Below are 131,681 nucleotides of genomic sequence, written 5' to 3' on the forward strand. Positions count from 1 at the left end.
CCACAGCGTGTCGGGCCCCCACTGCCTTTTGAAGATCCCCCTGCCCGTTGCGTGCCCACTGCCTTGTGGGCGCCCGCTGGCTTCGGAGCTCCCGCGGCCTGTTGAGCGTCCGCTGCCTGCGCTGCGCCCGCGATCTCTTCTGCGCCCACCGCCTTCGCTGACCCGTCTGGCCACCGCCGCACTCTATGGCCTGCGCTGCTCCATCCGACCTGCGTTGCACACGCTCACGTGCGCTGCTCCGATCGGCCTGGGCTGCTGCTCCCTTACTACGCCACGGGGGCTCCGTTGGCCTGCGCTGCTCCCCGTGGCCACCGCTGCACCCTCAGCCACCACTTCTCCCTCTGGCCACCGCTGCTTCCAGTCGTCTCTGCTGGTCTGAGCAACGTGCGTTGCGCACACCTGCCCTGCTCTGTTCCCACCGGCCTGGGCTGCTTCCGTAGGCCGTCGTGCTCCGTCGGCCTGCCCTGCCCTCGCTGGCCACCGCCGCTGCCGGTGGCGTGCGCTGCTCCGACGGGCCTGGGCTGCTGCCCCTGCCTGCTGCGCTCCCGATGCCTGCTGCGCTCCCGCTGCCTGCTGCACGCCCGCTGCCTGCGCTCGCCAACTGCCCTGCACTGCTTCCTCCGGGCGCTCCTGCTGCCTGTCATCTGTGCTGCTCTGACTGGCCTGTGCTGCTCCCACTCACTGCCTGTTGTCCCCCCACTGCCTGTTGTCTCCCCACTGCCTGTTGTCCCCCCACTGCCTGTCGTGCTCCACCTGCCTGCTGTCCTCCCCCTGCCTGCTGTCCTCCCACACTGCCTGCTGTCCTCCCCCTGCCTGTTGTCCTCCCACACTGCCTGCTGTCCTCCCACACTGCCTGCAGTACTCCCTGAGGCCACTGCTGCTGCCTGTGCTCTGTGCTGCTCCCCAGCCTGGTCTCCCCGCAGTGACCTGTGCTGCTCCCACTGGCCTGTGCTGGTCCCTTCGGCCACCATTGTCGGTTGGCCTGCGCTGTTCCCTCTGGTCACCGCTGCTGCCTGTTACCTGTGCTGCTCTGAGCAGCCCGTAGTGCTGCCACTGCCTGCTGTGCCCCCACTGCCCGGCGTTGTCACTGCCTGTTGTGCACCCACTGCCGGCTGAGGTCCCACGGCCCGCTGTGCGCCCGCTGCCCGCGCCGCGCCCTCTGCCTGTGCTGCGCCACTGCCTGCGCTCCTCCTTCGGGGCCGCGCTGCTCCCTCCGCTACTGCCATCAGCCTGCGCTACTCCTAACGCCCTGCCCTGCTCCCGTGGGATGCATCCTCCCTCTGGCTTGCGCCGCTCCCTTTGCTTTGCGCTGCTCCCTCTGCTCTGCGCTGCTGCTGCTCCCTGTGGCCTTCCTCCTCCTGCCTCTCACCTCCGCTGCTCCCCCCGGTCCGCGCCGCTCCCCCAAGGCTGCGCTGCTCCCTGCAGCCCGTCCGCTCGCCCCGCTGCGCTGCTTCTTGACTCCGCTTCTGTCTCTCTCTCTCTCTCTCTCTCTCTCTCTCTCTCTCTCTCTCGCCTGCGCTGCTCCCACTGATCTGCGCTGCTCCCAGGGACCTCTGTTGCTCCCTCTGTCTTGCGCTCCTTCTGCAGGCGTGCGCTTCCACCTCCGGGCTGAGCTGCTTCCTCTGGCCTGCGCTGCTCCCACCGCCCTGCGCTGCACCCCCAGGCCCGCGCTTCTCCCCCTGCCCCGCGCTGCACCCACCGCGCTGCACTCTCTCCGCGGCCCGCGCTGCACCCGCAGGCCTGCGCTGCTCCCTATGCCCAGCGCTGCTCCCTTCGTCCTGCGCTGCTGCCTCACGCCTGCGCTGCTCCCCCTGCCCTGCGCTGCACCCACCGCCCTGCGCTCCCTCCGCGGCCCCCGCCGCTCCCTCCGGCCTGCGCTGCTGCCCCAGCCCTGCGCTGCTCCCACCGCCCTGCGCTGCACCCCCAGGCCCGCGCTGCTCCCCCTGCCCTGCGCTGCACCCACCGCCCTGCGCTCCCTCCGCGGCCCCCGCCGCTCCCTCCGGCCTGCGCTGCTCCCCCAGCCCTGCGCTGCTCCCACCGCCCTGCGCTGCACCCCCAGGCCCGCGCTGCTCCCCCTGCCCTGCGCTGCACCCACCGCCCTGCGCTCCCTCCGCGGCCCCCGCCGCTCCCTCCGGCCTGCGCTGCTCCCCCAGCCCTGCGCTGCTCCCTATGTCCTGCGCTGCTCCTTCTGGCCTTTGCTGCTCCCTCTCCCCTCCACCCTGTCCCTCCGGCCTGTGTTGCTCCCTCTCATGTGCGCTGCTCCTTCCACTGCTCCCTGCGGCCTGCGCTGCTCGCCTGCGCTGCTCCCTCTGGCCTTTGCTCCTCCCTCTCCCCCGCTCTCCTCTCTGTGGTGTGCGCCGCTCCCTCCGGCCCGTGCTGCTCCGTCCGTCCTGCCCTGTTCTCTCCCGCCTGCGCTTCCTCTGGTCTCCGCTTCACCCTCTGGCCGCCTCTGCTGCCTAAGGTCGGTGCTGCTCCGACCGCATGTGCTGCTCCCACTGCCTGTTGTCCTCCCACTGCCCGCTGTGCGCCCACTGCCTGCGCGGCGCCGACGACATGCTCTGCGCCCAAGGCCTGCACTGCCGCCACAGACTGTGTTGCGCCCGCTGCCTTCGCTGCCCGTCTGGCCACCGCTGCACCCTACGGCCTGTGCTGCTCCGTCCGACCTGCGTGGCACACACTCCCCTGCGCTGCTCTGACTGGCCCGGGCTGCTTCCTTAAGCCACCGGAGCTCCATCGGCCTGCGCTGCTCCCTCTGGCCGCCGCTGCTCCCTAGGGTCTGTGCTGCTCTGACCGACGTGCGCCGCTCCCACCGGCCTGTGCTGCTTCCTTAGGCCGCCAAGCTCCGCTGGCCTGCCGTGCTCCCGTCGGCCGACGCTGCTGCCGAGGATCGGCGTTTCCCGGACCGGCCTCTGCTGCTCCCACTGCCTGTTGTGCTGCCACTGCCTGTTGTGCTCCCACGGCTTGTGGCCTCCCCACTGCCGGTTGTGAGCCCAACGCCTGCTGTCCTCTCACCGCCTGCTGTGTTCCCACGGCCTGTCGCGCGCCCGCTGCCTGCCGTGCTCCCGAAGCCTGCTGCACGCCCACGGCGTGCGCTGCGCCACTGCCTGCGCTCGCCAACCGCCCTGGACGGCTTCCTCCTGGCACCCCTGCTGCCTAGGATCTGTGCTGCTCTGACCGGCCTGTGCTGCTCCCACAGCCTGTTGCCCGCCTGCAGCCTGTTGTCCCCGCACGGCCTGTTTGTGCCCCCCCCCCACACCTGTTGTGCCCCTCACAGCGTGTTGTGCCCCCTCACAGCCTGTTGTGCCCCGACAGCCTTTGGTGCCCCCGCTGCCTGTTGTGCCCCCACTGCGTGTTGTGCCCCCCCGTTGTACCCCCCCCGCGCCTGTCGTACGCATCCTGCCTGCCGTATTCCCGCAGCCTGCGCTGTGCCCACTGCCTGCAGTTCTCCCTGAGGCCACTGCTGCTGCCTGTGCCCTGTGCTGCTCCCCACCCCGCTCACCCCACGGGCGACCTGTGCTGCTCCCCCTGGCCTGTGCTGGCTCGTCGGCCACCGTTGCCCTTTGGCCTGCACTGCATCCTCTGGCCTGCGCCGTTCCCTCCGGGCACCGCTGCTCCCTCTGGCCACCGCTGCTGCCTGCGGTCTGCGCTGCTCTGACCGACCTCCGCTACGCACAGTGACGTGCGCTGCTCTGCCTGGCCTGGGCTGCTTCCTTAAGCCCCCGCCGCTCCGTTGGCCTGCGCTGCTCCCTCTCGCCCGCGCTGCTCCCTCTGGCCACCGCCGCTCCCTGTGATCTTCGCTGCTCGGATCGACCGGCGCTGCTCCCGCTGGCCCGTGCTGCTTCCTCAGGCCACCACGCTCCATTCGCCTGCCGTGCTCCCGTCGGCCCCCGCTGCTGCCGATGGTGCGTGCTGCTCTGAGCGGCCCGTGCTGCTCCCACCGCCTGTCGTGCTCCCACAGCGTGTCGGGCCCCCACTGCCTTTTGAAGATCCCCCTGCCCGTTGCGTGCCCACTGCCTTGTGGGCGCCCGCTGGCTTCGGAGCTCCCGCGGCCTGTTGAGCGTCCGCTGCCTGCGCTGCGCCCGCGATCTCTTCTGCGCCCACCGCCTTCGCTGACCCGTCTGGCCACCGCCGCACTCTATGGCCTGCGCTGCTCCATCCGACCTGCGTTGCACACGCTCACGTGCGCTGCTCCGATCGGCCTGGGCTGCTGCTCCCTTACTACGCCACGGGGGCTCCGTTGGCCTGCGCTGCTCCCCGTGGCCACCGCTGCACCCTCAGCCACCACTTCTCCCTCTGGCCACCGCTGCTTCCAGTCGTCTCTGCTGGTCTGAGCAACGTGCGTTGCGCACACCTGCCCTGCTCTGTTCCCACCGGCCTGGGCTGCTTCCGTAGGCCGTCGTGCTCCGTCGGCCTGCCCTGCCCTCGCTGGCCACCGCCGCTGCCGGTGGCGTGCGCTGCTCCGACGGGCCTGGGCTGCTGCCCCTGCCTGCTGCGCTCCCGATGCCTGCTGCGCTCCCGCTGCCTGCTGCACGCCCGCTGCCTGCGCTCGCCAACTGCCCTGCACTGCTTCCTCCGGGCGCTCCTGCTGCCTGTCATCTGTGCTGCTCTGACTGGCCTGTGCTGCTCCCACTCACTGCCTGTTGTCCCCCCACTGCCTGTTGTCTCCCCACTGCCTGTTGTCCCCCCACTGCCTGTCGTGCTCCACCTGCCTGCTGTCCTCCCCCTGCCTGCTGTCCTCCCACACTGCCTGCTGTCCTCCCCCTGCCTGTTGTCCTCCCACACTGCCTGCTGTCCTCCCACACTGCCTGCAGTACTCCCTGAGGCCACTGCTGCTGCCTGTGCTCTGTGCTGCTCCCCAGCCTGGTCTCCCCGCAGTGACCTGTGCTGCTCCCACTGGCCTGTGCTGGTCCCTTCGGCCACCATTGTCGGTTGGCCTGCGCTGTTCCCTCTGGTCACCGCTGCTGCCTGTTACCTGTGCTGCTCTGAGCAGCCCGTAGTGCTGCCACTGCCTGCTGTGCCCCCACTGCCCGGCGTTGTCACTGCCTGTTGTGCACCCACTGCCGGCTGAGGTCCCACGGCCCGCTGTGCGCCCGCTGCCCGCGCCGCGCCCTCTGCCTGTGCTGCGCCACTGCCTGCGCTCCTCCTTCGGGGCCGCGCTGCTCCCTCCGCTACTGCCATCAGCCTGCGCTACTCCTAACGCCCTGCCCTGCTCCCGTGGGATGCATCCTCCCTCTGGCTTGCGCCGCTCCCTTTGCTTTGCGCTGCTCCCTCTGCTCTGCGCTGCTGCTGCTCCCTGTGGCCTTCCTCCTCCTGCCTCTCACCTCCGCTGCTCCCCCCGGTCCGCGCCGCTCCCCCAAGGCTGCGCTGCTCCCTGCAGCCCGTCCGCTCGCCCCGCTGCGCTGCTTCTTGACTCCGCTTCTGTCTCTCTCTCTCTCTCTCTCTCTCTCTCTCTCTCTCTCTCGCCTGCGCTGCTCCCACTGATCTGCGCTGCTCCCAGGGACCTCTGTTGCTCCCTCTGTCTTGCGCTCCTTCTGCAGGCGTGCGCTTCCACCTCCGGGCTGAGCTGCTTCCTCTGGCCTGCGCTGCTCCCACCGCCCTGCGCTGCACCCCCAGGCCCGCGCTTCTCCCCCTGCCCCGCGCTGCACCCACCGCGCTGCACTCTCTCCGCGGCCCGCGCTGCACCCGCAGGCCTGCGCTGCTCCCTATGCCCAGCGCTGCTCCCTTCGTCCTGCGCTGCTGCCTCACGCCTGCGCTGCTCCCCCTGCCCTGCGCTGCACCCACCGCCCTGCGCTCCCTCCGCGGCCCCCGCCGCTCCCTCCGGCCTGCGCTGCTGCCCCAGCCCTGCGCTGCTCCCACCGCCCTGCGCTGCACCCCCAGGCCCGCGCTGCTCCCCCTGCCCTGCGCTGCACCCACCGCCCTGCGCTCCCTCCGCGGCCCCCGCCGCTCCCTCCGGCCTGCGCTGCTCCCCCAGCCCTGCGCTGCTCCCACCGCCCTGCGCTGCACCCCCAGGCCCGCGCTGCTCCCCCTGCCCTGCGCTGCACCCACCGCCCTGCGCTCCCTCCGCGGCCCCCGCCGCTCCCTCCGGCCTGCGCTGCTCCCCCAGCCCTGCGCTGCTCCCTATGTCCTGCGCTGCTCCTTCTGGCCTTTGCTGCTCCCTCTCCCCTCCACCCTGTCCCTCCGGCCTGTGTTGCTCCCTCTCATGTGCGCTGCTCCTTCCACTGCTCCCTGCGGCCTGCGCTGCTCGCCTGCGCTGCTCCCTCTGGCCTTTGCTCCTCCCTCTCCCCCGCTCTCCTCTCTGTGGTGTGCGCCGCTCCCTCCGGCCCGTGCTGCTCCGTCCGTCCTGCCCTGTTCTCTCCCGCCTGCGCTTCCTCTGGTCTCCGCTTCACCCTCTGGCCGCCTCTGCTGCCTAAGGTCGGTGCTGCTCCGACCGCATGTGCTGCTCCCACTGCCTGTTGTCCTCCCACTGCCCGCTGTGCGCCCACTGCCTGCGCGGCGCCGACGACATGCTCTGCGCCCAAGGCCTGCACTGCCGCCACAGACTGTGTTGCGCCCGCTGCCTTCGCTGCCCGTCTGGCCACCGCTGCACCCTACGGCCTGTGCTGCTCCGTCCGACCTGCGTGGCACACACTCCCCTGCGCTGCTCTGACTGGCCCGGGCTGCTTCCTTAAGCCACCGGAGCTCCATCGGCCTGCGCTGCTCCCTCTGGCCGCCGCTGCTCCCTAGGGTCTGTGCTGCTCTGACCGACGTGCGCCGCTCCCACCGGCCTGTGCTGCTTCCTTAGGCCGCCAAGCTCCGCTGGCCTGCCGTGCTCCCGTCGGCCGACGCTGCTGCCGAGGATCGGCGTTTCCCGGACCGGCCTCTGCTGCTCCCACTGCCTGTTGTGCTGCCACTGCCTGTTGTGCTCCCACGGCTTGTGGCCTCCCCACTGCCGGTTGTGAGCCCAACGCCTGCTGTCCTCTCACCGCCTGCTGTGTTCCCACGGCCTGTCGCGCGCCCGCTGCCTGCCGTGCTCCCGAAGCCTGCTGCACGCCCACGGCGTGCGCTGCGCCACTGCCTGCGCTCGCCAACCGCCCTGGACGGCTTCCTCCTGGCACCCCTGCTGCCTAGGATCTGTGCTGCTCTGACCGGCCTGTGCTGCTCCCACAGCCTGTTGCCCGCCTGCAGCCTGTTGTCCCCGCACGGCCTGTTGTGCCCCCCCCCACACCTGTTGTGCCCCCTCACAGCGTGTTGTGCCCCCTCACAGCCTGTTGTGCCCCGACAGCCTTTGGTGCCCCCGCTGCCTGTTGTGCCCCCACTGCGTGTTGTGCCCCCCCGTTGTACCCCCCCCCGCGCCTGTCGTACGCATCCTGCCTGCCGTATTCCCGCAGCCTGCGCTGTGCCCACTGCCTGCAGTTCTCCCTGAGGCCACTGCTGCTGCCTGTGCCCTGTGCTGCTCCCCACCCCGCTCACCCCACGGGCGACCTGTGCTGCTCCCCCTGGCCTGTGCTGGCTCGTCGGCCACCGTTGCCCTTTGGCCTGCACTGCATCCTCTGGCCTGCGCCGTTCCCTCCGGGCACCGCTGCTCCCTCTGGCCACCGCTGCTGCCTGCGGTCTGCGCTGCTCTGACCGACCTCCGCTACGCACAGTGACGTGCGCTGCTCTGCCTGGCCTGGGCTGCTTCCTTAAGCCCCCGCCGCTCCGTTGGCCTGCGCTGCTCCCTCTCGCCCGCGCTGCTCCCTCTGGCCACCGCCGCTCCCTGTGATCTTCGCTGCTCGGATCGACCGGCGCTGCTCCCGCTGGCCCGTGCTGCTTCCTCAGGCCACCACGCTCCATTCGCCTGCCGTGCTCCCGTCGGCCCCCGCTGCTGCCGATGGTGCGTGCTGCTCTGAGCGGCCCGTGCTGCTCCCACCGCCTGTCGTGCTCCCACAGCGTGTCGGGCCCCCACTGCCTTTTGAAGATCCCCCTGCCCGTTGCGTGCCCACTGCCTTGTGGGCGCCCGCTGGCTTCGGAGCTCCCGCGGCCTGTTGAGCGTCCGCTGCCTGCGCTGCGCCCGCGATCTCTTCTGCGCCCACCGCCTTCGCTGACCCGTCTGGCCACCGCCGCACTCTATGGCCTGCGCTGCTCCATCCGACCTGCGTTGCACACGCTCACGTGCGCTGCTCCGATCGGCCTGGGCTGCTGCTCCCTTACTACGCCACGGGGGCTCCGTTGGCCTGCGCTGCTCCCCGTGGCCACCGCTGCACCCTCAGCCACCACTTCTCCCTCTGGCCACCGCTGCTTCCAGTCGTCTCTGCTGGTCTGAGCAACGTGCGTTGCGCACACCTGCCCTGCTCTGTTCCCACCGGCCTGGGCTGCTTCCGTAGGCCGTCGTGCTCCGTCGGCCTGCCCTGCCCTCGCTGGCCACCGCCGCTGCCGGTGGCGTGCGCTGCTCCGACGGGCCTGGGCTGCTGCCCCTGCCTGCTGCGCTCCCGATGCCTGCTGCGCTCCCGCTGCCTGCTGCACGCCCGCTGCCTGCGCTCGCCAACTGCCCTGCACTGCTTCCTCCGGGCGCTCCTGCTGCCTGTCATCTGTGCTGCTCTGACTGGCCTGTGCTGCTCCCACTCACTGCCTGTTGTCCCCCCACTGCCTGTTGTCTCCCCACTGCCTGTTGTCCCCCCACTGCCTGTCGTGCTCCACCTGCCTGCTGTCCTCCCCCTGCCTGCTGTCCTCCCACACTGCCTGCTGTCCTCCCCCTGCCTGTTGTCCTCCCACACTGCCTGCTGTCCTCCCACACTGCCTGCAGTACTCCCTGAGGCCACTGCTGCTGCCTGTGCTCTGTGCTGCTCCCCAGCCTGGTCTCCCCGCAGTGACCTGTGCTGCTCCCACTGGCCTGTGCTGGTCCCTTCGGCCACCATTGTCGGTTGGCCTGCGCTGTTCCCTCTGGTCACCGCTGCTGCCTGTTACCTGTGCTGCTCTGAGCAGCCCGTAGTGCTGCCACTGCCTGCTGTGCCCCCACTGCCCGGCGTTGTCACTGCCTGTTGTGCACCCACTGCCGGCTGAGGTCCCACGGCCCGCTGTGCGCCCGCTGCCCGCGCCGCGCCCTCTGCCTGTGCTGCGCCACTGCCTGCGCTCCTCCTTCGGGGCCGCGCTGCTCCCTCCGCTACTGCCATCAGCCTGCGCTACTCCTAACGCCCTGCCCTGCTCCCGTGGGATGCATCCTCCCTCTGGCTTGCGCCGCTCCCTTTGCTTTGCGCTGCTCCCTCTGCTCTGCGCTGCTGCTGCTCCCTGTGGCCTTCCTCCTCCTGCCTCTCACCTCCGCTGCTCCCCCCGGTCCGCGCCGCTCCCCCAAGGCTGCGCTGCTCCCTGCAGCCCGTCCGCTCGCCCCGCTGCGCTGCTTCTTGACTCCGCTTCTGTCTCTCTCTCTCTCTCTCTCTCTCTCTCTCTCTCTCTCTCTCGCCTGCGCTGCTCCCACTGATCTGCGCTGCTCCCAGGGACCTCTGTTGCTCCCTCTGTCTTGCGCTCCTTCTGCAGGCGTGCGCTTCCACCTCCGGGCTGAGCTGCTTCCTCTGGCCTGCGCTGCTCCCACCGCCCTGCGCTGCACCCCCAGGCCCGCGCTTCTCCCCCTGCCCCGCGCTGCACCCACCGCGCTGCACTCTCTCCGCGGCCCGCGCTGCACCCGCAGGCCTGCGCTGCTCCCTATGCCCAGCGCTGCTCCCTTCGTCCTGCGCTGCTGCCTCACGCCTGCGCTGCTCCCCCTGCCCTGCGCTGCACCCACCGCCCTGCGCTCCCTCCGCGGCCCCCGCCGCTCCCTCCGGCCTGCGCTGCTGCCCCAGCCCTGCGCTGCTCCCACCGCCCTGCGCTGCACCCCCAGGCCCGCGCTGCTCCCCCTGCCCTGCGCTGCACCCACCGCCCTGCGCTCCCTCCGCGGCCCCCGCCGCTCCCTCCGGCCTGCGCTGCTCCCCCAGCCCTGCGCTGCTCCCACCGCCCTGCGCTGCACCCCCAGGCCCGCGCTGCTCCCCCTGCCCTGCGCTGCACCCACCGCCCTGCGCTCCCTCCGCGGCCCCCGCCGCTCCCTCCGGCCTGCGCTGCTCCCCCAGCCCTGCGCTGCTCCCTATGTCCTGCGCTGCTCCTTCTGGCCTTTGCTGCTCCCTCTCCCCTCCACCCTGTCCCTCCGGCCTGTGTTGCTCCCTCTCATGTGCGCTGCTCCTTCCACTGCTCCCTGCGGCCTGCGCTGCTCGCCTGCGCTGCTCCCTCTGGCCTTTGCTCCTCCCTCTCCCCCGCTCTCCTCTCTGTGGTGTGCGCCGCTCCCTCCGGCCCGTGCTGCTCCGTCCGTCCTGCCCTGTTCTCTCCCGCCTGCGCTTCCTCTGGTCTCCGCTTCACCCTCTGGCCGCCTCTGCTGCCTAAGGTCGGTGCTGCTCCGACCGCATGTGCTGCTCCCACTGCCTGTTGTCCTCCCACTGCCCGCTGTGCGCCCACTGCCTGCGCGGCGCCGACGACATGCTCTGCGCCCAAGGCCTGCACTGCCGCCACAGACTGTGTTGCGCCCGCTGCCTTCGCTGCCCGTCTGGCCACCGCTGCACCCTACGGCCTGTGCTGCTCCGTCCGACCTGCGTGGCACACACTCCCCTGCGCTGCTCTGACTGGCCCGGGCTGCTTCCTTAAGCCACCGGAGCTCCATCGGCCTGCGCTGCTCCCTCTGGCCGCCGCTGCTCCCTAGGGTCTGTGCTGCTCTGACCGACGTGCGCCGCTCCCACCGGCCTGTGCTGCTTCCTTAGGCCGCCAAGCTCCGCTGGCCTGCCGTGCTCCCGTCGGCCGACGCTGCTGCCGAGGATCGGCGTTTCCCGGACCGGCCTCTGCTGCTCCCACTGCCTGTTGTGCTGCCACTGCCTGTTGTGCTCCCACGGCTTGTGGCCTCCCCACTGCCGGTTGTGAGCCCAACGCCTGCTGTCCTCTCACCGCCTGCTGTGTTCCCACGGCCTGTCGCGCGCCCGCTGCCTGCCGTGCTCCCGAAGCCTGCTGCACGCCCACGGCGTGCGCTGCGCCACTGCCTGCGCTCGCCAACCGCCCTGGACGGCTTCCTCCTGGCACCCCTGCTGCCTAGGATCTGTGCTGCTCTGACCGGCCTGTGCTGCTCCCACAGCCTGTTGCCCGCCTGCAGCCTGTTGTCCCCGCACGGCCAGTTGTGCCCCCCCCACAGCTGTTGTGCCCCCCCCCACACCTGTTGTGCCCCCTCACAGCGTGTTGTGCCCCCTCACAGCCTGTTGTGCCCCGACAGCCTTTGGTGCCCCCGCTGCCTGTTGTGCCCCCACTGCGTGTTGTGCCCCCCCGTTGTACCCCCCCCCCGCGCCTGTCGTGCGCATCCTGCCTGCCGTATTCCCGCAGCCTGCGCTGTGCCCACTGCCTGCAGTTCTCCCTGAGGCCACTGCTGCTGCCTGTGCCCTGTGCTGCTCCCCACCCCGCTCACCCACGGGCGACCTGTGCTGCTCCCCCTGGCCTGTGCTGGCTCGTCGGCCACCGTTGCCCTTTGGCCTGCACTGCATCCTCTGGCCTGCGCCGTTCCCTCCGGGCACCGCTGCTCCCTCTGGCCACCGCTGCTGCCTGCGGTCTGCGCTGCTCTGACCGACCTCCGCTACGCACAGTGACGTGCGCTGCTCTGCCTGGCCTGGGCTGCTTCCTTAAGCCCCCGCCGCTCCGTTGGCCTGCGCTGCTCCCTCTCGCCCGCGCTGCTCCCTCTGGCCACCGCCGCTCCCTGTGATCTTCGCTGCTCGGATCGACCGGCGCTGCTCCCGCTGGCCCGTGCTGCTTCCTCAGGCCACCACGCTCCATTCGCCTGCCGTGCTCCCGTCGGCCCCCGCTGCTGCCGATGGTGCGTGCTGCTCTGAGCGGCCCGTGCTGCTCCCACCGCCTGTCGTGCTCCCACAGCGTGTCGGGCCCCCACTGCCTTTTGAAGATCCCCCTGCCCGTTGCGTGCCCACTGCCTTGTGGGCGCCCGCTGGCTTCGGAGCTCCCGCGGCCTGTTGAGCGTCCGCTGCCTGCGCTGCGCCCGCGATCTCTTCTGCGCCCACCGCCTTCGCTGACCCGTCTGGCCACCGCCGCACTCTATGGCCTGCGCTGCTCCATCCGACCTGCGTTGCACACGCTCACGTGCGCTGCTCCGATCGGCCTGGGCTGCTGCTCCCTTACTACGCCACGGGGGCTCCGTTGGCCTGCGCTGCTCCCCGTGGCCACCGCTGCACCCTCAGCCACCACTTCTCCCTCTGGCCACCGCTGCTTCCAGTCGTCTCTGCTGGTCTGAGCAACGTGCGTTGCGCACACCTGCCCTGCTCTGTTCCCACCGGCCTGGGCTGCTTCCGTAGGCCGTCGTGCTCCGTCGGCCTGCCCTGCCCTCGCTGGCCACCGCCGCTGCCGGTGGCGTGCGCTGCTCCGACGGGCCTGGGCTGCTGCCCCTGCCTGCTGCGCTCCCGATGCCTGCTGCGCTCCCGCTGCCTGCTGCACGCCCGCTGCCTGCGCTCGCCAACTGCCCTGCACTGCTTCCTCCGGGCGCTCCTGCTGCCTGTCATCTGTGCTGCTCTGACTGGCCTGTGCTGCTCCCACTCACTGCCTGTTGTCCCCCCACTGCCTGTTGTCTCCCCACTGCCTGTTGTCCCCCCACTGCCTGTCGTGCTCCACCTGCCTGCTGTCCTCCCCCTGCCTGCTGTCCTCCCACACTGCCTGCTGTCCTCCCCCTGCCTGTTGTCCTCCCACACTGCCTGCTGTCCTCCCACACTGCCTGCAGTACTCCCTGAGGCCACTGCTGCTGCCTGTGCTCTGTGCTGCTCCCCAGCCTGGTCTCCCCGCAGTGACCTGTGCTGCTCCCACTGGCCTGTGCTGGTCCCTTCGGCCACCATTGTCGGTTGGCCTGCGCTGTTCCCTCTGGTCACCGCTGCTGCCTGTTACCTGTGCTGCTCTGAGCAGCCCGTAGTGCTGCCACTGCCTGCTGTGCCCCCACTGCCCGGCGTTGTCACTGCCTGTTGTGCACCCACTGCCGGCTGAGGTCCCACGGCCCGCTGTGCGCCCGCTGCCCGCGCCGCGCCCTCTGCCTGTGCTGCGCCACTGCCTGCGCTCCTCCTTCGGGGCCGCGCTGCTCCCTCCGCTACTGCCATCAGCCTGCGCTACTCCTAACGCCCTGCCCTGCTCCCGTGGGATGCATCCTCCCTCTGGCTTGCGCCGCTCCCTTTGCTTTGCGCTGCTCCCTCTGCTCTGCGCTGCTGCTGCTCCCTGTGGCCTTCCTCCTCCTGCCTCTCACCTCCGCTGCTCCCCCCGGTCCGCGCCGCTCCCCCAAGGCTGCGCTGCTCCCTGCAGCCCGTCCGCTCGCCCCGCTGCGCTGCTTCTTGACTCCGCTTCTGTCTCTCTCTCTCTCTCTCTCTCTCTCTCTCTCTCTCTCTCTCGCCTGCGCTGCTCCCACTGATCTGCGCTGCTCCCAGGGACCTCTGTTGCTCCCTCTGTCTTGCGCTCCTTCTGCAGGCGTGCGCTTCCACCTCCGGGCTGAGCTGCTTCCTCTGGCCTGCGCTGCTCCCACCGCCCTGCGCTGCACCCCCAGGCCCGCGCTTCTCCCCCTGCCCCGCGCTGCACCCACCGCGCTGCACTCTCTCCGCGGCCCGCGCTGCACCCGCAGGCCTGCGCTGCTCCCTATGCCCAGCGCTGCTCCCTTCGTCCTGCGCTGCTGCCTCACGCCTGCGCTGCTCCCCCTGCCCTGCGCTGCACCCACCGCCCTGCGCTCCCTCCGCGGCCCCCGCCGCTCCCTCCGGCCTGCGCTGCTGCCCCAGCCCTGCGCTGCTCCCACCGCCCTGCGCTGCACCCCCAGGCCCGCGCTGCTCCCCCTGCCCTGCGCTGCACCCACCGCCCTGCGCTCCCTCCGCGGCCCCCGCCGCTCCCTCCGGCCTGCGCTGCTCCCCCAGCCCTGCGCTGCTCCCACCGCCCTGCGCTGCACCCCCAGGCCCGCGCTGCTCCCCCTGCCCTGCGCTGCACCCACCGCCCTGCGCTCCCTCCGCGGCCCCCGCCGCTCCCTCCGGCCTGCGCTGCTCCCCCAGCCCTGCGCTGCTCCCTATGTCCTGCGCTGCTCCTTCTGGCCTTTGCTGCTCCCTCTCCCCTCCACCCTGTCCCTCCGGCCTGTGTTGCTCCCTCTCATGTGCGCTGCTCCTTCCACTGCTCCCTGCGGCCTGCGCTGCTCGCCTGCGCTGCTCCCTCTGGCCTTTGCTCCTCCCTCTCCCCCGCTCTCCTCTCTGTGGTGTGCGCCGCTCCCTCCGGCCCGTGCTGCTCCGTCCGTCCTGCCCTGTTCTCTCCCGCCTGCGCTTCCTCTGGTCTCCGCTTCACCCTCTGGCCGCCTCTGCTGCCTAAGGTCGGTGCTGCTCCGACCGCATGTGCTGCTCCCACTGCCTGTTGTCCTCCCACTGCCCGCTGTGCGCCCACTGCCTGCGCGGCGCCGACGACATGCTCTGCGCCCAAGGCCTGCACTGCCGCCACAGACTGTGTTGCGCCCGCTGCCTTCGCTGCCCGTCTGGCCACCGCTGCACCCTACGGCCTGTGCTGCTCCGTCCGACCTGCGTGGCACACACTCCCCTGCGCTGCTCTGACTGGCCCGGGCTGCTTCCTTAAGCCACCGGAGCTCCATCGGCCTGCGCTGCTCCCTCTGGCCGCCGCTGCTCCCTAGGGTCTGTGCTGCTCTGACCGACGTGCGCCGCTCCCACCGGCCTGTGCTGCTTCCTTAGGCCGCCAAGCTCCGCTGGCCTGCCGTGCTCCCGTCGGCCGACGCTGCTGCCGAGGATCGGCGTTTCCCGGACCGGCCTCTGCTGCTCCCACTGCCTGTTGTGCTGCCACTGCCTGTTGTGCTCCCACGGCTTGTGGCCTCCCCACTGCCGGTTGTGAGCCCAACGCCTGCTGTCCTCTCACCGCCTGCTGTGTTCCCACGGCCTGTCGCGCGCCCGCTGCCTGCCGTGCTCCCGAAGCCTGCTGCACGCCCACGGCGTGCGCTGCGCCACTGCCTGCGCTCGCCAACCGCCCTGGACGGCTTCCTCCTGGCACCCCTGCTGCCTAGGATCTGTGCTGCTCTGACCGGCCTGTGCTGCTCCCACAGCCTGTTGCCCGCCTGCAGCCTGTTGTCCCCGCACGGCCTGTTGTGCCCCCCCCCCACACCTGTTGTGCCCCCTCACAGCGTGTTGTGCCCCCTCACAGCCTGTTGTGCCCCGACAGCCTTTGGTGCCCCCGCTGCCTGTTGTGCCCCCACTGCGTGTTGTGCCCCCCCGTTGTACCCCCCCCCGCGCCTGTCGTACGCATCCTGCCTGCCGTATTCCCGCAGCCTGCGCTGTGCCCACTGCCTGCAGTTCTCCCTGAGGCCACTGCTGCTGCCTGTGCCCTGTGCTGCTCCCCACCCCGCTCACCCCACGGGCGACCTGTGCTGCTCCCCCTGGCCTGTGCTGGCTCGTCGGCCACCGTTGCCCTTTGGCCTGCACTGCATCCTCTGGCCTGCGCCGTTCCCTCCGGGCACCGCTGCTCCCTCTGGCCACCGCTGCTGCCTGCGGTCTGCGCTGCTCTGACCGACCTCCGCTACGCACAGTGACGTGCGCTGCTCTGCCTGGCCTGGGCTGCTTCCTTAAGCCCCCGCCGCTCCGTTGGCCTGCGCTGCTCCCTCTCGCCCGCGCTGCTCCCTCTGGCCACCGCCGCTCCCTGTGATCTTCGCTGCTCGGATCGACCGGCGCTGCTCCCGCTGGCCCGTGCTGCTTCCTCAGGCCACCACGCTCCATTCGCCTGCCGTGCTCCCGTCGGCCCCCGCTGCTGCCGATGGTGCGTGCTGCTCTGAGCGGCCCGTGCTGCTCCCACCGCCTGTCGTGCTCCCACAGCGTGTCGGGCCCCCACTGCCTTTTGAAGATCCCCCTGCCCGTTGCGTGCCCACTGCCTTGTGGGCGCCCGCTGGCTTCGGAGCTCCCGCGGCCTGTTGAGCGTCCGCTGCCTGCGCTGCGCCCGCGATCTCTTCTGCGCCCACCGCCTTCGCTGACCCGTCTGGCCACCGCCGCACTCTATGGCCTGCGCTGCTCCATCCGACCTGCGTTGCACACGCTCACGTGCGCTGCTCCGATCGGCCTGGGCTGCTGCTCCCTTACTACGCCACGGGGGCTCCGTTGGCCTGCGCTGCTCCCCGTGGCCACCGCTGCACCCTCAGCCACCACTTCTCCCTCTGGCCACCGCTGCTTCCAGTCGTCTCTGCTGGTCTGAGCAACGTGCGTTGCGCACACCTGCCCTGCTCTGTTCCCACCGGCCTGGGCTGCTTCCGTAGGCCGTCGTGCTCCGTCGGCCTGCCCTGCCCTCGCTGGCCACCGCCGCTGCCGGTGGCGTGCGCTGCTCCGACGGGCCTGGGCTGCTGCCCCTGCCTGCTGCGCTCCCGATGCCTGCTGCGCTCCCGCTGCCTGCTGCACGCCCGCTGCCTGCGCTCGCCAACTGCCCTGCACTGCTTCCTCCGGGCGCTCCTGCTGCCTGTCATCTGTGCTGCTCTGACTGGCCTGTGCTGCTCCCACTCACTGCCTGTTGTCCCCCCACTGCCTGTTGTCTCCCCACTGCCTGTTGTCCCCCCACTGCCTGTCGTGCTCCACCTGCCTGCTGTCCTCCCCCTGCCTGCTGTCCTCCCACACTGCCTGCTGTCCTCCCCCTGCCTGTTGTCCTCCCACACTGCCTGCTGTCCTCCCACACTGCCTGCAGTACTCCCTGAGGCCACTGCTGCTGCCTGTGCTCTGTGCTGCTCCCCAGCCTGGTCTCCCCGCAGTGACCTGTGCTGCTCCCACTGGCCTGTGCTGGTCCCTTCGGCCACCATTGTCGGTTGGCCTGCGCTGTTCCCTCTGGTCACCGCTGCTGCCTGTTACCTGTGCTGCTCTGAGCAGCCCGTAGTGCTGCCACTGCCTGCTGTGCCCCCACTGCCCGGCGTTGTCACTGCCTGTTGTGCACCCACTGCCGGCTGAGGTCCCACGGCCCGCTGTGCGCCCGCTGCCCGCGCCGCGCCCTCTGCCTGTGCTGCGCCACTGCCTGCGCTCCTCCTTCGGGGCCGCGCTGCTCCCTCCGCTACTGCCATCAGCCTGCGCTACTCCTAACGCCCTGCCCTGCTCCCGTGGGATGCATCCTCCCTCTGGCTTGCGCCGCTCCCTTTGCTTTGCGCTGCTCCCTCTGCTCTGCGCTGCTGCTGCTCCCTGTGGCCTTCCTCCTCCTGCCTCTCACCTCCGCTGCTCCCCCCGGTCCGCGCCGCTCCCCCAAGGCTGCGCTGCTCCCTGCAGCCCGTCCGCTCGCCCCGCTGCGCTGCTTCTTGACTCCGCTTCTGTCTCTCTCTCTCTCTCTCTCTCTCTCTCTCTCTCTCTCTCTCTCGCCTGCGCTGCTCCCACTGATCTGCGCTGCTCCCAGGGACCTCTGTTGCTCCCTCTGTCTTGCGCTCCTTCTGCAGGCGTGCGCTTCCACCTCCGGGCTGAGCTGCTTCCTCTGGCCTGCGCTGCTCCCACCGCCCTGCGCTGCACCCCCAGGCCCGCGCTTCTCCCCCTGCCCCGCGCTGCACCCACCGCGCTGCACTCTCTCCGCGGCCCGCGCTGCACCCGCAGGCCTGCGCTGCTCCCTATGCCCAGCGCTGCTCCCTTCGTCCTGCGCTGCTGCCTCACGCCTGCGCTGCTCCCCCTGCCCTGCGCTGCACCCACCGCCCTGCGCTCCCTCCGCGGCCCCCGCCGCTCCCTCCGGCCTGCGCTGCTGCCCCAGCCCTGCGCTGCTCCCACCGCCCTGCGCTGCACCCCCAGGCCCGCGCTGCTCCCCCTGCCCTGCGCTGCACCCACCGCCCTGCGCTCCCTCCGCGGCCCCCGCCGCTCCCTCCGGCCTGCGCTGCTCCCCCAGCCCTGCGCTGCTCCCACCGCCCTGCGCTGCACCCCCAGGCCCGCGCTGCTCCCCCTGCCCTGCGCTGCACCCACCGCCCTGCGCTCCCTCCGCGGCCCCCGCCGCTCCCTCCGGCCTGCGCTGCTCCCCCAGCCCTGCGCTGCTCCCTATGTCCTGCGCTGCTCCTTCTGGCCTTTGCTGCTCCCTCTCCCCTCCACCCTGTCCCTCCGGCCTGTGTTGCTCCCTCTCATGTGCGCTGCTCCTTCCACTGCTCCCTGCGGCCTGCGCTGCTCGCCTGCGCTGCTCCCTCTGGCCTTTGCTCCTCCCTCTCCCCCGCTCTCCTCTCTGTGGTGTGCGCCGCTCCCTCCGGCCCGTGCTGCTCCGTCCGTCCTGCCCTGTTCTCTCCCGCCTGCGCTTCCTCTGGTCTCCGCTTCACCCTCTGGCCGCCTCTGCTGCCTAAGGTCGGTGCTGCTCCGACCGCATGTGCTGCTCCCACTGCCTGTTGTCCTCCCACTGCCCGCTGTGCGCCCACTGCCTGCGCGGCGCCGACGACATGCTCTGCGCCCAAGGCCTGCACTGCCGCCACAGACTGTGTTGCGCCCGCTGCCTTCGCTGCCCGTCTGGCCACCGCTGCACCCTACGGCCTGTGCTGCTCCGTCCGACCTGCGTGGCACACACTCCCCTGCGCTGCTCTGACTGGCCCGGGCTGCTTCCTTAAGCCACCGGAGCTCCATCGGCCTGCGCTGCTCCCTCTGGCCGCCGCTGCTCCCTAGGGTCTGTGCTGCTCTGACCGACGTGCGCCGCTCCCACCGGCCTGTGCTGCTTCCTTAGGCCGCCAAGCTCCGCTGGCCTGCCGTGCTCCCGTCGGCCGACGCTGCTGCCGAGGATCGGCGTTTCCCGGACCGGCCTCTGCTGCTCCCACTGCCTGTTGTGCTGCCACTGCCTGTTGTGCTCCCACGGCTTGTGGCCTCCCCACTGCCGGTTGTGAGCCCAACGCCTGCTGTCCTCTCACCGCCTGCTGTGTTCCCACGGCCTGTCGCGCGCCCGCTGCCTGCCGTGCTCCCGAAGCCTGCTGCACGCCCACGGCGTGCGCTGCGCCACTGCCTGCGCTCGCCAACCGCCCTGGACGGCTTCCTCCTGGCACCCCTGCTGCCTAGGATCTGTGCTGCTCTGACCGGCCTGTGCTGCTCCCACAGCCTGTTGCCCGCCTGCAGCCTGTTGTCCCCGCACGCCGTTGTGCCCCCCCCACAGCCTGTTGTGCCCCCCCCCACACCTGTTGTGCCCCCTCACAGCGTGTTGTGCCCCCTCACAGCCTGTTGTGCCCCGACAGCCTTTGGTGCCCCCGCTGCCTGTTGTGCCCCCACTGCGTGTTGTGCCCCCCCGTTGTACCCCCCCCCGCGCCTGTCGTGCGCATCCTGCCTGCCGTATTCCCGCAGCCTGCGCTGTGCCCACTGCCTGCAGTTCTCCCTGAGGCCACTGCTGCTGCCTGTGCCCTGTGCTGCTCCCCACCCCGCTCACCCACGGGCGACCTGTGCTGCTCCCCCTGGCCTGTGCTGGCTCGTCGGCCACCGTTGCCCTTTGGCCTGCACTGCATCCTCTGGCCTGCGCCGTTCCCTCCGGGCACCGCTGCTCCCTCTGGCCACCGCTGCTGCCTGCGGTCTGCGCTGCTCTGACCGACCTCCGCTACGCACAGTGACGTGCGCTGCTCTGCCTGGCCTGGGCTGCTTCCTTAAGCCCCCGCCGCTCCGTTGGCCTGCGCTGCTCCCTCTCGCCCGCGCTGCTCCCTCTGGCCACCGCCGCTCCCTGTGATCTTCGCTGCTCGGATCGACCGGCGCTGCTCCCGCTGGCCCGTGCTGCTTCCTCAGGCCACCACGCTCCATTCGCCTGCCGTGCTCCCGTCGGCCCCCGCTGCTGCCGATGGTGCGTGCTGCTCTGAGCGGCCCGTGCTGCTCCCACCGCCTGTCGTGCTCCCACAGCGTGTCGGGCCCCCACTGCCTTTTGAAGATCCCCCTGCCCGTTGCGTGCCCACTGCCTTGTGGGCGCCCGCTGGCTTCGGAGCTCCCGCGGCCTGTTGAGCGTCCGCTGCCTGCGCTGCGCCCGCGATCTCTTCTGCGCCCACCGCCTTCGCTGACCCGTCTGGCCACCGCCGCACTCTATGGCCTGCGCTGCTCCATCCGACCTGCGTTGCACACGCTCACGTGCGCTGCTCCGATCGGCCTGGGCTGCTGCTCCCTTACTACGCCACGGGGGCTCCGTTGGCCTGCGCTGCTCCCCGTGGCCACCGCTGCACCCTCAGCCACCACTTCTCCCTCTGGCCACCGCTGCTTCCAGTCGTCTCTGCTGGTCTGAGCAACGTGCGTTGCGCACACCTGCCCTGCTCTGTTCCCACCGGCCTGGGCTGCTTCCGTAGGCCGTCGTGCTCCGTCGGCCTGCCCTGCCCTCGCTGGCCACCGCCGCTGCCGGTGGCGTGCGCTGCTCCGACGGGCCTGGGCTGCTGCCCCTGCCTGCTGCGCTCCCGATGCCTGCTGCGCTCCCGCTGCCTGCTGCACGCCCGCTGCCTGCGCTCGCCAACTGCCCTGCACTGCTTCCTCCGGGCGCTCCTGCTGCCTGTCATCTGTGCTGCTCTGACTGGCCTGTGCTGCTCCCACTCACTGCCTGTTGTCCCCCCACTGCCTGTTGTCTCCCCACTGCCTGTTGTCCCCCCACTGCCTGTCGTGCTCCACCTGCCTGCTGTCCTCCCCCTGCCTGCTGTCCTCCCACACTGCCTGCTGTCCTCCCCCTGCCTGTTGTCCTCCCACACTGCCTGCTGTCCTCCCACACTGCCTGCAGTACTCCCTGAGGCCACTGCTGCTGCCTGTGCTCTGTGCTGCTCCCCAGCCTGGTCTCCCCGCAGTGACCTGTGCTGCTCCCACTGGCCTGTGCTGGTCCCTTCGGCCACCATTGTCGGTTGGCCTGCGCTGTTCCCTCTGGTCACCGCTGCTGCCTGTTACCTGTGCTGCTCTGAGCAGCCCGTAGTGCTGCCACTGCCTGCTGTGCCCCCACTGCCCGGCGTTGTCACTGCCTGTTGTGCACCCACTGCCGGCTGAGGTCCCACGGCCCGCTGTGCGCCCGCTGCCCGCGCCGCGCCCTCTGCCTGTGCTGCGCCACTGCCTGCGCTCCTCCTTCGGGGCCGCGCTGCTCCCTCCGCTACTGCCATCAGCCTGCGCTACTCCTAACGCCCTGCCCTGCTCCCGTGGGATGCATCCTCCCTCTGGCTTGCGCCGCTCCCTTTGCTTTGCGCTGCTCCCTCTGCTCTGCGCTGCTGCTGCTCCCTGTGGCCTTCCTCCTCCTGCCTCTCACCTCCGCTGCTCCCCCCGGTCCGCGCCGCTCCCCCAAGGCTGCGCTGCTCCCTGCAGCCCGTCCGCTCGCCCCGCTGCGCTGCTTCTTGACTCCGCTTCTGTCTCTCTCTCTCTCTCTCTCTCTCTCTCTCTCTCTCTCTCTCTCGCCTGCGCTGCTCCCACTGATCTGCGCTGCTCCCAGGGACCTCTGTTGCTCCCTCTGTCTTGCGCTCCTTCTGCAGGCGTGCGCTTCCACCTCCGGGCTGAGCTGCTTCCTCTGGCCTGCGCTGCTCCCACCGCCCTGCGCTGCACCCCCAGGCCCGCGCTTCTCCCCCTGCCCCGCGCTGCACCCACCGCGCTGCACTCTCTCCGCGGCCCGCGCTGCACCCGCAGGCCTGCGCTGCTCCCTATGCCCAGCGCTGCTCCCTTCGTCCTGCGCTGCTGCCTCACGCCTGCGCTGCTCCCCCTGCCCTGCGCTGCACCCACCGCCCTGCGCTCCCTCCGCGGCCCCCGCCGCTCCCTCCGGCCTGCGCTGCTGCCCCAGCCCTGCGCTGCTCCCACCGCCCTGCGCTGCACCCCCAGGCCCGCGCTGCTCCCCCTGCCCTGCGCTGCACCCACCGCCCTGCGCTCCCTCCGCGGCCCCCGCCGCTCCCTCCGGCCTGCGCTGCTCCCCCAGCCCTGCGCTGCTCCCACCGCCCTGCGCTGCACCCCCAGGCCCGCGCTGCTCCCCCTGCCCTGCGCTGCACCCACCGCCCTGCGCTCCCTCCGCGGCCCCCGCCGCTCCCTCCGGCCTGCGCTGCTCCCCCAGCCCTGCGCTGCTCCCTATGTCCTGCGCTGCTCCTTCTGGCCTTTGCTGCTCCCTCTCCCCTCCACCCTGTCCCTCCGGCCTGTGTTGCTCCCTCTCATGTGCGCTGCTCCTTCCACTGCTCCCTGCGGCCTGCGCTGCTCGCCTGCGCTGCTCCCTCTGGCCTTTGCTCCTCCCTCTCCCCCGCTCTCCTCTCTGTGGTGTGCGCCGCTCCCTCCGGCCCGTGCTGCTCCGTCCGTCCTGCCCTGTTCTCTCCCGCCTGCGCTTCCTCTGGTCTCCGCTTCACCCTCTGGCCGCCTCTGCTGCCTAAGGTCGGTGCTGCTCCGACCGCATGTGCTGCTCCCACTGCCTGTTGTCCTCCCACTGCCCGCTGTGCGCCCACTGCCTGCGCGGCGCCGACGACATGCTCTGCGCCCAAGGCCTGCACTGCCGCCACAGACTGTGTTGCGCCCGCTGCCTTCGCTGCCCGTCTGGCCACCGCTGCACCCTACGGCCTGTGCTGCTCCGTCCGACCTGCGTGGCACACACTCCCCTGCGCTGCTCTGACTGGCCCGGGCTGCTTCCTTAAGCCACCGGAGCTCCATCGGCCTGCGCTGCTCCCTCTGGCCGCCGCTGCTCCCTAGGGTCTGTGCTGCTCTGACCGACGTGCGCCGCTCCCACCGGCCTGTGCTGCTTCCTTAGGCCGCCAAGCTCCGCTGGCCTGCCGTGCTCCCGTCGGCCGACGCTGCTGCCGAGGATCGGCGTTTCCCGGACCGGCCTCTGCTGCTCCCACTGCCTGTTGTGCTGCCACTGCCTGTTGTGCTCCCACGGCTTGTGGCCTCCCCACTGCCGGTTGTGAGCCCAACGCCTGCTGTCCTCTCACCGCCTGCTGTGTTCCCACGGCCTGTCGCGCGCCCGCTGCCTGCCGTGCTCCCGAAGCCTGCTGCACGCCCACGGCGTGCGCTGCGCCACTGCCTGCGCTCGCCAACCGCCCTGGACGGCTTCCTCCTGGCACCCCTGCTGCCTAGGATCTGTGCTGCTCTGACCGGCCTGTGCTGCTCCCACAGCCTGTTGCCCGCCTGCAGCCTGTTGTCCCCGCACGGCCAGTTGTGCCCCCCCCACAGCCTGTTGTGCCCCCCCCCACACCTGTTGTGCCCCCTCACAGCGTGTTGTGCCCCCTCACAGCCTGTTGTGCCCCGACAGCCTTTGGTGCCCCCGCTGCCTGTTGTGCCCCCACTGCGTGTTGTGCCCCCCCGTTGTACCCCCCCCCGCGCCTGTCGTGCGCATCCTGCCTGCCGTATTCCCGCAGCCTGCGCTGTGCCCACTGCCTGCAGTTCTCCCTGAGGCCACTGCTGCTGCCTGTGCCCTGTGCTGCTCCCCACCCCGCTCACCCACGGGCGACCTGTGCTGCTCCCCCTGGCCTGTGCTGGCTCGTCGGCCACCGTTGCCCTTTGGCCTGCACTGCATCCTCTGGCCTGCGCCGTTCCCTCCGGGCACCGCTGCTCCCTCTGGCCACCGCTGCTGCCTGCGGTCTGCGCTGCTCTGACCGACCTCCGCTACGCACAGTGACGTGCGCTGCTCTGCCTGGCCTGGGCTGCTTCCTTAAGCCCCCGCCGCTCCGTTGGCCTGCGCTGCTCCCTCTCGCCCGCGCTGCTCCCTCTGGCCACCGCCGCTCCCTGTGATCTTCGCTGCTCGGATCGACCGGCGCTGCTCCCGCTGGCCCGTGCTGCTTCCTCAGGCCACCACGCTCCATTCGCCTGCCGTGCTCCCGTCGGCCCCCGCTGCTGCCGATGGTGCGTGCTGCTCTGAGCGGCCCGTGCTGCTCCCACCGCCTGTCGTGCTCCCACAGCGTGTCGGGCCCCCACTGCCTTTTGAAGATCCCCCTGCCCGTTGCGTGCCCACTGCCTTGTGGGCGCCCGCTGGCTTCGGAGCTCCCGCGGCCTGTTGAGCGTCCGCTGCCTGCGCTGCGCCCGCGATCTCTTCTGCGCCCACCGCCTTCGCTGACCCGTCTGGCCACCGCCGCACTCTATGGCCTGCGCTGCTCCATCCGACCTGCGTTGCACACGCTCACGTGCGCTGCTCCGATCGGCCTGGGCTGCTGCTCCCTTACTACGCCACGGGGGCTCCGTTGGCCTGCGCTGCTCCCCGTGGCCACCGCTGCACCCTCAGCCACCACTTCTCCCTCTGGCCACCGCTGCTTCCAGTCGTCTCTGCTGGTCTGAGCAACGTGCGTTGCGCACACCTGCCCTGCTCTGTTCCCACCGGCCTGGGCTGCTTCCGTAGGCCGTCGTGCTCCGTCGGCCTGCCCTGCCCTCGCTGGCCACCGCCGCTGCCGGTGGCGTGCGCTGCTCCGACGGGCCTGGGCTGCTGCCCCTGCCTGCTGCGCTCCCGATGCCTGCTGCGCTCCCGCTGCCTGCTGCACGCCCGCTGCCTGCGCTCGCCAACTGCCCTGCACTGCTTCCTCCGGGCGCTCCTGCTGCCTGTCATCTGTGCTGCTCTGACTGGCCTGTGCTGCTCCCACTCACTGCCTGTTGTCCCCCCACTGCCTGTTGTCTCCCCACTGCCTGTTGTCCCCCCACTGCCTGTCGTGCTCCACCTGCCTGCTGTCCTCCCCCTGCCTGCTGTCCTCCCACACTGCCTGCTGTCCTCCCCCTGCCTGTTGTCCTCCCACACTGCCTGCTGTCCTCCCACACTGCCTGCAGTACTCCCTGAGGCCACTGCTGCTGCCTGTGCTCTGTGCTGCTCCCCAGCCTGGTCTCCCCGCAGTGACCTGTGCTGCTCCCACTGGCCTGTGCTGGTCCCTTCGGCCACCATTGTCGGTTGGCCTGCGCTGTTCCCTCTGGTCACCGCTGCTGCCTGTTACCTGTGCTGCTCTGAGCAGCCCGTAGTGCTGCCACTGCCTGCTGTGCCCCCACTGCCCGGCGTTGTCACTGCCTGTTGTGCACCCACTGCCGGCTGAGGTCCCACGGCCCGCTGTGCGCCCGCTGCCCGCGCCGCGCCCTCTGCCTGTGCTGCGCCACTGCCTGCGCTCCTCCTTCGGGGCCGCGCTGCTCCCTCCGCTACTGCCATCAGCCTGCGCTACTCCTAACGCCCTGCCCTGCTCCCGTGGGATGCATCCTCCCTCTGGCTTGCGCCGCTCCCTTTGCTTTGCGCTGCTCCCTCTGCTCTGCGCTGCTGCTGCTCCCTGTGGCCTTCCTCCTCCTGCCTCTCACCTCCGCTGCTCCCCCCGGTCCGCGCCGCTCCCCCAAGGCTGCGCTGCTCCCTGCAGCCCGTCCGCTCGCCCCGCTGCGCTGCTTCTTGACTCCGCTTCTGTCTCTCTCTCTCTCTCTCTCTCTCTCTCTCTCTCTCTCTCGCCTGCGCTGCTCCCACTGATCTGCGCTGCTCCCAGGGACCTCTGTTGCTCCCTCTGTCTTGCGCTCCTTCTGCAGGCGTGCGCTTCCACCTCCGGGCTGAGCTGCTTCCTCTGGCCTGCGCTGCTCCCACCGCCCTGCGCTGCACCCCCAGGCCCGCGCTTCTCCCCCTGCCCCGCGCTGCACCCACCGCGCTGCACTCTCTCCGCGGCCCGCGCTGCACCCGCAGGCCTGCGCTGCTCCCTATGCCCAGCGCTGCTCCCTTCGTCCTGCGCTGCTGCCTCACGCCTGCGCTGCTCCCCCTGCCCTGCGCTGCACCCACCGCCCTGCGCTCCCTCCGCGGCCCCCGCCGCTCCCTCCGGCCTGCGCTGCTGCCCCAGCCCTGCGCTGCTCCCACCGCCCTGCGCTGCACCCCCAGGCCCGCGCTGCTCCCCCTGCCCTGCGCTGCACCCACCGCCCTGCGCTCCCTCCGCGGCCCCCGCCGCTCCCTCCGGCCTGCGCTGCTCCCCCAGCCCTGCGCTGCTCCCACCGCCCTGCGCTGCACCCCCAGGCCCGCGCTGCTCCCCCTGCCCTGCGCTGCACCCACCGCCCTGCGCTCCCTCCGCGGCCCCCGCCGCTCCCTCCGGCCTGCGCTGCTCCCCCAGCCCTGCGCTGCTCCCTATGTCCTGCGCTGCTCCTTCTGGCCTTTGCTGCTCCCTCTCCCCTCCACCCTGTCCCTCCGGCCTGTGTTGCTCCCTCTCATGTGCGCTGCTCCTTCCACTGCTCCCTGCGGCCTGCGCTGCTCGCCTGCGCTGCTCCCTCTGGCCTTTGCTCCTCCCTCTCCCCCGCTCTCCTCTCTGTGGTGTGCGCCGCTCCCTCCGGCCCGTGCTGCTCCGTCCGTCCTGCCCTGTTCTCTCCCGCCTGCGCTTCCTCTGGTCTCCGCTTCACCCTCTGGCCGCCTCTGCTGCCTAAGGTCGGTGCTGCTCCGACCGCATGTGCTGCTCCCACTGCCTGTTGTCCTCCCACTGCCCGCTGTGCGCCCACTGCCTGCGCGGCGCCGACGACATGCTCTGCGCCCAAGGCCTGCACTGCCGCCACAGACTGTGTTGCGCCCGCTGCCTTCGCTGCCCGTCTGGCCACCGCTGCACCCTACGGCCTGTGCTGCTCCGTCCGACCTGCGTGGCACACACTCCCCTGCGCTGCTCTGACTGGCCCGGGCTGCTTCCTTAAGCCACCGGAGCTCCATCGGCCTGCGCTGCTCCCTCTGGCCGCCGCTGCTCCCTAGGGTCTGTGCTGCTCTGACCGACGTGCGCCGCTCCCACCGGCCTGTGCTGCTTCCTTAGGCCGCCAAGCTCCGCTGGCCTGCCGTGCTCCCGTCGGCCGACGCTGCTGCCGAGGATCGGCGTTTCCCGGACCGGCCTCTGCTGCTCCCACTGCCTGTTGTGCTGCCACTGCCTGTTGTGCTCCCACGGCTTGTGGCCTCCCCACTGCCGGTTGTGAGCCCAACGCCTGCTGTCCTCTCACCGCCTGCTGTGTTCCCACGGCCTGTCGCGCGCCCGCTGCCTGCCGTGCTCCCGAAGCCTGCTGCACGCCCACGGCGTGCGCTGCGCCACTGCCTGCGCTCGCCAACCGCCCTGGACGGCTTCCTCCTGGCACCCCTGCTGCCTAGGATCTGTGCTGCTCTGACCGGCCTGTGCTGCTCCCACAGCCTGTTGCCCGCCTGCAGCCTGTTGTCCCCGCACGGCCTGTTGTGCCCCCCCCCCACACCTGTTGTGCCCCCTCACAGCGTGTTGTGCCCCCTCACAGCCTGTTGTGCCCCGACAGCCTTTGGTGCCCCCGCTGCCTGTTGTGCCCCCACTGCGTGTTGTGCCCCCCCGTTGTACCCCCCCCCGCGCCTGTCGTACGCATCCTGCCTGCCGTATTCCCGCAGCCTGCGCTGTGCCCACTGCCTGCAGTTCTCCCTGAGGCCACTGCTGCTGCCTGTGCCCTGTGCTGCTCCCCACCCCGCTCACCCCACGGGCGACCTGTGCTGCTCCCCCTGGCCTGTGCTGGCTCGTCGGCCACCGTTGCCCTTTGGCCTGCACTGCATCCTCTGGCCTGCGCCGTTCCCTCCGGGCACCGCTGCTCCCTCTGGCCACCGCTGCTGCCTGCGGTCTGCGCTGCTCTGACCGACCTCCGCTACGCACAGTGACGTGCGCTGCTCTGCCTGGCCTGGGCTGCTTCCTTAAGCCCCCGCCGCTCCGTTGGCCTGCGCTGCTCCCTCTCGCCCGCGCTGCTCCCTCTGGCCACCGCCGCTCCCTGTGATCTTCGCTGCTCGGATCGACCGGCGCTGCTCCCGCTGGCCCGTGCTGCTTCCTCAGGCCACCACGCTCCATTCGCCTGCCGTGCTCCCGTCGGCCCCCGCTGCTGCCGATGGTGCGTGCTGCTCTGAGCGGCCCGTGCTGCTCCCACCGCCTGTCGTGCTCCCACAGCGTGTCGGGCCCCCACTGCCTTTTGAAGATCCCCCTGCCCGTTGCGTGCCCACTGCCTTGTGGGCGCCCGCTGGCTTCGGAGCTCCCGCGGCCTGTTGAGCGTCCGCTGCCTGCGCTGCGCCCGCGATCTCTTCTGCGCCCACCGCCTTCGCTGACCCGTCTGGCCACCGCCGCACTCTATGGCCTGCGCTGCTCCATCCGACCTGCGTTGCACACGCTCACGTGCGCTGCTCCGATCGGCCTGGGCTGCTGCTCCCTTACTACGCCACGGGGGCTCCGTTGGCCTGCGCTGCTCCCCGTGGCCACCGCTGCACCCTCAGCCACCACTTCTCCCTCTGGCCACCGCTGCTTCCAGTCGTCTCTGCTGGTCTGAGCAACGTGCGTTGCGCACACCTGCCCTGCTCTGTTCCCACCGGCCTGGGCTGCTTCCGTAGGCCGTCGTGCTCCGTCGGCCTGCCCTGCCCTCGCTGGCCACCGCCGCTGCCGGTGGCGTGCGCTGCTCCGACGGGCCTGGGCTGCTGCCCCTGCCTGCTGCGCTCCCGATGCCTGCTGCGCTCCCGCTGCCTGCTGCACGCCCGCTGCCTGCGCTCGCCAACTGCCCTGCACTGCTTCCTCCGGGCGCTCCTGCTGCCTGTCATCTGTGCTGCTCTGACTGGCCTGTGCTGCTCCCACTCACTGCCTGTTGTCCCCCCACTGCCTGTTGTCTCCCCACTGCCTGTTGTCCCTCCACTGCCTGTCGTGCTCCACCTGCCTGCTGTCCTCCCCCTGCCTGCTGTCCTCCCACACTGCCTGCTGTCCTCCCCCTGCCTGTTGTCCTCCCACACTGCCTGCTGTCCTCCCACACTGCCTGCAGTACTCCCTGAGGCCACTGCTGCTGCCTGTGCTCTGTGCTGCTCCCCAGCCTGGTCTCCCCGCAGTGACCTGTGCTGCTCCCACTGGCCTGTGCTGGTCCCTTCGGCCACCATTGTCGGTTGGCCTGCGCTGTTCCCTCTGGTCACCGCTGCTGCCTGTTACCTGTGCTGCTCTGAGCAGCCCGTAGTGCTGCCACTGCCTGCTGTGCCCCCACTGCCCGGCGTTGTCACTGCCTGTTGTGCACCCACTGCCGGCTGAGGTCCCACGGCCCGCTGTGCGCCCGCTGCCCGCGCCGCGCCCTCTGCCTGTGCTGCGCCACTGCCTGCGCTCCTCCTTCGGGGCCGCGCTGCTCCCTCCGCTACTGCCATCAGCCTGCGCTACTCCTAACGCCCTGCCCTGCTCCCGTGGGATGCATCCTCCCTCTGGCTTGCGCCGCTCCCTTTGCTTTGCGCTGCTCCCTCTGCTCTGCGCTGCTGCTGCTCCCTGTGGCCTTCCTCCTCCTGCCTCTCACCTCCGCTGCTCCCCCCGGTCCGCGCCGCTCCCCCAAGGCTGCGCTGCTCCCTGCAGCCCGTCCGCTCGCCCCGCTGCGCTGCTTCTTGACTCCGCTTCTGTCTCTCTCTCTCTCTCTCTCTCTCTCTCTCTCTCTCTCGCCTGCGCTGCTCCCACTGATCTGCGCTGCTCCCAGGGACCTCTGTTGCTCCCTCTGTCTTGCGCTCCTTCTGCAGGCGTGCGCTTCCACCTCCGGGCTGAGCTGCTTCCTCTGGCCTGCGCTGCTCCCACCGCCCTGCGCTGCACCCCCAGGCCCGCGCTTCTCCCCCTGCCCCGCGCTGCACCCACCGCGCTGCACTCTCTCCGCGGCCCGCGCTGCACCCGCAGGCCTGCGCTGCTCCCTATGCCCAGCGCTGCTCCCTTCGTCCTGCGCTGCTCCCTCCTCCCTGCTTTGCAGCCTCCTTCCTGTGCTGCTTCTTGTCTCTGCTTGTCCCTCTTGCCTTGTCTGCTGCGTCCTGTGTGGGCTGCTGTCCCTGGCCTATGCTGCTCCGTCTGTCCTGCGCTGCTTTCCGTGACCTTCCTAGACTGCTTCTTCTCCCTGGTCTTATTCCCTCATTCTGAGCTGCTGCCTCCTGCCTGAGCTGCTCCATATGGCCTGCGCTTCTCCCTCTGCCTTGCCCTGCTCTCTTGCCTTCGCTGCTCCCCCTGCCCTGTGCTGCTCCCCCGTCCTGTGTTGCTTCCTCAGGCCTGGGCTGCTCCCTCTGCCAGGCCTTTTTCCCTTTGTCCTGTGCTGGTGCTTGCCTCCTTTGCTGCTCCCTCTGCCCTGTGCTCCTTCCTTCAGCCTGCACTGCTCCCTGCACTGCTCCCCTGGCCTGCGCAGTTCTCACTGTCCTGTTCTCCTCCCTCCAGCCTACCCTGCTCCCTCCCCCTGTTCTGCTCCCCTGGCTTGTGTTACTCCCTCAGTCCTGTGAGGCTCTCTCTGTCCTGCACTGCTTCATCTGACTAGTGTTGCTTTCCCCATCCTGACTGCTCTTTCCGGGTGGTGCTACTCCCACCGGCCTGCGCTGCTCTCTCCCGTCTGCACTGCTCTTTCTCACCACCGCTGCTCCCTTTGGCCATGCTGCTTGCCCTGGCCTCCACTGCTGCTGCTTGTCTCTGTTGCTCCTACTCCCCACTGCTGTTCCCTCTGCCTCTGCTGTTCCCTCTGTCCTGCCCTGCTCCCTCTGCCCTGCCCTGCTCCCACTGGCCTTGGCTATTCTCTTTGGCCTGTGGAGCTCCCTCCGGTCTCTGCTACTCCCTGGGCCTCCACTACTCCCTCAGGCCAGTGCTGCTCTTACCAGCCTGCACTGCTCCAACCGGCCTGTGCTGCTTCCTCAGGCTACTGCTGCTGCCTCAGGCCCGTGATGCTGCCTCAGGTTTGCACTGCTGCCTCTTGCCTGCCTTCTTTCCAAAGGCCTCCTTTGCTCCCTCTGGCCTACACTGTTCCCACTGGTGTCTGCTTCTCCTATTGACCTGGCTTTCTCTCTCTGGCCTCCAGTACTCTCTCAGGCCTGGAACCCTCCCTCAGACTCCCTCTGCTGCCTCAGACCACCCCTGCTCCCTCTGGCCTATCCTGTGCGCCTGTCCCTGGCCGTGCCTCTCCCTCGGTCCCCTGCTGCTCCCACTGGCCTCTGTTGCTGCCTGTCACCTCTGCTGATACCTTGGTCTCCACTGCTGCTTCTGGGCTCCACTGTTGCCGTGGGCTTCTGTTGCTGGTGCTGGTCCTCCCTACTTCCAGGACCTTCTGGTGCCGCTGCCTAACTGCCCTTTTCCTCAATATTCTCCATTGTCTCCAAATTTTTTGTTGTTGTTTCTGATAATGTCCTATTGTCGCATTTCTCTTCTACACACCACTACCTTGTTCCGGCGTCTCCCGCAGTGCCCCCTTCTTTCTCCACTAGACTCTCTGCTTACTCCTGAGCAGAAGGCTGGACTCCCTCCCCCAACCCTAAGATCATGTGCTGAGCTGTAATCAATAGGCAGTCGCTTAACTGATTGAGCCTCCCAGTTACCCCTGAAGCCTGGGGATATCTTTTTTTTTAATAATAAATTTATTTTTTATTGGTGTTCATTTTGCCAACATACAGAATAACACCCAGTGCTCATCGCTTGGGGATATCTTAATCTAATGTTCTCTGTATCAGTGCTGGTAACAATGCAGATTACCCATAGTTGCTAGTTCACACTGTTCTCTCTGTGATGAGGAAAGAACCCTGTGCCACAAGAGAAAGCAATTTACTTCATCAAGAAAGTTGCTATGAAAAAGTCTTACGAACTAAGTCCTGCCTGGTAACATCAGATTTATGTTCTATTACAAGGTTCTTATCCCAGTTTCGACTTGCACTTGAGTCGCTCTGCCCTTAACTCACGGTCTAGATCCTGTTATATAATGAAGCAGTTGCTGAGTCAGTAGCAGGTACTAAAGGGATACAGGAATTAATGACCTGAAAAACCTCATTTACCCAAGAAATAGCTCAAAGAAAGCGAAACAAGTAGTTTGACAGAGATGGAGGATAGTACTGCTGCTCTAGGTGTGGCTGTGTGGTTTGCATCTCCTGGGAGCTTGTTAGAAGTGCAGAATCTCAGCCTCACACCCAGACCCCCAACCCCCTGAACCAGAGTCCAAGTCTGAGTTGTAACGGATCTGTGTGCACAGTACAGATTGAGGGCTTTGGATACAGCCTTAATGTGGTTGTCAGGAAAGACTTCTCCAAGGAGGTGACATTTGAATGTTGAGCAGGACCCAGCCATGTAAATATCAGGACAAAGAGTCGTCCGAACAATGGGAACAGCAAAAGATATCTTTCCACCATCAGAGTGAAGAAGACTAGTGGAGCCCTCGCAGAGTGTGGCCTGAGTGAAACACGTTCCTAAGACACAGCCAGGTACCGCTTGCCCCACCCCCCTGCTTCTAGTCCAGGGATCCTTACTCACTGGGGCCCGCCCTCTGCACTCAGAGGCCCTGTGTGTCTACATCACATCTCTATCGAGGAATGGGCTGCCTCACTCATTGATATAAATGCTACAAATCACACCCTCCCAGAGGTTATGATTATTTAGTATTTTCAATAGTATAGCAACTGCAGAGCATATGCTATTGCTAATCCCATATTTTGTGCTTTCTAATGATAGTCTTTTCTCAAATTCCTAGAAAAATTAATTTTCACTTGCTTTACCATTCAAAGAATGCTCTAAGATTGTGAATAACTATCTTTTAATTTAGATCAGCCCCAACTTAGTATCTGAACTCCAGCTTCATGCTTCTAGATGTTCACAGGACATCACCTGTTGAATGTTTCTCTAACTTAGAGCTGAACCCATTTAGGATTAGACTCTATTTCTCTTACAAATACAATGCCTTTTTTTTTTCAGGCTTATTTTTTGTGGGACGTTTCCAAAAGAAAAGTTTAAAATCACCTTTGACTTTTCCTACTCTTTTATCATTTATACCCATTATGTTATCAACTCTTACTGGGTTGGTTTTTGGTTTTTCTTTGTTGTTGGGTTTTTTTCCTCCTTTGACCCTTTCCCTTCAATTCCTACCACCAAAACCCTGAATCCTTCATTTTTCCAACAAGGTCTAGGCTCTCCACACCCATAGATTATAGTCCCTGGGACTCCCATTTCTAGGAATGAACAGGACACCTTGATGCGGTCTTAAAATGATTGTTGCCTCTTAGACTTCAGGGTGAAATGGTCTGTCTCGTATTTCTCCAGAAGTAAAATGCAGCCAGGACACCTGGCTGGCTCAACTGGTAGAATATGCGACTCAAGATCTTGGGGTTTTGAGTTCAAGTCCCACATGGAGTGTAGAGATTATAAAGACACACTTTAATGAAAAACAGAAAACAGCTCTAAACTCAGGATAGCACCTCCACAACATAGAAATCGTGGGATGCTGTCAAAATGTGTTTTTTTATTTCAAATACCAGTCCAACCTCCATCAGCTCTAATCTTCCCCCCAAAAAAACAAAACAAAACAAAACAAAAACCTTTAAGCTCTCTAAAGTCTAACATTCCTGCCACTAGGTTTCTCTCCAAATAAAGCTGCTTTCTGGCAACTTAAATACCAAAGGCTCATATTAGCTACTTTCAGCAGCATAAAAAAAAATCATTTAAGATTTTATTTATTTGACAGAGAGCACAAGGAGAGGGAGCAGTAGACAGAGGGAGAGGAGAGAAGCAGGCTCTCCATAGAGCAGAGAGCCTGACATAGGGCTCAATCCCAGGACCCTGGGATCACAACCTGAGCTGAAGGCAGACTCCCAACCAACTGAGCCACCCAGGTGCCCCTAAATGATTGATTTTTGAGTGTCAACATTTATGATCCTTAGAAGCCAACATTTGCAAAACCTTTGTATCTGTGTCCTATACAACTGACCAGGACCCTTGAGACATTTTAATATGACTCCTTTTTCTTATGCATTAAGGATGGAGTGTTTACTAAAATGACAATCCTTTATCCTGACTATACAGTGGGAAAGGCATTTTAACAGAAAATAAAACCTTTGTGATCCCTGATGAGGCCCTCACACCCAAAATGCTTATCAGCCAGTTAAAAGTTTGGAACTCACACTTTAGAGTTAACTACTGTGTTCTGTGTTTGAGGACTTTCCACAGATAAATATGAAGCAGTTTTGGTGTTTCCCCTAACTTCTTTCCCCCCAAAACTCAGACCAAATGGGATCCTTATTCACTTAAGCTTCAGTTCCCATTATATTGTGTTCTCTTTCAAGTTGAGAAAAATTTGTCTGTGTATTAAGAATGGCTTCCTTAAACCTTTGGAAAGCTCTTTGCAGTGTAATATTTAAAATTTTTAAATTTAACTTTAATTTAATTTAACTTTGCAGGAGACTTAAGTCTCTTCCAACTCTTACTCCGAGAGAGAGAGACCTGTCATAGTGGTGGACGAAATCATTTTCGGATTGCACATCAAGGTTGGTTTGCTAAGACGTAGAAATGTGTAATGGCAGAAATAAAAGCATATGTAAATCTAACTGAGTGGGGTCAGTGGGTGATCTTCTGAAGCAGGATCAGCAAACTATGGTCCATGGGCCATATCCTGCTCACAATCTGTTTTTGTGCATTCTGGGATCTAAATGCTTTTTACATTTTTAAACAGTTGAAAACCCAAATATTTCTCAATACATAAAAATTACATGAAACAGAAATTTCTAGGTCCATAAATCTAGTTTTATTGGCACAGGACCTCATTCATTCATTTATATATAACCTGTGACTGCTTTTGTTCTTATCTGCAAAGTTGAGTAGTTAGGACAAAGACCACGGGACCTGCAAAGCCTGAATTATTTATTCTTCGGTCCGTTGCCAACAAGCTTGCCAATCCTATTACATAGGGTCATCTTTCTATTGTCCTCTTCTCTTTGAGCTGCTGTGGCCAGAGCCCTGGGTTGTCTCCCGCTCGGAAGGTACGAATAGCATGCTCCCCTTCGTGGTTAAGTTGTATAGATCTGCAGTAGCCTAGATCTTAAGCAAAAGAGTTCTTGAGGACTGTGTATATCCTAGACCAGGATAGGAGTAGCACCAGTGATGACGAGACAGAGCATGGATATTTGTCGGCGATGCTTAGCGTACTCCATTCCTCTCCAGACACATGCCAGGGTGAGGGGTTGGGCTGGGGTAGGGCAGTCATGGCAGGAACAGGTTTGAAGATTTGCGGGCTTCTCATCTTTGTTGAGCACAATCAGCGGCCGAGCTGAGCCCACGGGTGATAAACAGAACCTCCCTGGAAGAATCTGTTCGATCAGGGTGGGTTTAGCCACCGTGTCGTGGAAAGACCATGTGGGCAGGAGGCTGTGCAGCAGGCTCCTTCAGCATTGTGGTGGGGATACTGTGGGATATGGAGCGGGTGGTGAGACGGGGGGATGCTACAGTCAGCCTGTTGGACGGTGTGTGCATCTGTTTCTGTAGCCCCGATGTGTCTAGGTTCTCCAGCTTTCAGAGAGAACTCTTTATTTTCCAAATTATGGAAGCCCTCGGCCTCCTCAAATGGTGCAGTCCTGTCTTCCCAGATCCCTTCCCAGTGCGTGGGAGCTTGGGCGTTGTGGAAGAGGCCTGTGCACCCCACCCCGCCCCTGCCCCCCTTTTGTCTGGGCCGCTGCTTATCTCTTTCACTGGAGCATAGCTTCAGGCTCCCTGCACCTCTCACCGTGTGACTTGCAGATCCTGCAGGCCGTTACTGACCTCACACCTCTCTGCCCTGGTCCCAGACGACTCTGTCCCACCTGGTGGGAGACACCGACTGTGCTCCATGCATGTGCCCTTAGCGCCCTTGGCACCCTTTACATTTGGGGGGCACTCCCTTTACATTTAATGTTTGCGGTGTGTATCCCCTCTCAGTAACACCTGCAATTCTTTGTGGGCAGAGCAGCAAGGGGCTCCGGTCCCACCAGCTCTGTTTCCAGCACTAGCACTGAGTTTCCAGAAGAGTGGCTTCCTCTCTGAAGACCATCACACTTGCTCACAGATAGAGTTTGGGGCGGGGAGCAAGAAGGTATAGAGGAAAATACGGAGGTAAGACTTGGAAGTATAATCTATAGGATTAAAAAAAAAAGTCAATCTGTAAAGAGGAAATTAACACAAATTACTCTGGAAAGTAAAATGGTGGTAGACAAGTCTCCCCTCCTCACCATCAATATGACTGTATCTCTCTCTCTCTCTCTCTCTCTCTCTCTCTCTCTCTCTCATAGCCTGAAAATAACTTAATTTGTATTTACCAAGCTGCCGGGGTGGGGGGCGGAGGGCGGAGGTTGATCCTGATTTCTCTGCTTAACCACAAGGTGATTTGTGCAAGGTCTGGATCTCTTCAGACCTCAGTGTCCTACTGGGGGAAATGAGGATGATCAGAGTTCTTATGTCATAGGCTGTTCTGCTGGTCAAGTGCAAACGTGTGTGCCAAGGGCTTAGAGTCTGGCCCTTAGAAGGAGCTCACAGGGTAGCCATTGTTATCCTTCAGATGTCTTTCCCCTTCCTTTAAACCTATTTACAGACTTGTAATTTTACACTCACTCCTTCCCAAGCCATTGCACTTACTAAACTCAGTGGTACCTTAATACGTTGAATCACCCCAGGGGCTTTTCTAGAAATACTAATACCAGGAAACCAGTGATCCACCTCCAACCAATTTAATCAGAATCTCTAGAGATAAATCCTAGGGTTTAACTCCCATTTTTGGTAGAGTTTGCCAGATGGTTCTAACGGACCAGCAGGATAGAGGAGCTGCTGTAACTGTAAGCAGGGTTCCTCCCCCCAGCCCCCTGGAACTGCACGGGAAAGCCTTCAGGGGCCTGCCTGCCTGCCCACCAATGGCCTTTTCCCCATCATCCTTGATCTCCTCGAATTTGTCAGCATAGTAGCCCTAGTTCTGACCTCTTGCGAGCCTGCAGCTTGCACCTCTAGCCGCCCGTTAGACACCCTAGTGGTCCATCCAATTTAACCCGGCCTATCTCCTGATAAGAACCTTGGCTCTGCCATTTATTAGCAGCGAGACCTTGGGCAGATCACGTAACCTCTCTGTGCCTCAGATTCCTTACCTGTAAAATGGAGCTAACGGCAATGTTTACTTCTTAGGGTTGCGTGAGGAATGAGGATTGAATTCGTTAATTCAGGGGTAAGTTTAGACCGGTACCTGGCCCACAGGACTCCACAAATGGGAACAGGCTGTTGGTATTTGTTACATTGGTAACGTGATGTGGATAACCATGTCCCAGTGCCCTGCACCTCCCGCCCCAGCACCACCAGCCCTATCTGTGAGCCGCATACGCAGCAAGCTTGCTGTGGCACGAACGTCTTGGGAGGTTGTGTGTTAAGTCTCACAACCATCTTGGGAGTCAAGTAATATTATCCTCATTAACCTGGGCACCAGAGAGGTTGAGTAATTTGCCTAAGGCCACACAGCTGGTAAGATGCATGGCCAAAATTTGAGCCCAAGTTAGATTCCAAAGCCTGTACTTTTTCTACTATAATATAAAGATGATTGAAAATTTAATATAATTATATTCAATATAGTTAGCTTTTTTTGGTAGCTCCTACCCAAGGTGACCAATCTTCCCAGTTTGCCCTGAACTCAGGGTTTTCCTAGGATGAAGGATTCTCAGTGCTAAACCAAAAAGCTCCAGGCAAACAGACAAATTGGTCCCCCTTATAATCAAACCTAAGCCCTCTCCCACACACTTCCAAAGAAGTTGATCTTGATCTAAATTACCTACAAAATGCCTTGACTTTGTCCACAAAGATAAAATGGTAGTATGATATTGTGACTCATAGTAAGAAATATATATTTGGTCTTCCATCCCAGTTCCTACATGATGAAAGCAATAAAAAGTGTCGTTTGCTAAGTTAATGAGGTGACTTTGAGAAAGTTTTCAGGGATGTGGGCTCATTGCTGGGGGATCCAATCAAGTGAGGAGAGGACTGGAACTCTCATTCCCACCTCCTGATCTCAGGAGGGGAGAGAGGCTAGAGATTGAGTTCAATCACCAATGGTTATTGATTTAATCAACCAAGCCTATGTAGCAGAGCCTCCATAAAAACCCAAGAGGGCAGGGTTTGGAGAGCTTCTGGGTTGGTGAACACATGTGGTTGCAGGGAGTGACCTGCTCAGCATAGAAGCTCTGAGCCCTTTCCCCACGCCTTGTCCTATGCGTCTCTTTCACCCGGCTGTTCCACAGTTATATTTTTTTATGCTACACTGGTGATCTAGTAAGGAAAATGCCTCTGAGCTCTGGGAGCTTGCTCTAGCAAGTTAATCAAACCCAACGAAGGGATCGTTGAAACCTCCGATCTACAGCTTATTGATCAGAAGCCCAGGCAACAACCTGGACTTGGGACTGGTGTGTGACATTGGTAGGGGCCGTCTTGTAGGACTGAGCCCTTAACCTGTGGAACTGGATGATATCTCTGGGTAGATTTGTCAGAATCGAGTTGAATTTGTGGGACACTTGTTCAGTGTCCTTGGAGAACTGAGTGAATTGTTTGGTGGTATTGGGGGGAAAAACACACACACGAGAGGTTTAATAACAGCTAGCCATATTATTTATTAGTCATTTTTTCACTTCTCTGCTGAGAAATCAATCTTCTCCTATCTTGTCATTTTATTTTTAAGTAATCTCTGTATCCAACGTGGGGCTCAAACTCACAACCTAGAGATCAAGAGTCCACTGTTCTATGGACTGAGCCAGCCAGGTGCCCCTAAAATTTATTTCTATTTGAGTGAATTTGGGTGGGGGAGATACTTTGATAGAATTCTTAAATTTGAATAAAACAGAGATAAGTGGAAATGTGATTTTAAAAAAACTGGGTTGGAAATCCCAGTTGATGAAAGTAATCAAGACTAAGTAGCAGCAACTGGGAATATTAAAAAAATTAAGATTAATTAAAGGAAATTTTTCAAAAAGTAAAATTATGACTGAAAAAATGTAAGATGAGGGTCATCTGGATGGCTCCTTTGGTTGGGCTTCTGCCTTTGGCCCAGGTCATGATCCTGGGGTTCTGGGATCGAGCCCTGCTTTGGGGCTCCCTGTTCAGCGGGAGTCTGCTTCTCCCTCTCCCTTTGCCACTCCCCGTGCCTCTGGTCTCTTTCTGTCAAATAAAATCTTTTTTAAAAATGTAAGACGAACACATGTTAAAGATCTTACTTAACTCATCACTGTGGGAACTAGAAGATATTACAGCTAATTCAAAGGAGACACCAAAGAACAGACACATAGATCAGGAATGTTGAAATGAACTTGGAGGCAAAACTGGCGTCTTCCAGCATGGGGGAGGGAAGCCACTTGACCTTCAGGGCACAGGATGTACATGTCTATAGATATAAATGATTTTGCATTGTTAACAGTCATCTACAGCAGTAAAATAGCTCAAAGACTGACAAGCCAGAGTCAGAAAACCAGGAAGGGTGCAGTGTAAACAGCACGTTGCTTACCATTGAAGCACAAATGGTTCTTTATGCCACCATATGAGAAAACGTTTTTTGACTGAGTTTTCCCGCTGGCGTGGCCATGAGTGTTGGGGACCTTATGTAGCTAAAGAATAAAACCTTAGTGGATTTATTTTGGGAAACGGGAGTTGTTTAATAGACTCTTTATGTTAGAAAGCATTACCAGAATTTTTGCAATAAATCCTGGCTTCCTATTTGTCAGGCTGCAGAAAATGAGCTCTCCCAAGATGCATACTTCTTTGGTATGCTAACCAATAGTTTAGCTGGGAGATTAATTCCTATTTGACCCCAAACTCCAAAGCCACTGTTGATTTTGAAGATGGGCTATAGTGCGGTGGTATGGAAAGAGCTGGTTGGCACTCTCCAGTTGTGGGCTTTGGACACATCTCATAAAATACCATTCTAACTCTGATGACCTCTAACACTTGATGGGTTCTTACCTTGTACCAGGTACCACTCTAAGGTCTGAGTTTGTATTAACACGCTTAGCTGTACAATGACCCTGGGAGGTATCTTCTTCCTATTTCGCAGCTGAGGAAATGAAGAAACAAATTTAACTCTCCCGATCGCACCCCACCCCACCATGAGATACAGCTAGTAAGAGGTGGGGCCTAAACTTCGGTTTTTTGTGGGATTTTTTTTAAAGATTTCATTTATTTATTCATGAGAGAGAGAGAGGGAGAGAGAGGCAGAGACATAGGCAGAGGGAGAGGCAGGCTCCCTCTGGGGAGCCTGATGTGGGACTTAATCCCAGATCATGTCCTGAGCCGCAGGCAGATGCTCAACCACTGAGCTACTCGGGCTTTCCCTGGGGGAAACCTTTGAACCAAAGAGCAAATAAAATGAATTTTTAATTATTATTATTATTTTTTAAGGATTTTATTTATTCATGAGAGACACACACAGAGAGAGGAAGCAGGGACACAGGCAGAGGGTGAAGCAGGCTCCTCGAAGGGAGCCCGATGTGTGGGACTCGATCCCGGGACTCCGAGGATCACACCCTGAGCCAAAGGCAGACACTCAACTGCTAAGCCACCCAGGCGTCCCTAAAATGAACTTTTTAAAAGTAAGCTTCATGTACAAACATTTCCATCAAACCCGTGTTGCATTATTAATTCCTGAATATATGCAAACATCTATAATGTTTTAGTAATTATCTTAATGGAACCTGGTAGCAAACATGGGATATCTTATTTCCATAATATCGAGATTAACATCAATAAAATTTTAATACATATTTTTCTATTTAGCAAAGATATCTATGAATATACGATAATTATCATATTGTGTTTCTACCATAAGCTTTCAGTTGCATAAATTCTCTGGCATCCAAGCAGATTCAGGAGTTTGACAAAAGAAGGAAATACTAGAATTTACAGATACCATAAATCTGTCATTTAGGAAACTTATAGTGTACTTTATTATAGTGAGAAAAAAAATCTTTTAAGATTTTATTTATTCATTCATGAGAGACAGAGACACTCAGAGAATCAGGCTCTCTGCAAGGAACCCAGTGCAAGACTTGATCCTTGGACTCCAGGATCACGCCCTGGCCAAAGGCAGGCACTCAACCACTGAGCCACCCAGACGTCCCAAAAACAAAAAATTTTGTTTAGATTTTACTTATTTGACAGTGCGCACAAGCAAGGGGAACAGTAAGCAGAGGGAGAGGGAGAAACAGGGAGTCTCAGATGCAGGGCTCCGTCCCAGGACCCTGGGATCATGACCTGAACCGAGGGCAGACACTCAACCTCTGAGCCACCCAGGCGCTCCTGAGGACAAATTTTAAAAGATACATTTTCTTCACTTTGACACTATACAAATATTAGACACTATACAAATATTATACAGTACCAAAAACATGTTTGTAAATTCAGTGAAGTGGAAGGTGTGGGGCCATGCAATGAACTCAGGATTAGATTTATGGACTTTTATGGGTTTTATAGCTTTGTTGGTTATAGTCAGACTAGGATAAATAGAGTTGTATCAAAATGGCCACTGACAATCTAAAAAAAGACCAAAGTATCTCACGGTTCTGAAATTGGCCATGGGGAGCCTCAGAGCTCATATGTACAATAGAGTTTATGTTAAATGGACTTAAAAGGAGATCCTCAAAGTTCAGATGGAAACTGTTTCTATTAGAATATACATAGGTGTCTTGGGGGTCTCCCCAGAGGCAAGGAGGTTATTTGGAAGGTGTGATCCCAGGAAATGTTAGCAAGGGAATGGGGAAGTTCGATGGGGAGGAGAAGGAAGCCAATAAAGAGTGAATTATCAAGCCACTTTCCACACTAGGCATCTAGAGCTTCAATCCCCTGGGGAACACTGGGAGACCACATAGAGTTCTCCCAACCAAGAGGTGAGGTGGTGGGGTGTAGAGTCACCAAATCCCTGTCCATCACATGACTAAAAGTCCTCCGATGAAGTGTGGCAAGTGTTCAAGATGAGCAGCCTTTGTCAATCAGTGGAGAAGCCAGAAAGCTAGGGGTGATGCCCTTGTAGCATCTGCTGCAATAGATTCTGAAAATTCAACTGATGAAACTGTCTTTCAGTTCTTCAGCGCATTTCCTTTTCCCAGTGAAAATAAACTGGAGTGGCAAGAAGAACGCCAATCAGGTGCCCTCATTCAATCCCCATTTTCATATCTTACTGCCTCTAACTTCTTAAGGCCAACTCCAGGCTGGAGCTCTCTGTACCCATTTACTCATCTGTAAAACAGAAGCCCTGTACGCCATGATCTTGAGCATCTCTTCCATCTTAAGATTCTGTGTTTGATGCAAATGGACCTCTTCTTTTCTTTACTTGAAAGGGTCAGTGCAGGCTGGCCAGACTGGGCAAAAGGTAGAAGGTGGGATGTAATAGTGCTTTATAGTCAGGACTCCTCTGGATGCAGGAGATAAAAACGGACTATCTCAAGTTCAAAGAAAGTATATGAGAAGGATCCAGGAACTCCTAGAGATGGAGGGCAGCAGGTAGGTCTAGTCCTTAAAGGAAGAGAAGAATCCTCAAACTAGTTTGAGATAGTGATCTGATATAGACTGTGATAGAGAAACAGATGGTTATAAGTATAATTGTAGAAACAGATGTAGGGGCGCCTTCGTGGCTCAGTGGGTTAAGTGTCTGCCTTCAGTTCCGGTCATGATCCTGGGATCCTGGAGCCTCACATCAAGCTCCCTGCTCAGCGGGGAGCCTACCCTTCCCTCTGCCCCTCCCCCTGCTTGTGCTCTCCCCCCCCCCCATCAAATTAAGTTAAAAAGAGAGATTAAATATATACAGGTACTGTGATAACTATAGAGATATATAGTGATAGAGGTATAGTGATAGTTATAGACATGTAGTTACAGATACAATATTAGTTATGGATATATAGAGAAATAAGCCTACACGGATTGAGAGTGATAGACATATATTTAGGGATGTATAGGTATAGGCAGGCATAGATATAATTACAGTTGTAGAGCAAGAGATACTGTGATACAGGTTTATATATGTGTAGCTAGATACATAGATTGTGTATAGATAGATACAGATATGGATACAGATATACCTGTAGATGCAGGTAAAGACTGATACAGGACCACCTAGTACCTAAGCATTTGCTCCCTTTCTACTAAGTAGCCTTGTTGCTCCTGCTCCTCCATCAGTCCCCTGCCCTAACTTCAGCTTGGACACGCCTTGACTTGTCCCACTGCAGTTCCCCAGCCCCTATTGTTGATTGATTAATGACCTTCGTGTCCCAGATCCACAGAGGAAAAGCATGGTGTTTATATCCACCCTGATCCAATCAGCTATGGCTGAGGACTGGTGAGTCACAGGGCACGACCACTGAGCCTACCATGTTAGTAAGATTGTAGGAGCTAGTTTTAAAATTTGGGGAACGTGGGGTATCTGGGCAACTCAGTCAGTTGAGTGCCTGATTCTTAATTTTGTTTTGTTTGTTTGTTTGTTTATTTTTTGATTCTTAATTTTGGCTCAGGTCATGATCTCAGGGTTGTGAGATCGAGCCCCACATTGGGCTCCATGCTCAGCAGAGAGTCTGCTTGAGATTTTCTCCCTCTACCCCTCTCCCTGTTGGCTCACTCTCTCTCTCTAAAATAAAATGAATGAATAAAACCTTCAAGAAAACTAAAATTTGGGGAGGGAATGCTAAGATGTTCAAGCACCCAAAATATGTCTTATTACTCCTGAGGAGTGCTAGAGGCACTTAAAGAGGTACTTAAAGAGGATGAAGATGCTTGGGCTGCCAATGATTCAAGGAAAGTATTTTTAGCTTTAATTCCAGTAAGGTAACATCCAGTGTGATAGTAGTTTCAGGTGTACAACATAGCGATTCACCAATCCTATACATTACTCGATACGTACCATGATCAGTACCGTGATCGGTGTGTGCTTAATCTGCTTCACCTATTTCACCCCATCCGCCTCCCTCCCTCCCTCCCTTCTGGCAACCAAGTTTGTTTTCTATAGATAAGAGTCTGATTTTATGTTTGTCTTTCTTGTTCTTTGTTCATTTGTTTTCCTTAAATTCCACATGAGTGAAATCCTATGCTATTTGTCTTTCTCTGACTTATTTCACATAGCATTACCCTCTAGATCTATCCATGTTGCTACAATGGCAAATTTTCATTCTTTTTATGGCTGAGTAATATTCTATTGTGTATATATACCACATCTTCTTTATCCATTCATCTCTCGATGGATAGGCTGCTTCCATAGTTTGGCTATTATAAATAATGCTGCAGTAAACATAAGGGTGTATATATATATCTTTTCAAATTAGTGTTTTTGTATTCTTTGGGTAAATACCCAGTAATGGAATTACTGGATCTTATGGTAAATTCTTTTTTTAATTTTTTTTAAACAGGAACTCTAAATTCTACACCCAACATGGGGCTCAAACACCCTGAGATCAAGAGTTCCATGCTCTAATGACTGAGCCAGCCAGGCACCCCTCTATTTTTAACTTTTTGGGGAACCCCCATACTATTTTCCACAGTGGCTGCACCAGTTTGCATTCCCACCAGTAGTACATGACTTCTTTTTTCTCCACATCCTCAGCAACACTTGTATCTTGTATTTTTTATTTTAGCCATCCTGATGACAGGTGTGAGAGGATATCTCATTGTGGCTTTTTTTTTAAGATTTTATTTATTAAAAAAAAAAGATTTTATTTATTCATGAGAGGCAGAGACCTATGCAGAGGGAGAAGTAGGCTCCACCCAGGGAGCCTGATGTGGGACTCCCTCCTGACCCTGGGATCATAGGATCACAGGCATCACGCCTTGAGCATTAGGCAGACACTCAACTGCTGAGCCACCCTGGCGTCCCTCATTGTGCTTTTGGTTTGTATTTCAAGGAAAGTATTTTAAAGCAGCGGGAAAGTAATACTGAAAGGTATATCTACCCATAATAAAAGCAAAGGAAAAAGAGGCGACCTATGCTAGACAAGGGGCTACAAGGCCCAGAGAATTTAAGAGAGAGAGCTTGGGATGCCATATCCCACCCCTTGCCCTAAGAAAGTGTATGTCTTCCAGAAGCAGACCCTGAGACATAAATATGAGACTATGCGTGGAAATACCTTACTTGCAGGTGATTCAAGGGAACAATGGTAAGTAGGTAAGACAAGAAGGAAGCCATAAGCAGAGGGTGTATTTGGTGAGTTCTCCTTGTGGTCCCTGTCATGCTAGGCCAGCAGTTCTCAATAGGACAGGACCACCCTCATCTCATGATGGTGTACTGGAAGTGTATGAGTGTTTAGGTAGACATGACTGGGGGAACTAATGCCAGCTAATGCTAGGCATCCTGAACTATGTTACCAACCCCTAGCGTTGTGCCTGGCACCAAGTGGGTACTAATTAAATTAATGCATATGTGCTAAAGATCTCACAGAATGTGTGGAATAAAGGCCAGAAGCAAAGCAGAATGAATGTTAGCCACGGTGGAAGAGAAATTTCATTCACTCCTTTATCCATCCATTTATTCGTTGAATTAAGATCTCTTCCTTGCTGAAATTAGCCCAGCTTTTCAATTTCAAATACAGTCTTTTGGGTCATAGTTGATTTTTCTTCCCCCCTTTCCACAAAAGAAAATGTTAGAGTCATGGTACTTTGGAGAGAGACACTTAAAGATCCAGAATTGTTTGCAAACACGATACAGAAAGTGAAGCCCAAAGATATGAACTGACTTGCCCAGGTTGAGGAAATTAGTAGAACCGTGAACGAAATCCTGATTCTTCTGATTTCCAACCCTGAGTTCTTTTTACCAAATTCACTCTTCCTCACTCTAGAGGAGCAGCACTCCTGTGGGTCTGGGGTCAGTTATTGTCCAAGCAGACAATTTTTCAAGATTTCCTAATTTATAAAAATCTTGCTATTTGAAAATTGTTTAAGTAAACAATTCATGAACGTAGGGGATAATCCAGGAGCAGCATTTATACGTGTAGAACCCAAAGAATTTATATTCTTCCTTCCTTGTTTCCACGGCACCCCAAAGTACTTCTGTTAACACTTACACCATTAATTCTAATGTATTTACATGTCTGTCACCCAGGGCAAAGGATTATCTCTTAATCATCTTTACATCCCATCTGGGCACAGTGTCCACCCCATGATTGGCAAGAGGACAATAAGTGTTTGTTAAAGGAGTAAGTCTATAAAGGATATGGAACTTTTTGCAAATAGGGAGGGGTATATGTAAAAAAAAGAAAAGCAATATTTTGTTCTGGCAAATTTTGCTACTTTTATCTTAAAAAAGGAATCACAAATATAGTTCCCATTTTACAGTCCACAGAACATTTCCCAACCAAGCTTTTTCTAAACGATAGTTTTTTTTTTTAAGCTTTTTTTTTTTTTAAAATTTTTATTTATTTATGATAGTCACAGAGAGAGAGAGAGAGAGAGAGAGAGGCAGAGACACAGGCAGAGGGAGAAGCAGGCTCCATGCACCGGGAGCCCGATGTGGGATTCGATCCTGGGTCTCCAGGATCGCGCCCTGGGCCAAAGACCGGCGCTAAACCACTGCGCCACCCAGGGATCCCCCAACCAAGCTTTTTCAAGTCAAGTTGGAGCAGCTTTGAGTAAGCGTCTGTACTTTTAAGGCCCATCTAAATGGAGTTGCCTGGCTTTCATTCTCAGAAATCATTGTATAGGATTTCTGTAGGACAAAATAAATAGACAAGCCCTGCAGGGGTATGCCAAGTTAATACATTCAATTGTGAACAGGAAAATAGCAAAGGATATTTACACGTGGAACAGGAAGGAAGTATACAGGGTGGACTCCAGCTGTACCACCTCCCAAGAAAGACAAAAAGAAAAGCCCTCGATGATTGAGTGCCTTCAGTTGGGAACATAAGTTTAGTCAAAGTCAAGGGCACTAACATTCAAACAATGAAATTTCATTCACTTGTAGACAAGGAGATTTTTCTATATAGTAGTGACATTTAAAGGGTCATAGATCATAGATTGGTCACTTAAAAATTAGATGAAAGCCATGCTGATCCTCACCGACATATAAAATATTCACTGTTTCTGGTGGCAAACTGACCTTATCCCCCGCCCCCCACCAGGCCATGAATCCCTGCTGTGAAGAATGAGGTCTGACAGCAAAATGAACCACCAGTGAGCTCTGGCTCCCAAATCCCCGTTTTTTCTGTTCCATTGACAGATGACCATATACGAGATGTAACTGCTCTAAACTTCACGAGCCTCATCTGTAAAACGGCTTGGTAATATCTTCCTTGTTGTCAGGAGTAGATAATCATTCTGAAATATCTAGCATATAACAATCCATAAATAAGTTTCTCTTCAATTATCAAGCAGGAGGTTTTTAGAGCTGGCAACACTTGAGGGGAAATGAATCATGGTGTTATTTTTTTTCCTCTTTTAATTTCACCTTCATTTTTTTCTGTTCCCCAAGAAGTGTGGTCCAGATGTTCTAAGAACCACATGTTAGCTGGCCAGCCCAGGTCACCAGGGAGAAAAAAGCTAGAGACCGTCCAGCGGACACATTTCTACCAAGCGGTCCCCACCGGGCCTGGCACTTTGTAGGTTACAGATAAACGTTTGAGCAAGAATGAGGGGAGAGGACAAAGAAGGAAGGAAGGAGGAGAGGTGGGGAAAAGGAAGGATTTTTTTTCTTCTACCATGGAGCTCCCAAGAACAGGGACTTTGACAGGCACAAAATGAAGAAAAGCAGTATGTACCCGAAGACACACCTTCCCACATAGAATTTAGCCGTGTCCCCTTCAAGAAGCTTACACGTCCTCGTTGACTCCTTTCGTGGAATAGTGAGAGAAAAACAGACTGGGAAAACCCATCCAATTTCTAGAACATGTCACTGCAATTAACATAAAAGAAGAATTAAGAGGTACCGTTTTCTTCTTCAGATGGAATGATGATCAAGAAAACGTGAAGTTTGGGGTGCCTGGGTGGCTCAGTCGGTTAAGTGGCCGACTCTTGATTTCTGCTTAGGTCATGAGCTCAGGGTCCTGAAATCCAGCTCCATAAAGGCCTCCATGCTCAGTGGGGAGTCTGCTTGAAAATTCTCTCTGTCCCTCCCCCAACTCGCACATGCTTGTGCTCTCTCTTAAATAATCTTTAAAAAAAAAAAATGAAGTTTTAGGAGAAGGCCATGTGATGGAAACAAAGGTGTGAACTCATCCTGTGTTGTGGCTTTAGGCAAGTTGTTTCACACATTGGAGCTTCTTCTCCACTTGTAAAATGTTAGAGTTGGTCCAAACAATGGTTCTCAAACTTGGCTTGCCATTAGAACCACCAGGGGAAAAAAAAAAAAAAAGAACCACCAGGGAACTTTCTACAGGTCCCCACACTCAACCCATTGTTCGTACATTAGAAACTCTGGAGGTAGGGCTGGGGCACCAGGAGTTTCAAAGCTTCCCAGATGATCTCAGTGTGCAGCTGAACTTGAGAACTGCTCCTCCAGGGGATCTCTAGACTCTCACTACCCTAAGAGGTTCTCAGACAAGCACCATAGGCATCTTGAGATCTTTTTAGTAATCAAGACGCAGGTCTTACTCCAGAGCTATGCAGTCAGAATCTGCATTTTAACAAGACCCTCCGCTAATTTGTAATGACCATAAAGTCTGAAAACTCTTCCCTTAGACTCTCTTACGTCCAGCCGTTTCATCTGCTAATGCTTTGCTTCTGGTGCTGCTGTTTGTTTTGACGTAATTTTGGATCTCAGCGCCAGGCACAATGTAAGAAAAGTTCTCTATGTGTTACAGGTATATATTCAGAAGGCACAAAAATATCCTGTCACACCTGTACCACGCAGGGGGCTCAGTGAAAATAGATTGAAAACAAAAGTAGCACTGTAAAAGGTGCGGATGATTTTATGAGATTCTGATCAAAGATTGCTTTTCCTTTGTAGAATGCTGTGTGGGCCCCCTAAAGAGCGGTGCTCTTCAAAGTCAGCAACGCCACAGTGTTATTAAAAACACCTGCCTCTACATGGCAGTTCGTATCCAGTGTCTTCTCACCTGGCAACACATCACTTCCAGGTTCCTTCTCTTCATCATGCTCCCTGACGGCGCCTTGGTTCACAGCTCCCCTCAGGAAATGATAAGTGGGTCGGCCGAGGGGAGTTTGAACACCCGGGATGTTCATCACCTCTCTTAAGCCTACAGAAGAGAAGTCTGCTCTGATAAAAGCAAAAAACAGAAACTGCACCACTTTAGAACTTAGGGCTAAGAAGGCAGGATGGCCCCCACATGTTAGGCTACTCATGTTTTATTGGGACTTTTTGGAGTAATGGTTTATTTAGAGGAGTGATCTGGATTTGCGTGTTTAGGGAGAAGTGGCGTGGCCAAAAACTCATAATTGCGGATCAAATTCAGCCTCTAGAAATGAGGTAGCAGCCAGTGTGGTGCCCGGCCCCTGCCCCCCTGGGCCTGACCATTCCAGTAGGACATTGGTAGTCAGCATCTGCAAGGCTGGGGGCTGCCTTTGGCTGTCAGCCCCCAGTCTGCCCTCACCATACCCCGCCAAAGTCCTAGGATCGGTTCTCTGCTAGGGCCTCCAGCAGTGACTGAATGCAAGTGCCTTTTGGATGAGCTCATGCAGAGACAGCTGGCTCTGGGAGATGCTCAGCAGCTCAGAGCTCCTGTTGCCCCCAGCGATGACCCCATGATCCATACTTGCTAGTTCCCTTCCTGACTTACTCCTCACTCCCCTGCCAAGGTCGTCTGCACCTCCAGAGAAAATTGCTTCCACTCCGCTCCTTGCTCCCATGGTCAGCTTGTGGGGAAAGCCACACTAAGATTTTAGATTCCATTTGCTTTAAGGTATTTGCAAGCACATGGTTCATACCTTCTGTTCTTTCCTTTCAATTTTAGTATTTTCAGTAAACCAAACCGGTTTTGGGATGAAGAGTAATGGCCTTGAAGAGGTCATCTAATTGATTACCTTATTCATGAGACTCATTTGACATCTGAAGCCACCCGGGGAGTAAGAAGAGGAGCAAAAGGATTTCCCTATCAGCAGAGCCCCAGGGACAGGGGCCCTCCTTTCCAGTTCTACACTTGTTAGTTGCATGAGCTCGGGTGAGTCGCTTACCCTGACTCTGTTTCTTGACACTTCAGAAATGGGGGAACTAATAATCACTATCTATAGAGTTGTGGGTTTTGAGCAAGATAATACACGCACAGTGTTTAGGACAGGGCCTGTCGCTATCATCTAGAAACAGCTCAGTGGTCTAGCTGGTTACTAACCAAGGACACCAAATCCATTAGGATACCTTCAACCATAAAACCAAAGATCCAGCATGACTTAGACAGGTAAGGAGATCTACTATGGTGTAAATGAAGAATCTGTGGCAAGAATCTTCCCCCATCTCCACTCCTCACATTTTATTGGCTAGAATTAAGGCATATACTGACTACATAACTAACCGGGAATTGAGCTTGTCAAGACAAACTTTCTTCATATTCTCCATTTTAAACTAAACTATTAGTTTAGTTTAAACTATTCTCCATCTAAAACTAGGTCACAGGGGGTGTTGAGAGCTATTGCTGAGTAACAGATTGTCACAGTAAGGCCTCCGCTTGGCTGACACTGCTGACGGTGGCTGAGCTCATTCGTGGATCTGTGGGTTGAGCGACTCTAGGCTTGAGTAGATAGCTCTGTTCCACCTGTTCCTCATTCTTCTGGGTTGCGGTGCTGGCTGGGGCTTGGTCTCCTTGTGCCCATGAGAGAGGCTTGGGTGTCTTATGGCCTAGGCTTGGAACTGGCAACTGGTTAACTTCTGCACATATGCCATGGGTCAAAGCAAGTCACAGCCGAGTCCCAAGGGACAATGTGGGGTCATAGGTTCTGCCCACTGTGAAACCAAACGGTATAGATGCAGGGGAGGGGTAGAGGAGGGACCAGTTGTGTTTCTGCACCGGTTACTATATCACAGTATCGTCTTGTGGCCCCATGTGAGCAGGCTGTTGCAAATGAGCATGGGAGGTCACCTGTCAAATGAAGGGGTTGCACAGGACCTGGTGACTTTCCAGCTCTAGCAGCCCACGATTTGCAGTTGGTGGAAGAAAACCTAGCAAAGTATGAAAACATAAACAAAAGTCGTAAAGGAGTGTTCTGAACCAGCATCCTTGGTTCCCGCTTTGACTTAACCAAATTCTGAAATCCCAGCGCAAGTATCGCCGAAACCTGCCGCAAGCAGCCGTCTGAAACCTGGCACGACCGGGGGACTCTGACCGGAGTGAAGTGAACCGAGTCGGGGGACGGTTTCCCGGCGAGCGCGAGCGCGGAGGATGCGCGGGTCGGGCTGGAGGCGGGTCCCAGCCAGATGTGCACGGCCCGCCCCGCCCGCCCGCCAGCAGCACCCCGAGCCCGAGCCGCGCCGGCGCCCCCACCGCCTGCTGGGACCGCGCCGGAGGAGCGGAGGCCCCGAGGGGACAGAGGACACGCAGCGGGAGGCCCCAGCCGAAGATGCCGCCGCCCTGGGCCCTGGCGCTCCCGCTGCTGCTCCCCTGGGTGGCAGGTGGCTTAGGGAACGCGGCCAGGTGAGTGTGTGCTCTCGCCCCGCCCGGGCTCCTCGCGGCGGCGGCGGCGGCCCTCCTCGGTCCCTCCAGGCACCCCTGCCCGGGTGGGGGGCTGCCGCGCTGCGACGCCGTTTCCCCGGGTGCCGGCCCAGGGCGCGCGGGCTCTGCTCCCCGCGCCCCTTTGGCCGAGGCTTGCCCCCGGTCCCACTGCCCCAGCTGCGCCCCCCCTGGCGGCGGCGGGCGGGTTACGGGAGGAGGGCGGCCCTGTGCGCAGCGGGCGGGTGCACCCTGGCTTGGTGGCCCCGCACGATCTGCTGTGCCGGCAGAGGTGCGAGTGCCAGTGGGTGGGTGGCATCCGTGCCCGGGGGGGTTGTGCTTTCCCTTCTATCTGAAGGGCACCCACTGAGGTTGCTGGGGGAGGAGGGGGAGAAACGGGAGCACAGAGGAAGCTTTGCTGTGCTTGGGCTGAGCCGGCCGGGAAGGAGGCTCCTCTACGCAGTGCCTTTCTGATGGAGGTTAATGAACTGGGAAGAAAGGATGTGGTTATCACATGAAATCGACTGATTTTTCTTGCCGTGGCAATTTAGAATCTGAAGCCGTGTCTCTACTGTTGATAAACTTCTCGAAGTCCTGAAACTTATTTTTCCTGAGATCAGCAAAACCACTTAGGAAGTACCTGCATCCTGTCCTGGCACTATTCCAAACACTTTAGGACTATTAACCCAGTGAAAAACCCATAAGTGTTCTGTATGAGAAGTACTATTATTGTAATCCTCGTGTGGCAGAGAAGAAAAACGAGGCACGGAGAAGTTGAAGGACTTGCCCAAGGAGGCACAGCCAGTGAGTGATGGAGCTGGCATTCGGACCCAGGCAGTCTGGCTCAGATCCCTGCCTTTCTCCGGTGCGCTAGGGCAGCCTTGTAGGAATCAGTCACTGGAAAAGCTTTCCTGGTTCTTTGGCTGCGGTATCTTGTTTTCTGAGGTGTCCACTAGAGCAGGGTTTCTCCTCCATGGCACTGTTGACCTTTTGGGCTGGGCTGGATAATTATTGGTTGGGGCTGGTTGGAAAGCTGTCCTGTGCGTTACATGATTTTGAGCATTATCTTTGGCATCTACCCACTAGATGCCAGGAGCAACCTCTCCACCCAGAATGTCACCAGACATTGCCCAAGGTAGGGGCGGAGGGGCAGTGGTTTGCAGAATCCCTGCCTTATGGAGATTTTTCTAGTCGACAATTCCTGGGGAGAGCCACCTCAGAGCCTTGGTTTGGAACAGGCTTCTGAAAGGTGAGCCTGTCTATCTTGTTTGACTTACAGAAAAAAAAAAAATCTTTCATCAGTCAGCCACAGTATTAAGGGATTTTGAAGTTCAAACAGAACAAACCTCAAACCAGGTTCTGAGAATGTATGATCGTAAGTTTCAATTTCCTTTCCACAATAAAAATGTAAGCAGATGCAATTTGCTCATAATCACATTCTCCTTGAGCATTGGAGGTTCTTGTATTGCTAGAAAGCCCACTTAAGAAAGACCAAATGCTTTTGGGAGATGAGATTAGCAGTTCCTTAGCAGCCGGCAAACGGACCTCCAAGAGCCTCACTTTCAAAGTGCCACCAAATTAAATTAAAAGCCGAAAAGCCCCCCAATAAACCAAGGAATATTAAAATGAAGAATCCGTGTCAGGATTCTGCAGTTCTGTGGTTTTCAAGATGTGAAATGTGCTTTCTTTGCACAACGTCAGGTTCACACGCTGGTGTGTTTATTATCTGCTCAACAGGCTTGGCAATGTCAAGTGGTCAGCTCTTCGGGAGCTGCCCAGACGCCGTGTTTCATCAACTCCAGCCTCCACATGAGGGATGATACCTCTACAGAAAAGGCAGAGACACTCGCTACAGAAGAGTGTGGACACTGCTTGTTTCCTGGGACTTCCCAACTTAAAAACTGTGACTGATATAGGAATTTCTAATATAAGCACTGGGTTGCTTTTTTAAAAAAAAAGATTTTATTTATTTATTTGGCACAGAGAGAGAGCACAGTAGAATGGCAGGGAGAGGGAGAAGCAAGCTCCCTGCGGAGCAAGGAGCCAAGACTTGGGGTCCATCTCAGGACCCTGGGATCATGACCTGAGCCGAAGGCAGACACTTAGCTGACTGAGCCACCCAGGCTCCCCAGGGGTTTTTTTTATTATTGAATTACTACATCATAATTTTAGTGATCCAGAGAATTGCATGCCACCTCAATGGTGCTTAGTGCATTGTAAATAGGTAACACTCATCAAATGAATAAACCATTAGCAGCATATATTTTCCTGATCATAAGCATCAGAATTTGGCTTGAACCCTGTACTTTTTGTTTTTATTTCTATTTATTTGTTTATTTACTAGACAAAGAACCTGATTAATAACCTTGTTTCAAACTTTATTCCCAGGCTTCGTCAGCTTAATTAGCTGCAAAGAATGAATTGTGTCTAAGCAAAAAGCTGAAAAAGAGCTGTAGTGTCCAAAGGGCTTGGGTTTAAAAATATTTAGAGATCTAGGGGCACCTGGGTGGCTCAGTCAGTTAAGTGTCTACCTTCGGCTTGGGTCATGATCCCAGGGTCGTGGGAGCAAGCCCCACATCAGGCTCTCTGTTCAGCAGGGAGTCTTGCTTCTCTCTCTCCCTTTGCCCGTTTCCCTGCTTGTGCTCTCTCTCTCTCTAATACATAAATAAAATATTTTTTAAAAAGTTTAAAAAACATTAGGGATCTAGATCTTATCAGAGCCATGAACAAAATTTTAGAAAAACACTCATAAAAATAACAGCTCCCAGTCACTTCTTCAAGTTCTCTCTTCTGCAGAGGATGATGCAATTCAACTTGCTTCATTCTTAGAAGCTTCGTCAAAATTCTCCTGAGGATCTGAGACTTCGCCGTCCTCCTCCCCAGTAGGCAGCGAGTGGTGCTTTCCCATCCACAGGGTGTGTGGGCAGAGCTTCAGCCAGTCTTCTTAAACTAGCCAGACTGTCTGCACCCAGCTGGTGTAGGATCCTGGGGAGCATTTCTGTGGGCTGCTCTGTCTCAGTGCCACCTGGAATGGACAAAGCGTCCGTTGCCGGGAACACCTGCACTTCAAGGTTGGGAAAGTGGATCCTAGTTCCCGGGAACACCTGCACTTCAAGGTTGGGAAAGTGGATCCTAGTTTCCGGCTTTGTGAACATGTTCACTTCTCCAATACCAGAAGGTATTGTCTACCCCTTCTTTCAGGAGAACTGAAGCTTTTTATCCCGTACTGTAGCGCTTCAGATGAACCACCTTCTTTCAGTGGCGGTTCCTTCCCCACCAATGCGCACCAGTGCTTGCATTTTGACTAGTTTCTCCTGGTTTGTGATAGTTTCTTTCATCTTGCTGGAACAGAAATGGGGCTGCGCGGGGTACTAGGGTTGGCACTCGGGGGTGTCGGGTGGATCAGCTGAGATTAAGTCGAACCTAGACTTTTTTTTAATTTTTAAATTTTTTGCACTTGAGTTCAATTACTTATTTATTTTTATTTTTAAATTTGTATTTAAATTCAATTTGCAAACGTACAGTATAATACCCAGTGCTCATCACACTACATGCCCTCCTTAGTGGCATAGGGTGGTCACCCCATTCCCCCTCCGTCCTCCTCTTCCATAACCATTTGTTTGTTTCCCAGAGTTAGGAGTCTCTCATGGTTTGTCCTCCTCTCTAATTTTTTTTTCAAACTGTATCCAGCTTTATTAAAGATACTTTTCATAAACAATCATAGTATTTCAGGCAGGACATGGGCGGACGATCGTTAACAGTATACAACAACTTTCAAACTCCCTTCTTCAATGGACTACCAAAATCAGAAAGCCACCATAAAACCCAATGAAGTCTTCATGTGATGCTCTGAACAGGGAAAGTTTAGAGTGAGGGTTGACAGTTCACATTTAGCATGTTGTTTAACAACTTTTCACAAGCTGACCCTGACTTTCAGGAAATGAAATGAAAATGGCAGAATTATCAATCTGAAGATCCACAAGCTAAAAAAAGGAACTCTTTTGAGGGACGCCATCTCAGTGGTGACACTGTAAAGTCCAGATTGCCTGACATACTGGGAACCATTTCATGGGGTCAGGTTCCAACAGGTCTCTGGGTTTAAGGGAGTCAAGTCTATCTTGAAGGCAGAGAGGGAGAAGAGGACATAACTGAATTTTAGTTTTTCCACACCACCAAGGTGGCCCATGTGTGTCAACATCAAGGAATCCCTCCTCCTGGGAGCCAAGAGGAAGTTTCTCAAAACTAGAAGGGAAAGGTGTTTTTCCCCCTTGTTACCAATCTAGCTTCCGAGATATTCTATTGGTGACATATGCCCTTCCCCCAAAACAACAATGAAGTGTTCCGTGTGCTAACAACATAGCTTAAAAAAAAAGTAAAAGTAAAAAAAAAATTCTGCATTTTTATAAAACTTGATAAAAAATAGTATTTCAAACTGTACAGTCACCAGAAGTACACAGTTATCAAAAATGCACACACTTCACTTGGCATCTCCAGCACTTCAGCTTTCTGTGCCTGGTCTGTTTGGGCATCTCCATTTTCTGCAGGGTTATTTCCATCCTTGCCAACATCAGCTTTCCCCTTTTTCCCTTTGGTGCCTTCTCTCCCTTCTTTGCAGGGGCCTTTTTAGGCTTGGGCTCTTGCTTTGGAGGAGCAGATTTAGCAGATAACCTTGCAGATCTTCTCTGGGGCTCATCCTTCACCTTGGCTTCATCTCCTTTAGCATCCCCTTCAGCCTTTCTCTTGGGCATGGTAGCAACAGTGGCAGGATGTAAGCGCTGGACGCAGGGATGCAGCGGCACGCAGGCTTTGGCCGGTCGGGGGGTCGTTCTCGCCTCTTCTCCTCCTCCTCTCTAATTTTTTGCCACTAAGTTTCCCCCCCTTCCCTTATGGTCCCTTTCACTATTTCTTATATTCCACTTACGAGTGGAAGCATGTGATGGTTGTCTTTCTCTGAATGACTTATGTCACTCAGCATAATACCCTCCAGTTCCATCCACGTTGATGTAAGTGGTAGGCATTCATCCTTTCTGATGGCTGAGTAGTATTCCGTTGTGTAGATATAGACCACATCTTTACCCATTCATCTGTCAAAGCACATCATGGCTCCTTCTGCAGTTTGGCTATTGTGGACATTGCTGCTGTGGACATTGCGGTGCAGGTGTCCCATCGCTTCACTACATCTGTATCTTTGAGGTAAATCCCCAGTAGTGCGATTGCTGGGTCATAGGGCAGATCTACTTTTAACTCTTTGAGGAACCTCCACAGGGTTTTCCAGAGTGGCTGCACCAGTTTGCATGCCCACCAGCAGTGCAAGAGGAACCCTAGGCTTTTTTAATGCCTTTTGGGCATTGGGGCTATTTTCCAGTCTAGAGCATTTATTGATCTGAATTCCATCTCCACAGGGTTCCAGGATCTAACACTGACATCTTTTGGCCTTGAGCACATAGGATAAATATTAATTTTGCTATTCTTTGCAAATTTCAGGTGATTCCCTATTTATAACGTATTTCTGCTATACATTCTTTTCTCTCTATTGAAATCAAATAATGTGAGAGGAAGGAATGACTGGGTTTATGCTGAGGGTCTGCACTCAGGGAGAGATTCCTGCTTTCTATAAATCACACCTTTGTGGAGAACAGATTCTTCTCATAGCCCTGTTAAGGAAGTGCCACTGTAATAATTTTCCATGAGCTTTGTGGCTTTTAAAAAACACAGGTGGCAAGTGAGTCTTAAGGGGCTAAAATTAAGGTGTTGGCAGGGCTGTTTCTTCTGGAGGCTCCAGGGGAGAATCCGTTCCTTGTCTCTTATAGCTTCTAGAGACTTCCAACAATCCTAGGCTAGCAGCAACATCACTTCAGTCTCTTCTTTGTCACTTGGCCTTTTTATCCTCTTAGTCCCTTTCCTCCCTTATCTATGAAGAAACCTGTGATTATACCAGGCCCACCAAGATAATCCAGGATGGTCTCCCTATCATAAGATCCTTAATTTGATCACATCTGCAGAGTCCCTTTTGCCATATAAGATAGCATTTACAGGTTCTGAGGATTAGGACCTAGACATCTTTGGGGAGGCCATTATTCAGCCTTGCACAAGAAGCGTGAACTGCAAGTCGGTTGCTCTTGGTTTTATGGGTTGAATCTTATTTTGAAACATGATTCTAGTGATTTGTGAGTGGTTGAGGTATCGCTCATCTCTTATTCTTAAAACTAAAATTTGTGAGAATATACCCAAATGTTCAGTTACAACATAGAAATAACTTCTGAGCAACTTTATTTCAATAGTTTCATTGGTTTAGAAGATATTATGGTCCTATTTATATGTGATTAATGTGCATAACCCAAGGTTGCATGAACATTAAAATGAAAATATTATCTAGTCTTCATAAATCAGATTGACGTTCAGCAAATATTGATGAGCCTCTACTATGTGTCAACACTTTTTGGTGTGATTTCAATCACTTTTCTCAACCCTAAGAAATAGATATTGTGCCTATTTGACAGACCTTGGGGTGAAGAAACTTGAAGAAATTCAATGAATTTCCAAGGATTTTATTTGATTTTCTGCTTTAAGAGCAGTGACATTCCAGTGTTTCAAATTTATTTCTCGAAAGTATCGGATACTTTTTTTTTTTAAAGTATTGGATACTTAAAAAGCTGACATTTTTTCAAAATGCCTTCTCATACATTATCACCAGTGATCTTGTTTAGCTAGACTCTTGCCCAGTATGATCCAGGGATGTGTGTAGAATAAGTGATGAATGTCCGAGGCTCCACCCTCCCCAGTACCACCTCCTTCCTCTAAATTTACATTCTCTCAGAAGCAGACCCTGAGATCAGGATTTGAGTGTACCTGGTTTGTTTGTGAAATGACCCCAGAAAGTTCTAGTAGGAAAAGAAATGTTATGGAAATAAGTTATCACTGCGATTCAATCCTTCTGGGGAATTCCAGAAGACAGTAGGACACAAGCCTTAGAGCTATCCCTCCCAAAGGCAAGGGAACTGGGGTATTTATACTCTCATCAGTCATTGGTTGAGAGCTTTTGAGGAGGGGCCATGTAATAGGGATCTTATTACTTAGAAGGGGAGAACCGGTATTGAGGTACCACTTGCAATGTCGGCCATGTGTAAATTACACATGATATCCAATTTACGGATGAAGAAACTAAGTTTCAAAAGAATAAAAGATTAAATGATTTGCCTAAAATATCACAGCGAACAGGTGGCAGATTGAGAAGCCATGATTATCTCTTAAGGATAATTAGATCACTTTCCATGGGGTGTTTTGTCCAGAGTAATCAGCCATACTCCCAGTTTCATCAGTTAACTTGCTGGGTCTCAACATACTGGTTTTAATAACCTGTTTTAAATCAGAAGGTCTTGCTTTTGGAAACAAAAAGTGAGGCAGCCGGGGTGGCTCAGAGGTTTAGCGCCGCCTTCAGCCCAGGACGTGATCCTGGAGCCCCGGGATCGAGTCCCACGTCGGGCTCCCTGCATGGGTCCTGCTTCTCCCTCTGCCTGTATCTCTGCCTCTCTCTCTCTCCTCTCTGTGTTTCTCATGAATAAATAAATAAAATCTTTTTTTAAAAAAGAAAACAAACAAAAAGCAATACTCCAAAAGTAGTTAAAGTTAATCTGCTTTAGTTCAACATTAATAGAACAAATGACATGCCCAAACATTCTCATGAATGCCAGAGATACATACCTTCCTGCTGCCCCCACTAGACAATGTTGTAGGGCAGGCAAACTATCTGTTGTTTTTGGTGAGTGGGGTGCAGAGTCAAGGTTGTAACTCTAGGTTCTAGCCCAGTTCCTGGCACGTAGTAGGTGTTGAATAAAAAAATTGATGCATAGTGAATGACCACAGGACAATGGTGGAGAGGCAAATAATGTTATTTACATACAAATAACATGTTTATACTTCTATGTATATGAGCATTCAAAAGAATGAGTATGTATATTTATGTTTTTACATATTACAGTTGACCTATAACAGAGGTTTGAACTACAGAGGTCCACTTACACATCGATTCTTTTTACAGTATAGCACTGTAAATGTATTTTTTCTTCCTTATGATTTCCTTAATAACATTTTCTTTTCTCTAGCTTCCTTTATTGCAAGAATACCATATAGAATACATAAACAAAATATGTGTTGATCAGCTGTTTTATGTTATTGGTAAGGTTCAGTCAACAGTAAGCTTTTTTTTTTTGATGTTTTATTTATTTAACAGAGCGCACTAGCAGAGAAAGTGGCAGGCAGATGGAGAGGGAGAAGCAGACACCCCGCTGAGCAAGGAGCCCAAAAGGGGCTCGACCCCAGGACCTTGGGATCATGACCTGAGCAGAAGGCAGACACTTAACCGACTGAGCTGCCCAGGTGCCCCCAACAGTAAGCTTTTAGTAGTTAAATTTTGGGGGAGTCAAAGGTTACACAAGGATCTTTGACTGCGCCAGGGGTCAGCACCCCTAGCTCCCACGTTGTTCACAGATCAACTGTGTATATACACACATGTAAAACTGTGTGTGTGTGTAGAGAGAGAGAGAGAGAACATATAGAACATATGAAACATTCCATAGAAATCAGATAAGAGGACTGTAGTTCGCATGAGTCAGGGAAAATGGAGGACAGGGGATGACATTTAGTTTGTTCTTGTGGAATGAACGTGAGCCCACCTGATAAAAAACAGGGGAGAAGATGATAATTGCAGTACTTACTTCATAATAGGTATTTCATAGGAATGAGTAAATGGCTGGCTGGACTGATACGTACCTGCAAACCGAACGTAAAAAGACTTTGGCTCCAGCTGGGAAGTGAACTGGCCAGCTCTAGGGGCATGAGCCAAGTGTTGGCAGAGAAGGCGGGCTGGAAGTAGGGTGCAAGGAGCCCTGTGTGCTGAGCCAAGGAGCTCAGACTTTGCTGTGAGAGCCAAAAGCACTGCGGGCTCTGTTCTGTAAAGATGACCCCATCGTGACCAATGCACGCTCAGAATGATCACCCGGTTGCACAGAATTATCTTTAAGGTAATGAACCATTGTTTAGTGGTATTGGCAGCATTTTCCTTTCCAAATGCACATAATAGCAGTGGCTCTTACAATCCACAGCATCTCAGATTTGATGAATACAAATGCAAAATTAAAAAGCAACATACCTGAGCAGCAAATCTCTTTTCAAAGCTCACCCCCTTTACTCTTCCAGTATTCCCTTTGCTTGGTTTCTGCACCACGTGGATTAGTCATCTATTGCTATTCAGCAAAATATTCCAAAACTCAAGAGGTTTAAAACCACATTCAGAGGGGATCCCTGGGTGGTGCAGCGGTTTAGCGCCTGCCTTTGGCCCAGGGTGCGATCCTGGAGACCCGGGATCGAATCCCACGTCGGGCTCCTGGTGCATGAAGCCTGCTTCTCCCTCTGCCTATGTCTCTGCCTCTCTCTCTCTCTCTGTGACTATCATAAATAAATAAAAATTTAAAAAAATTTAAAAAAAAACACATTCAGGGAGCTCTGGAGCACTGTAGCTGGGTGAGGCTTGGGGCTTTTCAGGAGGGAGGGTGGGCCAGTGCTGGAGTCCTCAAAGGGCTTGAGTCCAGAGGGGGCTCTGCTTGCAAGGTGGCTGCTCACCTGGCTCCCTAACGCAGGAGACCTGAGCTCCTCCCTGGCTGGTGGCAGGAAGCCACAGCTCCTCACCCCTTGAGTGTCCTCGGCCCGGCAGTGGGCTTCCACATTGCAAGAAATCTGAGAGGGAAGGCCAGAGTTGCTCTCCCTTCTGTGCCCTCATCTGGGAGTTGCCCCCCATCACTCCCGCTGTGACCCCTTTGCATGAAGCCAGGCAGCAAGTCAGTCTACGCCCACAGAAGGGGAGGGGAATTAGGCTTCACCTCTTGGAAGGTGGAATAGCAAAGAAGTTGTGGGCGTATTTCAAAACCACCACATCAGGCTTTCTGGTTTTCCTTCTAAGTGACTTTTACCAGCCTCTCTTTCCACAGAGCTCCGTCTCTAACCTGATTTCCTTCCTTGTCTCTACTTTCTCCGGGTGATCTTTCCAGTCCTGGCTTTTTCACCACCATGTGTATGTAGATGACTTGGAAATGTGAATCTCAAGTGCCAGGCTCTCTCTGCTGCATTTTTTTTAAAAGATTTTATTCATGAGAGACACAGTCAGAGACCTAGGCAGAAGGAGAAACAGGACTCAACCCCAGGATCACGATCTGAGCCAAAGGCAGATGCTCACGCACTGAGCCACCCAGATGTCCCTCTCTGTGTTGCATTCTTCACCTAGCCATTGGGATGTCCCATTATGCTTAAGACATCCCAAACAGAGCTCCAGATCAGCTCTCAGAACTCACTGCCCCCATCTCACCCATTCCCCCAATTCTGGAACAAACAGTATCCAGACTGGGGCAAGCCGAAAACCTGGGTGTCGTTCCTGACCACTCACTCTTGTCCCCACTTGTATTCAGTCTGGTGCTAAATCCTGTCACCGTGTCTTGAACCCATCTGCTCTCTCCTCTGCCTGTCCCCACCCCACCACACACCATCTCTCTCACCTGAAGCCCGCAAGAGCTGCCCTTTGCTGCTGCTTTTGCCTCCTCTCGCTCATGGCCCAAAGTGCTCCTCTTAAAATTTAAATCATCGCATTAGCCCTCCCTTAAAGCCTTTCAGAGACTTTCCATTGGATTCAGAATAAAATCTGTCCTATTTAAGATGGCATGCAGGGCCCCGTTGATCTGGCGTTGCCTGTTTCTCCGACGCCCCATCCTGTGTCATTCTCCATCATGCTTGCTGTGGGTGGAAGCTGAAGGAACTGTCTAGAGGACACCTGCTTCGCCGGCTACCTTCTCTTCCTCGTCTTGCTTCCGCACTCTCCTGCCTGCCTTTACCTTGTACACAAACCACTTGCACACACATCCTTGTCTCAGGCTGCGGCTGAGGGAACCCAAACCCAGACCCTCCCCATGCCCAATTCCACCTAGCTCCTGAGAGAAGGGAGAGAAATGGAGGAAGCAGTGAAGGCATTGAGTTTGGCTCAAGCGTCCATGACATGGTACACAGCTGATAGCCAGGCATTTGTTGACGAGGCTCTTAAATGCCTACCCATCGGGGAAGGTGACATGCTTTGGGCATCACTGGGCCCATTGGGTTTGGACTCCGTATGTTGAAGATGGGCAGAGAAACCAGAATTCAGTCTTAACTGGTTCGGTACAGTGGACTTACCACACTGGGCACTCTGATGAAAACAAAAGGAAATAGGACATGGGGATCCCTGGGTGGCGCAGCGGTTTAGCGCCTGCCTTTGGCACAGGGCGCGATCCTGGAGACCTGGGATCGAGTCCTGCATCGGGCTCCCGGTGCATGGAGGCTGCTTCTCCCTCTGCCTATGTCTCTGCCTCTCTCTCTCTCTCTCTCTCTCTCTCTCTCTGTCTGTGTGTGTGTGACTATCATAAATAAATTAAAAAAAAAGAAATAGGACAAAGAACGCTCATGGCTGGACCTTATGGTCCCTATTCTGAAAAAAAAAAATTACTTCATTCGTTTGGCCATATTTAAACATCAGCCAAAGAAGTTTTAACTTCTCAACTTGTCTTGGAGAAAGAATATCCTAAAGTTTCCTGGAACCTGACCGTAAACAACCACACTGAGAATTCTGGCACCATATAGTTTTGCAGAAAATAAGGAACCCCATAAAGAAACACTACACTACTTACACAATCCCTGGAATGTTTTTAAATTAACTTCAGCTGTGCAGACGGCAATTCATGATTAATTTGGTCAGTGTAGACAGCAAGCTGAGTAATGCAGTAGAGGAACTGGGACAATTCAGCATTCAGTGCAGACTCCTGCAGCTCTGGGCATCCTCTGCACAGAGACTTGCTCATCTGCACGGACACCTCCGTGCCTCGGGACCAGGCTCCCTGGGCCTTCCGTGTGCCGAATGGTGGCAAGAGAGATGGGAGAGAGCGAGCTGCTGGCCGGCCCAGTCAGACCTCCTGAGATGGCAGGTGATGTGGCTGAGGTCATTTCGTTCCAAGATTAGGAGTTCTCTTTCTAGGTTCATAAATTCCTTTTGATTGATTACTTCACGTTTATCGGGTCCCATGAGGTTAGGTCAGTCCAGCTAAATGCACACTAGCTCGTTTACTCAGACATCTACTCTATTCCAGTGACTGATACTATGCCAGAACCCTGCCTCCTTGATATCTTGGAATGCGCTGCTCCAATTTTAAAAAATACGTGCTTTGCTAAATATGGAACTAAGTGCAATTCATATTGATAGTTTTATAAGATTTTTATTTTTATTTTTTAGAGAGGGGGGAGTGCGGAGAAGGAGAGAGAATCCCAAGCAGCCTCCACGCCCAGTGCGGAGCTCAATGCGAGGCTCGATCTCACAACCCTGAGATCATGGCCTGAGCCAAAATCAAGAGTTGGACACCCAACTGGCTAAGCCACCCGGGCGCCCCTTATAAACTTCTTTTTGCATGAATAAATTCATGTATGAGGAAAAAATCGTGTGCAGTAGACTTTAGGAAAAGAAATGATTTCTTGAAATTCTACTCTTTTGATCAGGCTAGGCTAATTTCTACATCAGACCATCTCAAAATTGCAGTGGCTGAACACAGTAAAGTTTCCTTGCCTGCCTTGACGTCCAAGGCATGTTTGGGAGAGTCTGCTGCATGCTTTCACACAGGGCCAGGCTCCATCTTAAAGTGCCATTTCCTCCAGGTCGTCAGGGTCCTTTTTATTCAGTGGGCTGATAGAAAAGGAGCGTGTCAGAGATCCCACGGGAGGTTTTGTGAACAGGCTTGGAGGTGGTCTGCCCACTTTCCATTGGCCATCTGGTCATGTGGCCCCCCCTAACTGGCAGGCTGGCTGGGGAGCATAGTGCAGCTTTTGTGCCCAGGAGACACAGAAATGGATTTGCTGAGCACTAAACCTTCTCTTCCGTGATCACTAAATGGTAACATGAAATTACCGACATTTGGCCATTTTTAACTTCTAAAAGTTTCATGTGGTTTAATCGTTTATGTCCCTTATCCAGAATGCTCAACAACCAGATATTAAAGTAAAAGAATAATTGAATTAATGACTGGGAAAGTTAATGATTGGGCAGGAATTAGAGCAAAGGACAGGAAGGAGGAGAGGGTGCCGGGGAAGTAATCTGAATAATTTGTTAACACTAACTTACAATGCGGTGTGAGGAGTATGTATGGAACTATAGATTAAAGCTTTTAAAGCAGTCTTTAAAAGATTTTATAAGATAGTGTGCCCTGCTATTATTATCAATATCATGCTTGCCTGTGCTGGATTCCTTTCCTTCCCTCAATAATACTGTTTCAACTTAAACAGAACTAACTATTTTAATATTTACTTTTCTTTCTTATCCATAATTTTAAATGGCTGCATATGTGCATTAAAAAACTGGCAAGCATAGACTGCAAAGCAGGATTCTTGGTGTAATAAATCAATTTCCTCTGGCGTCTACAAATCAGCAAGTGATTATTAGCCATTTTATCCACCAGAGATTTTCCCCCCTTTAAACTGTTTTTTCCATTTTCGTGACCAGATGTAGAATATGATGTTTAAACCACTAAAATCCCATTTGTGGCTGTCCCTTTGAAGCATCTCTCAAAACTGGGTGAATACAGGGTTGGCACACCCATTAATTACAAGGCATGTTGCTCATTTATGGACTTGCATGGTTCTCTGATGGTTTTTCCTACGGTGTTGTTTCAAGCAGCTTGGTCTTCTCTAGGAAATATGCACAGAACATGTCCCTGCGTCTACAGAGCAGCTGTGGGCTGAACTGGTGTTTTCTGGGTTTTGTGCAGTTGCCCAAACATCAGAATCCACTTTATGGTTCTAAGTCATGAGCTGATTCTTTACCATTGTTTCCTTTTTTTTTTTTTTTTTTAACAAATGAGAATAAGGCTAGATTCAATAACAAATTTCAGTTACCTTCTAACAAAACTGGAATACTAAGATGCCTTTGTGATGAGGAAGGGAATTCTTTATAGCAGATAAGAAATCTTACTTGATTAACAAGTTTTTGATGGCCCAAGTGTTAGTCATTAACATTCTGAAGAGCTTTACAAGTGATACTTTGTACACTGTCAAAAATGATGACTTGGGAGAAATTGATACACCTCAGATTTCTCAGTTTCACCTTTTCACCTAAAGACAAGCATGTGAAAGCAATAAAACTCGAGAAAGAGGATTTCTCTGGAGGGCTGCGGTAGTGCACAAACAGTACATGAATTTCATCTTCTGGCAACTTTCTCCTCCTCGTTAACCCCAGCCAGTGTTCTTCACAATCAAAAGTAATTGGCTTTGACCAATACATGTGAAATGGGCTTGCCCACCTGTACAGAGCGCCCTGGGCTCTTTCATCAAAGTTTTTAATTAGGCTTTTTAAAAAATATTGTATTTCAACCAATTTCAATTTTTTTGTTGTGATTTCACATCCAACATTTTCGACGATCTTTTTTTTTTTTTGAGGTGTAACTGGCATGTAACATTGTATTAGTTACAGGCGTACAACATAATGATTCATAATGATTCAATGATTCAATGAATATTCAATATTGAATATTCAATATTCATATATATTGCCACATGATCACAGTAGGTCAAGTTACTATCTGTCACCATACATTGTTACAAATTTTTTTCTTTTTCTTTTTTTTTAAGATTTTATTTATTAATGAGAGACAGGGGCAGGGGCAGAGACACAGGCAGAGGGAGAAGCAGGCTCCATGCAGGGAGCCTGACGTGGGACTCGATCCCGCGACTCCAGGATCAGGCCCTGGGCTGAAGGCGGCGCCAAACCGCTGAGCCACCCAGAGATCCTCAATTTTTTTTCTTACGAGAACTTTTAAGTTTTATTCTCTTTTTTTAGCATACTAAAAAATAAAAAGATTTATTCTCTTAGCAACTTTCAAATACACAAAATAGTATTGTTAACTACGGTCAGCATTTGTACATTACATCCCTATGACTTATTTTATAACTGGAAGTTTATACCTTTTGACCCATTTCACCCTCAACACCCCCCCACACACACACACCTCCCTGTTTCTGGCAACTTACCAGTCTGTTCTCTGTATGTATGAGCTTGCTTTTAATTGTTCTTTGTTTTTTAGATTCCACATATAAGTGAGCTCATATGATATTTGTCTTTCTCTGATTTATTTCACTTTAGCATAACGCCCTCAAGGTCCATCCATGTTTTCATAAATGGCAAGATTTCTTTTTTTTTTTTTATGACTGAATAGTGTTCCATTGTGTTTATATACCACATTTTCTTTATCCATCCAGCAGTGGACACTTAGGTTGTTTCCAGTTCTTGGCTGCTGCATATGATGCTGCAGTGAACATGGGGCGTGCATGTATCTTTTCAAGCTAGTGGGTTCATTTTCTTTGGATAAATATCCATAAGTGGGATTACAGGCAAATGGTAGTAAATTTTTGAAAAACCGCCATACTGTTTTCCATAGCGGCTGCACCAGTTTACATTCTCATCAGCAGTGCACAGAGGTTCCCTTTTCTCCACGTCTTCACCAACGCTTGATATTTCTTGTCTTTTTGGTAATAACCATTCTACCTCGTGTCAGCTGATATCTCCTTGTGGTTTTGATTTGCATTTCCCTGATGATGAGTGATGTTGAGCGTCTTTTCCTGTGGTCTGTTGGCTATCTGGATGTCTTCTTTGGAAAAATGTTTATTCAGATCCTTTTCCTTTTTTAAAAAAAGATTTTTTTTTTATTTATTCATGAGAGACACAGAGAGAAAGAGAAAGGCAGAGACACAGGCAGAGGGAGAAGCAGGGTCCATGCAGGGAGCCTGACGCGGGACTCGATCCTGGGCCTCCAGGATCACACCCTGGGCTGAAGGCAGATGCTCAACCGAGCCACCCAGGTGTCCCCTTTTCCTATTTTTTAATCAGATTGGTCTTTTTGTTATTGAGTTGTATGAGTTCTTTCTATATTTTGGGCCTTACCTCTTGCCAGATACATGATGAGCAAATATTTTCTCCCCTTCAGTAAGATTGCCTTTTCATTTTGTTGATGGTTTCCTTTGCTGCACAGAAGTTTTTAAGGTTGATATCCCACTTGTTAATTTTTGCTGTTGCTTTTGGTGTCAAGTTTCAGTAATGTCGCTGCTTATGCAATGCACCCCACTCCTATGGAGGCTGCTTTTGTTTTGCAATATCCCTGATGTTTCCAGCTGCTTAAAATCCTTCTATAACTCTCCAGAACCTTCAAGATGGACAAAATGTTTTGCATGGTCATAGGCCTTTACCTTGTGGCCTCTGCATAGCTCCCTGCTACGTTCTCCTCCCCTCTATTTCCTATTCTCTCCACTTCCCTTCCCATCCCCTGCCCTAAACACACACCACTTTCTATGCTCTAGTTTACAGGCCATGTTCTTAGTGGCTCCCTCCTTGGCACAGGCTGTTTTCTCTCCCTGGGACACGTTCCCCACCAAACAGCCTCCTCTCATTTTACCAAGGTAAGTTCTACCAGTCACCAGAATTCATTATCAGGCCCCATTTCCTCCAGAAAACCCCTCACCCACTCCTCCATCCTAACAACTCCTACATCTTCCCCTTGCTCCTAAGACCTCCTCCTTCATGAGATTTGTCATGTTGCACTATAATTATCTGTTCACTTGCCCAGCTTCATCCCTAGACTGTAAGTTCTTTGTGGGCAGGGGCTGTTCTCATATATGTCTGCAGTCTCCATGCCTACTACAGTGCCTACCATGTGTACTTACCTAATGCATTTTGGATGAACAAATGAAATGGATAGATGGATGAATGAATAATGCAGGGGAGGAAAAATAATTTTCCTTCTGCCCTTCTAGGTCTTTGGCTGAGACCCCCCTATAATAAGAGACAAATTAATAGGAGAAAACTAAACAGAAGTAAATGACTTCCATACCTGCTGTACACCTGGGAGATACCCAGGAAAACCGAGTAACTCAGAATGGCACAAGCCACCCCCTTAATACCATCTCCAGCTAAAGGGAAAAGAGGTTGTTAGGGTTTAGGGTAGCAGGTTATGGGAGGTGACCAGGCAAAACACGGTAAATAAGGGCAAGATTGTTACACAGATTTAAGTCCTGGCCTTCTCTGTCGATAAGTTTCTTGAGATTTAAAGTCATCTCTCCCTGGCACAGAGGGAGGCACCCTTACAGATGGAGATTTCCCTCATAAATGAAAATGTCTCTTACCCAAGGGTAACTTCTACTCAGGTTTCAGAGCTGCTCGTGTGTCTGCTATTTCTTAAAAATTATCAGTCCCAAATCTGTATGCCAAAGAAGCATGTTTTGAGGTGGCAAGTCCTGTTCCTCTTCCATACTTTGGTAAAGCGTGTTCCCATCTGACTTCTTTACCAAATGTAAAGCCACCTGGTCTTTTTCCTGGCCCTGGTTTCTTCGTGTGTAAAGTGATAGATTAGAACTGGCTAATGTCTAAGGTCACTTTGTTTGAGGCGAAATTCTACAACAAGCTCCCCTTACAGCGAAAACTGATTCCTACATACATTAGCAAGTAAGGTCACGTGGAAACTGTGGCAGCCACCAGAATGTGCCTTGCAGACTTCCAACTGCCGGGAGTGTAATTAAGCCCGGGCCCCAGCTACAGTGCTCTTGGAAATCCATCACTGCATTTGAGCAAGGCCATGCTCCCACGGCTGCTCCTGCCAGGCCACCTTCCAGAATGAGCATGGCAGGGATACTAAGGCACCACCTTTTGCAGAAGCTCCCACTGTGCTCTGAAGGTTACTTGTGGCTCCAGGACTCCCCTCAGTGTTGCCAGACCTTCCTTAGACTTCGCAGAAGCCTTGGACGCTTCCACCCAACCTGCCTTCCATCTTCCCTTCACTCGGGTTCAGACTTCCGTGGTAGTAGGATGGCTCTCCCCAGCCCTCCCCAGCTCTCTTGCCATTTTCTCTCACAGGTGTTTCCTGTAATAACATCCTTGCACATTTAATCCCCTCGTGACTTCTGCTTCTCAGGGGATGCAGACTAAAGCAGAAACCTAGTTCAAACTGAGATTCATTGATTATGAGTCAATGACAGTGTTTTTTTTCCTAAGATTTTATTTATCCATTCATGGGAAACACACACACACACACACACACACACACACGGGGGGGGGGGGAGGGCAGAGACACAGGCAGAGGGAGAAGCAGGCTCCCCGTGGGGAGCCCAATGTGGGACTCAATCCCAGGATCCTAGGATCACACCCTGAGCCCAAAGCAGACACTCAACCCTTGAGCCACCCAGGTGCCCCCCCTCCTTTTTTATTTAAAGGTCAATGGCAGTTTTAAACTTTATACCTTACCCAACACATCTAATAACAATCTTAATCCTACTACTAGGATTAAAAAAGTGATGAGTTAGGGAACATTTACTCTGTTACTCACTGTTCCAAGCCCTTTATGTGTATTATGCCCTTTCATTGTCTCAAAAACCCTTAAAGGAAAGACCCTTTTTGTCCCCATTTTACAGATGAGCTAGCTGAGGCATAGGAAGGTGAAGTAACTTGCTGAAAATCACAGGTTCATATACAATAAAGCCAAGATTCAGACTCAGGAAGAAGACCATAGTCCTAACCATCATATTTTACAGCCACTCAACATCAGAGCTGATCCTGCTTTTTCTAGAAACACTCTTCTGCATTTGACTTTCCTGACACTACTAACCTGGTGTTCCTTTTACCTTTCTGAGCATTGCCTGTGTCTCTTTCTGGACCTTTCTCTTCCTTGGCCCACCTCTTACATACCAGTTTCCTTAGGCCTGTACCCTAAGCCTTATTTTTTCTTACACTATATACATTCCCATAGATTCAGTAACCATCTGCCTGCGGATAACTCCCAAATCCAGTCCTGCTTCCTGGACTTCCAGCCCAAATATCCAGCTTCCTACTCAGTATCTTCTCTTGGTTGTCTCTCTAATGAACTCTCAAAATTAACACGTCCCCAAGAGGACTCCTCTTTTATCCTCTTCCTGAACATGGTCCTCCATCTGTATTCCCCATTCCAGAAATAACAGCACTGCTGTCTACCCGATTTTGCATCCCTCTCACACTCCAGATCAAATGACCAGAATATGACCTCCATGAGGGCAGAGATCTTAGGTTCCACATGGTTGCTGCTGAGCCTCTAGAGATTAGCCCAATGCCTGATACATTGGAGGTTTTCAGCAAGTAAGGAATGAATGAATGCTGTAATCCTTTACCAAGTCTTTTGGTTCCGCCTTGAATCTATCCATTTTTCCCCACTGCCCCTGCTACTGCTCCAGTCCAAAAGACCAGAATCTTCCAAGCCAACTGTATCCCTGCTTCCATTCTGCCTCCATCTCATCCATTTTCCAGACTGCTGCCATGATAATATTTTTCTAAGGAAAATGTTATCAAATAACCTTCCCTATTCAAAATCCCTCTGTGCTGCCCTATTACCATTCAGCTATCAGGCCTCATGACCCTAGCTTGACCAGCACGGCACACTGTCCTGTAACACATTCCTCTCCCTCTCTTTAGTTCACTCCTCTGGTCTTCTGTTGGTTCCTCAAATACAAACGTGATGTCTCTTAACCTGAACTCATTCTGTGATGTCTGCTTGGCTTTACCTCATTTCATGTGGTTGACTTCTGTTCATCTTCCGTTACGCTTGAAGTTTGCACCCTTTGAGAGGACATCTTGGCTCCCTTCAGCCAGAGCATGTTTCTTTGTTTTATGCCTCTCTCGCTGACTAAATATGTTTAGTCCTTCTGTTACCCTCACCCTCTTGTCTAAAAGCTCATTTTCATCACCGTGAATCATCTGGGTATCCCAGTACCTAGCACAGTGCTCCATACATAATCACGTTCCATTGACTAAACGGGGTTTGGGGGGATTAGGAAATAGGTAAGGCCTTCCCTTGCAAACCTATAGTCAAGAAGTTGGCAGGGCATCCTCAAGGTTTTGGTAGATTGAAATTTAATTAAATCAACCCCACATTCCTTATAAAAATATGGAATTAAGGGCAGCCTGGGAGGTTCAGTCAGTTAAGTGTCTGCCATCAGCTCAGGTCATGATCTCAGGGTCCTGGGATTGAGCCCTGCATTGATCCTCTCCCTCTGCGCCCCCCCACCACCTCCGCTCATGCTCATTTGTTCTCTCAAATAAATAAATAAAACCTTTAAAAAGAAATATGGAATTAAAACCCCAGAGGCAGAATTGTCCCTCATATAGCTTTCCTATTTATCATGTTTTCTTTTTAAATCCAACTCCAATGTCAACATCCATTGTTAAACCTTTCTCTTCTTTCCCAGGCAGAGTTAGTTCCAAGCTCCACTCTGCTCCCCAGGCATCAGCTCTATGTTGTTAAAGAAGGAGAAAGTAAATGTGGGTGCTTTGTCAATGTTTATTGTAGGCATGTGTAGCCAGGAAACGAACTCTGAAAATCTAAGTGGAAGAGTTTTTGCAGGGTGAGACAAAGCTACATCACCTTATTCACCAAGGTTTGGGGATAGCTGTTTTTACTGACTAGTTTCAGACCTGGTCTTCACATCGTAAGGACCTCAAGACAAATGATCCAATTTAAAAACGCACAAAGGACCAGAATAGATCTTTCTCCAAAGAAGATACACAAATGGCCAATAAACACATGAAAGATGCTCAACACCATTAGCCATCAGGGAAATGCAAATCAAAATTGCAGTAAGACACCACTTCCTACCCACTAGGATGGCTGTGATTTAAAAAATGGACACTAAACAAGTACTGGTGAGAATGGAGAAATCAGAACCCTCGTACACTGCTGGTGGGAATGAAAATGGAACAGTCATCTTGGAAAACAGTCTGGCAGTTCCTCAAAAAGTTAAGCATGGTTACCGTAGGACTAACAATTCCACTCCTAGATATATACCAAAGGGAAATGAAAACATATGTCCATACAAAAACTTGTACACTAATGTTCAGAGCAGCATTATTCGAAATAGCCAAAACATGGAAACCACCCAAATGTCCATCAGCTGATGACTGGATAAATGAACGTGGTCCATCCATACAATGCAAGATTATTCATCCATAAAAAGGAATGGGGTCCTATACTATTACATGCCACAGCATGGACAGAACCTTGAAAGCATATCAAGCGAAAGAAGCCGGACACAAAAGATCCCATAGTGTATGATTACATTTCAGTGAAACGTCCAGAATAGGCAACTCCAGAGCCAAAAAGTAGATTTGTGGTGGCCAGGGATCGGAGGAAGGGGGAGATTGGGACTAACTGGTAATGGTATGGGGTTTCTTTGTGGAGGAATGGAAGTGTTCTGCAATTAGATAATGGTGATGGTTGCATACTAAAACCACTGCATTTTATTGTGTGAATTATATAATTTTTAAAATGCTAAACAAAGATTCCTACATACATCATTCTGCGTGGACTGACTAGCACTTGTTTACTCAACACACTTTATGTTCAGTTGTCTGTGGTTTCTTGTTTGGGAATTGTTAGTTAGGTGCAGACTGGGTCAAGATTGTGGTATCCCCTACACAGTTGTTGGTAATGCCCAGATTAGATTGTGACAGGGGACTGTATTATTTCTCAGTCAAAGCTCTGAGAGCATTGTAATGATACTTACCATGCTATCCTCTCTGTAGTATATCTGTTTATAATTGGGAATTAAAGAAGAGAAAAAGATTGGGTCTTTTTCATCACTCTACGTGTCTAAGTACTTTGAATAGCTCAAGTGCTGAATAAATGTTTCACTTGCAGTCGTACTTAACAGGGGACAGTCTAGCCCCCAGGGGACATTTGGCAATGCCTATAGGCCTTTTTGCCTGCCCTGACTGGAGAAGTGGGTGCTTCTGACTCCTATGGGTAGAGGCCAGGGATGCTGGTGCATGTCCTATGATGCACAGGTGCTTGGTGTTCTCCATGAAATGTCCCAGACCTTATCTTTGTGGCTTTTAACTAAAGAACCACATTGGTGGGGAGAGGCAGACCACAGGGGAAAACTGCAAGGCTGTGTCACTTCCTGACCTTGACTAAGGTATTATTAACCTGCAGAGAATTCAGTCCTTGCAGCAGAAAGCACGTGTCTGGTAAAGAGCCCAGGGAATGTTTTACATCGTATTTAACATGGAGGCAACAACCCCAGCCCCCCACAAAATACACAAGTCTTTTCTTCCAGAAGCTGGGTAGCAACCTTGGCCAAACCCTAGGTCACTAAATACCTAACTGTGAAGGGAGCTGCAGCTGTGGCCGGGCTCACTCCTTCGGGGCAGCAAGCTGCAGGCCGCAGGTCAAGGCTGGTGGCCCTCTGTTTTTACGTGACCAGTGAGCTGAGCGTGGTTTTTGCTTTTTAAGTGATTAAAGCTAAACCAAAGGAAGAATGCTATTATGTGACATGTGAAAAGTATATTAAATTCAAATTTCGGTGTCCATAAAGAAGAGTCTTCCTGAACCCAGTTATGCCCATCTGTTTGCTGTTGACTACTATTGCTCATCTGGCTGCTCTTGTGCTTAGAGACCGTCGGACCGTATTTATGGCAAAGCCTAAAATATTTACCATCTGACCCTTGATGCAAAGCATTTGCCAACTCCTGCCCTGCGGTTAAAGAGTTTAGCAGATGGTCTTCCTAGGAGGCAGTGAGGAAGGAGAACCCACCCTGGGCTGGAATCCCTGACACCTGGCTCTGCTGGGGATGTGGCTGTACCCCGTTGGGCTGGAGCCTCATCTGTGGCACGAGAGGGCTTCGCTGGAGGGTCTCTTGAGCCCTTCCAGCTCTTAACTGTCTACAGCGTGTGGAGATTCCAGTTTGTTTAGTGGGTCCCAGGTGGCCAAGGAGGTAAAAGGGTAGCATTCTTGCCTGGGACAAGGCCACAGGGCCCGGGCATCACAGCACCACACTCAGCACCGACACAGACTCAGACGCGGATCGCCACTGTCTGTACAGAACAGGTTGGAAAGTTGTCACTCTGCGGGGCTCGGAGACCAACTTCTGGCCACTCTCATGCGCCCTCGTTTTATATGATTATGTAACCCGATTCTTTTAAGCCGGGGGGAAAAAGAACCCACAAAGCTAATGACTGGGGAAGGCTAGGACCCAAAGTTCAGGCTTTCAGAATCTAATTTAGCCCTTGGGGCAGGTGTATGGAAATTCACCAGGTAATTGTCATCTCTCATTTATTGGCAGGAGCCAATAAATTTATTTTTTATTTATTAAAATAAATTATATAATTTAATAAATAATAAATTAAATAAATAAATAATATTATTTAATTTGTAATATTATTTAATAAATAATAAATAAATGAATGAATTTATTTATTAATTTATCCTGCTCATTTATTGGCAGGAGCGAGTCTCTGTTGCCCTTTCTGTGTTCTCAGTACTAACATGCAGCTCTCTATCCACAGTCCCAAGGATCGCGGACTCTCGACGTCTGCACTGCAGCCTGGGCTCTGTCGCTATGGGGCTAAGCTGGCCTGCTGCTATGGCTGGAGAAAGAACAGCAAGGGAGCCTGTGAAGGTAATTATGTAAAAACTCAGACCACCCTGTGCTCAAGTAGTAGGCCAGTGTCCTTAGTTTTTAATCTATGACACCATAAACTGTCACCGAATTATTCACCGACAGTCACCAGATCCCTTAATCTGTTAAACAGGGTAAACACGCAACTGCATGTCCCATACACGTTAGGTGTTGGTGTGGATCATGCTGGATTATAAACGGTAAAGCACAAAAATATTAGCTTTTTTTTTTTTTAAAGAATTAACAGTACTACCTTCTTTCTGTCTCTGCCTCCAACTCCTCCTCTCTACCTGGTCCAAAAATATCGATATACCACAGGTGAAGACAGAACTTGATAATATCTCGAATCTATAAAACATCAAAAGGCACCACTAACGCTCTTACATGCTCAATATCACACAAAACCTCCCACCATTAGTTTCCTTATGACAAGATGACAAGAGTGTCCAGATACTAGAAAAAAAATATTTGCAGATCATTATTGCCTACTAGATAAAGTTAGAACATTCCCCTGGGGCTTTGTCAATTAAAAAAGAGGGTGGGTCCTCACACTGATTGGATTTGTAGTGTCACGATCAAGAGCATTGTCTTGGGAAGGTCAGAATGATGTGCATAGCCCTGGGCAACGCAGGTAAGCCAGCTGAGGCTCCGCTTCCTCGCACTGTGGAGAGATTCATCCCTACTTCAGAGGGGGAGGTGTGTAAGCATTAAAGGGTAAGCTCATCAGGCAGCCCGGTGGCTCTGCAGTTGAGCATCTGCCTTTGGCTCAGGGCGTGGTCCCGGGGTCCTGGGATCAAGTCCCACGTTGGGCTCCCTGCATGGAGCCTGCTTTTCCCTCTGCCTGTGTCTCTGCCTCTCTCTCTCTCTCTCTCTCCTGTGTTTCTCATGAATAAGTAAATAAAATCTTAAAAAAAAAAAAAGGGTATGCTCGTTACCTGGCATGCATAGAAAATATCTCCTAAATCACCCTTGATTTGAAAAGACCCATAAATCCCATCCCTTAAAGTGCATGTGATGCAGAAATTAAATGTTGCTGTATTCTTTTTCTAGACATAGCACGTTGTTATTTGAAGTCACTCAGGTGGAAAGGGGCAAAACCACACGGAACGCATGATTTGGAATCCTACATTTGCATGAACCTCAGCACCTACTGCTGTAAAACTTACATGTCTCTGGTGAATAAATGAGGGCAAGCTTTGGCTTTCTGTAAGGTCTACGCTGTAACTAAATCAGAGCAATTTGGCCTTGATGCAGATGGCCAGTCACATTCTTGATGTTTTTGTGGACAATATAATACCATAGGCAGGAAATAATTTAAAGCAAGATGCTAAAAGACCAGGTGCAGGGACACCTGATGGCTCAGTAGTTGAGCATCTGCCTTGGGCCCAGGGTGTGATCCTGGGGTCCCGGGATCAGACTCCCTACAGGGAACCTGCTTCTCCCTCTGCCTGTGTCTCTGCTTCTCTCTCTGTATCTCTCATGAATAAATAGATAAAACCTAAAAAAAAATAAATAGATAAAAGAGCACATGCAGAGGCTTCGAGCACAGTGCTCTATGCACGGTTGGCAGGCTGAATTGCTCATCAGCACCCCTGCCGCCCCAGTGAGATGTTCAGGTATTAAATTGTAATGATTTTTATATCTAAAATCTATATTGTATTCTGTCCGATTTGTATGGTCCTTCTTGACGGTAAAGTCATCTGCTCCCTTAGAAGCACCGAGTAACAGGGTGATTAGCCCCTGGCTACCGGATCTCTGACTCCCAAGCCAGAGTGTGGGCTACGTGGTAATGAGTTGAGAACTTGTGTCCACCTGCCCAAACAAGCAGAGTCACACCCCGGCCTGTGAGGTCCCAGTCTGCCTGGACTTCCCTTCCATCTGTCTGTTCACCCTTCATTCCTCCAGAGGCCCTGACTCCTTGCTGGAGCTTTCTAGATCTTGGCCCCTGCCCCACCTAAATCTGCTCCCAGTGCTGGATGGCTCGGCTCTGAATCATTAACCTTCGAGTGTATGTCACTTAGCAAGAGGAGGTAAAGAGTTATCTGTGAACAAATCCCACTGAAGGGCTGCAGATGGAGGATTTGGAGGGAGAATTGAACAAGAACTTTAGCTAAAATGCACTTAAATCTCAGGCCATTTTAGACATAAACTAAATTTCCCTGTGTTGTAGGCTGGCCGTTCAAGTCACAGATCCAAAGGCTCTGTAAATTGAAAACATCTTGCTGGAGCTTTGACCTGATAGCAGCAAGGGTATTATTCACCATTTCTCTTATGTTCTATTTGGCATTGATCCTGGCTTTCCTATCTGGCCCACATTAAAAATAACTTTCCAGGGAGCAATCAAAGGTATTCAAGGCTTAAAAAAGTAAAAAATTTATTTTTCTAACATCTAAACTTAAAGCTGCATCTCTAAGAGCATATCCATAACAAAATAGACACTGGAAAGCAAAATCCTCTTTTGTCTCCAGAAGGGAAAGAATTTCGCCGAGAAACATTTTTTCCTTACCTCGTCACTTACGATTTATCCAGAGCCATAAAATGTTTTTCTGTCAGAAGTTCTACACCTATTACTTTATTTATTATTTAAAACTATTTGAGTGTCTATGTGTCTACAACACTACCAAATGCAGCAGGAGAAACAAAGATGAATGTTTATTTATTTTTAAGATTTAATTTATTTATTCATGAGAGACACAGAGAGAGAGAGAGAGAGAGAGGCAGAGACACAGGCAGGGGGAGAAGCAGGCTCCTTGCAGGGAGCCCGATGTGGGACTCAATCCCGGGTCTCCAGGATCACACCCTGGGCTGAAGGTGGCGCCTAAACCGCTGAGCACCCGGGCTGCAAGATGAATGTTTAAATCCCTGTTCTGAAGGTGCTGGGAATCTGATAGTAGACAGAAGTGAAGGATTGAAACCAAATATATGTCTAATTATTTAATAAGATGGAGCCTGATCAACTTCATGGGAGAGGCCTACCCAAGTTCTATGGAACTCTCAAAGTTGAGTGGACGTTCTGACATGGTGGGAGAAATCATTGAAGGCTTCTGGAAGGAGGGCTCATGCAAAATAGTTCTTGAAGGATCAGTAGGATGTTAACCATGGGAGAGTGGGGAAGGGGTGGCCAGAGTGAGGATAACAAGAAAGGAAGAGGCAGAGAGGGCCGATTGAGAGAACAGCAAGCAATCTAGTTTGATCATAGTGTTGCCTATGGCTAGGGAACAGAGTAGGCCAAGGGCACAAACTAAGATGGAAGCCAGGTCATGGTGCTGATACCTGTACTATATTCAAAAGGCAATAAAGACTATTTGGTGCAAGGCATGGCATGAGCAGAGCGTGCTTTTGGAATATCAGTTTAATGTCATATTTGACATCAGATTTCTTAGGAGCAGAGCCTATAAGTGGGAGTCTTGGGTCAATAATCTGTTGAGGGGTGCTCTCCAGAGAAATCTGTAAGGGAGTAAGGAAGCAGAGGAAGGAGCCAGGCAAAAATGTGGTTTCAAGAGAAGTCTAGCTTTGGCCTAATCCCACAGGGAGCTCTGGGGTGTTAATTGCATCACAGAGTTGAGTTTGTCCTGCCTGGAAAGCAGGGGCTGGGCTCTTAGACCCCGTATCAGTTAAGCACTGGGTCACAGGCTGTGGCAGGGAGAAAGGGGAGAGGAAGAGGTGCACTGTAATCTCCCAGATATCTATGGGCAGCATGATTCCCATTAGCTAGCAGAGTAGCTGTTCAGTGAATGACTTGGGTGGTAGAAGCAGGGATAGGATATTGTCACTGATTGGTTTGGGGACAAGAGAAGATAGAGATGATGGGGTTTTGAGTCCAGGTGACTGGAAGATAAATGCTGACATAACAAAGAATAGGGTGTGGGGTCGAGGGAGTAGCTGCTGGGGTCTTTGGGAATAGGCTTGCATGGAGGTAGACCTACGGTGAGCCAGGGACTCCAGGGGAAGGGAAGTAGGCAGCATTCCTGGGCCATTGTGGAGTCATCCTTTCTGGTGCTGGCTAGTTCCTGAGCTCCTACTAGATCCAGAAGCTGCTGAGGGCTCCTGACTCCCTACAGACCTCCTTTCTCCCTCATTCATTGTTCTTTTGTCCTTTGCCCTTCTTCTCTTTGGATTTTCCCTTATTCCTTTTGTCCCATCTACTGCCTTTTCTCCCTACCTCCTCCCTGTGAGCCGGACTCAGACTTCCCATCATTTTTTACTATTTTTTTCTTGCCCCCCCAACCCAGTCAAATATTCTTTGGTGTTTCTCCAACCATTTCTTTCATCAAGCAAATATTGATGGGGTGCTGAATTTGTGTCAGTTGTCTGGATACAGAAGTGAAAAAAAAACAACAAAAAACAAATTCTGCCTTTATCATGCCACCATCCTCCTCCTCCTTCTCCTCTTGATACTTCTAGTTCCCATCCTTAGGGCTGGAAGTTGCACCTCCCTGCCTTCAGTCTGTGGGTTGATCATTTTGACTGATGATACACAGCTTTAAAAATAGAATTTGATCATTTAGGAGAAAAATAGAAAAGAAAATATGGAAGGCAAAAAAAGAGGCCAGTGACGGAAGGAGCACTTGATCCAGGATTATTCTGGAGTCTCTTCCAGCTCCCACATCTACTTTTTTTATTAAATATTTTTGTTTTATATGCAAACTAGCTGATGATGGTCTGGGATGCTTTGTTTTTCTTTGAATGCCACTTGGGGGCACGGCACGGCAGTACTAAGCAAAGTTATAAACTCGCACTTTTTGGGGCGGAAGGCTGGGGGGAGTGATCTAGTTCACAAGGAAAACACTGTCCAGGGATCCCTGGGTGGCGCAGCGGTTTGGCGCCTGCCTTTGGCCCAGGGCGCGATTCTGGAGACCCCGGATCGAATCCCACGTTGGGCTCCCGGTGCATGGAGCCTGCTTCTCCCTCTGCCTGTGTCTCTGCCTCTCTCTCTCTCTCTCTCTCTCTCTCTCTCTCTCCCTCTCTGTGACTATCATAAAATAAATAAAAATTAAAAAAAAAAGATGGCTCTTTAAAAAAAAAAAAAAAAAAGGAAAACACTGTCCAGTATCCCAAAGAGGAAAACAGACTAGAGAGGAAGCAGATCATCCCTTCTCTGCCCCCATGAATTTCTCCGCCATAAGGAAGGCTGCTGAGTTGGACATGCATGCATTTTCTGTGCTGACTACTCCTGTTCTTTTATCAACAAAACACCTTTCCTTTCCACAGCTACCTGCGAACCTGGATGCAAGTTCGGGGAGTGTGTGGGACCAAACAAATGTAGATGCTTTCCAGGATACACTGGGAAAACCTGTGGTCAAGGTCAGTACTACAGGCCAGCATCCTAGTACGGACAGACGGACGGACAGACCCCCGAGCTTTCCGAAGCCAGGCGATCATTGCGGCAGGGTTTTTGATACACTACAGTGCCCGAGATGTTGTCGATTTTAAGTTGAATCTTCAAATGAAAGTGGTTTCAGAATTAGATTTTTCCATCAATCTCTTCAAGAAAAATATAAAAGTCATTCAGATGTTTTCATTAAGGTGCCAGATAAAAGGCCTTTTTTTCCTCCTCTAAAATAACTTTTTTTCCCTAAAATATTGTCATTGTGTTTTTATGCTACCAAAGTAATGCATATTTTTTACTGGAAAAAAAAACCCCAATGACATAAAAGGATTTAAATTAGAAATGGGAGTGTCCCCCTGGCCCCCAGTCCATGCTCAAACCAGCATGAACAGTTTGTCCCTGACCCCTGAAGTCAGGACAGTGCTTCTCTGCGTTGTTCCAGTTTTCCAGCGTGCACTGCCCAGGCGAGCACCTCGTGGTCTTTTTTCTGTGACGCTACAGACAGAAATGCTTCTCCTGGGCAGTTTTGCATGTCAGCACATACAGAGCTGGCTTATGCTTTTTAAGGCTGTATCCTTGGCCCTGATGCAAATGATGAAATATCATTTGTGTAAAAAATACTTTGTTGAACCATTCTCATCTGCCGGTCTCCAGTGTCTCACCATTATAGACAGTGCTAAGTCAGACATCATTCTACACATATCCCTGAACCCTTGAGTATTTTTATTTTTATAGGCTAAATGTCTAAAAATTGAATTTTGGGGTTGAATGACATGCATATTTTATGATAATTGACATATTTTAAAAGATACTTTATGACTTGTCATGAGCTGTTTATCTGAAGATCTTAAAGAGGGTATTTATACTATTGACAACAGTGGTTCTCAGCTTGGGCAGTTTTACTCCCCATTTACTTGCCAGAGAAAATACAGATCTCAAGTTAGATTTAAATTGCTGATAAACAACAGATAATTTAATAGGGTACATAGGTTTTAAATATTGCATAAGACATATGTCTCCTAAAAAAGTATTAGTCAATTATCTAAAATTCAAATTTAACTGGGCATTTTTATTTGCTCAATCTGGGAACCTTACCCCAGGGGATGTCTGGCTGTGTCTGAAGACGTTTGGGGGCTGCTACTGGCATCTAGTGGGTAGAGCCCAGAGATGCTGCTGAGCCTCTTACGGTGCACAGGGCAGCCCCATAACAGAATGATCTGACCCAAATGTTAGCAGTGCTAAGGCCAAGAGACCCTGGCTTGAAGAAACCTGCCATAATTAAGAAAGTGTCCCCAGTCCTATAATGCAGTTGAGCAAAGGGCAGCACATCAAGTTCAGCTGTCCTTAGGGCTGCCAGGGTTCCGGAGGGACAGATGGAGTCCCAGAAACGGGCAGGCAGTCCCTCCACTCTGCCCACCACCCCCCGGGGCCTTGCTGCCAAGCCCAGAGGTTAGCTACCTAAACTGAAATAGCTGCCAGCCCTGCAGCCTCAGAGGGGAACTTGTGAATCTCTGATGTCCCAACACCAGCACAGAGGCCAGCGCCCTAAGGTGCTTCTTAGAAGCACATCCACCTGCTTGAGAGAAGTGCACCAAGAATCGTGCTCTCTTAAGTAATAATCCAGCTGTATCCCTTACCCAGCAGGGTTCACACCAGAAAAACTGCTTCTCCATATTGTCTTGGATTCTGTACCAAGATGCCTTCTGCAGCGGTTTGGAATAGAGAAGATATTTTTCGTGTTGGCTTTCAATTCCCAGTAAAATATTAGTGTTGAGGGAGCAGTCTAGTTGGCTCCGGTTCTGGACTGTCTCCTCCCACAGCTTTCCTGGCCCTCTGGTGGCCTGATCAAAGTCCATGTAGATCTATTAATGGTGACAGGCCTCACCCCTCCACTGTGCTGTCTTTCCCCCAAATGCTTCTTCCAAGCGACAAGTGGATCACCTCTGATTTAGGGCCAAGTGATGGGGTATTTATGGGTTTCCCATTAATGTCCAATCAACTTTTTCCAGTTCCTCTTTTTGAACAAGTTAGAATCCATGCAGGACAAGGTAGAGTAGAGGGGATAAGCAATGGAGAAGGGCTTTCAAATATCCCACTAAGATGTCAAAAAATTCCTGTATAAGGTTCTTGTCAGAGGCGAAAGCAGCCACTTCTTTATTTTCAAGAAAGACATGCTTTGCCTGTCACCCTGCTGAATTTTGGGCTTGTGTAGAATTTGGTTCTTTGCTCCTTTCTGTATCTTCCTTGAAGGAGTTAAGCCAAGAGGCATCCACATGACCACATTTCCAAAGATAAGCTCCTCTACCCATGATCGCTTTTGAAGTTTTATTTTCCTTCTATATCATTTTTTCTTTTAATAAAAAAGTAACTCTTTTTTTTTTTTTTGAGAGAGAGAGAGAGAGGAGGGGCAGAAGGAGAGGGAGATATTCTCAAGCAGACTCCCCACTAAACGCAGAGCTCATTGCAGGGCTTGATCCCAGGACCTTGGGACCACCACCTGAGCCAAAATTAGGAGTCAGATGCTTAACCTGTGACCATCCAGGCACCCCAAAAAGGCATTCATTCTTAGTATTTAAATTCGTTTTAGAAAAAAATAAAAATAAAAAATAAATTCATTTTAGGAAATACTGTAAAGCTCAGAGAAGAAAGTCACCCTCAATCTTACCACCTGGAAACAACCATTATTGGCATTTAGAGCAGAGCCTCCCAGGCTTCCATGTCCTGCAGCCTCACCATCCATAGCTGCCTGCCAGGGCCCCCTCTGTAAGGGTGTGAGCCAACACAAGTTCGCCCAGAACAGTAACCGCTGAATGGAGGTGTTGCCGTGGGCGCCTGTCCTGGGCTGCCCAGGACAGTACTAAAGGCTAACGTGTCTACATTGTATTGCTAGCTTTTATTCAAGTCTTACACGCAGAATTGTGCATATATCAACAGCGTACTGCCCAGTGAATTTTCAAATACATCCATGTAAGCAACGTGGAAGAAACGTAATAGCCTTCCTGAAGACCCCTCCCTCTCCCCTGCAGCGGTTTGCCCCCCACCCCCAATAAGGAACTCTATCTTGACCTTTTACATCACAGATTAGTTGGGCCTGACTTTTTTTTTAAAGATTTTATTTATTTATTTATTTGAGTGAGCACAAGTAGAGGGGAAGGAGCAGAAGGAGAGGGAGGAACAGGTTCCCCGCTGAGCAGGGAACCCAACACAGGACTCGATCTCAGGACCCTGAGATCATAACCTGAGCCGACAGCAGACAGTTAACCGACCAAGCCCCCCAGGCACCCCTGTGTCTGACCTTTTTCTAAAGATTTTATTTTTAAGTCCTCTGTATACCCAGCGTGGGGCTCAGACTCACAACCCTGAGACCAAGAGCTGCATGCTCCACTGACTGAGCCAGCCAGACATCCCTTGCCTGACTTTTTTAAAGATTTTATTTATTTATTCATGAGAGACACAGAGAGAGAGAGGCAGAGACACAGGCAGAGGGAGAAGCAGGCTCCATGCAGGGAGCCTGACGTGGGACTCGATCCCGGGTCTCCAGGATCACGCCCTGGGCCAAAGGTGGCGGTAAACTGCTGGGCCACCCGGGCTGCCCCCTTGCCTGATTTTTAATGTACTCTTTCATCTCCAGCTTATTCTACTCACTCTCCCAGTCTTAAGCTTCATCCGTTGTTGCTTGGAGCTAGAGTTTGTCCAGCCTCGTTGCTATATCGTATTCCTTTGCGCGAGTATACAAGTCCTCTATCCCGCCTCCTGTCCGGAGGTGTTTGGCTTCTCTCCAGCGTGGGGCTATTAAGAACAGTGCTACAGTGATCATTTTAGTCCATGTTTTTTTGGTGGGGGCATATCCATGCCGCTGTTGGGGATCGACCCGGGAGCGGAATTGCTAGGCCATGGGTGAATGTGTCTCTAGCTAGAGCAGGTTCTACAAACAGTTTTCCAAAGTGGCTGTGGCCGTTTGCCTCCCCTGACAGTGCACCGTCCTTCGGTTTGCTCCACAGCTTCACTAGACCTTCAGAGTGGTGCTTTTACTGGCGATTGGAGAGGAGGCGAGTCATTGCCCCCATGTAACCACCCCCCACCAGCAGGGGAGGCCAACATAACTCTACATCTTGATATTATCTGATCTGGTTAGCCTTTCTTCTTTTCTGCCTCTCCCCTGCAGATGTGAACGAGTGTGGCATAAAGCCCCGGCCGTGCCAGCACAGATGTGTGAATACGCATGGGAGCTATAAGTGCTTTTGCCTCAGCGGCCACATGCTCATGCCGGATGCCACATGTGCAAGTGAGTTTCAACAGCCAGGCAGCTCATGGTCATCCTTGGAGACTTGATTGTCATACGAACAATCTTTTTTTAAAAAGGAACATCATGGTAAAATACATATAACATGAAATTCACCATTTTAAACTGTACAATTCAGTGGTGTTTAGTACACTTACAGTGTTGTACGAATATCACCACATCTAATTCTAGAACATCCTCATCACCCCAAAAGAAAACCCTGTGCCCGTTAGCAATCACTCCCCATGCTTCCTCCCCAGCACCACCACCCCCACCCCCACCCTGAAACCACTAATCTACTATCTGTTTTGGATTTGCCTGTCCTGGACACCTGCTTTTTAAAGAAAGGCTAATTGGGGAGAAAAATAAATGCTGTACATCTCTCTGTATACAGGGTTGTATGGGGTTTCCTCATGAAAATAAGCATATTGTTTTAGGAAGGTGATACATTTAATTTCCATCTCGGGACATCAGTTCTTCCCACCAACTGCCTTTCTCACGCCCCTTGCCCCATTCTCAAAGATCAGTGACTCCTGTTGGAAATACATTCCGATTCACATTCCTGAAAAGAAAAGCCCTTCTGTGATAAAGAGAAACCCATGTCCTGTGGGAGGTAAGAGTATATCCATTCATTTATCCAGAGGGAAGGCTTTTCAGGTTTACTGTTGCAGCTGAAAGACAAACCCATCCTCCCTGCCTGGCTCCCTTCCTCCCCTCCTCCCTTCCTCCCTTCTTTCCTCCCCCCTTCCATCTGTCTTTCCTCTGTAATACACCCCCCAACAAACCTGGACCTTACGGCCTCTGCTAGCTTCCTCTGGTTAGAGTTATGGACTCCCTAGGCCATCTGGGGCTTTGCTGCAGTTAGACAGTCTTGGCTGGTGCCCAGCTCGCTGCTCCCTGGGTTTGTCTTATGCTTTCCATCATTCGCAAAAGGCCCCGACACCACCAGTCACCTAGATCCTCTGTTGGCAGGAGGCTTAAGAGATAAAGCAGACATTCAAAGTCTTTTTAAAAAATTCTTATTCTTATAAATTAAACAGAAACCTACAGGAGACAAATACACATATAATAGATATTATATATAACGTAATACACAGTTGAACAAACTCTTATAAGGTGAGCACCCATGTAACCACTACCAAGAGAACTTTGCCAGAACCTCCCTCACTACCCCATCATGGGAACCACTATCTAGGTTTTTACAGTCATCACTTAACATTTTTAAAAAGATCTATGCTAGTAGACATTTTGAAACATTCCATGAAAGGCTAATCAGTGCCCCAAAAAAGGTATGTGATCCCAAATGGAAGGATAGAATTAGGTAAATTTTAAAAGAAGACAAAGAGAAAAGAGAATAAACGAGAAATGTTACCATTGGTAGGTGTTTGGTACCTTACGTTGACCTGTGTATCTCTCCTTATTCCCTCTTTGCCTATAGCTGTATGTGGAAGGGTTGCCCAGGCCTCCCTGTTTATAGCTCCAAGTGTCCCGGGAGCCCTGGATATCCCTCCTGATTTTAATACACCTGGTCCCTGGCAGTCTCTTCTGCCCACTGGGTGATGGACATGTTATGGATGGCGCTGGATAAAGGAAGTGTACTCACTGCACTTGCCTGTTGGAGATACTTATGATCCATATATAGTAGACTTCTGCTAAGGAAGTGCATTTTTGTGGGAAAAGTTGTGTTTGGCAACAAGTGACAGAAAAATCCACCTAAATTATCTCATTTATGAAAAAAGCTGGAGGCAGGCTGTTCCCGCCTGCACGGCTGAGCAAGGACTCACTGCCTGCCATCCTCAGGGTACTGATTTTATTCTCATGTTTGTTGCCTCATTGTCACAAGATGGCTGCCCCAGCGCCAGATTATCACACATACATTTAAGGGAGGCCTGACAAAGGGGAAAGGAACAATGCCAAGGAATGAATGAATGACCCTTTCATGCTTCTCCCTTTCATCACGCAGCAGCATCTTTTCCAGAAGCCCCACTCCCTCCAGCAGACTTATTTTTATATCTCTTTGGCCACAGCTGGGTCCTGTGGCCACCCTTTGTTGCTGCAAGGGAAGCTGGGATGAAGACTAATAATTGGCATTCTAGCTTCAATGATGGTTGTGACGAGGGGACAAGGGGTCCTGGATGGCTTTTGGGCAGGCCGTCGGTCATACTTGCCACATGTTTTAATACAGGCATGTAAACGACCAGGTCTCATGGCTTGAGTGACTGTCATTGAGGCTAGGTATGTATGGAGAGATATGTAGGATGGATTTTTCTGACCCTAATTACTCAGATTGATCATCTCCATCAGAGGTTGCATTTCCCCCGAGAGAGGCCACCCAGGTAACATCAAGGCGTGATGAGAGAATATATGAGAGAAAGATGAGTCTTTGATAGCCGAGGGGTGCAGGCCCTGCTTAAAGACAGGCAAGTTTAATACACCGGCCAACAAAACAGACTGTGGGGCTCCCAAGACACCACCCTTGCCCGGGTTCCATGTGGGTCTTAGGCAATGACGCTTATCCAATACATCCCACGCCCGAATGTCCTAGAATGCAGAGATCATTTGTCAGTGAGTGCTTTTGTACCAGCTCGGGAGGAAAAGGCTAATGCTTGCCTACATTTTCAGACTCCAGGACGTGTGCCATGACAAACTGCCAGTACAGCTGCGAAGACACGGAGGAAGGGCCGCGCTGTCTCTGTCCATCCTCGGGCCTCCGCCTGGCTCCAAATGGAAGAGTTTGCATAGGTAAGGCAGCGGGACTCACCTCTCCTCCTCCTTCCCCCTCCACTGAATTCCTTCTTTGCCATTCAGCACAATCTGCTTGTTAGCTACACTGAAAGTTCCTGAAAGTTCCGATTTAGGCCCATTTTTGAGACGAGTAGCAACATCGACTCTAGACACACTTTGGGATGCCGGAAAGAATACTTCTCTGTCCCTTTGGGATTGACTAGTGCCATAGCGGAAAAGGGGTTTTATTTTATTTTAGTATATTTACCCTGCATGTTTTACTTCAGTTACCACAGAAACCTGCTACTTACTGTCATCTGTCATTCAGCGAATAAAGTCCCAAGGGCCATTGGGCTCATTTTGGGTTCTAGCTAATATCTTCCTACAAAAATGCATTCACTTATTATTTTTTTTAGATCTAAGACTATAGAGAATATCTATATCCTTTCTACATTGTTTATGTTAGCAAGTAACTAATTTCCCATTGTCTTTAAAGGTTGCTCTAAGAGATAAGAACTAAGTATTCTAAAACCATTTCTGCTTGGAGGGATGAGCAGATTAAATCCATGATATTAAAGGAGGAGACAGAGCCATCCTTTATAACTTTGAATTTAGTTAAATCAGTGGATTAGAATTTGGTCTCTTGCTCTCCCCTGTCTTATTTTGGGTCTTAGTTTTGGGTCCCACAGAAGTGATCCTGAGCAAGTAGTTGATTTGGGAGGTGATCCCAGAGAATGCTGGTTGAGGAGGAGGTGAGGGAAGGCTCCACCAGGGAGTGAATTCAAGGAGCAGGTTGAGCATCTATGCCCCTCTAGGAGACAGGGTGGGGGGGTGGGAGGGGGATGGTGTGGGAGGGGGATGGGGGGTAGCTACCACCAGGTTTCCTCCTAGGTCAAGGGCACTGGGGATTTATGCACCAACTCCTGTTTATTGTGGGGAAGGGGGGGTATGTGGGAGTGTTGGGGGGGGCAGGGGCCTCAATCCTCAGTGACTAAGGCAACACTTTCTGCCTTAGTTCCCTTGTGGATTTGCATTCTGTTCAGGAACCAAACTGTATATACTCGTAGCTCTGTGCTTATATGCAAGTGAGCCAATAGCATCAGTAAAGGATAGCAAATCAAATCAGAATGTTGGAAGAGTCCTTACTCTTTTTTGCTTAAATAAGCAAATATCACTGCAATTTCATATTCTTATTTATTCATTGCAATAGAAATATTTCTCAAAAAAAAGAAATATCTCTCAGTCAAGGTGCTGGACATTTATTTATCCCAAATGAATTGTGTATCTGTTTCATACCTTGATAAGCTGCATTTAGAAAGTTCAGCCAGATAGGTCCTAAATCAGTTAAATACTTTAAAAAATCCCTGAAAAATTAAAATTTTGGCCCTGCTCTCTGGGAGTAATCAGATTTCATTAGATTCACAGGGTTTAGTGTTCTTCGGTGAAATAAGATTTCTATGACAAGGCTCATGCTTGACCAAACTGAATCCAGTTTTTATCTGCACGAAAGTGGTCACTGCAGAATTATTTTGGTCAATCCAGCACGTATTTAGGATTTTAAGAATGCGAAGAGAACAGTAAGCCAGCACCAACTTGCTGTTTAACCACAGGTCCAAATTAACAACATACAACATCTATTCGATTTGTCATCTTAAAGTGAAAGCAAAGTCTGAGTCTGGATATTTTGGCCAGCATCGCTGCCAGCCCCCTGGTAACCTGACTCTCAAGGAAAGCAAGGAAGCCTATTGTCTGCTAAGTTACATCATGGCATCATTACACTTGACCCACCCTTTATGTTTAAGTGCCGATGTAGGAAACTGCCTCTCCGGTACTTGGGTCAGTATTGTAGGAGCCTTGGGGAGCTTGCTAATAATTCTTCCGTAGAAGACAGTATTTAAGGTGTGTATCCGTTTGCTTAACATGTAGTTCAAAAATTGTACACACTATACAATATTCATAGCTGGAAAAATATTACTTCCATCAACAAGCATGTAATGTCTCCGTACCAAGTGCCAGACATATGCTCCCAGCCCCAAAAGAGCCACCAGGGCCTACCAGATGTGAATGTGAGTAGTGACAGTACAGTGAGACAATGTCTCTAAAACGAGATGTACAACGCCATGGAAACACATAAAAGGAGGAGCTGTGAGTGTGCTGAGGGCATCTAGAATGCTTTCCAGAGGGTACACGTTGGCAAGTAGAATAATCAGAATTTTCTACCAAAGAAACTGCGTGTGTGTGTGTGCGCATGCGCGCGCATGTGTTTTGGGGGGAGAACACTTTTCTTGCTATCACTGACACATTCTGCTTCTACATCCTAGATGTTGATGAATGTGCCTCCAGTAAAGCCGTCTGCCCTTATAATCGGAGATGTGTGAACACGTTCGGAAGCTACTACTGCAAATGTCATGTTGGTTTTGAACTGAAATATGTCAGGGGCCGATACGACTGTGTAGGTGAGTCGGTGACACCCTCTCCTTTTTCCCTCTCCCCACCAAACCTGTAGGCTTTGTCTACAGCTATCTTGAGGTCAATTCAGTCTAGTAGTTGAACGGTCTACTCTACTCACCAGTTTAACAATACGAGAAAAGTCACTTTTTTGTTTCTGGCTTTTAAAAAAATTGTTTTAAATATTTTATTTATTTATTCATGAGAGACACACAGAGAGGCAGAGACACAGGCAGAGGGAGAAGCAGGCTCCCTGCAGGGAGCCCGATGTGGATGACAGGATCACGTCTGGAGCTGAAGGCAGATGCTCAACCACTGAGCCACCCAGGCATCCCATGTTTCTGGCTTTTAGGGAACTCTGGTGAGATGTATTAGATGACACCAGACCAGTAAAGGTCTAAAGTAAGGAACTGCAGTGGATATAGTTTTGTTATTTGGGCAGGTATCTTGAGATGATTTTTGTGGGTTTTTAAAAAAAAGTTGGTTGGTTTTATTTTTTGATTCTCCAGATATGTAGCTAAAAATGGGAAAAATACACAAAAGGAGGGGGGGAAAAAGGCCTATTTGATCTTGATCTCAATGATCTGTTCATAGCCATTTCTTTTAGGAGAGGCTTTATTTTTTTTTTTAATTTATTTATTTATGATAGAGAGAGAGAGAGAGAGAGGCAGAGACACAGGCAGAGGGAGAAGCAGGCTCCATGCACCTGGAGCCCGACGTGGGATTCGATCCCGGGTCTCTAGGATCGCGCCCTGGGCCAAAGGCAGGCGCCAAACCGCTGCGCCACCCAGGGATCCCTAGGAGAGGCTTTAGAAAAATGTGTGAGGGAGATGAAGGCACATGCCCCTTCCTCTTTTGGCCCTTTCATGGTTCCAGCTCCAAATCCCCTAAAATGTTCCCTTTCTGGGTCCCTGAAGCCACTCTCTGAGTCTGGTCTGTCGGCTATTGGCCTGACCTGTGTGAAATAAAATCTTTTGGCCCTTAGTGAAGGGATTCCAAGCCTGAACGAGCAAATGAAGTGGCGTGTTTGGGAGCCCTTGGATGCATTCACTCTGCTCTTGGTAGAACGTGGGATGGGGCTTGCACTACGGTGAAGGGAGATCCAGGCTCCCTGTTATTCATGTTACACTTAGAGCAAATGTTTATACAACGAGGAAAGCTAATGGGTTGGGGCCAAGTAGGATTTCTCTCACGTTCCATCCAGAGCATCCCAGGACGTGTCCTGTGTAACTGCATTGTGGCAACAGTTGGTTCCAGCATCTTGGACCATCTTGTGAACCCTCTGTAGCTCTTCACTCAGATCTTTTTAAACACAAAGGCCAACCTAAGCAGGCTTGTAAAAATCCATGTTTCTTGTGGGCTTGGACCCATCCAGCTCGTAATCCACTGATGCTGTGTCACAGAGAAGAAGCCTGTTTCCTGATCCCTAGGAAGTTCCACTGGGCAGGGTGGGAATGCACAGGGTGAGCTTCTAAGAGAAACACATCTTGTGATTCTAAGTGAATCAGATTAGCATCTGAGCTCCTTTGGTGGCTAAATTAAAAACAATGGGCTCTTTTGTCTGCATGTGTCCCCCAAAGCATAGAGAGCAGGTGAGATGGAAAGGAGGGCTAATGAACTTCTCACTTGGGTAGGATTCGGCAAACTTTCCTGGTCTCCATCCAGCAGACCAGCTCAGACCAGCCTGACCCCGCTCCTGGCAGCCTTTGAACAAAATGCCTATGAATTCAGATGATGTCAACGGGTCATAGCCCACCTTATCCTCTGCTGGTTAGGAGTGTTAAGTCCTTCCACGTGTAGAATTTATTTTCTGATATTGTTATTTAATTTTGGATTAGACGGATGAAAAAGTAAAGAAAAAAACTGAAACGTCTTACAGATGTCAGTAGTATTGATAAGCAGTCAAGACTGCCGTGGGGTGGTGAGCTGCATGCAGGGAGCTCCCCCGCTCCCGTGTCCTGGTGTCAAAGACCGGGCTCGGAGCCAAGGCGTCGGGCTTGGAACACCTCTCAGTTCTCAGGCCCCACTCGGATTGTTGGCAGTGTTGAGTGGTTGGTCTGGGAGTTGCTCAAGCGTAAGGGATAGTCTTTTTGTTCACGGGAAACCTTCATGTTTTCAGATATAAATGAATGTGCCGTGAATACCCACACATGCAGCCTCCACGCCAATTGCCTCAATACCCCAGGATCCTTCAAGTGTAAATGCAAGCAGGGATACAAAGGCAGTGGACTTCAGTGTTCTGGTAAGTAGCATTTGCTCACGGGGTCATAGTAGAACATTCTCGCATATCTTTTTTTTTTAATTTTTATTTATTTATGATAGTCACAGAGAGAGAGAGAGAGGCAGAGACACAGGCAGAGGGAGAAGCAGGCTCCATGCACCGGGAGCCCGACGTGGGATTCGATCCCGGGTCTCCAGAATCGCGCCCTGGGCCAAAGGCAGGCGCCAAACCGCTGCGCCACCCAGGGAATCCCCATTCTCGCATATCTATTTCCTTCTTCCTTTCACTTCTCTGTCTCTGTCTCTCTCTGTGTCTTTTTGTGTGTGCATGTATGATAGTGTGTGTGTGCAATCTTTGAAAATTTTAACTCTGTCTCAGTCCTGTCTTCTCTGCTAATCGGTCCACATCTTCATTAACTCACTGAAGTCTTAGGCACTAAAGCTTCAACACTGGCAAAGGTTCTGGATATTTATCTGGTCACAACTTACTTTCAAATACCGAAAATAAGATTTAAGGACAAATGGCACTGTGTGAATGCTATCTGTCAGGATAGGGTAGGTTACTGTGCAGTAACAAACAATCCTAAAGTGGCAGTGGCTTAGGACCACAAACTCTTCAACCACACAAATCAGAACTCCTTCCAGAATACACAACCAAAAGAATATGGTGAAGCTGATGTCACTTTATCTGTCATCACCAAACCTAGTTTGACAATATTTTTAAAAGATTTTATTTATTTATTCATGAGAGACACAGAGAGAGAGAGAGGCAGAGACACAGGCAGAGACACAGGCAGAGGGAGAAGCAGGCTCCATGCAGGGAGCCTGACGTGGGGCTCAATCCCGGGACCCCAGGATCACACCCTGGGCCGAAGGCAGGCGCTAAACCACTGAGCCACCCAGGGATCCCCTAGATCGACAATTTTTTAAAGATTTTATTTATTTATTTGAGAGAGAGAGAGAACATGAGCAGGGGGAGGGGCAGAGGAAGAGGAAAAAGCAGACTCCTCACTGAGCAGGGAACCTGCCATGGGGCTTGATCCCAGCACCCTGGGGTCATAGCCTGAACTGAAGGCAGACGCTTTACCAACTGAGCTACCCAGGTGCCCCGGATTCACATTTTTAGCAAAGATTCTCATTGTTCTTGTTGGTGAATTCTTTAATGTTTAGGTGGTTAAAAAAGTTTAAATTGATAAACCAAATACTTAACCAGAAAATGCCCCTGCTGTGGAGCTATGACAGCAACAGTAGCTTATTTCTCATTCGTACTATGTCTAAAGAGAGTCATCAGGTGTTTCTTCTCATTGCGGTCACTGAGGGAGCCACGTGGCAGAAGCTCCATCATCTTATGATACCCCAATATCAGTCTGAGGCCTTAGGGTTTGTCACAGCAGGGAAAGAAGCATGGACAACCACACAGCAGCTCTCAGTTCATTTAGCTTGAAAGTAGGGGCAAAAAATACGTCGTCCTGCTGCACGTACGAAAAGAGCTAGAAATCCTGATGAGTATTGGAATGTCTACCGAGGCGAGTCAACAGTGATTTCAGTACATTCACTCTCCAATGTTCAAAGTCATGCAGGTTTATCCTTCTGCTCTTGAGCCTTTTAGCCCTGGCTCATCGTGTGCCTAGATTTGTTTGCTGCCCCAACTCCACTCTCCTGTATACCCCTTAGCAGAGCTCCCACATCCTCCCACGCCTGTGGCTGCAGGTAGTGCCTTTACCTGTCCCAAGCCCTCGTGTGGCCAGTACTCCTGATGACACAGCACAGCGACCCCCCTGACGGCAAAAAGAAAGTGTCCACCCCGTGAGAGACACTGAGCAGCACAGCCATAAAGGTCACGGTATCCCAGTGGGCTGTGCTTGAGTGCCGCTGGACGAGAGTGTGTACAAAAGGAAGAGGAGTCTGGAAGTCAAACTCTCTGAAGAGGTGCCAAAAGTACTGGGCAGCGTTTCATCTGGAAGAAACTGTGGAAGAGTATAAATGACGCCTGTAGATCTTTTAAGGAATGGGAAAGAAAAGTGACTTCCCAAAGCAGACTCGGAGCAGTGGGTGGAGGCTCCATCCCCTCACAAATGCCGGCCAGGTGGACGAGAGTGGGGTCGGGAGCCCTGCCAGGGGCACATTCCACCACGCGCGGCCCTCGGCGAGACCCCTGCGTTGGGCTGAACGTGGGATTACAGAGCCACTCAGTCTCCGGCAACTCTGTGCTGTGGTTTCTATCCCCCTGAGCCCTGTGCTCCTTCTAGAACTTTATTCAAAGACTGAGAAAGAGGGATCCCTGGGTGGCGCAGCGGTTTGGCGCCTGCCTTTGGCCCAGGGCGCGATCCTGGAGACCCGGGATCGAATCCCACGTCGGGCTCCCGGTGCATGGGGCCTGCTTCTCCCTCTGCCTGTGTCTCTGCCTCTCTCTCTCTCTCTCTCTCTCTCTCTCTCTCTCTCTCTCTCTGTGACTGTCATAAATAAATAAAAATAAAAAAAAAAGCAAAGACCAAGAAAGAGAGATTGGCTGCCTGCGCAGGGCTGTGCATGCATGGATCGGAAGGGGGGATGCCATAACCTGGAGAGGCCCCTGCAGAGAAAACTGAGTGAATCAGCTTTCTGTATTGGATGATGGTCAAGGGCTCCTTCTCACCACCGGATTCAGCTCAGCTGTTGCTCATTACCCCAAATGGCCCGAGACAAGTGAGGCTGGGATATACACGTTCAGATTTGGTAGCAGAAAGGAGCCCCTTGACCATCAGATTCAGTCTGAGCTCTGCCCCTTACTGCCTGTGACCTATAATTAGGTTTTTTTAAACTTCTAAGCTCCATTTTCGGGGCGCCTGGGTGGCTCAGTGGTTGAGCATCTGCCTTCGGCTCAGGTTGTGACCCTGGGGTCCTGGGATCGAGTCCCACACCGGGCTCCCCACAGGGAGCCTGCTTCTCCCTCCGCCTGTGTCTCTGTTCCTCTCTCTGAGTTGCTTATGAATAACTAAATAAAATCTTTAAAAATAAATAAATAAACTCCGTTGTCTCCTGTGCAGCTTGTGATGAGCCAGGCCCCAGTCCCCGGGCACCCCCTAATTTCAGCAAGGCAGGCTAAACAGTTCCCTGCAGATCCTTATCTCCAGTGAGGTGGGCTCCCTGCAGGTGGCTGTGCACTTTCTCTAGAATGCTGCTCAGCCCCTTTGAAAAGACAGCCCTCAACCGCTGGATGGTGGGTGCCAGGAGTCTGGTTAAGGACCACAAATGGTCGCAGGATGGGATAGTTTCAAGGTGTGTTCTGCATTGGTTCCCAGATGTCCCCAACAGGATGGAGCCCGTTACCCACAGTCATTACCTGCCCATTGAGGCACCATCTTTAGCTTTTCTCCCTTCTTGTCTTGCTCTCCTCCTTCCACCACCCCCGCCTCCTGGGATCACCTCCCAGATAAACCCTCTGTACCCAAATCCTTGTTTCAGATTTCTGCTTGGGGGAACCCTCATTAAAACAGGTACCTCTCAAGTACATTGTAAGGTTTGAATGGAGGTAATAGAGGTAGAGAGCTTAGTTCAACTGAGCACATAGTAGATGCTCAATAAAGTTACAATAAAGTTACTTATAGTTATTAATCGTGCCATTTCAAAAACTGTTTCTTAAAGGCCAGCTACTCTTTAATCCGAAATTCTGTAAAGGGAGATGCACAAATGCTATTGCATGTAAAAGAGATGCCTCAGGAAAACACTTGTTTCAACAAGTGGGCAGCTCACCTCCACATACCCATCCCTGGCCTCAGGCCTAAGAATCAAAGTAAAAACTGCCCAGAATAAACCTGGAGTCACTTTCCTTCCTGATCATTTAACGCCCTCGAAACCCCAATGTGTCATTTTTTAAAAAGATTTTACTTATTTATTTTAGGAAGAGAACGTGTGAGTGGGTGGAGGGGCAGAGGGAGAAAGAATCGCAAGCAGACTCCTTGCTGAGCATGGAGCCCAATGTGGGGCTCAGTCTCACGATCCCAAGATCATGACCTGAGCCAAGATCAAGAGTCAGACGCTTAACCAACTGAGCCACCCAGGGACCCTCATAGTGTGTTATTAATGTCCGAATGAAGGCAGCACCCCTAAGCATGCAGCAGAATAGCTGTTTGCAGCTCACAGTTTCTGTATTGTCCTCCAGCATTTTTAAATTTTAAATCCCACATCAACACAAACACTTCTTATGTCAAGAGGACTTCTGTTTTAGTCTGACCATCCAGCTTTAGGCATATTCTTGGGTAAAACAAATTTTTCTTTATTCTCTGAGACCTCAAACTCATCACAATGTTCTGTTTGATACCCTGAAACCATTTTGTTTCTGTCCATTCTGCAACTGAATTTTTTCTTTCATCTTTCACCAGTGTTTATTTAAAAGAGAAAATGATCTTTGGGTCATTCACTGTAGTACTTGCCCAGCCCTTTCCGGTCTGCTTTGATTCTCTGTAAAATAAATAGCCATGTCTCTGTTGAAAATTGATCCTAACAGACTCCTAACCACACTGCTTAAAGGATGGCCCAAAATTCACTCTTCTGTGCATAGGAAAGTCATACAAAAAAAACTGAGAGACTTGCATCTAATTACCATACAGCATCATAAAATGTTATGTTGTAAAATACATTTGTATGCACATAAATTGTTATAATTTATAATATACGGCATTGATATACCAACTTTTGAGTTCGTTTTTTTTTTTCAAAGATTTTATTTATTTATTCATGAGAGACACACAGAGAGAGAGAGAGAGAGGCAGAGACACAGGCAGAAGGAGAAGCAGGCTCCATGCAGGGAGCCCGATGTGGGATTCGATCCTGGAACTCCAAGATCACACCCTGGGCCAAAGGCAGGCACTAAACCACTGAGCCACCCAGGGATCCCCCGAGTTCATTGTTTTTGCAAAAGTCCAGACTCTGTGTTACAATACAGAGGAGGAGTTAGGGCCTGGGTGGCTCAGTCAGGTAAGCAACCAACTCTTGATTTCGGCTCAGGTCATTGATCTCAGGGTGGTTAGATGGAGCCCCACACTGGGCTCTGCGCTAGGCATTGAGCTTGCTTAAGATTTTTTCTCTCCCTCTCATCCTCCCTCAAACAAGAAAAAAAAAGAGGAGTTAGTAAGATTGTCCTTATGCACATATGTACCCAGGGGAAGGAGTTCCCTAAATGTAGACATGTATGGATTTTTCCTGGTCTAATATATGTGAGTGTTAACCATACACTGTTAGATAATTTGGTCTTAATTTGACAGTAGCTCTACTTATTCTAAGCAAATCAAAACTTTGATAATTATCTGACTTGAGTAGTAGGTCAATTTAGGAAAGGAAACTGTCATTTTTTTACTAGCATGGCTTCTAGAATCCCATTACCTTGGCTTAACTCTTGGCTCCCTGGCATACTATCTGTGGGCTGTAAACAATTTAACCTTTAGTGCTTTGGTTCCCACATCTGCAAAATAAATATAATAGTATCTGGCCCTTAATATTCTTTTGATGGTTACATGAAATAGTCCATACAAAATAAATAAATGTTCATATAAAGGGCTTAGTTCCAGCCCAGAATATATTAAATGCTCAAAAATTGTGCGCTAGTAGTAAGAGTAACAGTGGTAATGGCTTCTTTACCAGAATTCAACAGTTGTTCCCATTGAAAAAAAAAAAGGGTGGGGGGCAGCCCCGGTGGCCCAGCGGTTTAGTGCCTGCCTTCGGCCCAGGGCCTGATCCTGGAGGCCTGGAATTGAATCCCACGTCAGGCTCCATGCATGGGGCCTGCTTCTCCCTCTGCCTGTGTCTCTGCCTCTCTCTCTCTCTCTTTCTCTCTCATGAATAAATAAATAAAATCTTTAAAAAAAATTTCCTTAGTCATTAGAAATGTGCTTCTTTTTTTTTAAATAATAAATTCATTTTTTATTGGTGTTCAATTTACCAACATACAGAATAACACCCAGTGCTCATCCCGTCAAGTGCCCCCCTCAGTGCCCGTCACCAATTCACCCCCACCCCCCGCCCTCCTCCCCTTCCATCACCCCTAGTTCGTTTCCCAGAGTTAGGAGTCTTTATGTTCTGTCTCCCTTTCTGATATTTCCCACACATTAGAAATGTGCTTCTGATTTAATTCAACTTATAGACTGCATATTCAAGATCATAGGCATTGCTACAAAGGGCCATTCCAATTTTCTTCTTTCAATTATGATATAAACATTAGAAGTTTGGGTGTATGTCCTAGAAAAGATATCTTTTTAACTCACTGAAAGATTTTAAATATTCTGGTGGTGAATTTTAAAAAGTAATAGCAAACAGGGGCATTTTGGTGGCTCAGTCAGTTAAGCATCTGACTCTTGGTTTCAGTTCAGGTCATGATCTCAGCGTAATAGGATCGAGTCCCACATTGGGTTCTGCGCTCAGCTCAGAGTCTGCCTCAGATTCTCTCTTCTTCTCCCTCCAGCTCACACACACACCCTCTCTCAAATAAAATCTTTTAAAAATAAATTAATAAAAATAATAGCAAACAGGCCAAAACTATGTTGGGCACTCATTGTAGTAATTGACGTGTATTTGCTCATTTATTTTATTTTTAAAAGATTTTATTTATTTATTCATGAGAGACACACTGAGAGAGAGAGGCAGAGACACAGGCAAGAGGGAGAAGCCAGCTCCCTGCGGGGAGCCCAATGTGGGACTCGATCCCAGGACCCTGGAATCACGACCTGAGCGGAAGCACTCAACCTCTGAGCCACCCAGGTGCTCTTAATCGAGAAACTTTTAAGAAAAACAATCACCAATTAAGTCAAGTTGGAACCACCAATACCTAGATAAAGCCACATCTATCCATTGATAGTCATGCACATGCCTAGCTTTTATCCCTTGCCCCAGCTCTTTTTACATATTACAGGAGTAAAATTGTTGACACCACAAGGGTTGCAATGGTTTGATTTTTTTTTTCAATAGGAAAAATCAAAACTTCAAAGCAGAAACTGCAAGCAGATGTTTAGGTTTGCCTGATGTGGGTTGAAACCCTCTTCCTATTTATTTAGTAAAGGCCCTAGTTTTATGTTACTGATTGCATGAAGGAAATTTCCAGGGAATGAATGTTTCCTGTTAATTTTTCATGTGAGGGCTCCGGAAAAGATTCAGGGAACTGTCGAAAAATTACACAATGGGACCTCCAGAGGAAGGTCCATATGATCAGCACCAGTCGAAACTTAACATGCAACCTCTTGCAGAGAAGCTGAAACAGGCCATCTGAAGGTCAGGAAAATGAGTAATGATGCGTTACTCGTAGTACTAGGCGTTGGTTTCCAACCCGTATCTGCAGACTGCCACACTGGTAAAGAGCTAGAACGTTTCATTGAAAAGGGAAATGTTGGGATCCCTGGGTGGCGCAGCGGTTTGGCGCCTGCCTTTGGCCCAGGGCGCGATCCTGGAGACCTGGGATCAAATCCCACGTCGGGCTCTCGGTGCATGGAGCCTGCTTCTCCCTCTGCCTATGTCTTTGCCTCTCTCTCTCTCTCTCTGTATGACTATCTTAAATAAATAAATAAATAAATAAATAAATAAATACAAAAAAATTAAAGAAAAGGGAAACAGCTTTAGGTTGATTTCAAAGTAAAAGCAATGTATTAAGAGCTATATATATTTTCAAAGCATCGTTCCTTCTTCTTTTGATTTTCCAAAATAGTATAGACTTTGCCTCGTTTATTTTTCTACCCCTTTGGTAGAGATTGAATCAGCCAAATGATGGAGAAGGAACTGAGTGGGAGAAGAGACTAGAAGATTGCCAAGAAAAATATTCCAATAAAATCCCAATCCAATTTATTTTTCTAGCATTCTTTGTAGGCACTGAACTTAATGTCTCCTCCCTTATTTCGTTTTCCTCTTTAACTATGTCCAAGTAGTAGAATTGAGTGAACTGGTTCAGGTGTCGTTAGACCCTTTCTTGCCTAGTCTTAGACTGGCATATGCCTAGATATTTTATAAAAGGACAATATATCTGATGTTAAAGATCAGTGTTTTTAATTCTTTTTTTAAAGATTTTATTTATTTATTCATGAGAGAGACAGAGAGAGGCAGAGACACAGGCAGAGGGAGAAGCAGGCTCCATGCAGGGAGCCCAATGTGGGACTCGATTCCGGGTCTCCAGGATCACGCCCTGGGTCGAAGGCGGTGCTAAACCGCTGAGCCACCCAGGCTGCCCAATTCTTTAAAAATTACTTTTTTTTTTTTTTTTTACATCAGTTCTTAATTATCATGAGTAGATCCCTGGAAAGGAGGCATGCATCTTCGGACTCTAGATCTCAAGGAATTTGAACCAGTCTAGAGAAAAGTAAACCTTAACCTTAAAGCAGGAATAAACCATTGGGCTGGAAAAGGAGTCATTCATCTTCTTGACACCTCAAATTCTAACTCTGCCCCAGGTAGCTGAGTGACTTTAGGCAAGTGACTCAACATCACCCAGTTGTCTCATCTACAAAACAAAGGTGTTGGGCTAAATGACCATTCTTCTACCTCTTGTATTCTTCTACATTCTGCACTCCCCTCCCCACCACCCCCGACATTGGTCCACTAGAGGGTAAGAGGAATCAACCTAGAAGTGCATTATTTTATTTTATTTTTTTAGCAGTGCATTTTTTAAAAAAATATTTTACTTATTTATTCATGAGAGACACAGAGAGGCAAAGACACAGGCAGAGGGAGAAGCAGGCTCCCTACAGGGAGCCTAATGTGGGACTCGATCCTGGGACTCTGGGATCACGCCCTAAGCCAAAGGCAGACGCTCAACTATAGAGCCACCGAGGTGTCCCAGAAGTGTATTTTTAAAAGCACTTAATTTAGTGGTGAGAAATAAAAAAATGAGTATAAGATAGTAAATACAGCAGTCTCTCTAAATATTCAATAAATAAAATCATTTAGTTTTAGATAGTAGTTGATTGAGATGAAGAGATTCAAAGGGGAGAGAGAATAGGGAAGAACAATTGGATATGTATACATTGAACCATAAGTCCCCATTTTTGTATTACAAGTGGTCCATTATTGGCAACTTATATGGTTCGACCTATTGCTAGAGCTATAATCTTGGTACGTCAAATTTGGACAAATCAGTAGGGTTGCTGGACCACACCAGCGTTGAAGAATACCAGTGTGAACACAGAAATAGTAGAGGACCCTGGAAAATCCATCACTGTGGAATCTGTAGCCCACCCTGGGGCGAGCAGGTATTTATTTGATTTTCGTGATCTCTGAGGCAGAACAAAAGTGTGTCCTGTAATGAAAGGTATGGAAGATACTACCATAACATCGGAACTGCTTTAAATATAGTTCTTCCTAAAATATCAAGTGGTGGCGGAGTGCCTGGCTGGCTCAGTTGGTAAAGCGCATGACTCTCGGTCTCAGGGTTGTGAGTTCACACCCTATGTTGGATGGGAGCCTCATGTGGGTTGATTCTGGAAGCATTCATCGACCGCACTTTAAATGCTCCTTCTTTCATGAGTGACCTAATTAACAGCCAAATGGAAACTTCTCACCTTTCTTATTTATTTTAGTAATCCCTGAAAATTCTGTGAAGGAAGTCTTCAGAGCACCCGGTACCATCAAAGACAGAATCAAGAAGTTACTGGCTCACAAAAACAGCATGAAAAAGAAGGTAAAAATTAAAAATGTCATCACAGAACCTTCTGGAACCCCTGCGCCAAAGGTTAACTTGTGGCCCCTCAACCCTGAAGAGACTGTTTCCAGAGCTAGGACCTCTAATGGAGGAAAGAAACAGAAAGAAGAGAGAAAGAAAGGGGGGCTTGAGGAAGAGGAAAAAAATGAGAAAGCCCTGAAGAACCACGTGGAGCAGGAGCAAAGCCTTCGAGGAGATGTGTTCTGTGAGTAACACTTTTGTTATTTTACACATTTTATGAAAAATGAATTGTGATTTCTCCTGACAAGTGAAAGAAGATGAGACAGCTCCATGCCTGAAGTAAAATTGGGTTTGGTGCTGATGCTTAAGAAGCAGGGTTCTCTGTAAGGTCTGCAAATGAACGTCTTCTGCAGATCCCAAATCAAATTTGCTGCTGTGGGAAACAAGGAGGATAGAAGTCCTTCCCCCTTCCCCCGGGGGGGTTCCTATTTGATGCAGACCCTCTTTCTGCTCTCAGCCAAGTACACTTGCTAGCCCCGTGAGCACAGTTGTCTGACTCCCCACCTCTCCACACAGCACACCCCCAAACCAGAGAGACCCCGGATCCAGGTTGATCTGCCAAGCTCCGCCTTTTTACTTCTTTTTTTTCTTAAGATTTTATTTATTTATCCATGAGAGACCCAGAGGGAGAGGCAGAGACACAAGCAGAGGGAGAAACAGGCTCCATGCAGGGAGCCGGATGTGGGACTTGATTCTGTGACTTCAGGATCACACCCTAAGCCGAAGACACTCAACCGCTGAGCCACCCAGGCGTCCCCGCCTTTTTACTTCTTGAAGGCACTTTTGACAGGTCCGCTGGTGCAAGGGGAATTTCACAGTTGTGTGGCTACACTTTAGCCCAAATGAGGGGATCCCTGGGTGGCTCGGTGGTTTAGCGCCTGCCTTTGGCCCAGGGCGTGAACCTGGAGTCGGGGATCGAGTCCCGCGTCGGACTCCTGGCATGGAGCCTGCTTCTCCCTCCTCCTGTGTCTCTGCCTCTCTCTCTCTCTATGTCTATCATAAATAATAAATAAATATATGTTTTTAAAAATAAATAAATAGGGGATCCCTGGGTGGCGCAGCGGTTTAGCGCCTGCCTTTGGCCCAGGGCACGATCCTGGAGACCCGGGATCGAGTCCCACGTCGGGCTCCCGGTGCATGGAGCCTGCTTCTCTCTCTGCCTGTGTCTCTGCCTCTCTCTCTCTCTCTCTCTGTGTGACTATCATAAATAAAAAATAAATAAATAAAATAAATAAATAAATAAATAGCCCAAATGAGGGCAGCCCCGGTGGCTCAGTGGTTTAGCGCCACCTTCGGCCCAGGGCATGATCCTGGAGTCCCGGGATCGAGTCCCACATCAGGCTCCCTGCATGAAGCCTGCTTCTCCCTCTGCCTGTGTCTCTGCCTCTCTCTCTCTCTCTCTCTCTCTCTCTCTCTCTCTGCGTGTCTCTCATAAATAAATATTTTTTCAACCCACCATAAGTCTCAGCCCCTCCAGGGTACTTTCCATATTAACCCCTCAACGTCCCCACGCTAAGACTTTGCATTTCTTTCTCACTGGGCATTTGTTGCTGCCTCTGGGGTGTTATTGCCTTGTCTGTCCTTGGCTCCATAGCTGTTCGATTGAACCAAATGAACGGTAGACCCAGGCCCACCTCTGCAAGAACTAGCATACCAAAGGCATCATCTCCTCTAACAGAGGGTGAAAATCTCGAGAAAGCACACTTCCAAACCTGGTGAGAAGGGACACGTTACTAGTGTAGGTGTTTAGGACATCTTTGGAAAACGATGTTCTAGACGAGGAAACTGGAACCAATATGAATGCTTTGGGAATGTTAAGGGAACTGCCCTTCCATATTTTATAATTAGAATACATGATAAAACTCTCTCCATTCATTCATTCATTCATTCATTCATTGATTCTTAGCATGTGAGGGTTCAGGGTTTTTCTTAACTGATCAAATGTTGTTTATTAGCCCCTAAGGTGAATGAAGCGGGTGAATTGGGTCTCGTTCTGGCCCACGGAAAACCTGTAACATCCAGACTGGAACACAAAGGTAAATAATCCTTTGTCTCAAGAGTATGCCCTTCTGCAGCATCCCACATCGTTTTAATTTCTTTGTACAATGAGATCATTATTTAGGAATCACTGCTTCATTCCTAAAGACCCAAGGGAAAAGTCACTACACCTTGACACACCGTGCCCGTATGAAAATAGTGGGTCCTTACGTGATTCGTAAGGTCGATATGGGAAGGCTGTCTTCTCTCCGCCGCTCTTGCCTGACACCTAGAGCGATGGGTTGAGGCAGATGGTATATATTTGAAGATGGGAGGGATCCCTGGGTGGCTCAGCAGTTTGGTGCCTGCCTTCGACCCAGGGCGTGATCCTGGAATCCCGGGATCAAATCCCACATCAGGCTCCTGTGTGGAGCCTGCTTCTCCCCCTGCCTGTGTCTCTGCCTCTCTCTGTCTCTCTGTGTGTCTCTCATGAATAAATAAAATCTTAAAAAAAAAAAAAAGAAGATGGGAGAAAAGGATTCATTTGCTTCAACCTCCACACCTGAGGGCCCACTGAAAATTACCATGGACTAAATTCCAAGCCCAAGTGCCTGTGTCTGTTACCTATTGTCACAGTAGCGCGGCATAATAAACAACCACAGACCCTCAGACCTTCAGTATTAAATGTTTATCTTTACTTATGAGTCTGTGGATCAGCTGGGTAGTTCTGGTCTGAGCTGGTCTGGGTGGGTCTGGGTAGGGCTTACCCATGTGTCTGCAGTCAGCCGTGGGCCTACTCAGTGACTTTGCTGATCTGAGCTGTGCTCTTGCATGTGCCTAGGGCCTTAGTTGGGACAACAGGGTGACTCAGCTGTGCTCTATGTAGTGTCTCATTCTCCAGCAGGCCAGCCAAGATGGTTCTCTTGAAGCAGTGGCAGGGTTCCAAGAAAGAGCAGGAGCACACAGGCCTTTTGAGGTCTAGGCTCAGAAGTAGCACAGCATCACTTCCATATTCTGTTGGCCAAGGCAAGTCACAAGGCCGGGCTGGACTCAAGAGTCAGGGAAGGTGCTACAAAGTCATATTGCAAAGAGCATGGATACTGGGAGTAATTTTTTTAAAGATCACAACAGAATTTGTCCAGAATGACTTCACAGATTTAAACCGAAACACAGTATCTGCTATGACACTATCCTGAAGGCCATTTCATTTGCCATGATCTGTACTCCATGCAGTTGTTCTGACTTTGTTAGATTAATAATGGTTTAAAAAGGCCACAAGAGGGATCCCTGGGTGGCGCAGCGGTTTGGCGCCTGCCTTTGGCCCAGGGCGCGATCCTGGAGACCCGGGATCGAATCCCACGTCGGGTTCACGGTGCATGGAGCCTGCTTCTCCCTCTGCCTGTGTCTCTGCCTCTCTCTATCTCTCTCTCTGTGACTATCATAAATAATAATAAATTTAAAAAAAAATAAAAAAAAAATAAAAATAAAAAGGCCACAAGAGAGATTGAAAGAGAGATATTTGTTACTCACAGGGCCTGGAGGATCACAGCACACTTTGAGCACTACACAGGGAAGTTGAGGCAGGGTGCTTAAAGAGAGAGACAGACAGGAGCTAGGGCACACACCCTTATTACTGTTCATGTGCGGAGTACTTTGGGGTTCTGGGCTGAAGCTGGATTGGTCAATTCAAACCAGAAAGATCAGGGTCTTATTGAGTTCTAGGGGAGTCCTGTTTTTTTAATGATTAGTTTATTTATTTATGAGATATATAGAGAGAGAGCATGAGCAGGGGAGAAGAACAGGAGAGGGAGAAGCAGACTCACTGCTGAGCAGGGAGCCCGATGAGGGACTTGATCCCAGGACCCCGGATCATGACCTTAACCGACTGAGCCACCCAGGTGCCCCGCTCCGAGGGAGTCTTATCTAAGGAGTGCACCTTTAGGGTCCTCTAAGAGGATGGCCCTAGGAGCAGGGGAGGCCTGTTGATCACAAGGGATGTTGGGAAGTCATATCAAGAACTTATATTTCCTTGTGACTTGGCAGGCTGCTCTCTGTGGCTTCCACTAGCATGAGGGGTGAAGGTCAGTTTTAGGGTATTTGGCCAAACAAAATGGTTGCCAAGGCAGCAACACCATAAGCTACTCCCTCAGCTCAATACTCGACGACAACTGGAAACATCACATTGCCTTCCAGAGCTCCAAATGTTAGACATGTTTCTAATGCTCTGAATGATTATGAAATGTACCCTCGTTCTTCACAGATTTAAATATCTCCGTAGACTGCAGCTTTGACCATGGGGTCTGTGACTGGAAACAGGATATAGAAGATGACTTTGACTGGAATCCTGCTGATCGAAATAATGGTATTGAGATTTTGTTCTTTTGTGTTCTGTGATACAGCACGGGTAAAGAAGCCTCTCCAGTGATACAGGAGAGGTATCACTCCTCTTATTATTATCCTTATTATTCCTAGGTCTTGTTAGGTCAGGGTTGTCTGTCACGTTTGGAAATTTTTAGACCTTCCTGAAATCTCTCCTGATAAATGGCTGAGTTGGTTCAGCATATATGCTCCACCTTATTATCCCTCTTACCCTGCCCACCCACACACAGGATGTTCCAGCAAAACTCTTCCATAGTCATTCCTGCTGCTGAGAGAGAGAGAGATGTTGGAATTAATGTACATTTTTTTAAAAAGAGTTTTAAAGGAAACTATTTTTTAAAGTAATTTCTGTGCCCCACATGGGGCTCAAACTCACAACCCCAAGATCCAGAGTTGCAAGCTCTGCCAACGGAACCAGCTGGGTGCCCCAGAATTCATGTACCTTTTAAGAGCACGGGGGGAAAGGTAGAAAGACATTGTTCCTTTTCCCGGTTTGCCAGCTAATGGTGCTCTGTAGCTTTTGTTTAGTTTTTTTGTGGGAAAATAAATCTGGAAAGGAAATATGACCTCTGCCTATATCTGAAGTTTTAGTGAAGTCACCCCTCAAAGTCTCCACACCGGAATGAGCCATCAGGTCAGCAACCTGAACTTTCCCCTCTATTGTTTGCAGATTTCCTTCTGGCCACTTAAACTGGGACTTTTTCAACTTCGGCTCCGAGCTGTGGCATTCCAGCCCTTTCCACTTCTTGGTTCAACACTATTGATGGGCCCCGTCTTTCCCCTTGGGTAGAGCATTTGGCCTGCAGATCCCATTCGGAGCATAAATGGAATCCCTGTCTCCTGACGCTGACCATGTAGTTAGAGACAGCTCTGGTTCTCAGGTTCTTTACAAATCCATTTATTTATTTGAGGATCTACCAATTCAGCCCTCATTTATAAGATCCTCCTATATCCTTCCTCTAGATTAATTCTTCCTTTAGATCTCTCCTTTCACATGCAACCAGGAAACCTGGATATTCCCTAACAAAAATTCCTTGTAAAACTTGAGATTAGGGTAGAGGGGATACACATCCCATGAAGCAAGTTGTGTGAGTGAGACTGTCCCCAAAGATTCAGGGCAAGCACAGGGCGAGCTCAACCAGTCTGGAGACAGTACGTCTTTGGAGAGCCTGTCTTGTCTGTAGTTAACTTGAGTTCCTCCTTCTTCCATCGTGGCATCTCCCAGTTTATGTCTGCCAGGGCTGTATGACACAGGGATCCCGTAGGTCATTCCAGGATCTCGACAGTTTGCACAGTCAGTACGTCTTAGGTTGGGTTTCCCAGCAATGGGAAGTCCCGTGTTGACAAACACGATTCATAAAAGGCCCCAGGGTTGTCAGCCTTCGTGTCACTCACATGATACTTTCCTCCCTCCTGCTGCACCCCCTAGGGTGCTAGATGGGCTTGTCTTTCCCTGCAGAGTTAAACATAAGAAAGAAAAACATGGGATGAATCAGCATTTTTAGAATGATAAAATCTCCAGGACAGATCAAGATGGGCTTTAGTGGCGAGAGGAGAAATCTGCCGCAGCGGGTCCCAGAAGAGAGGGTGTCTGTGGTAGGGTGGCTAGACGAAGTGTAGCATGCCTACATTTCAGATGAGCAGTGAATATTTTTCAGTATATCTCAGACATGTGCTGATCTGAAATGCAAACTCTCCTGAGCCTCCTGTATCTTTATTTGCTGAATCTGGCAATTTTACTAGCTGGAGAAGACCAGACAGTCTCTGAGTCCAGTGAAAACTAAGGCAGTGTCAACCTGGCTCCTGCTAGTGTCTCCGGGAAGGTGCTAGCAGAAGACTCGAGCCCCTACCCCAGCCCCCAGTGTATTCCTCCTGACTTCCACAGGAATTCCTTCTTTGCATTCAGACCCCACTCTGTGAGACCCCACTCTGTGAGACCCCATTCTGTGAGACCTCACTCTGTGAGACCCCATTCTATGAGAATGTTTGCCCAAGTTCATCAAAGCCACAGCCAGAGGCTGGGAGGTGAGCAATGTGCACTACCACTGGTTAAAAGATACTTAGGCGTGGATCTTGGGAACAGGAGACGTGTTCCTGGCATCCTGAACTGGAACTCAGAGTGATACGTTACGAGTGGTGGTTGAGCTCCATGAAACCATGAGTACAAATTCACGTATGTTGTGGACTAGATGCCACACCGCCTAAATAGCTGGCCATCACACGTATCATTGACTCTGTGGGAAAATGCATTCCAAGCCTTAGACAACCAAGGTGGAAGGTTTTGGAACACACATTCTCCATCAGCTGGAAATTACCCGCAGTGTTAAAAGACTCTTCCATTAGATTCTTATGCCAGGTCTGCTACCACCACACTTCGGGAACGTGGACAAATTCCTCAGTTTCTCTGACCCTTAATTTCCTTTTCTGTATCACAAAGACTTTCGTCTCTGTGATCCCAAAAATCCATTTTAGCATGTAAATTTTGTTCCTGTGTTTGAAATGAAAAGGACTTCAGCTTTCCCTATAGGAGACTATCATTGATTTTCTTTTTGTTTATGGTTTTTGTTTTTGTTTTTTAATTCCAGTTCTCTGGAATTAGCCAGAGCCTTCACAATGGCTTCACTAACTGTGCGTTTTTCTTCTCCTGAAGCTGTTGGCTACTACATGGCAGTTCCAGCCCTGGAGGGCCGTAAGAAGGACGTGGGCCGGTTGAAACTCCTCCTCCCGGACCTGCAGGCCCAAAGCAACTTGTGTTTGCTCTTTAATTACCGGCTGGCTGGAGTCAAAGTAGGGAAACTGCGAGTGTTTGTGAAAAACAGTAACAATGCCCTGGCCTGGGAGGAGACTGGAAGTGAGGATGAAAGGTGGAAGACTGGGAAAATTCAGTTGTATCAAGAGACTGGCACTACCAAAAGTGTAAGTGGAAAACCAGTGTTAAATGAGATACATGCTTTTTCAGTGATTCAACAAACACAACAAAACACTCAGGTACCCAGTCCCTGGGGCCACAAGGATGAGTAAGACTTTCCCCCTCCACCTGAAGAGTTTCTGTTCTGGAGCAAAATAAGCGAGGCAATTAGTCAGCACAAGGAGCGCTGTCAGGTGCCTGCGTATCACACACTCTAGGAAGGATCTGTGTGTGTGTCAGACTCCTCACCCACAGCCTCTCAAACCAGACCATGCGATCCTTAATATATCAAAGAATGTCTTACTCTTTTGTTCTGTGCCCAGCACTTATCACAATGAATGGAAGCTAGACGGTCATTTTTTTTTAAGATGTTATTTATTTATCTGAGAGAGAGAGGTAGAGAGAGAGAGAGAGAGAGAGAGAGTGCACGAGCAGGGGGGAGGGGCAGAGGGAGAGGGAAAAGCAGACTCCCCACTGAGCAGGGAGTGATCCTGCAGGGCTCTGATCCCAGGACCCTGGGATCATGACCTGAACTGAAGGCAGACGCTTCACCAACTGAGACACCCAGGTGCCCTAGAAGGTCATTTTTTAAATCTTTTTATTTTTTTTAAGATGTTATTTATTTATTCATAAGAGACAGAGAGAGAGAGACAGAGACACAAGCAGAGGGAGGAGAAGCAGGCTCCATGCAGGGAGCCCGATGTGGGACTCGATCCCTAAAATGTTTTTTATTTTTATTTTATTTTTTTTTTAATTTTTTTTTTATTTATTTACAATAGTCATACAGAGAGAGAGAGAGAGAGGCAGAGACACAGGCAAAGGGAGAAGCAGGCTCCATGCAAGGAGCCCGACTTGGGACTCGATCCTGGGTCTCCAGGATCACACCCCGGGGCTGAAGGCAGGCGCTAAACTGCTGCGCCACCAGGGCTGCCCCCTAAATGTTTTTTAAATGAAATTGTGGCTATTGCCTGGGATCCCAAGACAGTCAGGATCTATGGTTCCCTCGGAGGACTCACAGAATTCAGAGAAGCTGTCCTATTCGGGATTGCAGTTTATTACAGTGAAAGGATAGTGAATGAAGTCAGCAGAGGGAAAGGGCACATGAGGCAGAGTCCAGGAGAGCGGGTACAAGCCTGCGGTGTTCCTCTGCAGTAGAATCAGATGGATGGCTCTCCGTTCTCTCAGCAGTGATGCGTGACAATACTCAGAGTGTGGCCCACCGGCGAAGCTCACCCAAGCCCTGGCATTCTGGGTTTTTGTTGGGGGTCGGTCTGCGCACATAGCTGATCTTAGAGTTGCTCAGTCTCCAGCCTCTCTAGAGGTCAGGCTATATCTGTGTGATCCGGGGCTCTCACGGTAATGCACGTTGTTGGCCTAAATTATCTAACATGAGCAAAGACACTCTTGAGAGGCAAGATATTCCAAGGACTTAGAGGTTATCTCCCAGGAACCAGTCGAGAGCCATACCTTCTTTAGAATGTTCAGGGTCTAGCCAACCTGGACCTCCTGGATTCATCCTTTTCTGTACAGTGGGTTTATTTATTTATTTTTTAAAGATTTTATTTACTTATTCATGAGAGACATAGTGAGAGAGAGAGAGGCAGAGACACAGGCAGAGGGAGAAGCAGGCTCCATGCAGGGAGCCCGACACAGACTCAATCCCAAGTCCCCAGGATCACGCCCTGGGCCGCAGGTGGCACTAAATTGCTGTACAGTGGGTCTAATAAAGGAAAAGGGAACAGAGTTTAAGAGGAAATTGGTCAATGAGATGAAATGGTCAGAAAGAACAAATGGGATAAAAATGACAGAGTCTATCAAGTCTGACCATCAGGAGGTGGCTGGTGACCCTTGGGGGAGAGGGGGGGAAAGCCCCCCTATAGAGAGATGAGGAGGAGAGCCGAGACTGGGAGGCAGCCACTGTGGACCCTTGTGAAAAGTTTGGTTGGGGGCTGCCTGGGTGGCTCAGTGGTTTAGTGTCTGCCTTCGGCTCAGGTCGTGATCCCGGGGTTCCGGGATCGAATCCCACATCAGGCCCCACGGGGAGCCTGCTTTTCCCTCTGCCTCTCACTATTTCTCATGAATAAATAAATAAAATCCTTAAAAAAAAGTTTGGTTGAGGTGAGCAGAGGTGAGGTGGAACCTAGAAGGGGATACATGAAAAGCTGATTAACAACTAATGGTCTCAAGAGGAAGGGCGATTAGTAGATTCATGAAGTGGGTGGGATTCCATTTACACTTTGCTTGTGAAAGATAATGATTCATTAACAAAAGGGAAAAGCCTGTTTTTTGGTAATAGGCAGAAGTGGAAAGCCTGGAATCTAGTGTCAGATGTGATATTCAGTATCTCTTTATTTACTCGTCACACTTAAGCAGAACATCTTATTTAAAATATGGCCTAGGAAAAAAAAAATAAAATAAAATAAAATATGGCCTAGGGGCAGCCCGGGTGGCTCAGCGGTTTAGTGCCTGCCTTCGGCCCAGGGTGTGATCCTGGAGACCTGGGATCGAGTCCCACGTCGGGCTTCCTGCGTGGAGCCTGCTTCTGCTTCTCCCTCTGCCTGTGTCTCTGCCTCTCTTTCTCTCTGTGTCTGTTATGAATAAATAAATAAAATCTTTAAAAAAATAAATAATAAAATAAAATAAAATAAAATAAAATATGGCCTAAGATAGGACTATAGATAAAATACGTGTTGGGTTATAGTTTATTTTTTTCACCATTTTTTCTCTCTTCCACTGCTTTACAATGTTTACTGCTAATGAACACAGCAATTCTAGTTTATGCTCATTTCAACATATTTGCATCAATACAAATCTAATCCACATATTTACAGTATTGTGTGTGTAGTGTGGTTTGGGGACCATGACACTGAGCTGTGCTGTGTAGAGTTGACATCCTATTGGAAAATTGAAATATGCCTCTGCACAGCATTTGCAATTACCTCCATGACTGAATTTATATACTGAGAAATATTTCCTATAATGTGGTAGCTTGGGGGTGAGTAGTAGTATGTGCCATAAAAACAGTGACTTTTTTTTTAAATACACAATTTTGCAAATATGCCCCCAAAGAGCCTGGCCAGCAAGGACACTCTAACACAGCACAGCTCTATCAAGAGGGATGCTCAGACCCCGCCAGGCCCTGATGCAGACACCTGTGCCCTGTACTTTTTCAGTGTGAGAGGAACCCTTACTGGGCCATACTGGGGGCAGGAAGGGGATGCTGAAGAACCTAGAGTAAAGCATGCATACCACTTTGTCAGTGTCCTATTGGCTGTGGATATTTGTAGCCGATGCAACTCTTATTCCGTAAACAAGGCATACAAGGTAAAGCACATTACTTTCTCTAAATCAAATTCTATCTGAATCCAAAGCTGCATCCCTAATGTGGCAGGAGGGTGAGGTGGGATTCAAGCTCGGCTATTTGCTCATGCCACCCCGGTGCCCCTCCCGTTACTACTTTTTTAAAATTTTAATTCCAGTGTAGTTAACATACGGTGTTATTTCAGTTTCAAGTGCACAATATAGTGACTCAACAATTCTATGCTCAGTGCCCATCATGGTAAGTGTGCTCTGCATCCTCGTCACCTCCTTCCAGGACTGTGTTGAATGACAGTGGTGAGAGTGGACATCCTTGTCTTGTTCCTGATCTTAGGGGGAAAGCTCTCGGTTGTTCACCATTATGATGTTAACTGTGGGGTTTTCATATATGGCCTTTATTATGCTGCGATATGTTCCCTCTAAACCTGCTTCTGTTGAGGGTTTTTATCATGAATGGATGTTGTACTTTGTCAAATGCTTTTTCTGCATCTATTGAAATGGTCCTATGGTTTTTCTCTTTTCTCTTGTTGATGAGGATCCCATTGATTGAATAAATCCCACTTGATCACGGTGAATGATTTTCTTAATATATTGTTGGATTCTGTTTGCTAACATTCTGTTGAGAATGTTTGCATCTATGTTCATCAGAGATACTGGCCTGTTCTCTTTTCTTGTGGTGTCTTTATCTGGCTTTGGTCACAGGGCAATGCTGGCCTCATAGAATGAGTTTGGAAGCTTTCTTTCCTCTTCCATTTTTTGAAATATTTTGAGAAGACTAGGAATTAACTCTTCCTTAAATGTTTGGAAGAATTCACCTCTGGAGCTGTCTGATCCTGGACTTAACTGTTTCTTGAGAGTTTTTTGATTACTAATTAATTATCATTACTGGTAATCAGTTTGTTCAAATTTTCTATTTCTTTCTAAGTATTGGAGGTTACGTGTTTCTAGGAATTTAGCGATTTCTTCTATGTGGTCTAGTTTGTTGCTTATCTTTTCAAAGAACTGGCTTCTGGTTTCATTGACCTTTTTTTTCTATTTTATTTCTGCTTTAATCTTATTTCCTTCCTTCTAGTGGTTTTAGGTTTTATTTGTTCTTCTTTTCCTAGCTCCTGTAGGTGTACTGTTAGGTTGTTTATTTCAGATTTGTCTTGCTTCTTGAGGTAGGCCTCTATTGCTGTAAACTCCCCTCATAGAACAGCTTTGCCACATCCCACAGATTTTGGACCATTGTGTTTTCATTTTCATCTGTCTCCATGTAATTTTTAAAATTTCTTCTTTGATCTCTTAGTTGACCCATTCATTGTTTAGTAGCATGTTACCAAACCTCTATACTTGCTAAATGATGTTTATAAGTTTTTTGGCCATTGTAGTATTTTTTAAAAAATAGGTCATATTGGGGCACCTGGGTGTCTCAGTCGGTTAAATGTCTACCTTCGGCTCAGATCAGATCCCAGAGTCCTGAGATTGAGTCCCGCATCGGGCTCCCTGTGCAACCCACTTGTCTCTCTCCTCCCCGCTCATCCTCTATCTCTGTCTCTCACTCTCAAATAAATAAATATAATCTTTAAAAATATATATCTTAAAAAAAACAGATAATAGTTTTGTATTCAGAAAGACATTGTAATACCTAATTCAATGATTATGAAAATAATAATAGCTATAATTTATGGAGCATTATTAAATACCATGCGTTGTAAGGAGAAATAATAGAGTAATATACCTAAGGGATTCCTTAATTTTTCAATTATCAATATCAGAAATATACAGATTTAGAGAACAGCAAAATGATTCTTTTTTCAAAGAGGACTAAGATTGTCCTGTAACAAAAGTTTTAGAGAGAAAAAATAATTTGGAAAATGTCATTCTTCTTTAAAGTGACACACACACATATTCTATCAAAATGAATTCAATAGGGCAGCCCAGGTGGCTCATCAGTTTAGCGCCACCTTCAGCCCAGGGGCTGATCCTGGAGACCCAGGATCAAGTCCCACGTCGGGCTCCCTGCATGGAGCCTGCTTCTTCCTCTGCCTGTGTCTCTACCTCTCTCTGTGTGTCTCTCATGAATAGATAAATAAAATCTTTTAAAAAATGAATTCAAGGGGATCCCTGGGTGGCGCAACGGTTTGGCGCCTGCCTTTGGCCCAAGGCGGGATCCTGGAGACCCGGGATCGAATCCCACATCGGATACCCGGTGCATGGAGCCTGCTTCTCCCTCTGCCTATGTCTCTGCCTCTCTCTCTCTCTCTCTCTCTCTCTGTGACTATCATAAATAAATTTAAAAATGTTTTTAAAAAATGAATTCAATAGCATGTACATACTATGGTTATAAATAGATTAAAATATGTGTTCATGTGGAAGGTAAAATGCAAAATATGGAAGGACTCATGTTAATTATAGATGATAAATCTTTTTTTTAAAGATTTTATTTATTCATTTGAGAGAGAGCATGAGTGACAGGGAGAGGCAGAGGGAGTGGGAGAAGCAGACTCCCCACTGAGCCGGGAGCTTGATATGGGACCCTATCCCAGGACCTTGAGATCATGACCTGAGCTGAAGGCAGATGCTTAAGCAATTGAGCCACCCAGACACCCCCAATTATAAATCTTTACTTTCTTTTTTAACAAAGTGTTGTCTTTTCTAAGCTTTTTAAAAACATATATAGATTCACACTTATAAAAAATTAGCATTTTAAAGAAAGATGCTTTAAGAATCATACTCATATCAATGCCATCATATAGCTATTCACCATCCCCACCAGCGTCTCTTTTCTGCTTCATCAGTAATCCCCAAATAGTTTTGAAGGTGATAGAGATGAAGCACTTTAGGCTTGCTGTCTCTACTGTGTCCCGTTTTCTGTGGTTCTTCAAAGAGAAGAGGGGGAGCCTCAGAGGGACAAATGGGAGTGAAGAGACACTGCAACTGCCCACTGCCTAGGCTGCTCTCTATGGCTCTTACGCTCCCTGGGTGCATTTTCTTAAGAACTGCTAGAGACAAGCTGTTGCTGAGCAGCAAGTGATAGCACAACTGGGTATAGAAGTTGCTTCCTCCTCCAGTCTCTTCTCAGGAAGGAACTACTTTTGGGAAGATGTTCCTTTAGGATAAGTTTTAAAAGCAGTGAACCCCAAAATAGACCCATCACAACACCTACAATGGGTGGGATAACGAGGGTGGGCATGTTTAGATCTTGAGATCTGGCAGCTTTTCCATCCCCCAAATCCCTGACAGATACCCCAGATAACTAAAAATAAATGTCTGGATAATTAATTGACATCCTAATTTGGGTTTATTTTTCATAATATTTAGGCCTGCCTCGATACAAAAAAAAAAATAGACAAGCTTCTTATGTTTTATCAAGAAGCTGTGGGATATAACAATCAAAAGCAAGCATTTCTAGGAAACCAACTCATTCCTGACGTTTGTTCCCTGAAAGCTTAGACTCCCTGAGCAGACTATTCTGGTAAAGGGCAGAGAGAAGTGCCTGTGAAGGACGGAAGCAGAAGCACTGATGGGGTAGTGAGATTCTCCAGGACTCAGAAGCTGTACCATTGCATCTCTCTGGCAGAGCTCTGGGCAGGAAATGGTTGTCTGAGGTTTCCATTGAGGCTAGATTCTTAGCAACAAGACTCTAGCCTCAGTAAAGATTTCTGTGTACTGCCCAGGCATGGAAGTTGAAAAAATGAGTGATTTGGGGGTACCTGGGTGGCTCAGAGGTCGAGTGTCTGCCTTTGGTTCAAGTCATGATCCCGGGGTCCTGGGATTTAGTCCTGTGTGGGGCTCCCTGCATGGAGCCTGCTTCTCCTCTGCCTGTGTCTCTGCCTCTCTGTGTGTCTCATGAACAAATAAATAAAATCTTTAAAAAATAAAAAAAGTTTGTAGTAATGGGAAAGGAGAAAAACAGCATTCAGCTATTATTTAATAATATTTCTTTGTAAATAGTTTTGGATGAATGAATATAAAATAGTAATAGTATTAAAGATAATAGTATATCTTTAATTTTGTTAAATGGGTCACTCCTGTCATTTTGTGTGCAAATTCAAGATAAATATTCTAGTATTCATCCTCTCTCTGTTCTCTTTACATTAGACATTTCTAAAATATAAGGAAGTTCAGTTCTCTTTTGATTATTAATAGATAGTAGGTATTTTATTTGATCTATTTTGATTAGTAGAAATATTTTGATTTTTATCACAGATAAAAATTATTATAGCCTACTATGTAACATTTTTCAAAACATGAAAACAATGACATTCTCAATAATTTCTAATATTAATGCCAATATTTTAAGAAAAATGGCTATATTACTACAAATTACCAAAATCTGAATATATCAAAATCATTCACTCTCAACTATAGAGCTTTACATTAGATGTTCACAGGGAATGTTAAATTTCTTCTAGCTTGGTTTTTTGTTTTTTGTTTTTTTATACTAGCTTGGTTTTTGAAAAGAAAACCACATTATTGTTTTATTTTTCCTTTAAAAGGGAATTCCAAAATTTCCTTTTCAGCCATACCTTTCTCAGCTTTTCAGGACTGTCCAGATTCTTTTCGGTGTTGCAATAATCCTGTTTTCTCTGAATGTAATCCACTCAGTGCAGATACTGGCATCTGGAAAATACATTACTATATATGCAATCTCCATGCCTGCTCCTGTGCAGTAGGGACTGATGAATTCAGTTTTTTTTTTAAGATTTTATTTATTTATTCATGAGAGACACAGAGGGAGAAGCAGGCTCCATGCAGGGAGCCCGACATGGGACTTGATCCCCGGTCTCCAGGATCACGCCCTGGGCTGAAGGCAGTGCTAAACCGCTGAGCCACCCAGGCTGCCCAGATTTTTTGTTTGTTTGTTTGTTTTGTTTGTTTGTTTTTTTAAGTAATCTTTATGCACAGAGTGGGACTCAAACTCATAACCCAAGATCAAGAGTCTCAGGCTCCATCCACTGATTCAACCAGGTGCCCTGAGTTCAATCCTTTTTAATAGCTATTAAATAGGGCCGCCTGGATGGCTCAGCAGTTGGGTGTCTGCCTTTGGCTCAGGGCATGATTCAGAGGTCCTGGGATCTAGTCCCACATCAGGCTCCCCACAGGAAGCCTTCTTCTGCCTCTGCCTGTGTCTCTGCCTCTATGTCTCTCATGAATAAATAAATAAAATATTTTTAAAAATACCTATTAAATAGTTTGGTCATGGGCAGCACGGGTGGCTCAGCGGTTTAGCACCGTCTTCAGCCCAGGTCCTGATCCTGGAGACCTGGGATCGAATCCCATGTCAGGCTCCTTGCATGGAACCCGCCCCTCTCTGTGTCTTTGTGTGTCTCTCATGAATAAATAAAATCTTTAAAATAATAAATAAATAAATAAATAAATAGGTCATATCATTGACTTGAATAATTTGAAGTAATATTTTTTATCTTCTCCATTATTAGATCATTTTTGAAGCAGAACGTGGCAAGGGCAAAACTGGAGAAATTGCAGTGGACGGCGTCTTGCTGGTTTCAGGCTTATGTCCAGATGGCCTTTTATCTGTGAATGGCTAAATGTTACTGTGCTCTTTTGTATCTTTATATTTAGCTTTTTTATGTCAGTTCTCTGTTTTCTAATATTACATCATAGATTGCCCCACTTTAGAAATGCAAACTGAAAAATTGTAATGTATCAACAGAAACGTTATTGTAAGCTGCCTTTCTTACGTAAGATATGCCAATATCTGCTTTAAGAACCACTTGTCACCTCATTCATTTCTGAATTTATAAAATGTAGAAATGTGGAAAAAGCTCAGCTTCGCCCCACCCCAGTATATCTGATTCATCTACACAAGTTGATGGACCTCTATGTAACATTTTTAGAATTATAAAAATACAACAAACAAACAACAAAAACCCCACAGAGAATCGTTTCTCTGTTTGACTTTTCTGGCACTTCTTAGAAGCTGACATCACAGATTTTTATCTAAGTGGCTTAGCCTGATCATTTACAGCCCAGCTTATATATTTAAATTCTTTGTAATAATATTCAAATAATCACCCGTGTCTTGGTTTAAGTTTTTTCTAAGTAAGAAAATGTGTTATTGGTGTTCTGTTTCAAAATGTATATAATTATTTGCTTTACTGGGAAATATAGGTTTCCTTCTTTTTCTTTGGAAATACTTTATATTCTTAAAATTCTTAAAATTATTTCCTTTTGGGACGCCTGGGTTGCTCAGTGGTTGAGCATCTGCCTTCAGCTCAGGTCATGATCCCAGGATCCTGGGATCCAGTCCCAGATCAGGCTCCCCACAGGGAGCCTGCTTCTCTCTCTGCCCCTCTCTATGTGTCTCACATAAATAAATAAAATCTTTTAAAAAAAAATGTGTAGTCTCAGTCTTAAATTTTTTTAAACTGAAACTTTTAGTAATCCTTTATTTAAAAAAAATCATAATCTCTTTTCAACAATGTTCTCTTTAATACAACCAACACATACACACAACCTTTTAAGATGTTAGGGGGAAAACACTGGGTTTTTTTTTAGTGTGAAGTAATTTTGGCATACAAAGTCTTGTCTTCAAAGGTTGTCATTGCATCTGTTAGGATAACCTCTAGTTATAGAAACCCCCAAAATAGTCTTTCAAATGAGACCGGATGAAGATGTGCCAAGCTAAGTCAAATCAGCCTGCAGAATTGTGAGAGATAACAAAATGGCTGTTTTAAGACACTAAGATTCGGAGTGGTTTGTTCTGCAGCAAGAGCTAACTGGTACAGGTGATTTCTAAGACTGTGACACAACTTGAAGAAGAACCCCCTGTTTCTTCAGTGACCGAGGAAATTCAAGAGCACAGTTACAGCTTAGAATCAAGGAAGACAGAAGGGAGAACTTGGAACAAAGGACCAGTGTGTCCCAGTGATCCAGGTTAAAAGAAGAGATGTTGAATCAGAAATGAAATAGGGAAGCCTGGGAATCAGGTTAGTTATGGGTAGAAAGTCATTAAATTCATTGCACAAGGCTGAGTTAAGCAGAGTTAAATCATAGCATTTCATGTTTCTTTAAGATCTCTAGTGGAGATTTCTAGCTGCCTACCCAATATCCATTCTTGAATTTTTTCCTTACTACTATGACCATGTAAAAAAATACTTATATGTGTGTGTGTTTGTGTGGGGTTTTTTTGTTTTGTTTTGTTTTTGGTTGGGGGAGTGGAATGTGCTGAATTAGAAGGCTGCATCTCCCGACCTCTCGGAGATGGAGAGCCTCCTGAAGTCATTGGTGGGGCTTCCAGGAAGGGTCATTAAAGAGAGTTGTCAGTTCGCCGCCCCTCTTGGCCTTTCTCTTCCCGTTCCTTCCTGCAGTGTGTTTGGTTGTGAAGGCAGGAGCTCTGTGAGCTACCTTGCAATCATGAGGTCAAAGGTCGTAGCTCATGGAGGAGCGCATAGCTGGAAGAAGCCTGGGTCCCGATAACCTTGTGGCATCCCTATTCCTGTCCCAAACCCGTCACTGGTCAACATTTTATAAATGAGAGAAAAACGAACCCTCTCTCGGCCTATCTAGGATTTCAAACAAAAAGCACAATCCAGACTCTGGTGATACTCTTCCCTGACCCCTGGGGGCTGCCCCTGCCATTCCCACCCCAGGACCGTAGTCTTGGGGGACTAGCTCTCTGGACCCCTACATACCAACATACTGTCTGGGATTCCAGTCAACAGGCTACAGTGTCCTGGAGCTCTAGCCCGCGCTAGCATCTTATCATACTTGGGTTCCTTTGGGGGAAGCTCAGCTCAAGTAATTTAGCCATGACGCACGTCCGTTGTCCCTGGGGCCGCTCAACCCGAAAGGCCCTTGTCATCCACCGCCTCCCGCTCTCAGCCCCACACCGTTAGGGGCTTCTTCCTGGACACTAGCTTCCACTCTTCCTGCCCTCTCCCCATCACACCTACTGCATCGTCCGCTAAACAAACTCCCCTCCCTCACCGTCGGCTGAGCTGAGCTCTCTCCGGGCCTCCCTCCCCCCGTGCAGCCTTAGCAAACGAAGGCTGCTCATCCTTCCACGCTGCGCACACGCACGGGCCAGCTGAAGGTGGCACCTGGTTGCTCCACTCTTGGTCACAATCTCCTACTTCTCTACTTCACGGAAAAGCCACTGTTCCTTGAGGATGCGCTTAAATAGCTCTACGGTCCTCTCTGCCCTTCCTCGCCATTGTCATCAACCGATGTGGGGACATCTATGCGAATGACCAATCCGATGTCCTAGCCTGACAGTTCTTTGACCTCTATTCCAGTCACCACAGTCTCCCCGGTCACCGCACCATGGCCACCACCTTGGACTTGATCATCACCTCTGAGCTTGAACTCCAACACCGAAAGCTCTAGTTTGTCGGGCTTTCTCGTAATCTCCTCATGCTGCTCCTTTGGACCTTTTGAAAGCCCGTTCCCTTGACATCTTCATTTTCTTCCCATCTCCTGCCTTCCTATCTGGACTCTAATAAAACATAACCTCGATTCTAAGGCGCATCATCCCTTCAGAGACACTCCTGACAATACCCCCACGGCCCACACTCTTGTCTTCCTCCACCACGGCCACCAAAGGGAGCCCCGACCTTGCTTACCCCACTGGCTGCTTCTCTCTATCCCATCACCGGGCTGCTGAGCAGTGCTCCCCAAAAATGACACGTTGTGCACATCGCTTCTTCAACAAAACCATGATCTCCAGCCCTTCCCAGACCCCGAGCACTGCCCAAATCACCACTGAACGGTGCTCGCCTATTCGCTGGCATAGGCGAGGTATCATTTACCAGGATGTCCTACATCCTCTGGCCTCACAGATTGACACATGGAAATGACAATGGCACGAGTCCCCATTCTAGCCTCCTCTCTGGGGCTGAACGTCAGGAGCTGACTAAAGCACCAAGTTGATTTTGAGAACCCATCCGGGCCTTTGTCATAAGCAGGGAGGGGTACTGGAAGACACTGGGGGTCCCTGCTCCAGGGGTTGGGAAAAGCCTCCTTGTGACCAGGAAAGCCTGTCCTGTCCCCCCCCCTTACAGACCTCAGGAGACTTCAGCTCCGCGTGGGAGGTGCATCCTTCACCTCATCTGTAAGATGACAGCTGGGCCTTGGCCAACACCCCGACCCCTTCTGCTTGGGCTCTTGATGCCTCGCTGAGACCATACCCACCTGCGGGCAGACCCGAGGTAGCCGCTGTGTTTGGTCCTCTTTTTTTTTTTTTTTTTTTTAAGATTTATTTATTTGTGATAGAGAGAGGCAGAGACACAGGAGGAGGGAGAAGCAGGCTCCATGCAGGGAGCCGGGCATGGGACTCGATCCTGGGACCCCAGGATCACACCCTGGGCCAAAGGCAGGGGCCAAACCCCTGAGCCACCCAGGGATCCCATCTCTTCTTTTTTTCCAGGAGAAAAAAAGAGGAATGACCACGGAATAGTCTGATTTCAGACGTCGAGAAGTCACGTTGTCTTCAGATGCCAAGAACTGCCCTCCTCCAGGCCAACACGTCGGCCTCTTCTGGTCTCATACACGCGGGTACGAAACAGGAGACTCGTGGGCTGGGGAGCTGGGCTTTGTCACTCACGGGACAAGATGCGGCGGGAGGAGGCGGTCCAGGCTCCCCTGTGTTCCCCCCCTCCCCCCCCACCCCAGCCGCCTCCTGCAGCAGGGACACCACTGGGCCACGGGACATTAGGCAGCAACTGAATTCCTCTTTCCCTCTCAGTCATTTTGTTTTCAGAGCCCGTATATTTTGCTGACGCTGTTGCTCAGGACACTTTGGGGATTGCCTTTTTCAGGTAGAAAAAATCGTGTGAGATGGGGCAGCCCGGGGGAGGGGGGCAGGGGTTTAGCGCCACCTTTGGCCCAGGGCGTGATCCTGGAGACCCGAGATCGAGTCCCACATCAGGCTCCCTGCGTGGAGCCTGCTTCTCCCTCTGCCTGTGTCTCTGCGTCTCTCTCTCTCTCTGTCTCATGAATAAATACATAAAATCTTAAAAGAAAAAGTCAAAGTATTATCCACCCGGCAGCACCAAGCCGAGCCTCGTCTACCTGACTGTGCCAGGTGACTTGGGACACCTCAAGTGGATTCACGCCTCCACACCAGGCAGGCTGTCACTGAAGTTCCACAGCCTCGTGTCTAATCCAGCCACCAACACTCTCACGCGGGGGACGGCCCCCGGCTTGCCCCCCAGGACACCAGTGGGCCCTGGACATCAAGCTGGTTGCTGGAAGTCAACAGCATTGGAGTTTTGAGGGGACTGAAGCCTGAGGAGATACACTTGCTGCCCAGAAAGCCTGGAACCCTCACCTTTCCACATCTGTTGGGGTCTCTGGACACCCATGGAAGTTTCTAGGTCCCTCTTTCCTATCCACGTCCCTTTAAAAATCTTTTTCTTCGGGGGTCCAAGCTGCAGTCACACCGGCTGAATGGGAGGCATTTTGTGCTCTCCCTCATTTTTTGGCTCCTCAGATTTCTAGCAGTGCCCTCTTGCGACAGCCTATGTGCACGCGTGTGGCTGCCACCAGGCAAACAGCAAAGAGAGCTGCCTTCAGCATCCCCTGCTCTCTCTTTGTTCTCTTTCTCCCCTCCTCGGTGTCTTGTGAACTCATGCCTCTTTCTGGATACCTAGAACCTTCCATTTCAGTCACCCCTGAAATCTCAAAGAATCCAATCTTTCACACGTTTCATTCTTGCCCCTTTCACCCCTGTCAACACTCGTCCTCTGTCCCATTGCGCTGGTCTCCGACAGGTGAAGGGAGGCCACGGGCATCAGATAACTCAGGTGTAGGGCATCAAGGGCTGCAAGTGTAACCTTTCTGATACCTGTTCCTTTATAATCGCAGCTGCCAGTGCTTTAATCCGAAGGAGCAGGTGCGAAGGCAGTTTCAGCACCATCTAGGATCAGGGGTGCTCCTCTGATTGGCCCTCCGATCACACAGCTACATTAGGACGGGGGCCGTGTCAGCTAGTGTTTGCTGGTAGCAGGCCCCAGAACCAGACCTCGGCTAAACGGCAAAGGGAAGTGATGGTAAGGAGACAGGAATGGGCAGGTGCATGGGGAGACTGGCACCCCAGCCTTGGAAACGGGCTGCTGGGCTGGAAGCGGACTGTGGGGAGTAGCCACTGCCGCCCAGAGGGCCAACATCACTGGGACGGTCTCGTGCCGCACTGGTCTCATTACTCTCCACATTAAACTGACATTTGGGGTGTGGGGGGTATGTAATGGGTCCGCTGGCTCGTGAGGCCACACCGGCTAACAGACAGCCGCCCCCAAATGGGTGTTCAGAAGGTGGGCCGAAAGCCACATGGCCCAAACCCACCAAAGTCCCCCCCATCACGTAAAAGCTGGTATCGAGTGCATGCAGTTGCCCCACCACCTACCAGTTCAAGATATTCCCTCCTGTCAGGGCAAAGAAGCTGATGCCTTCGTTCTCTTCAGCAACTAGAAAACTAGGCAGTTTTGGGGTTGGGTTTGAAATACATAACTATGAACACTATTATCTGAGCCAAATGATGCAACACCTACAATCTGTTAGGTTGTTGCAGGGGGACAATGAGGCCAACGTGTAGATGTGCGTCTCGGGCACCGTCAATCAGAACGGCAGACTTCCAGCCACAGGTGTCTCCCCCTGAAGACTCAGAAGACCTGCAAGAAACATGGTTACCCTTTATATAGTCGTTTTTGATGAATGGCCCTTCGGGCAGCACGCCCGGCTCACGCCACGGCAGGAGGGCTGTGGCCGATGTGTCCGGGGCCAGGCCATGAGGACAGGCCCTGAAGCCACACGGCACAAGAATGAAAGAGGAAGTAGCAAAGACTGATGATTTCTAGTCCGATGCTGATGCCTCGCTCCTCCGATGAACTGTTATTGGAAAAGACCTCCTTGTAAATGAAAAACCTGAGAACCAAAGTGAGGTGAGGCATTTCCTGGAGCAACGCAAACAGGATCACCAGCCAACTGTCCTTCTGGCAATGGGCCACACGGACAGGATGAGATCCCACGTATGTAGCAGGCTTTGGCTCAGATTTCTTAGCAGAAATGCAAAAGGCAACTGAGCGGGCAGGCAGAGGTCTTTGAGCAGCGTCAGGATCCTCTCATCCCACTTCTTTTTGTACCTTTTCTATATTTTTCTGAATAAATGGCAACTTTGAAGCATCCCTAGTAACAAAGTAGTATAAATGTTTTTTCATTGCTTCTGGACGTTCGTCCTGTGATACACACCACCAAGTGACAAGTGCTTGCTGGCCTTGCACTTCTCTGCTAATCTGTGATCGTAGAATGACTCATTCTAAAGAAATGAGCAAGAGGGACCAACAGCTTGGAAAAGAATAAGCGGTATGGAAATGACCCCAGATTATGGCAGGTAGAAGGGGGTGTTAAATGAGACTTCTCTTGACTCAGGGTTTTGCCAGGCCCCAAAGTTGAGCATAGGGCTGAGTGCCCTCTGGTTCTAAAGAGACACAGTGTACCATCTGTACAGGCTAGGTGGAGAGCCCGAAACTACTTCTGCGTCCTGTGGTTCCTCACCCCCCTTCAGCTCGTGTATAGGAGAAGGCAAGAGTGGGAGAGGGCTGTTAGAATTCTAGAAGTTTATCTTATTACTAGATGGTTAAAAAGGCCAGCCTAATCTAATATGGAAACTTCAATCAGTCATCCAATTCAAAGCTCTGGCTCCCTCTCAGTTCAGGTGTGACCTGTAACTCTGTGGAAGAGCAAAGGGAACGTTATGTGGATTAAGTTCTTCACTCTCCTATTGCACACTTTCTGCACTATTTTCTGGTTTCTCCAGGGTAAGGATGGCAGGAGGAAGGGATGGTAACACAGGTCTGTTTAGAGTCAAATGTCCACCTTTGTCTTCACATGACCTTCACTCAATCCCAGTGTCTTGTCTTCTGTTACAAGGATTGTCTCTCGTTGGATTTGGGGCCCAACCAGGTGATCCAGGATCCAGTTTCTTGTCTGTCCAGATCCTTAATTATATTTACAAAGCCCCCCCCCCCATTTTTTCCCAAGTAAAGTTGCCTGGACAGGTTTGGGGGAGGCAGATTTAGGAAGTGGCTGTATCTATCTTGGGGGCCGGGGCACCATTCAACGCACAACACTCATCAAATTGTTTCATGGAACCTGAAAGTGACCGGGAAAGCTGCGCGGTTTGCTCAAGCTCCAGCCCTGGAGCAGCTAAGGGGCAGGAGGGCCAACAGAGCAGCAGTGAGAAAAAATGAGTTTGTTATACCCTATGGAGCGTCCCTGCTCGACCAGTTAGATTCATAGGTGTCTCACTTAGTTCTTGTGATAGAACCCATCCTACGGCAGAAATAGCCCTTTGAAACTAAAGCCCCGAGTTTTACCGTCGCTTTGATTTTATCGGACCGTTGCAGGGAGAGAGTGTCCGGATGAGCGGTGCCACGGCCACCTGGCGAATGTTCAGGACTTCCGTACCAAGGGACGCGGGCTAGGGCTGCAATACATACTTGTTAATTAATTACTGCATGAAATCAATCGCACTTCCGGCCACCGTTTTGTCAACCGTTCAGCTGAGCGCTGCCTTGACTGAGAGCACAAAGCGTACGCCGTGGAGTTAGTTCAACACACTTCGCGGCTGAAAAACGCTCCTGAGCGCAGCTGCCTTCAACTCAGGCCCCGGAGCCACGCCGCCCGCCGCGCCCGCGGTCGCCCCACAGCGGGCGGCGGCGCCGGCTTGACGGCCGCCGGTCGCTCTGCGCAGACGCCACGTACCCAGCACGCATGCGCCCGGCCCGTGGTCTCCGGCCGCCGGCCTCGGATTGGTGGAGTCTCGGTGGCCCCGCCCCGCGTGCCGGAAGCTCTGTCCCGGCGCCGACGTCTCCGGAGATGCCCGGGCGTGTGCGCTTCTCGGTGAGCGACGCTCTGGGTTGTCGCGTGTGTGCGCCCGGCGGCGCTCGGGGACGCGCACCCCTGTTCGGGGACGCTCACCGCTGCTCCGGGAGGGCGCGGGGGGCCGCGGTGCGACCCGGGGCGGGCGGGCCCTGTCGCGCCCTCGCGCCTCTTCTCGGGCTGACGTCGCTGGGGTGGGCGGATCCCCGGGGGCCGCCGCCGCCTCCGAGCTGGCGGCCCGCGCGCCCCTCTCCCGAACCCGAGCCCGGGCCCCCGCGGGCCCTTGCGCTGCTCCCTTCTGCCCTCTGCACCTGTGACAAGGGGCGTCCTAACACGAAGGGGCACTAGCGCAGTGTTGCGTGGCTGTTCGGAAACCGCGGCGCCCCGACCCAGCGTTTGGCATCGGTTCTCTCCCTGGGGGAAGGGGCTCCCCTGTGTAGCTGCAGAGCTGTACGTGGGTTATGACTAGAAACAAAATTTCTCTTTGATCGCTCGTTGCCCCCCGGGGATTAAGCCAGATGTGTGCAGCGTGCCCATATTAGTTAATATTAACAAGCTTTTATATGCATTCAGTCCACAGATATGTAGGGCCTGCTCCTGCCCGCCCGGCATAGACTCATTTTCATGTATATTCAGAAGCTGGGGCAATAGGTGTGCACGTAAGCGTTATCTGTATTAGCATATGCTCTAGAACTGTGTTGTCCCATAGGTAACCACGAGCTACATGGAGCACTTGAAATGTTCCTGGTCCTAATTGAGATGCGTCAGAGTGTCAAACAGCGAATTTGGGGGAAATAAGTATGAAAAAGAGAATGTAAAATATCAACAATTTGTTTTTATTGATTACATGTTGAAGTGGCAGTATTTTGGATACACTGCTTAGGTACCATGCCATTACCTTCACTCGTTTATTTTTTAACGTGGGTACTAGAAAATTTTAAATTTTATCTGTCGCTTGCGTTGTATTTCTGTTGGATAGCACTGCTTTAAAAGGGCTCAGCAAACTGTGGCCTACAGCCAAATCCAGCCTAGCTGTCTTTGAAAAACATTGGAGGAAAGCCATACTCATTTTTTTATTTTTTTAATTTTTATTTATTTATGATAGAGAGAGAGAAAGAGAGGCAGAGACACAGGCAGAGGGAGAAGCAGGCTCCATGCACCGGGAGCCCGATGTGGGACTCGATCCCGGGACTCCAGGATCCCGCCCTGGGCCAAAGGCAGGTGCCAAACCGCTGCGCCACCCAGGGATCCCCATACTCATTCTTTTATGTGTCGTGTATGGCTGCTGTTCCTGCTACCAGAGCAGCAGAGTTGAGTAGTCCATACAGAGATTGGATGGCCTGCACAGCTTACAGTATTTACTATCTGGCCTTTTCCAGAAGAAGTTCACCAACAAAGTTCTATACAACAGTGCCTGCCATGGTAGATCCATGTCACGTGAATCTTTAATTATAGTCCTGTGTAATTGTCATGTAGTCTTACTGTGTGACAGGCATGGCTCTAAGGACTTTATAAGGACTATCTCATTTATTTCCCATATTAAACCTAAGATGCGGAATTTCCCCAGTTTTGTAGGTGAAGAAACCAAGGCACAGAATCATCAAGAAACTTACAGAACATGCTCAACGCCCCTCGGCTTCTGTGAACTCTAGCTTCTTGACCCTTCTTATCCCTGCAAGCTTGATCTCTGCGGTCCACTCAACCCACAGTGGGCACCATGGTGCTGCTACTGCTACTGCTGCTACTCCTTTTTGTTTTGTCTTTTACATAACTTTTCGAACTAGAATTGAGATGAGGTTGGCTCATGTGGGAGAAGCTGAGGGGCAGTGAGCTTAGGTGCAGTGGGTACGAGCAAGCTGGTCTGTAGTGCAAAGAATGAAGTGTACAGGGGCGCCTGGGTGGCTCAGTCAGTTAGGCGTCTGCCTTTGGCTCAGGTCATGCTCTTGAGGTCCTGGGATCCAGCCACGCGTCAAGCTCCCTGCTCAGGGGTGTGTCTGCTTCTCCCTCTGCCTCTGCCCCTCCCCTCTGGTTGTGCTCCAACCTAAATAAAAAATCTTAAAAAAAAAAAAAAAAGAATGGGGCGTACAGGCAGAGACGAGAGGAAGCACTCTGGATCCTCTTCTCTCATTTAATAATAATTTGTTGAGTAATAGTAAGAACTGGCCAGGTGTCTGCCGGGGCGTGTCTCAGTGAATGAAACAGACATCATTCTCTTATGGTCTTGTGGGGAAAGCAGACAATAAAAAACATTTTAGGGACGCCTAGGTAGCTCAGTGGTTGAGTGTCTGCCTTCGGCTCAGGGCGTGATCCTGGGGTCCTGGGATCGAGTCCTGCATCGGGCTCCACGCAGGGAGCCTGCTTCTCCCTCTGCCTGTGTCTCTGGGTCACTCTCTGTGTGTCTCTCGTGATTAAATAAGGAAAATCTTTTTAAAGAATAATTTCAATGTAGTCCGCACAATGAAAAACCATCACAAATATTTGATTTTTTTAAAGACTTTTTTAAATTAAAAAAAAATTTTATGATTTTTTTAAAGATTTTTTATTTATTCATTCATGAGAGAGAGAGAGAGAGAGAGAGAGAGAGAGAGGCAGAGACACAGGCAGAGGGAGAAGCAGGCTCCATGCACCGGGAGCCCGACGTGGGACTCGATCCCGGGTCTCCAGGATCGCGCCCTGGGCCAAAGGCAGGTGCTAAACCGCTGCGCCACCCAGGGATCCCCATGATTTTTTTTTTTAACAGGCTTCCTCATCTGGAAGATGGAGATAAGCCGTATACCTGACTTGGGATCTTCGCAAGGATGGAGATGACATAAATGTGTGTGGCACGTACAGTTCAATAAATGTACATTGCCTTCTGCTGTTAAGAGGTAAGGGAGGGAATAAGTCCAGGGAACTGGGTGCATCATGACACTTAAGACATTGCAACCACCAGTTATAATTGTAGAGAAGAGTCTCAGGTGAGCTGTGCACAGGAGGTGTTTTTAATATTTCCTAATGGGGCTCAGTCAGCAAAATCCAAAAGCAGGGAAGTTCTATACATTCACTGGAGGAGCAGGTCAGGAGCTGTCTTTGGGCTGATGGCAGTATAACTGAGTCGGTCCTGTCGCAGGAGGGCCTTGTGCTAGTGTGTGTATAGAGCAGTGGCAGCAGCTCTGCTTTAAATCAGAGTCACTTGGGCAGCTGAGAAAATAGCCAGGCCTACCCTCAGGGATTCCCATCCATTCTTTCTGGGACAAGGCCCTGGCATTGTTTTTGTTTTTGCTGTTTAATTTCTCCAGATGATTGAGGTTTATGGTCAGGCCTGATGCCACTCGTGGTGAGAATTAGGCTTAGCTCAGGGAGTTTCTGACAAAAGACAGAGAGCTGTGAAATGGGCAGTGCCTTTCTGTGGTTCAGTGAGGTCATGAGGAAGGCTGAAAGGGGCTTTTTTTTTTTTTTTTTTGTAAAACATTTTATTTACTTATTCATGAGAGACACAGAGAAAAAGGCAGAGACAGGCAGAGAGAGAAGCAGGCTCCCCGTGGGGAGCCCAGTGTGGAACTTGATCCCAGGATCCCGGGATCATGCCCTGAGCCGAAGGCAAACGCTCAACCACTGAGCCACCCAGGTGCCCCTGGAAGGAGTTTTTATTACCCAGCCAAGGACGTTGGAGCACCATCCTGAGACCAGAGAGGAACCTTTGAGGGGCTTTAAGTGGGAAAATGAGGGAATGGCTTGATGAGATCTATACTAGAGGTTGATCCCTCTAACAAAGTGCCATGAATCAGAATGAATGCAGTGAAGAAGCCTTTAGAGCCGGCCCCCAGATGGTCGGAAACCCAGATTCGAGTCCAGTATTCCTGCTACGAATGTCCTCTAGCGGCCCCGTCTATCCTTTGGAGATACCCTGTGTTATAAGTGGCCAGTTTCTTGTCTGTATTCCTTCCACTGGGCTGTCCGCTTCCTCAAAGCAGAGAATATCTCTTTTTTAATTTTTTTAAAAGATTTTATTTATTTATTCATAGAGACACAGAGAGAGAGAGAGAGAGAAGCAGGTTCCATGCAGAGAGCCTGACGTGGGACTCGATCCCGGGTCTCCAGGATCAGGCCCTGGGCTGCAGGCAGCACTAAACCGCTGAGCCACCGGGGCTGCCCGAGAAGATCTCTTTAGGCTCAGCATCTAATATGTACTAGATATATAATAAATATTTATTGAATGAACTCTGTAGAGCTGTAAACTGGATACACAGCTTACTTATCTTCTTAGGGCAATTCTCAAAATTTTGTGTCTCAGCTGCTTTCACAGTATTCCCTCCTAAGGGCAATAAATGCTTCATATCCACATCATTGTCCCATAGGGGGAATAGAAAGTTTGACAGGATTTTGGGCAGCCCGGGTGGCTCAGTGGTTTAGTGCCGGCTTCCGCCCAGGGTGTGATCCTGGAGACCCAGGATCGAGTCCCACCCACATCGGGCTCCCTGCAGGGAGCCTGCTTCTCCCTCTGCCTGTGTCTCTGTCTCTCTCTCTGTGTGTATCTCGCGTGGATAAATAAATAAAATCTTAAAAAAAAAAGTTGACAGGATTTAAATGCTGTTAAAAATAATGGAGAAGAATGGAAAACAGTATGGCAGTTCCTCAAAAAATTGCAAGTAGAATTACCATATGACCCAGCAATCCCACTTCTGGGTATTTACCCAAAAACATTGAGAGCAGGGTCCCAAAGAGATACATGTATACCCATGTTCATAGCATTATTCACGATGGCCAAAGGGTGAAAGCAACTCAAGTGTTTATCAGTGGATGAATGGCTAAGTAACATGTGGTCTATATATACCATGGAATATTAATAACATTCTTACTAATATTTATTACTTATTTATATTTCTTTAATTCATTGATTTATTATTAATATTAATATTCCATTGCATGTATAGACCACTTGTTCCAGGACACATGCTACAATACAGGTGAACTTTGAGAACATTATACTAAGTGAAATAAGCCAGTCACAAAAAGCCAAATACTGTTTGATTCCACTTACATGCAGTAGGTAGTCAAAATCATGGAGACAGAAAGTAGATTGATGGTTGCCAGGAGCTATGGGGGAGAAAGGAACAGGGAGTTGTTTAATGGGTACAAAGTTTGTTTTGCAAGAGAATAAGTGTTCTGGAGGCTGGTTGCACAACAACATGAATGTACTTAACAATTGAACCATATGCTTAAAAATGGCTAAGATGACAAGGCCTCTTTTTTTTTAAGATTTTATTTATTTATTCAGACACAGAGAGAGAGGCAGGAACACAGACAGAGGGAGAAGTAGGCTCCCTGTGGGGAGCCCTATATGGGACTTGATCCCGGGTCTCCAGGATCACACCCTGGGCCGAAGGCAGGCGCTAAACCACTGAGCCACCCGGGGATCCCTAAGATGACAAGTCTATGGCATGTGTATTTTACCACAATTAGAAATGGAAAAGAAAGAAATACAGAGGAGAGGTAAATAAAAGGACATGTGAAATAAAGAGCAGAGTGCTCATGCATGAATCCATTAACATCTATAGATTTATAGAAAGGAAAAAAAAGTTTTGCTGGTAAAACAAACTGCTGTTCTCATCGCACTGAAGCCCTGAAGCTATTCCCCTTCAGAATCTCCTTGAGACTCTGACCGTTTGTTGAGAAATTCTGACCTGAGTTAAATATTGCCTAACCTCTTTGTGGGCACTCTAGACCTCTCTCTGATTAACCACCTTGTCAACATCCAGCAAACGTCAATCCTGATTTCTTCAGTAGTGATGCCTATGGAATGAATATGGAATGCAGGCAAGATGAGTATTTCATGTTCGAGAGGAGATTCAACTGGTTTAGACTCAGCAATTGGAGTTACGATAGGAAATTGTGAATGCTAATCTGAAGGCAAAGCCACCGGTCACATAACACCTATATGATATTCTGATTCCAGAGGGAAGGTGGAAGACTGATCCATTTACTGTGCCATTTTCC

General features: G+C 51.0%; 2 protein-coding genes across 4 annotated transcripts in view; both read left to right on the forward strand.

The window, feature by feature from the left end:
- The first annotated feature begins 50,897 nt into the window (after positions 1-50,897).
- EGFL6 (EGF like domain multiple 6) lies at positions 50,898-121,067 on the forward strand. Of its 3 annotated transcripts, none has more exons than XM_055339167.1 (12): positions 50,898-51,090; positions 74,511-74,623; positions 79,835-79,927; positions 84,118-84,237; positions 86,857-86,976; positions 89,280-89,414; positions 91,526-91,648; positions 101,157-101,483; positions 103,255-103,335; positions 105,537-105,638; positions 108,306-108,571; positions 117,305-121,067. In XM_055339167.1, exons 1-12 carry the CDS (start codon positions 51,017-51,019, stop codon positions 117,413-117,415), a joined length of 1,665 nt encoding a protein of 554 aa, XP_055195142.1. In that variant the 5' UTR covers positions 50,898-51,016; the 3' UTR covers positions 117,416-121,067. The 3 variants fall into 3 exon arrangements, with proteins under 3 accessions (XP_055195142.1, XP_055195143.1, XP_055195144.1); XM_055339168.1 differs by having other exon boundaries at positions 105,555-105,638; XM_055339169.1 differs by lacking the exon at positions 84,118-84,237.
- An 8,124-nt stretch (positions 121,068-129,191) lies between these two features.
- TCEANC (transcription elongation factor A N-terminal and central domain containing) overlaps positions 129,192-131,681 on the forward strand; it is a 5,968-nt gene continuing 3,478 nt past the window's right edge. Inside the window, exon 1 of the mRNA XM_055337974.1 lies at positions 129,192-131,681. This exon is cut by the window's right edge and continues 15 nt beyond it. The gene's annotated coding sequence lies outside the window, so the exon portion shown is untranslated.

The sequence above is a fragment of the Nyctereutes procyonoides genome, unplaced genomic scaffold (genome assembly GCF_905146905.1).
Source record: "Nyctereutes procyonoides isolate TBG_1078 unplaced genomic scaffold, NYPRO_anot_genome, whole genome shotgun sequence".
NCBI classification, from domain to species: Eukaryota; Metazoa; Chordata; class Mammalia; order Carnivora; family Canidae; genus Nyctereutes; species Nyctereutes procyonoides.

Excerpts from the sequence above, each read along its gene's own strand:
- EGFL6 (XM_055339167.1), top strand. The coding sequence starts at position 51,017 with ATGCCGCCGCCCTGGGCCCTGGCGCTCCCGCTGCTGCTCCCCTGGGTG. Across the intron at positions 74,624-79,834 it reads CAGCAAGGGAGCCTGTGAAG|CTACCTGCGAACCTGGATGC; the intron begins GTAATTATGTAA and ends TCCTTTCCACAG. Across the intron at positions 108,572-117,304 it reads AGACTGGCACTACCAAAAGT|ATCATTTTTGAAGCAGAACG; the intron begins GTAAGTGGAAAA and ends CTCCATTATTAG.